This window comes from Hyperoodon ampullatus, assembly GCF_949752795.1.
Source record: "Hyperoodon ampullatus genome assembly, chromosome: 2".
Taxonomy (NCBI): Eukaryota; Metazoa; Chordata; class Mammalia; order Artiodactyla; family Ziphiidae; genus Hyperoodon; species Hyperoodon ampullatus.
Genome location: NC_136915.1, coordinates 120,416,503 through 120,560,681, shown reverse-complemented (window position 1 = coordinate 120,560,681; position 144,179 = coordinate 120,416,503). Strand labels below are relative to the sequence as shown.

Sequence of the window (144,179 nt, the reverse complement as noted above, 5' to 3'; positions counted from 1 at the left end):
TCTTTGTATTTCTGTTTTTTTTTTTAATGAAGAATGTTTCAACTATCCCTAAAGAAATTCTTCTCTGGTGCATTTGGGATCAGTGGTCTGATTACAGCTAGGAACCCATGACTAAGAGGAAGATGAACCATGTGTTGGCCACAGTACCTGTTTGGATCTCCACAAAGGGTTTAGGCAGTGTTATCTTGGGACCCCGTGTACCATGTACTGCCACTGCTGCTGTGCTAATTACATTGTTTGTAGTCTCCTGTGTTGTTGGTATATGTAAAACCCCAAGACCAAACTTGAGGGTTTATTTAGGGTTTTCCAGGGTTTTTTGTTTGTTTGTTTGTTTCATTTTGTTTTGGTACCATTTCTCCAGTTACAGCTAAGTCAGTTTCGTGATTTTTAAAACCTTTACTGATGTCAGATGGAGGAAATGAACAGAAAAAAATTCTGTTCTTGTCTGAGAGTGGGACATTCCCAGGGAGAAGAGAAAAGTCCCATTTGGTTCCTAAAATCACCAAAAACCCCAGCCCAGAATTCAGCACAGTTGGTTGATGCCAAGACAAAATGGTTAGAGAGGATCAGTTGCTACCTGTGGTTTTACAATAAAGCACTGAGGAATGGCGGCCTTTGAATGGCTCTCAACAATCCTGCAATTAGAGTTATTCTGTGAAAAAGCAGGGAAGAATGATAAAATCCACTATGTACAAGCATTTGTGCTATTACATCCAGGAACAAGAGTGAGGATATGTTGCTTCAAACCTTAACTCCTAAGGCTGAGCTAGCTGTCACAGCTGCTCCGGCTGTTATGCCAACATATCCAGCCCCTTCCACCACCTCCCGTTTCCTGTTCAGCCCCAATTCCCAACACTGGGGCTCAGGAAGTGGTCAGATTGACTCCCTTCCTTATGAGGGTCAATTAGAAAATCCTGTTAGTTCCTGGAGCAGAGGGACCTGGTCTGGTATCATCATCTAACACCCAACAGGGTGCTCACTCCTGGGGCAGGGCAGTTTTCCTTATGCCATTATCCCGTAGGAGGCCTAAATTCAAACCGACAGCCAGCTGGGATTCTATGGATGCATAGTTCTTTCTCCACCTCAGACATTTAATTGGGAAGATCACAACCCTCCTTACAGGGATGCTCCTCTCTGAATTGTTCACTTCTATTTTTGCTACCCACCACACTTTATGGGCAGACATACACATTCTTAGTAATATGATGCTTACAAGAGACGAAAGGAGAATGGTCATTGATAAGGCCAGGAGAGAAGTGTACCAGCTCCACCTAACAGACCCAAATGGTACACCTGAAGCTTGGCAGTACCCATAGCTGAACCGAATTGGGATCCCAATGAGAGAGAAATGTGCTTATTAGAGCACTACTGTAAGTGCATCTTGGCAGGGCTTTCAAAAGGGGAAACAAAATAAAAGAATTTGGACAAAATTCAAATTCAGCAAAAACCAAATGAAGACCCCTCTGGATTTTTGGAAAGGACTTATCAGGCCTACACACATTATACTGATGCAGATCCCAAAGCCCCTGAAAATACTAGAATGATAAATCTGAACTTTTTGGGGGCAAAGCACCTCAGATATCTGGAGAAAGTTGAAAAAAATTAGATGGTGCATTTGGAACAAACTCTTCTCAATTGGTAGATGTTGCTTTTAAAGTACTCAACAACAGGGAACAATGACAGAAGAAAGACAATGCAAAATGAAATGCCGTTTTTCTGGCAGTGGCATTAGATTCCCAGAAGGCAAGTAACACGAAGAGGTAAGCCACCATTGGGGAAGGAATGATGCACTTACTGTAAGGGGGAAGGGCATTGGAAAAAATAATGCCCTAGGCTTAATAGAAAAGAAAGCAATAAAAGAAAGACAGGAGCCTCTCAGATGGTAGAAAGAGAGGAACACTGATGATAAATGAAGAGGCCCGCAGACTTCCTTGGACTTAAGACACCCAATTCCAATTTTCCCACAGGAGCCCCAGGTAAAATTGACAGTGGGAAATGAGCTGATTGACAAATAGGTATGGGTGCAGCATACCATAAACACCAACGTGGCACAGAAAACATCTCCATCCATACCGGTCACGGGAGTCTCTGGAGAAGGACAAAATCATTTGTTCTTAAAGAGGACCAAATAGTGGGGTTTCACTCTTTTCTGAATTTTTATTTGAGATATAATTCACATACCATAAATTTTTCCTTTTTAAAGTATACAATTCAAGGTTTTTTAGTGTATTCACAAAATTCACTATTTAAATTTAGAATATTTTTATCACCCCACAAAGAAACCCTGTACCCATTAGCAGTCATTTCCTATTCCTCCATTCCAACAAGCCCTGGAAACCAGTATTCTACTTTCTGTCTCAATGGATTTACCTGTTTTGAGCATTCCATATAAATGGTGTCATAAATGTGGCCTTTTGTATCTGGTTTATTTCACTTAACATGTTTTCAAGGTTCATCCATGTTACAGCAAGAATCAGAAATTCATTCCTTTTTTTATTGATGTATAGTTGGCTTAACAGTGCTGTGTTAGATTTGGTATACAGCAAAGTGATTCAGTTATATATATTTTCCTTTATAATTTATTACAAGAAGTTGAATATGCCTCCCTGTGCTGTATAGCATATCCTTGTTTTTTTTATCTATTTTATATATAGTAGTATGTATCTGGTAATCTCAAACTCATTTGTTCCTTCCCAACCCTTTCCCTATTGGCAACCATAAATTTGATTTCTATGTCTGTGAGTCTTTCTGTTTTGTAAATAAGTTCATTTGTATCATATTTGAGATTTCACATATGAATGATATCATATGGTATGTGTCTTTCTGTATCTGACTTACTTCACTTAGTATGATAATCTCTAGGTCCATCCTTGTTGCTGCAAACAGCATTATTTCATTCTTTCTTATGACTGAGTAATATTGTGTATGTATACCATATCTTCTTTATCCATTCATCTGTTGATAAACATTTAGGTTGCTTCCGTGTCTTGGCTGTTGTAAACAGTGCTGCTATGAACATGGGGTGTATGTATCTTTTTGAATTCAATTTTTCATCTTTTCTGGATTTACTCCCAGGACTGGGATTGCTGGATCATATGGTAGCTCTATTTTTAGTTTTGTAAGGAACCTCCATACTGTCCTCCATACTGACGGCACCAATTTACATTCCCACCAATGGGGTAGGAGGGTTCCCTTTTCTCTACACCCTCTACAGCATTTATTGTTTGTAGACTTTTTGACGATGGTCATTCTGACTGGTGTGAGGTGTAGTTTTGACTTACATTCCTCTAAAAATTAAGGAAGCCCAGCATCGTTTCATGTGACTTTTGGCCATCTGTATGTCTTTTTTGGAGAAACGTCTATCCAAACTATTTTGAGTAAAAGTGGCAAGAGTGAGCATTCTTGTCTTGTTCCATATCTTAGAGGGAATGCTTTCAGCTTTTCACCATTTAGTATGATGTTAGCTGTGGGTTTGTCATATATGGCCTTTATTATGTTGAGGTATGTTCCTTCTATGCCCACTCTCTGGAGAGTATTTATCATAAATGGGTGTTGAATTTTATCACAAGTTTTTCTGCATCTATTAACATGATCATATGATTTTTATTCAATTGTTAATGTGGTGTATCACATTGAATTTGCAGATATTGAAAAATCCTTGTGTCCTTGGGATAAATACTTGGTCAAACGGTATGATCTTTATTTTTTTTACATCTTTATTGGAGTATAATTGCTTTGCAATGTTGTTGTTTCTGCTGTATAACAAAGTGAATCAGCTATATGTATACATATATCCCCATATCCACTCCCTCTTGCGTCTCCCTCCCACCCTCCCTATCCCACCCCTCTAGGTGGTCACAAAGCACCGAGCTGATCTCCCTGTGATATGCAGCTGCTTCACACTAGCTGTCTATTTTACATTTGGTAGTGTATAAATGTCAGCTACTCTCTCACTTTGTCCCAGCTTACTCTTCCCCCTCCCTGTGTCCTCAAGTCCATTCTCTATGTCTGCGTCTTTATGCCTGTCCTGCTCCTATGTTCATCAGAACCATTTTTTTAGATTCCATATATATGTGTTAGCATATGGTATTTGTTTTTCTATTTCTGACTTACTTCACTCTGTATGACAGACTCTAGGTCCATCCACCTCACTACAAATAACTCAACTTCGTTTCTTTTTATGGCTGAGTAATATTCCATTATATGTATGTGCCACATATTCTTTATCTCTTCAACTGTCAGTGGACACTTAGGATGCTTCCATGTCCTGGCTATTGTCAATAGTGCTGCAATGAACATTGTGGTACATGTCTCTTTTTGAATTATGGTTTTCTCAGGGTATATGCCCAGTAGTGGGATTCCTGGGTCATATGGTAGTTCTGCATTTAGTTTTTTAAGGAAACTCCATGCTGTTCTCCATACTGACTGTAACAACTTACATTCCTACCAACAGTGCAAGAGGGTTCCCTTTTCTCCACACGCTCTCCAGCATTTATTGTTTGTAGATTTTTTGATGATGTTCATTCTGACCAATATGAGGTGGTACCTCATTGTAGTTTTTAGGGGGTTTTTTTGATTTTTTTTTTTTTTTGTGGTACGCAGGCCTCTCACTGTTGTGGCCTCTTCCATTGAGGAGCACAGGCTCTGGACGCGCAGGCTCAGCAGCCATGGCTCACGGGCCTAGCCACTCCGTGGCATGTGGGATCTTCCCGGACCGGGGCATGAACCTGCGTCCCCTGTATCGGCAGGCAGACTCTCAAGCACTGGGCCACCAGGGAAGCTCCTCATTGTAGTTTTGATTTGCATTTCCTTAATGATTAGTGATGTTGAGCATCCTTGCATGTGTTTGTTGGCAATCTGTATATCTTCATTGGAGAAATGCCTGCTTAGGTCTTCTGCCCATTTTTGGATTGGGTTTGTTTTTTTGATATTGAGCTGCATGAGCTGCTTGTAAATTTTGGAGATTAATCCTTTGTCAGTTGTTTCATTTGCAAATATTTTCTCCCATTCTGAGGGTTGTCTTTTCTTCTTGTTTATGGTTTCCTTTGCTGTGCAAAAGATTTTAAGTTTCATTAGGTCACATTTGTTAATTTTTGTTTTTATGTCCATTTCTCTAAGAGGTGGGTCAAAAAGGATCTTGCTGTGATTTATGTCATAGAGTGTTCTGCCTATGTTTTCCTTTAAGAGTTTTATAGTGTCTGGCCTTACATTTAGGTCTTTAATCCATTTTGAGTTTATTTTTGTGTATGGTGTTAGGAAGTGTTCTAATTTCATTCTTTTACAGGTAGCTGTCCAGTTTTCTCAGCACCACTTATTGAAGAGGCTGTCTTTTCTACACTGTATATTCTTACCTCCTTTTTCAAAGATAAGGTGACCATATGCACGTGGGTTTATCTCTGGGTTTTCTATCCTGTTACATTGATCTATATTTCTGTTTTTGTGCCAGTATCATACTGTCTTGATTACTGTAGCTTTGTAGTGTAGTCTGAAGTCAGGGAGCCTGATTCCTCCAGCTCCATTTTTCTTTCTCAAGATTTCTTTGGTTATTCGGGATCTTTTGTGTTTCCATACAAATTGTGAAATTTTTGTTCTAGTTCTGTGAAAAATGCCATTGGTAGTCTGATAGGGATTGCATTGAATCTGTAGATTGCTTTGGGTAGTATATTCGTGTTTATAATGTTGATTCTTCCAATCCAAGAGCATGGTATATCTCTCCATCTATTTATATCATTTTTAGTTTCTTTTATCAGTGTTTTATAGTTTTCTGCATACAGGTCTTTTGTCTCCTTAGGTAGGTTTATTCCTAGGTATTTTATTCTTTCTGTTGCAGTGGTAAATGGGAGTGTTTCCTTAATTTCTCTTTCAGATATTTCATTGTTAGTGTATAAGAATGCAAGAGATTTCTGTGCATTAATTTTGTATCCTGCTACTTTACCAGATTCATTGATTAGCTCTAGTAGTTTTCTGGTAGCATCTTTAGGTTTCTCTATGTATAATATCATGTCATCTGCAAACAGTGACAGTTTTACTTCTTTTCTGATTTGGATTCCTTTTATTTCTTTTTCTTCTCTGATTGTCGTGGCTAAAACTTCCAAAACTATGTTGAATAATAGTGGTGAGAGTGGACAACCTTGTCTTGGAGGAAATGGTTCCTGATCTAAGAAGAAATGGTTTCAGTTTTTTACCATTGGGTCAGTGTTGGCTGTGGGTTTGTCATATATGGCCTTTATTATGTTGAGGTAGCTTCCCTCTATGCCTACTTTCTGGAGAGTTTTTATCATAAATGGGTTTAAAATTTGTCAAAACCTTTTTCTGCATCTATTGAGACTATCATATGGGTTTTATCCTTCAGTTTGTTAATATGGTGTATCATACTGATTTGTGTATACTGAAGAATCATTGCATTCCTGGGATAAACCCCACTTGATCGTGGTGTATGATCCTTTTAATGTACTGTCAGATTCTATTTGCTAGTATTTTGTTGAGGATTTTTGCATCTGTGTTCATCAGTGATATTGGTCTGTAGTTTTTTTTTTTTTGTGCGTGTGACATCTTTGTCTGGTTTTGGTATCAGGGTGAAGGTGGTCTCATAGAATCAGTTTGGGAGTGTGCCTCCCTCTGCTATATTTTGGAAGAGTTTGAGAAGGATAGGTGTTAGCTTTTCTCTAAATGTTTGATAGAATTCGCCTCTCAAGCCAGCTGGCCCTGGGCTTTTGTTTGTTGGAATATTTTTAATCACAGTTTCAATTTCAGTGCTTGTGATTGGTCTGTTTATATTTTCTATTTCTTCCTGGTTCAGTCTTGGAAGTTTGTGCTTTTCTAAGAATTTGTCCATTTCTTCCAGGTTGTCCATTTTATTGGCATAGAGTTGCTTGTAGTAGTCTCTCATGATTCTTTGTATTTCTGCAGTGTCAGTTGTTACTTCTCCTTTTTCATTTCTAATTATGTTGATTTGAGTCTTCTCCCTCTTTTTTTTTGATGAGTCTGGCTAACGGTTTATCTATTTTGTTTATCTTCTCAAAGAACCATCTTTTAGTTTTATTGATCTTTGTTATTGTTTCCTTCATTTCTTTTTCATTTATTTCTGACCTGATCTTTATGTTTTCTTTCTTTCTGCTAACTTTGGGTTTTGTTTGTTCTTCTTTCTCTAATTGCTTTAAATGTAAGTTTAGGTTGTTTATTTGAGATTTTCCTTGTTTCTTGAGGTAGGATTGTATTGTTATAAACTTCCCTCTTAGAACTACTTTTGCTGTATCCCATAGGTATTGGGTCATCGTGTTTTCATTGTCATTTGTTTCTAGGTATTTTTTGATTTACTCTTCGATTTCTTCAATGATCTCTGGGTTATTTAGTAGCATATTGTTTAACCTCCATATGTTTGTGTTTTTTACAGTTTTTTTCCCCTGTAATTGATATCTAGTCTCATAGCCTTGTGGTTGGAAAAGATACTTGATACAATTTCAATTTTCTTAAATTTACCAATGCTTGATTTGTGACCCAAGATATAATCTGTCCTGGAGAATGTTCCATGAGCACTTGAGAAGAAAGTGTATTCTGTTGTTTTTGGATGGAATTTCCTATAAATGTCACTTAAGTCCATTTGGCCTAATGTGTCATTTAAAGCTTGTGTTTCCTTATTTATTTTCATTTTGGATGATCTGTCCATTACTGAAAGTGGGGTGTTAAAGTCCCCTACTATGATTGTGTTACTGTCGATTTCCCCTTTTATGGCTGTTAGCATTTGCCTTATGTATTGAGGTGCTCATGTGTTGGGTGCATAAATATTTACAGTGGTTATATCTTCTTCTTGGATTGATCCCTTAATCATTATGTAGTGTCCTTCTTTGTCTCTTGTAACAGTCTTTATTTTACAGTCTATTTTCTCTGACATGAGTATTGTTACTCCAGCTTTCTTTTGATTTCCATTTGCATGGAATATCTTTTTACATCCCCTCACTTTCAGTCTGTATGTGTCCCTAAGTCTGAAGTGGGTCTCTTGTAGACAACATATATATGGGTTTTGTTTTTTTATCCATTCAGCCAGTCTGTGTCCTTTGGTTGGAGCATTTACTCTGTTTACATTTAAGGTAATTATCAATACGTATATTCCTTTTGCTATTTTGTTGATTGTTTTGGAATTGTCTTTGTAGGTCTTTTTTTACCCTTGTGTTCTCTTCTCTTGTGATTTGACGACTATCTTTAGTGTTATATTAGGGTTCCTTTTTCTTTTTCGTGTGTATATCTATTATAGATTTTTGCTTCGTGGTTACCATGAGGGTTTTGTAAAGCAGTCTATGTATATACGTGATTGTTTTAAGTTGCTGATCTTTTAATTTTGAGTGCAGTTTAAATACCCTGCATTTGTATTCTCCTCCCTTCATAATTACTCTTTTTGGTATCATATTTTACATCTAATTGTCTTGTGTATCCCTTATCTGCTTATTGAGGATACGGACAATTTTACTACTTTTGTCTTTTAACTTCCCTAATAGCTTTGTGTTTAGATGGTTTCTTACCTTGACTGTTTTCCTTTACTGGTGAGATTTCCCATTTCATAATTTTCTTGTTTCTAGTTGTGACCTTTTTTTTTTCCCACCTAGAGAAGTTCATATAATATTTATAGTAAAGCAATGGTGCTGAATCCTTTTAGCTTTTGTTTTTCTGTAAAGCTTTTAATTTCTCCATCAAATCTGAATGAGAGCCTTGCTGGGTAGAGTATGCTGGGTTGTAGGCTTTTGCCATTGTTCACTTTAAAAATATCATGTGACTCCCTTCTGGCCCGCAGAGTGTGTGCTGAAAAATCAGCTGATAACCTTATGGGTGTTCCTTTGTATGTTGTTTGTTGCTTTTCCCTTGCTGATTTTAGTATTCTCTAATTTTTGTCATTTTGATCACAATGTGTCTTGGTGTGTTCCTCTTTGGGTTAATCCTTTTATGGAACTCTCTGCACTTCCTGGACTTGGGTGACTGTTTCCTTTCCCAGATTATGGAGGTTTTCAGCTTTTATCTCTTCAAATATTTCCCCATGCCCTTTCTTTCTTCTCCTTATGGGACCCCTGGTATTTGAATATCAGTGTGCCAGATGTTGTCCCAGAGATCTCTTAAACAGTATTCTTTTCTTTTCATTCTCTTTTCTTCTTTCTGCTCAGTGGCAGTAATTTCCATTACTGTCTTCCAGCTCACTGATGCATTCTCGTATAGTCTACTATTGATTCCTTCCAGTGTATTTTTTTTCATTTCATTTATTATAATCTTCATCTCTTTGGTTGTTCTTTATATTTTCTAAGTCTTTGTTAAAAACTTCTAAGTTCTCATTCTGTGCATCCATTCTTCTTCCAAGTTCTTTGATCATCTTTACAATCACTACTGTAAACCCTTTCTCAGGTAGATTTCTCATCTCCACATCACATAGTACTTCTTCTGGTGTTTTATCTTGCTCCTTAGTCTGGAACATATTCCTCTGCCACCTCATTTTGTCTCAGTTGCTATTTGTATTTTTATGTATTTGGTAAGTTAGTTACATTTCTTGACCTTGGAGATGTGGCCTTCTGTAGGAGGTGTCCTATGCATCCCAGCAGGGTACTCCCCTCTTGTCACCCAAGCTATATGCTCTAAGGGTTCCTCCTAAGAGAGCTGCATGCATCTGTCTGTTATGGTGGGATATGTGGACAGTCTGGTAAGTTTGGTTGGCCCTTAATCTGGTTTGTTGCCAGGCCCTGCCTTGTGTGGATGTTGCTAGCTGCTGTTCATTAGAGCCTGGTCACCAGGTGGCTGGTTACAGAAACCTAGGGGGCCCCAGGCCTAGTGCTGGTGCAGTAGTGGGCGGAGTCAGGATCCCAAAGATTCTGGGGCTGTTGCCCACCTGCTGGCAGGTGAACCAGATCCTGGGGTTACTGCCAGACTACTGGCAGGCACAGCTGGTTCCTGGAGGCTGTCTGCAGGTCCCAGCGGCACCAGAGCTTGTTTCAGATTGTTGTTGGTGGTGAGGGTGTGATTCCTGATAGAGTTGGGAATGGGATACAGGGTATCCAGAAGGTTGTGTTTGCCTGCTAGTAGTCAGGGTTAGTGCCCAACTTGTCCCAGGGTAGTGTCTGGCCTGCATTGCAGGATCATAGTTTTCTTGCTTCTGGTGTCTGCCCCTGGTGGGTGAGGTTGGTTTAGAAGCTTGTTCAGGCTTCCTGGCGGGAGGGGCTGGTGCCTGTCCACTGGTGGGTGGAGCTGGGTCTTGGCCTTCTGGTGGGCTGGACTCTGTCTAGGGACTGTATCTATAATGGCCCATCTCTAGTTACCTTGCTTCCCAGGTAATGAGCATAAAGGTGCTGTGGGCTCTTTAGTCTTTAAGCAGCCTGTCTATTGATGGGTGGGGCTGTGTCCCTGCTCAGTCAGTTATTTGGCCTCAAATTTCCCATTGCTGGAGCCGACAGGCTGTTGGGTGGGGCCAGATCTTGGTACTAATGATGCAAGATGTCAGCTGCCAGGAGTATTAACACAGCTGAATGTTCCCCCAGTATACCTGCCACCAGTGTTTATGTCCCATGGTGAGCTGCAGCTACCCACCACCTCTCCAGGAGACTACAAGACTAGTAGGTAGGTCTGGCCAAGGCTCCTATCAAATCATTACATTTTCCCTGGGTCCCAGTGTGCATGAGATTTTTTGTGTGCCCTGTAAGAGTGAAGTCTCTATTTCTTCCAGTCCTGTGGGGCTCCTGCAATTAAGTTCCACTGGCTTTCAAATCTAAATGCTTTCAAGGCTCATCTTCCTGGTGCTGGAAGTCTGGGATGAGGACACTGACGTGAGGGCTCAGGACTCTTACTCCTGTGACAGAACCTCTGCAATATAATTATTCTCTAGTTTGTGGGTCACCAAACCTGGGGGTTTGAGATTTTATTATATTGTAAGTCCACTCCTACCCATCTCATTGTAGTTCCTTCTTTATGTCTTTACCCAAAGAAGATCTTTTCTAGTAGGTTTCAGTCTTTTTTATTGATTGCTGTTTTGCAGATAGTTGTGATTTTGGTGTTCTCATGAGAGGAGGTGAGCTCAGGGTCTTTCTACTCAGCTGTGGTGGCTGCTTTCCTCTATTTGTTTGATTTGTTCAAGTAAACAGCACAGGAATTTATTATCTGTATTGGGAACTAGAACAAAACCACAAGTTCAGCTACAAATTAGACAACAAAGTGCTAAGGGGTTTCATCAGATTTAAATAGTTGTAGATAAAAAGGGAAAGAGGACTGTACTATTAAAAAATTCTGAGGAATATTCCCTATATAAGGCTGATCGATTCCAGTCTAAAATCACCTCTTCATCACTCCATTGCTTCATTGTTCTGCTGGAAGTACTCAGAGCAGTCTTCGTCTCTTTTCCCACAGGATAGTGGAATGGATCATTGACAGTGCTAAATTGTAATAGGGAAGAAACTTTGTATTCTATTACAAGTTAATCACTCAAGGAATGTTACCTATAAGCTTAAATTATACATAATGGCCCATCTCTAGTTACCCTGCCTCCCAGGTAATGAGCATTAACTGAAATACCTTTGTTTAGCTCACTGGAAACCACTTGACCAAGCCCACCTGTGAATGGCTGCAGGAAGGACAGAATTAACACCTCTCCTCCAGAGTCTGGCCAGAACCAGGACTTTACTCCCTCCTCTTTTAAATAGTATAAAGGAAGCCTGAATTCTAACTTGGGGAAGATGGTTCTTTGGGACACTAGTCCACCATCTTCTCATTCTGCTCACTTTCCAAATAAAGTCATTATTCCTTGTCCCAACCACATGTCTTGATTTATTGGCCTGTTGTACAATAAGCAATATGAGCTTGGACTCAGTAACAAGGTTTTCTGTTTGCCTTTTGTCCAGATAAATTTACAACATCTCGTTGAAGGGACCTCCCCAGAAGGGAAGACCCTTCCAGAACTTTTAATCAATGTATTTGTTACCACCTTTCCATGGCTCACACTCCACATATCCTCACTGCCTCCCTTACCCAGGTGAGATTCCATGATTTATCATAACCTTTCCCATTTGACTGCTCACTCTCCCCCTCACTTAACACCCTCACTTTGGGATGGTGTCAGGTAGGGGCATTTCTCTCAGGTTCAGAAAACTGACCATTTTGGCTCTAATCAGTAGCCCAAGGAGATATTATTTTTTATTTTAAAAATTATTTCATTAAAGGGAGGAGGGAGCCCATACTGTCATCAAATGAGAGTTGTTCTTTTCCTTTTCTCTATCAAGTTTATCTAGAGGTAAATTATCCTGCACATACTATACAACTGATACTTGTGTTTGATTAAAACCACCAATGGCAGGTGTTAAAGACAGCCGGCTCATTAACCAGTTTTTAAGTTCTTTGGGGCAAATACAGTATCATGATTAAGTGTAATCAATGCAGTTAGGAGCAAATAGCAAATATTTTCTGCATGAATTACTGATTGAATTCATTTTTACTATTCAGTATGAGGAAATACCTAACAGAAAAAGGGAGTCTGGTGTAACAAAGTATGTGTTTGGTTTTTTGACACTATCTTTCCTTGAACAAATTAGAAGTTTAGAAGGAAGAATGGAGGAAATACAAAATAGAGACCAGGAAGGAGAAACTAGGAAGAGTAGGATATGCAAGGATACAGGTGTTCAAAGGAAGCCAGGTCTTCAGAGGAAGCAAACAGGACTGTGTATTTAAAAGACAACAGCCCTGACCTCTCATTGAATATCTTTGCTGTCTCCCTCCCACATGGTGACAAAATGTTTCAAACTTGTTCTACAATGTGTTCTGAAGTATAACTTTAAGAAGCTGTCTTATAAGCACAGAACTGAACACCTTCATTGTGTATTCTTCCTTCACTGAGAAAGATTGCCTTGCCTTATTTTTACATACATTCACACACAGAGAGGTTGGGGTGAGAATGGGAGGGAGAGAGATTGAGCATGCACATACTGTGACCTTGTGAGACAATTATAGTGTAGTAGTTATGAGTACAGAATCTAGAAATAGATGGTTAAGTTTGAGTCCTGATTGTTGCTTGCTAGCTCTGAGCCTTAGGCAAGTTACTTAACCTTTTTGCCTCATATGTAAAATGAGGATAATAATTGTGCCTGCCCATAGCATGAAGATTACATTACATGAAAAACATAATACACTTAGATCAGTGCTTGGCACCATGTTAGTGCTATTTAATTTTTTAACGTAGTTTAATAACAAGACTCTATCTTGTGTGCATTATCTAGGCACTGCTGGGTGGAAAGATCTATTGCAGGAATTATTAAGGAGATCGATGAAAAGGGAAATGGTGAAGACTCACTGGGTATGGCAAAGCTGCAGTCAAGCACCTAAAAATCTATTTCAGTTAATAGTGTAGGTAAATACCATCAATGCTATGTAATTTTAATTGAGACCTTTAAATCTAGTGCCAGCATTGACTATAAATGCAGATTCCAAAAGTAGCAAAAGGGGTTTGTTAATGTCTACAACCATTTCTTTCCATGCCTCTGCACTAGAAAGGCAAATAAAGTGAAACATCCAGAAACAGAGTCAGCATGCTGAGACACTGAGAGTTCCAGTTGTCTTTGATCCTTTCCATATTCAAAAGGTAAATGATTCTTCCTTCCAATGGATTAGTCATCAAATAAGAATTGACAGATGCTACCATGTGGTCTCCACAAGCTCTGAGGGGAGGATGCCCAGTTCCTATTCTGCTTGGTAATTATATCTGGTTGGGGGAAAGGTTCTACACACATCAAACAACTAGAACCATTACATGGCCTTGTGGGTCAGGACCGCCGGCTCTGAGTGGGGTCAGGGACAGTTGGTTGCTCTTGCCCATCACACTTGGATCTGTGTGATGGCAGGACTCCAGTTCCTGGAGTCCGGCTTGATTCAGTTGTGCATTCCCCATGCATTCAGTGAGGGGAGCTGAATGTGACAGGATCTCAGCCCTGCCAGGTGATGCAGCCACTGGTCACAGGGTCTCCCGACTCAGTTGGTACTTCCTTTGAGGTCCAGGAGAAGGCGCTCATCTCCTCCCTGATGACCACAACCACCTTCTCATCAGCGTGGTGGGTACGAATACCAAGCACCCAGCAGCAGGACCACAGACCACAGTTTACTGAATAGTACTTATTTCTGCACCCTGACTGGCCCTGTGGCCCCGCCTGTGGCTCAGCCCTTCATCCTTGCCACACCTGAACTGGCAGGGCAGGTAACATGGGCTGCTGGCCCCCTCCACTCTCCTGCTGCCCACTGCACTGGTTCAGCTCCATGCTCACTGCTCAACACCTGGCCTGGTGGCTGCCCCAGGAGAGAGGCCGTGGCTGGCCACGAGGCAGGGCAGGGCCCAGAACCTGCCACCTGTCACCCTGGACTCCACATGGTTCCATGTAGTTCCTCCATTGCTTCCATGCACATCTTCCACCACAGGCTTGAACTATTTCTAAAGCTTTTTCCTAGGAGCTACAATGTTGAATCATTATTCCACTTGTTCTCTTATCTCATTTTGAATGCAAAGATCAAGCTACTGTCATTTGAGTTCACATTCCCATCCTTCATTTCATCTTCTCTCCCTCTGTTGTCATTACACTACTAGTCATGACATCTTAGAGAAAATTCTTCATTTGTCTTGATTTCTTTGTTTACAGGCTGAAGCAGAAAGTCGATTTTGATAAGGAATTATATGTACTATCACAATATATATAATTTCATGGTGTGGAAGAGGTCATCCACTTCAATTGCCTGTGCATAAAACTGAACCTCCATAAAATATTTCAATTGGTTTCTCTTTTTATCCACCTCTCTGGACCATCTTGCTAAATATCCACCATCAAGGAAAGTGACAACTTCATTGTAGGAGGCCTGGAGACAGAACTAAATATAAACCAATCATTTAATATCCTAGAGATTTTTTCTTTTGGAGCAATATGCACTGGAAAATAAAACAAAATATATAAACTAAAAAATTCAGTACAAGGGGAGTGCAAAAAAATGCCTATGACCACTCTTCTTGTCTAGTTAATCTTCCCAGAACTGCCAGTTACCCTCACAAAACCCAGGTTTTTTATAGGTCCTTCCAGAGATTGTGTGCGCGTGTGTGTGTGTGTGTAATACAAATGAAAACAAAGTGTACATACTTCACAGCATCTTGTTTTTATTCCCTTTGATAATAATTTGATAGAGAGCATATTAAATCTGTAGATTGCTTTGGATAATATGGCCATTTTAACAATACCAATTCTTCCAGTAAAAGACCATGTGATATCTTTCCATTTCTTTGAATCATTTTCAATTTCCTTTATCAATGTTTTATAGTTCCCAGGATATAAATCTTTTAAACTTGTGGTCAAGTTTATTCCTAAGAAATTTTTTGATGCAATTTTATTTTTTTTTTGCAGTATGCGGGCTTCTCACTGTTGTGGCCTCTCCCATTGCGGAGCACAGGCTCTGGACGCACAGGCTCAGTGGCCATGGCTCACGGGCCTAGCCGCTGTGCAGCATATGGGATCTTCCCAGACCGGGGCATGAACCCATGTCCCCTGCATCGGCAGGTGGACTCTCAACCACTGCGCCACCAGGGAAGCCCTTGGTGCAATTTTTAAAGGGATTGTTTTTGAAAAAGATATTGCTGTGTTTTATATCAAAAAGTGTTCTGCATATGTTTTCCAATAGCAGTTTTATACTACCTGGTCTTACATTTAGGTCTTTAATCCATTTTGAGTTTATTTTTGTGTATGGTGTTAGAGAATGTTCTACTTTCATTCTTTTACATGTAGTTGTCCAGTTTTCCCAGCACCATTTATTGAAGAAATTTTTATATAGTCTTGCCTCTTTTGTCATAGATTATATGACATTATATAGTCTTGCCTCTTTTGTCATAGATTTTCTCCATTATACAGTCTTGCCTCTTTTGCCATAGATTAATTGCCCATAAGTGCATGGGTTTATTTCTGGGCTTTGTATCCTTTTCCATTGATCTATATTTCTCTTTTTGTGTCAGTACCATACTGTTTTGATAACTGTAGCTTTGTAGTATAGTCTGAAGTCAGGGAGACTGATTCCTCCAGTTCTGTTCTTCTTTCTCAAGATTGCTTTGGCTATTTGGGGTCCTTTGTGTCTCCAAGCAAGTTTAAAATTTTTTTGTTCTAGTTCTGTGAAAAATACCACTGGTAATTTGATAGTGATTGCATTGAATCTGTAGATTGTCTGAGGTAGTATAATCATTTTGACAGTATTGATTCTTCCAATCCAAGAACATGGTATATCTTTCCATCTGTTTGTGACATCTTCAATTTCTTTCATCAGTGTCTTATAGTTTTTGGAGTATAGGAATTTTGCCTCCTTAAGTAGGTTTATTCCTTGATATTTCATTCTTTTTGATGTGAGGGTAAATGTGATCATTTCCTTAATTTCTCTTATCTTTAATTATTAGTGTACAGAAATGCAACAGATTTCTGTGTTTTAAGTTTATAACCTGCAACCTTACCAAATTCATTGATGATCTCTAGTAATTTTCTGGTAGTGTCTTGAGGATTTTCTATGTATAGTATCATGTCATCTGCAAGCAGAGACAATTTTACTTCTTTTCCAATCTGGATTCATTTTATTTCTTTTTCTTCTCTGATTGATGGGGTTAGGACTTCCAAAACTATTTTGAATAAAAGTGACAAGAGTGGACATTCTTGTCTTACTCCTGATCTTAGAGAGAATGCATTCAGCTTTTCACCATTGAGTATGATGTTAGCTGTGGGCTTGTCATATATGGCCTTTATTTTTGTTATGTTCCCACTATGCCCACTTCTTGGAGAGTTTTTATCATAAGTGAATGTTGAATTTTATCAAAAGACTTTTATGCATCTATTGAGATGATCATATGGTTTTTATTCTTCAGTTTGTTAATGTAGCGTATCACGTTGATTTGTGGTTACTGAAAAAACCATGCATCCTGGGGATAAAACCCACTAGATCATGGCGTATGATCCTTTTAATATATTGTTGGATTCAGTTTGCTTATGTTTTGTTGAGGATCTTTGCATCTATGTTCATCAGTGATATTGGCCTATAATTTTCCTTTTTTTGTGATATTTTCATCTGGTTTTGGCATCAGGGTGATGGTGGCCTCATAGAATGAATTTGGAAGTGCTCCTTCCTCTGAAAGTTTTTAGAGTAGTTTCAGAAGGACAGGTGTTAACTCTTCTCTAAATGTTTGGTAGAACTCTCCTGTGAAGCCATCTGGTCCTGGACTTTAGTTTGCTGGGAGTTTTTAATCACAGATTTAATTTGGGTACTTGTAATTGGTCTGTTCATATTTTCTATTTTTTCCTGGTTCAGTCTTGGGAGATTGTACCTTTCTAAGAATTTGTCCATTTCTTCTGGGTTGTCAATTTTATTGGCCTATAGTTTCCTGTAGTAATCTTTTATGGTTATTTGTGTTTCTGTGGTGTCAGTAGTAACTGCTTTTTCATCTACAATTTTACTGATTTGCATTCTTCCCTGCCCCCTTTTTTTGATAAATCTAAGGGCTTATCCAGAAAAAAAAATCTAAGGGTTTATCAATTTTCTTTATCTTTTTAAAGAACCAGCTTATAGTTTCATATTTTCTATTGTCTTCTTAGTCTCTATTTCATTTTTTTCTGCTCTGTCCATTATGATTTCTTTCTTTCTACTAACATTGGGTTTTACTTCTTTCACTAGTTGCTTTAGGTGTAAGGTTAGGTTGTTTATTTAAGATTTTTCATGTTTCCTGAATTAAGCTTGTATTGCTATAAACTTTCCTTTTAGAACTGTTTTGCTGCGTCCCGTACATTTTGGTTCATTGTGTTTTCGTTTTCATTTGTCTCCAGGTATTATTTTAATTTCTTCTTTGATTTCTTCAGTGATCCATTGGTTGTTTAGTAGCATATTGTTTAGCCTCCACATGTTTTTGTTTTTTGCAGTTTTTTCTCATAATTGATTTCTAGTCTCATAACACTGGAGTAGGAAAAGATGCTTATATGTTTTCAATTTTCTTGAATTTACCAAGGCTTGTTTTGTGGCCCAGCATATGATCCACCCTGGATAATGTTCCATGTGCACTTGAAATGAATGTGTATTCTGCTGCTTTTGGATGGAAAGCTCTGTAAAGATCAATTAAGTCCTTTGGTCTAAAGTGTCATTTAAGGCCTGTGTTTCCTTGCTGATTCTCTGTCTGGATGATCTGTCCATTGATGAAAGTAGAGTGTTAAAATCCCCTATTATTACTATGTCACTGTTAATTTCTCCTTTTATGCCTGTTAACATTTGCCTTATATACTGAATTGCTCCTGGGTTGGGTGTATATATATATTTTAAATTGTTATATCTTCTTCTTGGATTGATTCCTTGATCATTATGTTGTGTCCCTCTTTGTCACTGGTGCCATTCTTTTTTTAAAGTCTATTTTGTCTGATATGAGTATGGCTACTCCAGCTTTCAACTGATTTCCTTTTACATGGAATACCTTTTTCCGTCTTCTCATTTTAAGTCTGTATGTGTCTCTAGATCTGAAATGGGTCTCTTGTAGACAGCATATGTACTGTTCTTATTTTTTTTTTTTTTTTTTTTTTGTGGTACACAGGCCTCTCACTGTTGTGGCCTCTCCCATTGTGGAGCACAGGCTCTGGATGTGCAGGCTCAGTGGCCATGGCTCACGGGCCCAGCCGCTCCGCGGCATGTGGGATCTTCCCCGACTGGGGCACGAACCCATGTCCCCTGCATCGGCAGGCAGACTCTCAACCACTGCGCCACCAGGGAAGCCCTATACTGTTCTTATTTTTTATCCATTCAGTCAGTCTGTGTCTTTTGCTTGGGGCATTTAATCCATCTACATTTAACGTGATTATTGATATATGTTCTTATTGCCATTTTGTTAATTGTTTTGGATTTGTTTTTATGGGTCTTTATTTCTTTTCTCTTTTGTTCTCCTCTCTTGTCATTTGATGTTTATCTTTAGTGTTGTGTTTGAATTACTTTTTTGCTTTTTTGTCTGTATATCTATTATAGATATTTGGTTACCGTGAGGTTTTGATATAGTGGTCTCTCTCTCTCTCTCTCTCTCTCTCTCTCTCTCTCTCTCTCTCTGTCTCTCTTTCTCTCTCTCCATATATATATATATATATATATATATATATATATGTACATATATATATACATACATACACACACACACACACACACACACACACACACACACACACATGATTGTTTTAAGTTGCTGATGTCCTAAGTTCAAATGCATTTCAAATATCCTGCATTTGTACTATCCTCCTTTCACAATTACTCATTTAGATATAATATTTGTGTGTGGATGATTTTCTACCTTTACTGTATATTTGCCTTTACCAGTGAGCTTTTTCCTTTCATAATTTTCTTTTTTCTAGTTGTGGCCATTTATTTTCCACCTAGAGAAGTTCCTTTTAGCATTTGTTGTAAAGCTGATTTGGTGATGCTGAATTTTTTTTAGCTTTTGCTTATCTGTAAAGCTTTTGATTTCTCCATCAAATCTGAATAAAAGCCTCACTGGGTAGAATATTCACAGTTGTAGGCTTTTCCCTTTCATCACTTGAAACATATCTTGCCACTCCCACTGGCTTGCGGAATTTCTGCTGAAAAATCATCTTATAACCTCATGGGGATTCCCTTGTGTTATCTGTTGCTTTTCCATTGTTGCTTTTAATATTTTCTCTTTATCTTTAATTTTTGTCAATTTGATTACTATGTGTCTCTGTATGTTCCTCCTTGGGTTAATCCTGTATGGAACTCTCTGCACTTCTTGGACTTGGGTGACTGTTTCCTTTCCTATGTTAGGGAAGTTTTCAGCTATTATCTTTTCAAATATTTTCTCAGACCATTTCCCTCTCTCTTCTCCTTCTGAGACCCCTATAATGCAAATATTGATGCGTTTCACTTTGTCCCAGAGGTCTCTTAAACTGTCCTTATTTCTTTTCATTCTTTTTCCTTTATTCTGTTCTGTGACAATGATTTCTACCACTTTGTCTTCTAGCTCACTTATTCATTCTTCTGACTCATTTTTTCTGCTATTGATTCCTTCTAGTGTGTTTTTCATTTCAGTTATTGTATGCTTGAGCTGTGTTTGGTTGTTCTTTATATTTTCTAACTCTTTGTTAAAACTTCTTGTAACTTCTTGTTCTGTGCATCCATTCTTTTCCTGAGTTCTTGGATCATCTTTATGATCATTACTCTGAACTCTTTCTCAGGTAGATTGCCTATCTACACATCACTTACTTGCTCTTCTGGGGGTTTATCTTGTTCCTTCGTCTGGAACATATTCCTCTGCCAACTAATTTTGTCTAAATTTCTTATTTGTATTTTTATGTATGTGGAAGGTTAGATGTTTCTCAACCTTGAAGAAGTGGCCCTCTATATGGGATTTCCTACTTGCCCCAGCAGTACACTCCTCTCTCATCACCCAAGGGCCAGGCACCAGCTGGTCCCAGGGTAGTTTCTGATCTACATTTGCAGCCTTGTTCATCAGGCTGCAGGATTGTAGTTTTCTTGCTTCTGTGTCTGCCCCAAGGTGAGTAAGCCTGGTCTAGAGGCTTGTGGAGGCTTCCTTCTGGGAGGGGCTGGTGCCTGCCCACTGGTGGGCGGAGCTGGGTCTTGGCTCTCTGGTGAGCAGGGCCATGTCAAGGGGGATGTCTAGAGGCAGCTGTGGGCTCAGGAAGTCTTTAGACAGCCTGTCTGTTGATGGGTGAAACTGTGTTCTTACCCTGTTGGTTGGTTGGCCTGAGGTGTCCCAGCACTGGAGCCTACAGGCTGTTGGGTGGGGCCTGGTCTTGTTTCGGCCTGGGGCCAGAATGTTGGCTTCAGGAGACCTCATGCCAATGTACACTCCCTGGTACCTCTGCCAGAAGTGTCCTTGTCCCCACAGTAAGCCACAGCCATCCTCCACCTCCTCTGGAGACCCTTGAAGGCCAGCAGGTAGGTCTGGTCTAAGCTCCTATGAAGTCACTGCTTTTGCCCTGAGTCCCAGTGTGCATGAGACCTTGTGTTCTCCCTCCAAGAGTGGAGTCTCTGTTTCCTCCAGTGTTGTGGAGCTCCTGCACCCCAGCTTCACTGGCCTTCAAAGCCAAATGCTCTGGGGGTTTCTACTTCCAATCCAGAGCCCCAGGCTGGGGTGCCTGCAATGGGGCTCAGAACTCTCACTCCTGTGTGAGAACTTCTGTGATATAATTGTTCTCCAGTTTGTGCATCACCCACCCAGGGGGTGTGAGATTTGATTATATCACAACTGTGTCCCTCCTACCATCTCGTATCTATTTTTTTCAAATGCCCATACATCCATCTTGGCTTAGAACTAATGTGTGAGATAGGACTTTTTTTATAATATTGTTTTACATGATAAGTAGTGAATTCTGACTCATAGGCCCCAAAGAAAACATAATTTTTTTCTTTCTAAAAGTTTCAGAGTGAGAAAATGAGTGTTTATGACTATGCTTTTTTTCTAAATACAGAATGTAAATGATAGCCATAAATGGAAATCATTTTGCAATCAGAGAGAAAATATAGCACCATTACAGCTACTAAATAGAATAAAGTGGAATAGAGCTACTTCATTGTCCAAAAAAGAAAAGAAATCTAAACATTGTCTATATCTAAAACTGTATTTATAGCACCTATCCACATTTGAACCCATTCATGTGTCACTACCAAAGAAGAAAAATGTGTGTTTCTTGAACACCAAGAGTCTCAGGGATTTTTCTTTTCCACTACAAATCCTCCAGAAAACCTCTTAGAATTCCTGTCCTTGAAGAAGGAGTCAAATTAGACAGTAAGAAATAAGCCTCAATGAAGGTGAGATGGGCCCTCTCTAATCTAGTAGTTTACTGTCAATTTCTAACAGTACCTGTCTATATTCTCATAGCTATAAAAAATGAGATTTATCAGATAAAGAAAATCATTCAGATTTTCAGGTGCCAGATAAGAAACATGGTTATTCTCTGGAGTTTCTTTACTAGGAATAAGACTAGTATTACTAGGAAAGACTAATTTCTTTACTAGGAATAAGACTCATTCTACATTCTGGTGGTTCTCAGTAATTTTTAGTTGTTTTCCATGAGAAGGAATTGTATGTATCAGCACAAGGCAGTCTTCTGAGATGATGGTAACAGCAGACAGAGTCTCAATAAACTCTGGCTTGGTACTCCCAACACCATTCTAAATTAAGAGCATGACATTGTCATACAGCAATTTTTTTCTTTTTCTTTTTAAAATAAATCAAGTAAAGCTATAAAACAGACATATCAAAGAGCAAGATATTTTTATTCAAATAAACCTGTTTAATGAATTGTTCAGATATTTATTTATGCAACAGGTATTTATCAAGAAGCTTCTATGTGCCAAACATTGATTTAGTGGTGGGGATACAATAATGAACAATGAAAACAAAACCCACACAAGTCCCAACCTTTTTGGAGTGCATTCTTTGGTAGGGTTGACAGGCAATAAATGAGGTAAATAAGTGAAAAACACATGATAGTAATAAGTGGTAAAAGAAAAAAAAATGTAGATGAGAAAACTTGAGGGCCATGATGAAATTTTAGATTAGGTGATCAGAGAGGACCTCATTGAAAAGTGAAGATAATGAAATGAGAATCAAAACACTTCAGCTAACTTCATAATTACCCCCTCTCCCACCTTCAAGGAAACAGCTGCAAGGGAGAAGAAAACTATAACACAACATACTAATTTGAACTATGCACATGTGTGCACAATCCAACTTAAGAAATAAAACCTTACAGATACTAATATAAAATCCCATATAATTAATGTTCTACCACTGTTTTATCCCACATTAAAAAGTAACCAGTATTCTTAATTTGGTGTTTATCACATCTATAATTTTTACTTTTTCTACATAGGATTGTATTTCTAAACCACGAGTGAAATCAAACTGTATGCATCCTTCTGAAACTTGTCTTTATTCAACATTACATATTTTCAGGCTTATCTCTATTGACAAATATATTTCTAAGTCATTAATTTTAAACTGCTCTATAGAATTTTGTGGAATGACCATCTATTCTCTTGTTAGTTAATGGTCATTTAAATGTTTCTTTCTGATATAGAGAGTGCAGTGGACTTACTTGAAAAGTTAATATGTATCTTTAACTTATTGATCATTTTAATTTTCAGTATAGTCAATCATGTCATCTACAATACTTTGTTACTTCCTTTCTGATCATTAGACATTTTATTTATCTATCATGTTTTACTCTTCTGGCTAAAACTTCTGGTACAGTGTTGAAAAGAAATGGACATAACAGTCATACATGTTTTGTTCCTATCTTTAAAAGAAATGCTTCAATATTTCATCATGTGATGTTATGGTTATTTGCTAGTTACGTTTGGTTTAGGAAGTTCTCTTCTTTTTTGAATTGAAGTATAGTTGGTTTACAATGTTGTGTTAATTTCTGCTGTACAGCAAAGTGATTCAGATTATATATATATATATATATATATATATATATATATAATTTTTCATATATTTTTTCCATTATGGTTTATCACAGGATATCAAATATAGTTCCCTGTGCTATACAGTAGGACCTTGTTGTTTATCCATCCTATATATAATAGTTTGCATCTGCGAACCCCAAACTCCCAATTCATCCCTGCCCCAGCACCCCCTTGACAACCTCAAGTCTGTTCTCCATGTCTGTGAGTTTGTTTCTGTTTCGTAGATAGGTTCATTTGTGTCATATTTAGGTTCCACATATAAGTGATGTCATATGGTATTTATCTTTCTCTAACTTATTTCACTTAGTATGATAATCTCTATGTCTATCCACATTGCTGCAAATGGTATTATTTCATTCTTTTTTATGTCTGGGTAGTATTCCATTGTATATAGGCACCACATCTTCTTTATCTATTCATCTGTTGATGGACATGTGGGTTGTTTCCATGTCTTGCCTATTGTAAATAGCACTGCTATGAACATTGGGGCGCATGTATCTTTTGAATTATAGTTTTGTCCAGATATATGCCCAGGAGTGGGATTGCTGGATCATATGGCAACTCTATTTTTAGTTTTTTAAGGAAACTACATACTGTTTTTTATAGTGGCTTCACCATCTTACATACCCACCAACAGTGTAGGAGGGTTCCCTTTTCTTCACACCCTCTCCAGCATTTGTTATTTGTAGACTTTTTAATGATAGCCATTCTGACTGGTGTGAAATGTTACCTCATAGTAGTTTTGATTTGGATGTCTCTAATAATTAGTGATGTTGAACATCTTTTCGTGTGCCTATTGGCCATCTGTATGTCTTCTTCGGAGAAATGTCTATTTAGGTCTTCTGACCATTTTTTTTTTTGATTCAGTTGTTTGTTTTTTGCTATTGTTGTTGAGTTGTATGAGCCTTTTGCATGTTTTGGAAATTAAGGCATTTTCAGTTGCATCATTTGCAAATATTTTCTCCCTGTCTATAAGTTATGTTTTCATTTTGTTTATAGTTTCCTTTGCTGTGCAAAAGGTTGTTTGATTATGTCCCATTTGTTTATTTTTGCTTTTGTTTCTATTACCTTGGGAGACTGACCTAAAAAAACATTGCTATGATTTATGTCAGAGAATGTTTTCCCTATGTTCTCTTGTAGGAGTTTTATGGTGTCATGTCTCATATTTAAGTCTTTAAGCCATTTGTGAGTTTTGTGTGTGTGTTTGTATATGGTGTGAGGGTGTTCTAACTTCATTAATTTATGTGGGGTTCTCCAGCTTTCCCAACACCACTTGCTGAAGAGACTTTTTTCCCATAGTATATTCTTGCCTCCTCTGTCAAGTGTTAACTGACCCTATGTGTGTTGGTTTATTTCTGGGCTCTCTAATCTGTTCCATTGATTCCTATGTCTGTTTTTGTGCCAATACCATGCTGCTTTACTTACTGTAGTTTTGCAGCATTGTCTGAAGTCTGGGAAGGTTATGCCTCCTGCTTTGTGCTTTACCCTCAGGACTGACTCGGCAATTCTGGGTCTTTTATGGTTCCATATAAATGTTAGGATTATTTGTTCTAGTTCTGTAGAAGAACGTCATGGTTAATTTGATAGGGATTGCATTAAATCTGTAGATTGCTTTGGGTAGTACGACCATGTTAACGATGTTAATTCTTCCTATCCAAGAGAGTAGAATATCTTTCCATTTCTTTGAATCATCTTCAATTTCCTGTATTAATGTTTTATCGTTCTCAGATCTTTCACCTCCTTGGTCAGGTTTATTCTTAAGTATTTAATTTTTGGATGTGATTTTAAAAAGGATTGTTCTTTTACATTCCCTTTCTGATATTTCATTGTTAGTGTAAAGAAATGCAATCAACTTCTGTATGTTAATCTTGTATCCTGCTACCTTTTTTAATTTGTTTATCAGTTCTAGTAGTTTTAGTTTGGAGTCTTTAGGGTTTTCTTTATATAGTATCATGTCATCTGCATATAATAACAATTTGACCTCTTCCCTTCTTATTTGGATAGATTTTATTTCTTTTTCTTGTCTAATTGCTGTGTCTCGGACTTCCATTACTATGTTGAATAGAAGTGGTGAGAGTGAGTATCCTTGTCTTGTTCCATATTATAGCAGGAAGGGTTTCAGCTTTTCGCCATTGAGTATTATGTTGGCTGTGGGTTTGTCATAAATAGCTTTTATTATGTTGAGATATGTTCTCTCTATACCTACTTTGGTAAGAGGTTTTTTTTTTTTATCATGAATGGATGTTGGATTTTATCAAATGCTTTTTCTGCCTCTACTGAGATTATTGTGTGGTTTTTGTCTTGTCTTGATGTGGTTCATCACATTGATTGATTTGAATATGTTGAGCCATCCTTGTGACACTGGGATGAATCCAACTTGGTTGTGGTGTATGATCTTTTTTATATGTTGTTGAATTCAGTTTGCTAAAATTTTGAGGATTTTTGCATCTATATTCATCAAAGATATTGGCCTGTAATTTTCTTTTTTAACACCGTCTTTGTCTGGTTTTGGTATCAGGGTGAAGGTGGCTACACAGAATGTTTTTGGGAGTGTTCCCTCCTCTTTAACCTTTTGGAAAAATTTGAGAAATATCGATATAAGTTCTTTTTTATCTTTGGTAGAATTCGCCTTTGAAGATATCTGGTTCTGTACTTTTGTTTGTAGGGAGTTTATTTATTTTTTTATTACAGATCCTATTTCACTTCTAGTGATTGGTCTGTTCACATCATCTGTTTCTTCTTGATTCAATTTTGGTGGGCTCTTATGTTTCTAGAAACTTGTTCATTTCTTCTAGGTTGTCAAATTTGTTGGCATTAATTGCTCATAATATTCTCTTATGGTTTTTTGTATTTCTGTGATATAGGTTATTATTTCTCCTTTTTCATTTCTTTTGTTTATTTGGGTCCTCTCTCTTTTCTTCTTGTTGAGCCTGGACAGAGTTTTGTCAATTTTGTTTACCCTTTCAAAGAATGAGCTCTTGGTTTTATTGATTTTTTTCTATTGTTTTTTAAAACTCTATTTAATTTATTTCCTCTCTGATTTTGATTTCCTTCCTTCTGCTGACTTTAGGTTTTGTTTATTCTTCTTTTTCCAATTCTTTTAGGTGGTTATTTATTTGGCCTGTGTTGCTATGAATTTCTCTCTAAGAACTGCCTTTGCTGAAACCCATACATAGAATTTGTATGGTTCTGTTTTCATTGTCATTTGTCTCAAGGTATTTTTAAATTTCCTCTTTGATTTCATCATTTACCCATTCTTTTTTTTTTTTTTTTTTTTTGTGGTATGTGGGCCTCTCACTCTTGTGGCCCCTCCCATTGTGGAGCACAGGCTCTGAACGTGCAGGCTCAATGGCCATGGCTCACGGGCCTAGCCGCTCCACGGCATGTGAGATCTTCCCAGACCAGGGCACGAACCCATGTCCCCTGCATCGGCAGGCGGACTCTCAACCACTGTGCCACCAGGGAAGCCCTACCGATTGGTTTTTTAGTAACATGTTGTTTAGTCTCCATGTAATCATTTTTTCTCATTTCTTTTTCTGTGGTTGATTTCTAGTTTCATGCAATTCTGGTGAGAAAAGATGATTGAAATAATTTCTATAGTCTTAAATTTGTTGAGGCATGTTTTATGTCCTAGTTTGTTGTCAGTCCTAAAAAATGTTCTGTGTGCACTTGAAAAGAAAGTGTATGCTGGATTATTTTTTTGCATGTGGGGGTGTGGATGTAATGTCCTGAAAATATCAATTAAGTCTAACTTCTATTGTGTCATTTAGGATCTCTGTTGCCTTACTGATTTTCTGTCTAGAAGATCTCTCCATTGATGTGAGCAGGGTGTTAAAGTCTCCTACTATCATTGTATTCCCATAATTTTTTTCCTTTATGTCTGTTAGTATTTGCTTTACTTATTTTGGTGCTCCTATATCGGGTGCATATATGTTGACAACTGTAATATTTTCTTTTTGCATTGATCCTTTTATCATTATACAGTGTCCTTCTTTATCTTTCTTTCTTTCTTTTTTTTTTTTCTTTGCGATACGCAGGCCTCTCACTGTTGTGGCCTCTTCTGTTGCGGATCACAGGCTCCAGACACGCAGGCTCAGCGGCCATGGCTCACGGGCCCAGCTGCTCCGCGGCATGTGGGATCTTCCCAGACTGGGGCACGAACCCGTGTGCCCTGCATTGGCAGGTGGACTCTCAACCACTGCGCCACCAGGGAAGCCCCTTTATCTTTCTTTATGGCCTTTCTTTTAAAGTCTACTTTGTCTGAGTATTGCAACCCCCACTTTCTTGTCATTTCCTTTTTATGAAATATTTTTCCAACCCCTAATTTTCAATCTATGTGTGTCCTTTGTCCTAAAGTGAATATCTTTTAGGCAGCATATTGTAGGCTCTTTTTTTTTTAATCCAGTCTGCCACTCTTTGTCTTTTGATTGAAGCATTTAGTCCATTGACATTTGAGGTAATTATCAATAGATATGCATTTGTTGCCATTTTATACCTTGTTTTCCAGTTGATTCTGTATTTCTACTTTTATCCCTTTTGTTTTTCCATTTGTGTTTTAATGACTTCCTTTTGTATTATGCTTGTGTGCTCTTCGTTTTGGTTTTTGTGAATCTGTTATATGTTTTTGATTTGTGGTTATGCTATTTTTCAAGTAGGCTAACCACTTCCTACTTCTACTTACTTTAAATTATAGTCATTTAGGCTCAAACACATTCTAAAAAAAAAGAAGAAAATATCTATATTTTCTTACTATCTTCCTCCAGATTATATTATTTTGATGTCTTGTTTTACATTTTCATGTTTATCCTTTTGCTGTTCATTGTGATCATCATTGCTTTCAAAAAAAATTTTATTTACGAAAAATATGTATACTGGCTTATTTAAGTGATTTACTTTCCAATTGTGATTTTCTCTTTCCTATATCTTCTTGCCTCTTTTCTGTTTAGAGAAGACCTTTCAATAGTTCTTTTAGGATAGGTTTAGTATTGCTGTATTCTTTTCATTTTTTGCTTGTCTGAGAAATTCTTTCTCTCTCCTTCTATTCTAAATGATAATCTTACTGGGTAGAGTATCCTAAGTTGCAGATTTTTTTCCTTTCAGGCCTTTGACTATATCTTGCCACTCCCTTCTGGCCTGCAACATTTCTGTAGAGGAATCAGCTGATAACCTTATGGGGGGGGTCCCTTGTAATTAACTCTTCTTTTATCTCTTGCTGACTTTAGAGTCCTCTCTTTATATCTTTTGCCATTTTAATTATAGCACGTCTTGTTGTAGGTCTGTTTGGGTTCATCTTGTTTGGGACCCTCTGTGCTTCCTGTCCCTGGATATCTGTTTCCTTCTTTAGGTTTGGGGGTTTTCAGCCATAATTTCTTCAAATACATTTTCAATCCCCTTTTCTCTCCTTCTCCTTCTGGAATTCCTATTACGCACAGATTGACCCACTTTATATTATCCCATAGTCTCCTATGTTGCTTTTTTTTTTTTTTTTTGGTTTTCTGTCTGCTTTGATTGGGTGATTTCCATTATTCTATATTCCATATCACTTATTCATTTTTCTGCATTATTCATTCTGCTATTCATTGCCTTTAGCTCAGCTTTCATTTCATCTCAGCAAAAGAGTTTTCTAATTCTTCTTTGCTCCTCTTTATAGTTTCTAGTTCCTTTTCATAATAATCTGCATTTCTATTGATAGTCTTTCTTAATTCCTTCAGTATTTTCATTATCTCCTTTTCAAACTTGGTGTCTACCAGACTAAAGAGGTCTGTTTCATTGTTTTTTTCAAGGGAGTTCTCTTGACCTTTTAACTAGGAGTGGTTCCTCTAATTCTTCATTTTACTTATTTCTCTTACTCTGTGATTTTAGGAGAAAGGGTCATCTACTGTGGTCTTAGAGGGCTATTTATATGTGGGAGCATCCCTGTGTAGCCTCTGTTGGTTAATATTTTGGTGCAAGGGCTATTTTTAGTATTGTTGTCTGCCACCTCTTTCCTCAGTGTGTCATGGTCATTATCCCCTTGATAGGGGGTATGACTGGTGTTGTGGTGACCAGAGCCTACACTAGGTGTTGATCAGGTCAGCCTCTTTGCTCTGTGGTTGTCACAGCCCTGTCTCAGGTAGGGTCTGCTCCCTAATTGTTGGAGTAGAAGCCCCCAGATTCATTTCTGAGCCGTGTTTCTGATCTGCAGTGTGAGGTAAGTGGGATTGGAGGGCTCCCACTGGGAAAGAAACCACTGAGTATTCCTCCACCAGAGCTGTCCACTGGGGAGTGCACTCTGCTGTGCCACCTGTCACAAAGTACAGTGTTGTTGGTGCTTCCCTCAGCCCCTCCTCAACCGTGTGAATGCCAACAATTGGCCCTGGTGTCACTCAGGTATTGTTTTCACAAGGCTGCCAGTGAAGATCTCCTGATGTCAAGTCCCTGGACTGCAGTTGTTGTGCACCTGTACCCACTATGGGAGCTATGGAAGCAGCTCAGACCCTGGCCCAGCCCAGCCCCCACGTGCACACACCCACAATGTCCACACCTGCTAAGGCCAAATCCATCTCAGCCACAGGAGCACCTTTGTCTGCTCTGATGCCCTGCAGGCACCAAGTTCACAAAGCCAGTGGTGGCTCGCACAGCTGTGGGGAGAGATTTCAGTTCTGCTTCCTAAATTGTGTGGCCCCTGGAACTCAGCTATAATTTCAGCCCAGCCTCTCTGTGTGGGCCACCCACTGGCACCTACTTCAGGAGCCCACTACTGAGGTGGCAGCTGGCACGTACAATCCCAGAGCCCACTGAGGTGGTGACTGGTGTGCAAAGAGGCTGCTGTCTTGGGCTCCACCCCTCCCTTCATGTGACACTTAACAGTGGCACTTCACTTCTGTGGCAGGCCCTGGCTTCTTCCATGTACACCCCTGGTTGCAGCCATACCATGCTCCAGCCCCTTCAGGCTGTCTCCGTGCAGCCAACCCCAGTCCTCTTCCTGGGTCTGTCCTCTAAGCCCCGAGTTTCAGCACCCAGCCCCTGCCCTTACCAGGTGGACGCACATCTGGTGTTGGGAGCACAGGAGAGTGGCACAGACCATCTGTGCAGGTTTCTTGTTCTGCCTGACGCAAACTGGTTGTTGTGCTCTCCGCTGAGCCTCTGAAGCTCTCCCTCTGTCCTGGTTGATCTCCCTGCTGATGAGGGGAGTTCTCAGTGATTGGGAAACTTTCCTCTTTCTCAGCTCCCTCACAGGGGAGCAGTACCCATCCTGCTTCCTTTTTTTTTTTTTCTTTCAACCTACCCAGTTATGTGGAGATCTTTCTTGTCCTTTCAAGTTTTTAACATCTTCTGCCTGTGTTCAGTAGGTATTCTGTGAGAATTGTTCCAAATGTAGATGTATTTTCCATGTATTTGTGGGAGGAGGTGAGTTCCACATCCTTCTACTCTACCATCTTGATTTCAATTCCGGAAGTTTCCTTCTATTACTGATTTGTTAAGATGATTTTATTATACATGAGTGTAGAATCTTATTAAATGTATGTTTGCATATACAAAAAGGATCACATTACTTTTCTTCCTTATTCTTTCAACATAATAAATTTTATTATTAGCTCTTCTGGTGCTGAGCTATCCTTGCATTTTTAGTACAAATACAACTTGGTCATGTTTAGTTGTGTCTGTTAATATATTGCTATATTCAGTTATGAGAGCTTTGTATTAAGTAAATTTAGCTTACGAATTTCTTTGAAAGTATTATATTTGTCTGGTTTTGATATAAAGGTTATGCAAGCTTCAGAAAATGATATTGGAAAAAGGTACTCCTTTACAAATGTCTGAGATAGTTTGTGCAGGATCGAGATGATCTGTTTTTGATGTTTGGAGGAACTAATCAATAATCCTATCTGACATTTGGGGATGATGTATATATGTATGTGTGTGTGTATATATATATATATATATATATATATATATATATATATTTTTTTTTTTTTTTTTTTTTTTTGCGGTGCGCGGGCCTCTCACTGTTGGGGCCTCTCCCGTCGTGGAGCACAGGCTCTGGACACGCAGGCCCAGCAGCCATGGCCCACGGGCCCAGCCGCCCCGCGGCATGTGGGACCCCCCCAGACTGGGGCATGAACCCATGTCCCCTGCATCAGCAGGCAGACTCTCAACCACTGCACCACCAGGGAAGCCCTGATGTATATATATATATATATTTTTTTTTCCATGTATTGACTCATTTAATCTTCACAACAACAAGACAAAAACTTATTGAGCCCACTACCCACAACTACTTGTTTTTTTTTCATGGTAGTATTATTTTTTTTATTAGTTTCTGCTTTATAACAAAGTGAATCAGTTATACATATACATCTGTTCCCATATCCCTTCCCTCTTGCGTCTCCCTCCCTCCCACCCTCCCTATCCCACCCCTCCAGGCAGTCACAAAGCACCGAGCTGATCTCCCTGTGCTATGCGGCTGCTTCCCACTATCTATCTACCTTACGTTTGGTAGTGTATATATGTCCATGCCTGATGTATATTTTTTAATTGAAATTCTTATTGAGATAATTGTAAGGTTGTAGGAAGGAGTAAGAAACAGTAGAAATCCTAGATACTCTTCTTCCAGTTTCCCCCACTGATAACATCTTGGAAAACTGTAATTCAATATCAACCATAATATTGACATTGATACAATCTTTTTCAGATTTCCTGTTTTGCTTGTATGCATTTATAAGCCTGTCTGTGTATGTGTCTATGTTTTTTTTGTTCTATAGACAATTTATCATATTTATAGGTCTTATGTACCCACCACAATAGTCTAGATACAGAACAGTCCCATAATCACAAGGATCTCTTGTATTGAACTTTTATAACCACACAAAAAATGAGTGTATTCTTAAAGCACTGTATTTCTTTAATCGTTGTAGGTCTATTCAGGTTTCCTATTTCTGTTTGCATCCATTTTGGAAGAATACATTTTTTTCTAGGAAACATTTTCCAAATATTTCAAACAATTGTATGTTTTTCATAGTTTCCTCTCATTTTAAAAATCTCTACTTCTGTAGTTATGTTCCCCTTTTGGACTTAAATTGTTATTAGTGCCTATTCTTTTTTCATATATCCATCTCACCAGAAGTGTGCCTATTTTTCTTCAAGTGAATCAATTCTCATTTAGTTCTTCTCTTTTATAATTCATTATCTTCTGCTTTTTATCTTTTCATTCCTTCTACTTGTTTTGAATTTGTTCTTTTCTCTAACTTGAGTAGAATGAAGTCAATTTTCAGTCTTTTTTCTAAGCTATTCATGTAAAAATTTCTCTTAGTCATTCTCAGGTGAGTTTCACTCATTAATATGTAGAATTTTCATTGTTGTTTAGTTGCTAATATTTTCTAATTTTCAATATTAACCCCCCCTTGACCCATGAATTAAAAAGTAGTAAAATAGGTTTCATTGTCATTTTTTTCTTTTGGTTACTTTTTGGAAATGATCTGTGGTCAGATAAAATGGTTTGAATAATACACATTCTTTAATACTTGTTGAGACTTACTTTGAGGTCTAGTATTCTATTAGTTCATAAATTGTTACATGTTAATTTGAAAATAATATGGTTATCCAGCTGGTGACTTGTGGATACATATTTATCAGATCAAGCTTATTAACTGTGTTCTTATCTTCCATATGCTTACCAATTTTTTTGTGTGATTAATAAAATAAGTGATGTCTCGTATCTATTAAAATTGTGGGGGCTTCCCTGGTGGCACAGTGGTTGAGAGTCTGCCTGCCGATGCAGGAGACATGGGTTCGTGCCCCGGTCCGGGAAGATCCCACATGCCGCGGAGTGGCTGGGCCCGTGAGCCATGGCCGCTGAGCCTGCGCGTCCGGAGCCTGTGCTCCACAACAGGACAGGCCACAACAATGAGAGGCCCACGTACCGTAAAAAAAAAAAAAAAAAAAATTGTGGAATTGTCAATTTCCCCCTTATAATTCTGTAAACTACTTTTTATATTCTAAGCATTAAAGGTACATATGAATTTATAACTATAATACCTTCATGGTGTTTTTTTCCTTGTCATTTAGTCCTTAAAAACGCATTTGCATTTTATCTGGTATCAATATTGCTATACAAGCCTACTGACTTTCATTAATATTTGCCAAGTGTATATTTTCTCATCCTTTTACTTTCAACCTTTACATATCCTCATGTTTTAGTAGTTGGCAATGTTTTAAAGAAAAAATTAACCAGCTCTAGTAATTGTTCCTTTAACTAGTTTATTCCATTTATATTCATCTTGGTCTATTTGAATATATATGCATATTTTTTTACATTCTTGTAGCTTTTTTTAAAAGTTGAGGCTATTGTTGTACAGTATTATATAAGTTTCTGGTATACAATGTAGTGAGTCATAATTTTTAAAGGTTATGTTTCATTTATAGTTATTATAAAATATTGGCTGTATTCTCTGTTGTACAGTATATCCTTGTAACTTATTTTATACATAGTAGTTTGTATCTCTTAATCCTCTACCTCTATCTTGACCCTCCCCCTTCCTTCTCCTCACTGGTAACTGCTAAAACTAGCAGTTCTCTATATCCGTGAGTCTGTTTTGTTATAATCACTAGCTGCTTTTGTTTTTTTAGATTCCACATATAAGTGATATCATATTGTATTTGTATTTCTCTGTATGACTTATTCCATGTAATATAATACCCTCTAAGTCCATCCATGTTGTTACAAATGGCAAAATCTCATTATTTTTTATGACTGAGTAGTATTCCATTGTATATATAGCCACATCTTCCTTATCCCTTCATCTGTTGATGGACACTTAGGTTGCTGCAATATTTTGGCAATTGTAAATAATGCTGCTATGAACATTGGAGGTATAGTATCTTTTTGAATTAGTGTTTTGGGTTTTTTAGATATTTACTGAGGAGTAGAAATGCTGGGTCATATGGTGGTTCTATTTCCAGATTTTTGAGAATATTTGAATATATTTTTAAAATCGAAATGGAGAATTTTTATTTATCTGTTTTTTTCTATCATCATCTGCTTCTCCTTTCCATTTTATTTTTTTGGATGGCTTGGGTATATTTTTATACCTCTGTTGGTTTGGAAATTGTATATTTTATTTCTGTATAGTAATGTTATGATTAAAAATGTAATAAGTATATCAGATATGTTAATGTCTAAAGGGGCTATGATTTGTTCTCTATTTTAGGGGAATTGGATGTAATGACTCAGAAAATATATAGAGCACCAACCTACTGACACATCACAAATGACTTGAAATCAGGATTTAGTTCATGTTTAATATCTCCTTTTGTGTACTTCATGAATTAAGTGTTATATTAACTGTGAGTACATTAGGCTATAATATCCAATTCTGCAAGGTAAGCATCAGTATTTTTTATAATTAAGTTGAGGTATAAATTGAAGCAACTTGCTGGAACTCATGCTAGTTAATGGCTAAAACTTCATTCAATGTCTGCCCAGTCCCAGAGCCCACACTCTTCCCCCCACATGCTCACACTTGACCTGATGCTGCTCCTAGGTGATGACTAAATATTCGGAAAACAGAGTGGGGAGAGTGGCCACGATGGAAGAATACAGAAAGACCCTGAGCTCACTTCCTCTCACGAGCACACCAAAATCACAACTATATGCAGAATAACCATCAATGAAAAAGAGAGGCACCTACCAGAAAAGATATTCTATAACTAAAGACATAAAGAAGGAACCACAATGAGACAGGTAAGAAGCACAAGCTCACGATATAATCAAATCACATAATGCCTGGGTGGATGACTCACAAACTGTAGAATTATATTGCAGAGGTTCTCCCACAGAAGTAATAGTTCTGAGCCCCACATTAAGCTCCCCAGGCCAGGGTTCTGGCACCAGAAAGATTAGCCCCCAGAGCATTTGGCTTTGAAGGCCAGCAGAGTTTAATTGCAGGAGCTCCACGGGACTGGGGGAAATAGATATATCACTCTTAAAGGGCACACACGAAATCCAGCATGCACTGGGGCCCAGGGCAAAAGCAGTAATTTGATAGGAGCCTGGGTCAGACCTGCCTGCTGGTCTTGGAGAGTCCTGGAGAGGCAGGGGCCAGCTGTGGCTCATCCTGGGGATACAGACACTGGTGGCAGCCATACTGAGGAACATTCAGCCACATTAACACTCCTGGCTGCTGACATCTTGGATCATTAGTGCCAAGACCTGACCCCGCCCAAAAGCCTATAGGTTCCAGTGCTGGGACGCCTCAGAGCAAAACAACTAACTGGGCAGGGACCCAGTCCCAGCCATCAGCAGACAGGGTGTGTTAAGACTAAAGAGTTCACAGCAACCTCTGGACATGCCCCTAGACATAGCCCAGCTCATCAGAGGGCCAAGACCCAGCTCTACCCACCAGTGGACAGGTACAGGCCTGTCCTGCCAGGAAGCCTGCATAAGTCTCTAGACCAGCCTCAACCACCAGGGGGCAGACACCAGAAACAAAATTATGATACAACGCAGGCCATACCCTACCCTGAGACCAGCTGGACCTGCCCACTAGCAGGCCAAAGCAAACTTCCAGACATCCTGCTGCATCAGGAACACCCTCTCCCTGCAACGATCTGAAAAAAGCTCTGGGATCCCTGGGACCTGCAGCCAGACTCCAGAAACCAACTCCGCCTGCTAGTGGTCTGGCACTAACCCCAGGATCTGGCTTCACCTGCCAGTGGATTGGCAATAGCACCAGAGTCTTCGGGACCCTGCCCCGCCCACCAGTGAGCCAGTACTAGCTCCATGGCCCCCTAAGATTCCACAGCCAGTCACATCATGACCAGGCCCCACCAAACAACAGCCAGCAGCACCTGCACAAGGCAGGTCCTGGCAACCAACAAGACTAGGGGCCAATCAAGCCTACCAGACTGCCCACAAAGTCAGCCGCCACAACAGAAGGACCCATGCAGACCTCTTAGGGGGAACCCCCAGAGCATACAGCTTGGGTGACAAGAGGGGAGTGCACTGCTGGGACTCACAGGACGCCTCCTACAGAAGACCACATCTCCAAGGTCGAGAAACATAACTAACTTACCACATACATAAAAATACAAACAGCAACTTAGACAAAATGAGGAAGGAATGAAGAAAGAACTCCAGAAGAACTATGTGGAGATGGGCAATCTACCTGAGAAAGAGTTCACAGTAATGATCATAAAGATGATCAAAGAACTTGGGAGGAGAATAGATGCATGGAGCGAGAAGTTAGAAGTTTTAAATGAAGAGTTAGAAAATATAAAGAACAACCAAACAGAGATGAAGAATACAATAACAAATGAAAAATAAACTAGAAGGAATCAATAGTAGACTAAATGATTCAGAAGAAAGAATATGTGACCTGGAAGACAAAGAAGTGGAAATCACTGTCACTGAAAAGAAAAAAAGAAAAAAAAAATGAAAAGAAATGAGGGCAGTTTAAGAGACCTCTAGGACAACATCAAGTACACTAATATTTACATTAGAGAGTCCCAGAAGGAGAAAAGAGAGAAAGGGTCCAAGAAAATATCTGAAGACATAACAGCTGAACACCTACCTATCCTGGGAAAGGAAACAGTCACCCAAGCCCAAAAATTCAGAGTCCCATAGAGGAACATACAAAGACACACTGTAATCAAAATAACAAAGATTAAAGATAAAGTGAGAATACTAAAAGCCGCAAGGGAGAACAACAAATTACAGGGCAACTCCCATAAGGTCAGCACAAAATCTACAGGCCAGAAGGGAGTGGCATGATATATGTAAGGTGATGAAAGGGAAAAACCTACAATCAAGAATACTTACCCAGCAAGGCTCTCATTCAGATTTGATGGAGAAATCAAAAGGTTTACAGACAAGCAAAAGCTAGAAGAATTCAGTACCACGAAACCACTTTAAAAAAATGCTAAAGGAACTTCTCTAGATGGAAAAGACAACGTCACAGCTAAAAACAAGAAAATTAGGGAAGGAAAAAGCTCACCAGTAAAGGCAAACATACAGTCAAGGTACGAAATCATCCACACACAAAACTAGTAGTGAGGTTCAAAGACAAAAGTAGTAAAATCATCTGTATCAAAAAGCAGTTATGGGATACATGAAACAATTAGATATAAAACACGATATCAAAACAGTAATAGTGAGGGCAGGAGAATACAAATGAAGGGTATTTAAAACATCTTTGAAATGATAGACCAGAAACTTAAAAACAATCACATATATAGAGACTGCTATATAAAAACCTCATCGTAACTACAAACCAAAAATATGATATATAGAAAACAAAGAAAAAGGAATCCAAACATAACACTAAAGTTGGTCAACAAATCACAAAAGAGAACACAAGAAAAGGGAAAAAAGATCTACAAAAACAAATCCAAAACAATTAACAAAATGGCAATAAAGACATACGTATCGATAATTACCTTAAATATAAATGGACTAAATGTTCCAACCAAAAGACATAGACTGGCTGAATGGATACAAAAACAAGACCTGTAAATATGCTGCCTACAAGAGACTCACTTCAGACCTAGAGACACATACAGATGGAAAGTGAGGGGATGGAAAAAGGTATTCCACACAAATGGAAATGAAAAGAAAGCTGGAAGAGCAATACTTATATCAGACAAAATAGACTTTAACATGAAAACTGTTACAAGAGACATGGAAGAACACTACATAATGATCAAAGGATCAATCCAAGAAGAAGACATAACAATTATAAATATATATGGACCCAACATATATATTTACATATAGGTCCTTCTGGGACTCTCTAATGTGAATATTAGTACACTTGATGTTGTCCCAGAAGTCTCAAACTGTCCTCATTTCTTTTCATTCTTTTTTTTCTGTTCAGTGGCAGTGCATCTTAACATACAAGGCAAATATTAACAGATATAAAAGGACAAATTGACAGTAAGACAATAATAGGGGTTTTTAAAACCCACTTACATCAATGGACAGATCATCCAGCCAGAAAATCAATAAGGAAATGTAGGCCTTAAATGACACATTAGGCCAAAGAAGTTAATTGATATTTACAGAGCATTCCACCAGAAAGCAGCAGAATACACATTCTCTTCAAATGCACATGGAACATTCTCCAGGATAGATCACAAGCTAAGACATAAAGCAAGCCTCAGTGAATTTAAGAAAATTGAAATCATATCAAGCATCTTTTCTGACCAAAACACTATGATACTAGAAATCAACTACAAGAATAAAACTGCAAAAAAACCCTAAGAACACATGGAGAATAAACAATATGCTACTAAACAACCAATAGATCACTTAAGAAATCAAAGAGGAAATCAAAAAATACTTAGAGGTAAATGAAAATACTACAATCCAAAACCTATGGGACGCAGCAAAAGCAGTTCTAAGAGGGAAGTTTATTGCGATATGAGCTTACCTCAGGAAACAAGAAAAATCTCAAACAATCTAAACTTACACCTAAAGGAACTAGAGAAAGAAGAACAAACAAAACCCAAAGTTAGTACAAGGAAAGAAATCATAAAGATCAGAGCAGAAATAAATAAAATAGAGACTGAAAAACAATAGTAAAGATCAGTGGCATTAAAAGCTGTTTCTCTGAAAAGAAACAAAATTGACAAACTTTTATCCAGACTCAACAGGAAAAAAGAAAGAGGGCCAAAATCAACAAAATCAGAAATGAAAAACAAGTTACAAATGGCCATAAGAGACTACTTCAAGCAATTATATGCCAATAAAATGGATAACCTAGAAGAAATGGAAAAATTCTTAGACATGTACAATCTCGCAAGACTGAACTAGGAAGAAATAGAAAATATGAACAGACCAATTACCAGTAGTGAAATTGAATCAGTAATTAAACTCCTAACAAACAAAAGTCCAGGACCAGATACCTTCATAGGTGAATTCTACCAATCATTTAGAGAAGAGGTACCACCTGTCCTTCTGAAACTATTCTAAAAAAACTGCAGAGGAAGAAACACTTTCAAACTCATTCTCTGAGGCCACCATCACCCTGATACCAAAACCAGACAAAGATGCCACAAATTACAGGCCAATATCACTGATGAATATAGATGTAAAAATCCTCAACAAAATATAAGCAAACTGAATCCAACAATACATTAAAAGGATCATACACCATGATCAGGTGGGATTTATCCCCAGGATGCAAGGATTTTTCAATATCTGCAAGTCAATCAACCTGATATACCACATTATCATGTGGCTTTTATCCTTCAAATTGTTAATCTCAATAGACGCAGAAAAAGCTTTTGATAAAATTCACCATTCTTTTATGATAAAGACTCTCCAGGAAGTGGGCATAAAGGGACTATACCTTAACATAATAAAGGACATATATGACAAACCCACAGCTAACATACTCAACTGTGAAAAGCTAAATGCATTCCCTTTAAGATCAGGAATAAGACAACAATGCCCACTCTTGCCACTTTTATTCAAAATAGTTTTGGAAGTCCTAGCCACATCAATGAGAGAAGAAAAAGGAATAAAAGGAATCCAAATTGGAAAGGAAGAAGTAAAACTGTCTGTGCTTGCAGATGACATGATATTATATATAGAAAATCCTAAAGATGCTACCAGAAAACTACTAGAGTTCATCAGTGAATTCGGTAAAATTACAGGATACAGAATTAATGCACAGAAATCTGTTGCATTTCTATACACTAACAATGAAATATCAGAAAGAGTAATTAAGGAAACAATCCCATTTACTATTGCATGAAAAATAATAAAATACCTAGGAATAAACCCACCTAAGGAGGTGAAAGTCCTGTACTCCAAAAACTATAATATGCTGATGAAAGAAATTGAGAATGACACAAAAGGAAAGATATAATGTGTTCTTGGATTGGAAGAATCAATATTGTAAAAATGACCAGACTTCCCAAGGCAATCTACAGATTCAATACAATCCCTAGCAAATTACCAATGGTATTTTTCACAGAACTAAAACAAAAAAATTTAAATTTGTGTGGAAACATAAAACCCTGAAATGCCAAAGGAATCTTGAGAAAGAAAAACAGAGCTGGAGGAATCAGGCTCACTGACTACAGACTATACTACAAAGCTATAGTCATCAAAACAGTATGGTACTGACACAAAAGCAGACACATAGATCAAGGAACAGGATAGAAAGCCCAGAAATAAACCCACGCAGCTATGGCCAATTAATCTATGACAAAGGAGGCAAGGATATACAATGGAGAAAAGACAGTCTCTTCAATAAGTGGTGCTGGGAAAACTGGACAGCTACATGTAAAATAATGAAATTATAACATTCTCTAATACCCCATACAAAAAAAAAAAAACTCAAAATGGATTAAATACCTAAGTGTAAGAGTGGATACTATAAAACTCCTAGAGGAAAATATAGGCAGAACACATAAATTGCAGCAATATTTTTTTGTAGCCATCTCCTAAAGTAAAAGAAATAAATAAAAGCAAAAATAAACAAATGGGACCTAATTAAATTTAAAAGCTTAAAAGCAAAGGGAACCATCAATAAAATGAAAAGACAACCTACAGAATGGGAGAAAATATTTACAAACGATGTGATTGACAAGGGGTTAATTTCTAAAATATACAAATAGCTTATACCACTCAATGTTGAAACAAAACCAAATACCCCAATCAAAAAAAAATGAACAGAAGACCTAAACAGACATTTCTCCACAGAAGACATACAGATGGCCAAAAAGCACATGAAAAGATGCTCAAAATTGCTAATTATTAGAGAAATGCACATCAAAACTACAATAGGTATCACCTCACACTGGTCAGAATGGTCGTCATCAAAAAGTCTACAAATAGGGACTTCTCTGGTGGCACAGTGGTTAAGAATCCGCCTGCTAATGCAGGGGACATGGATTTGATCCCTAGTCTGGGAAGGTCCCACATGCCGTGGAGAAACTAAGCCCATGCACCAGAACTACTGAGCCTGCGTGCCACAACTACTGAAGCCTGGGCGCCTACAGCCTGTGCTCTGCAACAAGAGAAGCCACCGCAGTGAGAAGCCCACGCACCACAACAAAGAGTAGCTCCCACTTGCTGCAACTAGAGAAAGCCTGCGTACACAGCAATGAAGATCCAACAGAGCCAAAACAAATTTTAAAAAAATGTCTACAAATAGTAAATGCTGGAGAAGGTGTGGAGAAAAGGGAACCCTCCTATGCTGTAGGTTGGAATGTAAATTGGTAGAGCCACTATGGAGAACAGTCTGGAGGTTCCTTAAAAATGTAAAAACAGTTACCATATGATCCAGCAATCCCACTCCCGGGTATATATCTGGAAAAGATGAAAACTCCAGCTGGAAAAGATACAAGTACCCCTATGTTCATAGCAGCACTATTCACAATAGCCAAGACATGGAAGCCACCTAAATGTCCATAGACAGATGAATGGATAAAGAATACATGCTACACAGACACACACGCACACAATATACAATGGACTACTACTCAGCCATAAAAAAGAATGAAATAATGCCATTTGCACCAACATGGATGGACCCAGGGATTATCATAGTAAGTGAAGTAAGTCAGACAGAAAGACAAATACCACACGATATCACTTATACATGGATTCTAAAAATATGATACAAACGAACTTATTTATAAAACAAATAGACTCACAAAGAAAACAAGCTTATGGTTACCAAAGGGGATAGCAGGGCTGGGGGAGATAAATTAGGAGTTTGGGATTAACAGATACATGCTACTATGTGTAAAATAAACAACAAGGAACTACTGTATGGCACAGGGAACTATATTCAATATCTTGTAATACCTATAATGGAATAGAATCTGAAATATACATATATATATAAATAACTGAATCACTTTGCTGTACATCTGGAAACACTGTAAGTGAACTGTACTTCAATTTAAAACAAAACATTCAGGAAACAGAACCAACTCTCAGTCAGATGGGACATGGTCATTCAGTGCCTTACACAGTAATATTTCAACTATGACACTCTGGCTTATTAATCTCTAATAAAACCTTAGTCATCATTCTCAAAAAATGCTCTTTATTCATTCACATATTATTGCGTTTAATGCTCACTTCATACCCATGAACAGAGGAAGCAGAAAGATAATTCCTTCACAGATGAAGAGTTTGAGATCCATAATAAAGTCCTCCTTCCCAATTAACAGCGAGTGAACAGAAGATCAAAAACCAGCTCTGCTTTCAGCTCTCCAACTTTACCCTTCTTTCTGGAAGACAGTGTTCAGCCCTCATTTTCACATGTTTATTGTTATTAAAAATATCATTAGCAACAAACTTAAAGTATAACCAAAAATCCATACTTTAAAATGTAAAGAAATTATATTTACATATAATTTTTCACATTAACTCATTCAAACTGTAACTCTGTTATATTACAGGTGTTGGTTGAAACGTCTAAGCATCTTAGATTTTGTCTTCATATAATGCAAATCAAGTCCTAACCACTTTCGACCACTACTGATACCAGGAGACATTCCACCAGTAATTATTCAACTGGAAAATTTCATTGAAACAATCTGAATAAATCATTTTTGCTGCAAGATTACATTCACTAAAATGTCATGAAAACGAGTGGGTCAGTAATAAACAAATTTGCAAATTCTGTTAAAGGTCAGGCCCACTATTAACATGGACTAAATCAATCTCAATAAAAAACATTTTTAAAATAAGAAAAAAATAATTCAAGTGGCCCAAATACATATACTTTTGTTACTATGATTAATTACATGGGCATCTGTATTAGGATTGGTAAAAGCAGCACGTGGAAGAAGAAATAAGGTACAAGACCTAGGTAAACTACTCGAAAGGAAGAAGGCTAAGATGGTCACTCAGAGAATGGGCAGTATTTCCTCCTGCTGGGGCAGGTGAAAAGGAGAACCAGTGCGTGTCTGTGTCATGAGTATTCAAGTCTACACCTCATCCCGTGAAGTGTAGCTTGGGCTGCAGTTTGCAGAACAAACAAATTGTGACTAGCACAATTTCGATATAATGCCATTCTTAAGAATATATGATATTTTATCAAGCTTTTTCTCACGTGCACAAACACATGCACAGTCATAGCGGTAATTCTGAAACAGAGACAATCAGAGCTCACAGTTTACCACAAATGCACATCATCCAACTCAGGAACCCACGTGCTCCAGAATCCACAGAAGGCATGAAAATGGTGCTCAGAGAGCACCATTTTCAGCTCTGGTTTTTGGTTTTTTGAATGGTGACCCTAATATCCTTTTCCAGTTCCAGTAAGTTTTGGTAAAATTTTTCAGCAGTGTCTTCATCTAGGTCTATCTGGAAAAGAAACAAAGATAGGGATGACTACGAAGGAAAAATGAAATGGATAGTATTTGAATAAACAGGAGCCATTTAAATAACACAGGTAAGAGAACCCAAAATAGGAACAGTTGGAATGGGCTGCGGTGGCAGCCATGTGGGGAATGTTAGGAATCCTGAGGACACATTAACTCTCCATCCAAACTCCAACACTCACCAAGCCTACTGATGCTTCCCTTAAATAGCAAGACTGAAAGATCTGAGCTTTGCTGTCTCCCCTAACTGCTGTGTACCTAGTAACAGAAGACACCAAACATCTGTGATGTAAAAAAGGCCAGGGCTTCCCTGGTGGCGCAGTGGTTGAGAGTCCGCCTGCCGATGCAGGGGACACGGGTTCGTGCCCTGGTCCGGGAAGATCCCACATGCCGCAGAGTGGCTGGGCCCGTGAGCCATGGCCGCTGAGCCTGCGCGTCCGGAGCCTGTGTTCCGCGATGGGAGAGGCCACAACAGTGAGAGGCCCGCATACCGCCAAAAAAAAAAAAAAAAAGGCCAAAAGAGGAAAATCAAGAAATTTTTTTAAAAATTCCAACTGCTACTTACTTCCTAATATCCACCTTCTTTAGTAAAAGAGCCCTGATCTTAGCTGAGCTCACTGCCCTGCAGATGAAAGACTACATTTCCAGCCTCCACTGAAGTTAGTGGTACCAGGTTACTATGTTCTGGTCAATGAGATGTAAGTGGAAGTGTTGTGTGGTACCTACCCAGGACTCTCTTTAAAAGGAATGGGGCACCCCTTTCTTTCTCCCTTCTTCCATGCTGCTCCCCTGAGTTATAAGGATGAGGGCCACACCTCAGGGATGACAGAAGGAACCTGGGTACCTGACAATTTGCAGAGCTGCCAGGCCAGCCTAAGGTTGCCTCTCCAAACTCCTTTACATGCGAGAAACCTAAGCTTTTATCTTGTTTAATCCACTATTATTTTACACTCTTCTCTTTTATGTAGAAAATCTAATTTTAACTTACACACTGTATGTAAAAGCAAACTTTCAGCCCCTATAAAGTGTTAGCTCTTTCCAAGTCAACACAGAGCCTAAACTTAAAAAAAAAAAAAAAAAGCCTCTTTCTTCATGAAGCTAAAAGGCTAAAAAGTGAAAGAAAACTTCATAACATTTTGGAAAAAATATTTATATTCATTCAACCATATTAGTGTTTTTTCATGTTGTAACCAGAAGAGACATTATAGCTCTCTTTAGTTCAACCCAACCTTTAAACAGAGCAGAGAGCTGACTTCCCAAAATTAATCAAAGGTTAAAACATATTCTGCAATGCATTTCCATGAAATGCTAATAAAATACTTTGGTTTATAGAATTAAACATTTTCTCCCCTTGGTAAACCAATCATTCCTTCGAGATCAATAGATAGTAAGTCCAAATAAATTCTGAGGGCCTAAAAGTAAGCTCATTAGTTTACCATAGAGTTCCCAAAGTGTGTTCTTTGGGATGATGTTAAGCATTATGTAAAATTTAAAGAGAAAAGAAAAAGTTGTACAGTCAAGAACAGCTTGCAAACAGCAGGATGAAACATGTCACCCATATTTCTTAACTGTATCAACTTCTCAAAGCCTTTACTGGGCTAATGTGCATTGTGCATATCTCTGAAAGAGGGAAATATAATATGAAGCATTTCTCAAACTTACCTGGCCGACAAACTGCTTTCTGCAAATCTTCTCAAGGAACTATCCCACAAAAGGTATTTTGGAAAACATTTGACGTTCATAGGTTCATTTTCAGTAAACATATACCACGGGAAGCAGAGAGCCTGGTTCCCCTTAGACCTCAAGCTACTGACATAGACAAGATCACTGACAATTTTGACTCTGACTTAGTGAACTTATTTGCTCCAATATAATTTTATTTTATGCCGATTCCTCCTCACAATAAGATAGGCAGTGAAAAATGGGAGGCTAAAGTAAACCTTACTCATGACAAAAATACAAAATTAGGACTTTCCTGGTGGCGCAGTGGTTAAGAATCTGCCTACCAATCCACCTACCAATGCGAGGGACACGGATTCGAGCCCTGGTCCGGGAAGATCCCACATGCCTCAAAGCAGCGAAGCCCGTGCGCCACAACTACTGAGCCTGTGCTCTAGAGGCTGTGAGCCACAGCTACTGAGGCCCGTGCACCTGGAGCCCATGCTCTGCAACAAGAGAAGCCACCGCAATGAGAAGCCTGTGCACTGCAAGGAACAGTAGACCCCGCTCGCTGCAACTAGAGAAAGCCCACGTGCAGCAACGAAGACCCAATGCAGCCAAAAAAAAAAAAAAAAAACCAACAAAATTAATCCTTACAGGGTCAAAATAAAACTTTTTTCATTTTTCTAATACGTAACTATGTTTATTTTTATTATTTATTTATCTGGCTGTGCCGGGTCTTGGTTGCAGCAGACAGGATCTTCGTTGCCGCGTGTGGGATCTTTAGGTGCAGCATGTGGGATCATTTTTAGTTGTGGCATGCAAGATCTAGTTCCCTGACCAGGGATTGAACCCCAGCCCCCCTGCATTGGGAGTTCTGAGTCTTAACCACTGGGCCACAAGGGAAGTCTCCTGTAACTATGTTTAATTTCATTTTAGGTTACACAGAGTCTACAAAACACAGCATTCATTTTTTTTTCCAAACTCCATCCCGTACCTCTTCAAAACACCAGTCTATTAAAGCTAATAGTTGTCATAAGTGGAACTGAACACTCAAAGGGAAGCTAACTTCACTCAGAAAGATGCTTTATATTTCATCCAACTTGTGACACATTTCTTGAGCACCTGCCATGCGCAAGGGAACATGCTAGGAAACTGGGTGCAATCCCCCCTCCTCATGGAGCCTATCCTTGGACAAGGGGGCCTGCTACTGAATGAGTACTACACAGAACTGGCGTAAGAAGTAAAAAAAGCCTAGCATGAAAGCATCTGACCTGATGTAAAAGGTCACACAAAAGCTGTGATCTTAAGGATAAACAGTAGAAATGAATCAGTAGAAAGAAGGGTAAGAGCAGTTTAGGTGGAGAGAAGGTGTGCCATGGCTGAGAGGCAGGAGAGAGCAGAAAGAAATGAAAACAGGCCCATGTGATGCCAGCGAGCAGAGACGGGAGCCCCAGGAGAGAGAAGCTGGGCAGCTGGTAGGGCTGGTCAGGAACCCAGCAGCAACCTCTTCAATGAAACAAAGGAAACATTTACCTTTTTGGACGTTACGTAATTGCTTCCAAAGCCAGTGGTGGCACTCAGATATTTCACCAGAGGATTGAGAGACTCGGGCTTTTGGTGGAAAAGCCAGACCTGGAAAAGAAGAGGGTGTCAATGATTCTTCTGTTCTGCCCAAGGTGAGTGAGGCTGGAGGGGATGTACAAGCAGCACTTTACAGAGCCCCAAACAAATTCTAAAAATCCTCCTGACAGCATCAGCTAATTGTGATGCCTTCATGAACCACTACTATAATTCGAAGGAAGACAGTAGGGCAGCCTGCTTAATAGCATCCTTTGAAAATTTTATTTAAAGCAAAAAACCATATTTTAGCTGTCTCTTCTCTTAATCCCCAAATTAAAGTTCATGGCATGTGACCTTGAGCTTATTCAGAGTGGATACTCAGCTCACGCCACAGTAAAGTATGGGTCACTGATGTGATATTTTATTAATAGATAAGCACACACACGTACAACTTCCAAAAAATGTACATGGTAAAAAGTCTTCCTCCCCAATTTTCTAGCCACCCAGTTCTCCTCTCTGGAAGCAAACACTCATGCTACTGTTTTGTATATTCTTCTAAGGAAATCTATTTGCTTAAAAACATATATCCATTTCTCTTATGCAAATGGAAGCAAAATATACACACTACTCCACACTTTGCATTTTTCACTTGAACAGGCCTTGGAGATGCTTTCAAATCAGTATATGAAAATTTTATTCTCTTTTAAAGTAGCACAGTTTTCCATTTCATGGATGTGCCATACTTTATATCATCAGTTTTCAACTGCTAGACCTAGAGGTTCTTTCCAGTTTTTGCTATTACAAACCTCACTGTGATGAGTGATGAATACATCATTCCATGTAAGTTTGAGCACATTTGTAAGATAAATATCAAAGATGGAATTGCTGGGTTAAGGGTATGTGTGTTTATTATTTTGAATGATCTTGTCCAAGAGTCCTTGATAGAGGCTATATCAGTCTACTCTCCCCCAGCAATGTAGAAGAGTGCTTATTTCTCTAGACCCCTGCCAATATAGTACATTATCAAACTTTCTAATCTTTGCTAATCAGAGTTGAAAAAGTTTTTCATTATAGTTTTAATTCGCATTTCTCTTAGTAGGAATAAGATTAGGCATCTTTTCATATGATTAAAACAGTTTCAAAACTCTCTGTTCATGTCCTTTGCCTATTGTTCCAATAGGTTGTTTTTCTTGATTTGTTGAAGCTCCCTAAATATTAAGAAAATGTAACCCTTTATCTACGGTATGAGTAGCAGGTGTTCTTCCATTTTGTGGTTACTCTTTCGAGTATATGTGTAGTGAGAATTTTAGTCATGTAAAATTTTTTTTACTTTTATTAAATCAAAATTTTCAGTCTTTTCTTTTATGGTTACTGGGAGTAGCTAAGCCTCCACACTCTTAAATTATTTTATAACTTCCCCGTTTTTTGTTTTTTTTTTTTTGGCAGCACCAAGCAGCTTGTAGGATCTTAGTGCCCCCCCACCACGTATTTTTTTCTAGTAACTATATATTTTAATTTTTATGGATTAAATCTTTTAACTTACCTAGAATTTTATTTGACTGTAAGGTATGAAGAAAAGATCCTATTCTATTATTTTCTGAATAAACCATCTTTTCTCATTGTTTTGGAAGGCCATCATTATCATATACCAAATCCCTGTATGCTATGGGCCTATTCTCAACTTTCTATTCTGTTCCATTGATCTGTCAGTTCACATGCCAGAACTGTACTTTTTTCAATAAGATGGTCTTCTTTAAAATCTTAAATGCTGAAATACACAGAATTCTTTACAATAAGCCTTCTCTCATTTACTCCTATAATTCCTATTTTATAGTTAATAGTAAAAGGCTTAGATGAGTGAAAAACACGTGCCCAAGTGTTCACAGCCAGAAACTGGAGAAATGGAATTTGAACAGAATTACTATAATTCTATAGTAATAGAATTACATATAGCACATTCTTAACCACTGTGCATTAGGCCACTCAGGTTCAAACCATTTAAGGAGATAAAACTTATCCAAAGATTGAATAGATTCTTGGTACACACGTGGTATGCTCAAACCCTCATCTGTATCCACCAGCATATATAACCATCACTAGGTGGTAATTACATCCGACCCATCCACATTGAAGGAAATTACAGCAGGGTCACAACAAACTTTTTAAACTGTGACACTGGGGTCATGCTGCTCATCTCATCCAAATCCAACCTATTCTTCAGGGCCCGGATTAAGCCCAACTCAGCAAGCAAAGCCTCCTCCAACTAGTCCAGCCCCACTGTGATCCTCCTTTCTGATTATTCCTACAGTACTTGCCACCAGATGACAGAATGTCTTACTTTCTTGTCTATTTTCTCTATTAATTCTTTTTTTTCTAAACATGACTCTAAGTTCCTTAGTAGCTTCTAACTATTTTGACTTCTAACTAGATTTTGACTTCTATTTCAACACCACTGACACTCAATATATACTTGACCTCTAGACTTGATTTTCAGTGACATAAATGTGCGGAATGAATACCCTAAAGGACTATTCATTATCTTAAATAGTTTGACATATACATTAAGAAATAATTAAAATTAGTTTAAAAGTACTTGCTTCTACTATGTTTGTGTCTCTACAATAAATGCATTTGTTTCTGCAATGTTTACCAAAAGAAGAGTGCCAAATCAATTCCCTTAACGTTTGCCTTAATTTCAATTCAGCTACGATTTAAGAATCTGTTAAGTATGAGCACTACAGTGCTAGGCTCTCGGGTTTTCAAGTTGCCTACCAAAAATCCTGAGGGAGCTAAGTGGAGTGAGGGGGGGGAGACACACACACACACACACACACACACACACACAGAACTGACTTTAATACAATAGAATTTCAACCAGATGGTGTAAAGCACAGAGGACAAATAAATTTCATCTTGTATGACGATTCTGATCCATTAGTAGTGGATGTCTTTGGGCCTTGAGTTGAAAAACACTCAGAGACATCATTTATGTAAACAGAACAGAGTGTTAGGATCTGTTACTAATGTCTGCCATTGATGAGGAAACACATGCAATCCACACATGTGCGATTTAAGGAAACGAACTTGTTTTCTAATAAAGTAACAACTCAATTCTCGAATATTAACAGAGAAAAGAGAATCTTCCCATAAGGAAATGGAGCTGGACTTCGTTGCCTCTACTCTTGACCCATGAAACACACCTTCTCCACAGGAAATCTCACACTGACTGCCCAGCCACCGCCTTGCTTTGCCTGCTGCTGCAGTATTCCACGCTGTGCTCTCCTCCGGCTGCTCATGTATTTTGCTTCTACAGAAGCGCTGTTCCCACGACCATGGTGTATCCAGTGCCATGAAACATACTAAACTTTCAAAGTTCACTCCTAATGCTCAGAACTTAGTCCTAAACAGGACCTTGATTATTCAGAGCTTGTTCTCTTATCTTTTCTGTTAAGACTGTTTCTAAACCAGTAAACGTACAGTCTACATCTGTGAAGTGAATACAATATATTAAAACTCTAGTAACATACCAGTGCTTCTGTTCCATTGTATGGTGTCAACGTGAAAGCATTTGCAAAAAAGCGTAACTAAGAAAAAGAAAACCATAGTCATTTCGTGGTGGTTTAGAGTCACAAAAGCATTATTCATTTAAATATTAAAAAAGACAACCTGCATTTCTTATTATAGAGCATTTTTTTAAGTTTCAAAAAATAAAGAAATCTAAATAAGAAATATCACTTAATCTCCATTACTCCAATCAACCACTTTTAACATGAAGGCATATTTCCTTCTCATCTTTTTTCTCTACCTGCTATAATGGAGGGATATTTTTTCCTGAGCTCTACAAGGGAGGGACATTTCCTAAAAGCAACATTTTCTAATGTGTGCTGGAGGACACCGGTCCTGCAAGATGCTCAAAATACAAAACAAACAAGCAAAAACATGATTCTATGATCATACAATGCACAATCATACACTTTTGGGGAACTTTTAATGCATCTGACTACATTAAAAGCTCAGAGAAATCCAGTTTGATATCGTTTAACTCGTTATTGACCAGGGGATTTTTGCAGAAACTAATGCCTGTAGCCGGCAATTTGTTATGTAAACGAATATTGAAATGTCTCTAGTCAATAACGTTTGGGTAACAAAAGACATATTAATATGTCTCTGAGACGTATATAACATATTATTGAGACATAATATACGTGTCAATAATATGTGAACACAGGTTTCCCAAAATTATATAATCATAGAACTCTTGGGATCTATGGTGCATGACCAAAGAAACATTCCCTTAAAGAAAAGTGGACACTCAGATGGTGGTACAGTCGGAATATCAGGGAGTATGAAGCAGAGATTACATACTAAGTAATGTCAAAATCCTTGAATGAAATGGAATTCTGCCACCTTCAGATTCAATTTCTTATTTCCCAACCCTTAAACACAGCTTTTTGGTTCCAACTCGAGCAGCTTAAGTAAACTAAGACAAGAAGTATTCATCACTTACCAGCCATATGATTGGCATGATCAATGTCCACACAAAGGGAGATATAATTCCATATGTCAAATTGGTCAACACCGTACCTGGGCACGCTACACTGGAATACAGACCCTGGGAACACAGAGAGGGGTAGCAATTAATTTTAATTCAATATACTTTGAGTCACCTGTGTGCTAGTTAGTTAATAAAGGAGATACACAAATGAGCCAGCAAGCCAGGGCATCAAGGATTTATGCTCTAAGTTGTCCTTGAAGCTGGGTAGACCATTTCAGTTTAAGAATCATGTACTGAGAACTCACCATGAGAGACACTCAGGATGCAAAAAATAGTAAGATAAAGTCTCTATTCTCAAGAAACTTAGAGAACAAAGAATAACCAAGCTTGAAGCTGGACGAGAAAAGTAGGACCCGGTTACCTGAGTCTTCCATGTTATTAGCTTAATTGAAGATCAGTTGACCAATCAATATAAGCTGTGACAAAGTGAGAGAGTGGCATGGACATATATACACTACCAAACGTAAAATAGATAGCTAGTGGGAAGCAGCCGCATAGCACAGGGAGATCAGCTCGGTGCTTTGTGACCAACTAGAGTGGTGGGATAGGAGGGTGTGAGGGAGACGCAAGAGGGAAGAGATATGAGAACATATGTATATGTATAACTGATTCACTTTGTTATAAAGCAGAAACTAACACACCACTGTAAAGCAATTATACTCCAATAAAGATGTTAAAAAAAAGCAGTTAAGATAAAAAAAGATACACAGTAAAGTCTTTGCCTGCAAGAAGTTTCTGATCTAGTAAACACAGACAACTAAACCTCAACTGTGTCTGTTTCCCTGCAGGTATATAAGGTCCATATCTCTAGCTTGAGTTGGGAGCTCCTGGCATCAGAGAGGAATGAGGGCTGTGTGTGGTTCCACAAAGACCTCCTCCAACTGAAGATCTCTAAATCAGGTTCTTAGCCCAGGACTCATCATTTTAGAAAGATCTGTTCTATAAAGAGAGCTCCAGTTAACATACGGCACATATTAGTAATAGAAGAGGCCCTGGGTGGTCTTTAGTAATCCTTGGAGCATTGGGATTTGTTTTACTAGTTTATTTGGTTTAATTTTCACTGCATTTTACCTTATTTTGATGTTGACCATTTTAATTCATATTTTTATTACTTTTAATCTTATTATTTTTCTTTTAAACAAAAATAGAAAATGCCAGTGTAGCACAGTCAGTTCAGTGGACAGAAAGCACCCTGAGCATCAAAAGCTGGAAGGTCTTCTTCCTTTATTCAGTGCTGCAAGGGCCTGGAGGTGCCTGACACAGATAATCCAGCCCCTGAGAGTCCCCCTGATTTACCAATGGTCCTCTGAAAAAAGTCAGGAGTCTTAGAGACCAAAAATTCTTCCCAAGAATATTTTGTCCCAAAGATAGCTAAGGAAAATTTCTTATTCTGGGAACTAGCCAGGAACAGTTAGGGCCTTTTCAGCCCTAAATGAAGACATCTGTGAACTAAAATCCAGGGCTTCCAACACATACAACTTTCTGACATTAATCAACAAAAGAAACAAGCAAGGAGGCCATCTTATCCAAGACTACAGTCACCCCACACGTTTAATCCTAGGAAATGAGTGTGACGACCCTGAGTACTTCCACAGGGCCTGTGTGAGGGGTCATTCATGGATGGTTAGTCTTTCAGGTAGCTTGTACAGACCTAACAACATTTCCAGTCATACAAGCTTTCAAAGGGAGGTAGTTCTTTATTAGTTACTTCTCTATTCATAAAAGCCAAGGAGAAAAATCACAGGCTGCAAAATAATCACACAGATTTCAGGAGGCGGCAGCATTAGCTAAATCTCCCTTTTCTGTAAAAGATGAAATCCCAAAACTTATTTGACAGTTGAGACAAGCAAAATCCCAGAGCTTATCATGAAAAGAGAAGCTAATCCACTCTGACCTTACCCCTAAAAGGGAGGTTCCAAAGGACAAGCAGTTGTGACAAGTTTTTAAACATCTCAAGAAATCTCAGGAGGAGGCTCACAACTGGACCAACACACTGAGCTCAAATAATAACAAGAAGAACAGTCAACACACAAACACACATAAGCACATGCACACACAGGTGCAGACCACATGACCATAGACACCCATACCCAAGCACACATACCACATATACAATCACATTCATATACATATGCACACACCCAAAAAACCCACACATGTGCATGTGGATAGGCACACTCACACATGTATGCATGCACATAAGCACACACCCTCCCACCCTCCCACCCATTCATGCCCACATGTGTGCAGACACAAGCACACACGCATGCACGCACGCGCACACACACACATTCTGAGCACAAAGCATGGCTGTGACTGCTTCATACCAATCCCATCATTCAAGCCTCCCAACAAATCTGTGAGGCAGGCATTATTATTATCCCTGTTTCTCAGATAAGGAAACTGAAGTACAAGGAGATTAAATAATTTGTCCAAGTTTACAAAGCTGGTGACAAAGCAAGGATTCAAATGCATTTCTAGAGAATATGCTCATAGCTTCTACTTTTATACCACCCTCTTCACTAAGAGGCTTGATTCTAAGAGCCAGTTCTCAGAAGTGAGAATTCCACCTGACGAAGGTCTCCATTGCAGAATCAACCAGGTCTAGACCATTACGTAAGGCTTAAATTGCTGTACCTAAAGTGTGATCAAAGAACGTCCCTTAAGGGCAGATAGTTTCTGCACTGTCTTTTTATTTTTCCTTCCTCCTCGATTCTAAGCCTGAGCCAGTACCCTAAAAATGGTCAGTCTTTTGTAAATATTAGTGGAATTAAATTTCTCCCTAGTCCCACACTCAAAAAACACAGTCAAAGCAAACAAAGGAAAATGCCCATGGGAAAGACCGGAGATTTCCAGTTAAGATTTTGGACCTGGGCAAGAGAGACACACAAAGAAGCACTAAGTTCCAGACCACAGAGGACACAAGGAGCCAGCATGACTGACAACAGCTGCTCTCAAAACCCGGGTCCTCACAGAGACAGAGCTCTGCAGCCTCACCAAAGGTCACTACTCTCCAGAAGGCTTTCTAAGTACCAACTGTCCTATAACATCAGATATAATAAACACTGGGTGGCAGCATGGCTTAGTGGGAAAAATCCAAGCTATGAAGTTAGCCATGGGCTCAACTCTGAGCTCTGCCCTTTACTAGCTGCGTGACTTCTGGGTAAATGACTTAAGGGCTCCAATCTTTCGTGTCCTCATATGAAAATGGGAATACTCAGACCTACCTCACTATGATGGGAAAGGTATTAAATGACATACATAGATAAAAAGGACAGCACCTAAAACATAGCAAATGCTTAACAGTAACTACTGACATTGTTAGTAGTATCATTCTGTTATATAAAATATAGCTTTTGAAGAGCTATGGAATGGTGAGTGAACCCCCATATATCTAAAAGGTCAGGAGCTAATTATTCTCGGCCCTAAAACTTTGCTATACACCAACTATCAGTCTTCATCATGTCTTATCTTGTCCTCATAGCAATCCTGCTCAAGAAACAATATTTCTTCTTCTAAACTACAATAGTTAATAGAAAGCCAGCCATCTTACTAGGAAATCAATGGTAGTTCAGAAATCACTGCCCTGCCATTTCCATATCACTGAGACAGGCCTCACCCGCTGGTTGAAGTTCCTGTTCAAAGCCACACTCAGAAGGTCAATAGCATATTTGGAAGAGCTGTAGGGCTCCTGGCCTTTGCTGTGCTGGATGTCCTCAAGGCTGAAATTAGATTTCACTGCATTACGAGATGATGTCCAGATAAGCTGAGATGGACTGTCACTATGACACAGGAGAGATTCCAGTTCCCGAATCTGAATGAGGAATAAAAGAAACAAAAAATGTATCAAAATATACTGGGGGAGTACAAGGTAACAATTTTGAAACCAATATAAATGGACACTAGAATTGAACAGGTATGTCATTGGTAGAGTGGGACACATGTACGCAAGAGAAGGAGACTAGACTGATCTATGTGGTAAGGGATTAGAGTCAGAGACATCAGTGTGAACTCATGATTAGCTTAATAAAGATTCAGATGGTTACATACAAAATATTTACAGATATTTATACATAAATGGGTTAGTATGCACACAGGTACATCCTTGCTCTGTTAGCTGAGAAAGCCTAGAAGCAAATGCTATCTCAATGGCAATAAGCACCCAGACCTTGGTTTCTAATACCATTCTCCAATAAAAGGAAACAGATCTCCTTAGGAAAATGGCTGATTCTAAGACTGGGATAGGAAATACATAAGATGAGTCTTAAACATCATGTGGTGCCAGAAAGGATGTGCTCAAAACAAAACCAGAAAGCCATAATGATAAGGGTATGTCAAAGATATAGAGGTTCCACAGGACAGAAAGCCTAGAAATAAACCCACGCAGCCATGGTCAATTAATCTACAACAAAGGAGGCAAGAATATACAATGGAGAAAAGACAGCCTCTTCAATAAGTGGTGAGGGGAAAACTGGACAGCTACATATAAAAGAATGAAATTAGAACATTCTCTAACACCATACACAAAAATAAACTCAAAGTGGATTAAAGACCTAAATGTAAAACCAGACAGTATAAAACTCCTAGAGGAAAACATAGGCAGAACATTCTTTGACATAAATTGCAGCAATATCTTTTTGGATCCACCTCCTAGAGTAATGAAAATGAAAACAAAAATAAACAAATGGGACCTAATTAAACTTAAAAGCTTTTGCACAGCAAAGGAAACCGTAAACAAAACAAAAATACAACCTACAGAATGGGAGAAAATATTTGCAAATGATGCAACCAAAAAGGTATTAATTTCCAAAGTATACAAACAGCTCATACAGCTCAATATCAAAAAAAACAAACAACCCAGTCAAAAAATGGGCAGAAGACCTAAATAGACATTTCTCCAAAGAAGACATACAGATGGCCAAGAGGCACATGACAAGATGCTCAGCATCGCTAATTATTACAGAAATGCAAATCAAAACTACGATGAGGTGTCACCTCATACCAGACTACAAATAATAAATGCTGGGGAGGGTGTGGAGAAAAGGGAACCCTCCTACACTGTTGATGGGAATGTAAACTGGTACAGCCACTATGGAGAACAGTATGGAGGAGCTCTACTAAAAATAGAGCTACCATATGATCCTGCAATCCCACTCTTGGGCATCTGGAGAAAACCATACTGCAAAAAGATACATGCACTCCAATGTTCATTGAAGTACTATTTACAATACCCAAGACATGGAAGCAATCTAAATGTCCATCGACAGATAAATGGATAAAGAAGATGTGGTATGTATGTATGTATGTATGTGTGTGTGTATATATATGTATATGCCACAATGGAATATTACTCAGCCATAAAAAAGAATGAAATAATACCATTTGCAGCAACATGGATGGACCCATCATACTAAGTGAAGTAAGTCAGAGAAAGACAAATATCATATGACATCACTTATATGTGAAATCTAAAAAAATGATACAAATGAACTTATTTATGAAACAGACTCACAGACATAGAAAACAAACTTATGGTTACCAAAGAGGAAAGGTCGGGGGGAGGGATAAATTAGGAATTTAGGAATAACATATACACACTACCATATAAAAAACAGATAGCCAACAAGTATAGCACAGGGAACTATACTCAATATTTTATAATAATCCATATGGGAAAAGAATCTGAAAAAAAAGATATGTGTGTGTGTCTGTATATATATACACATACATACATGTACATATAACTGAATCACTTTGCTGTACACCTGAAACTAACACAACATTGTAAATCAACTGTACTTCAATAAAATTTTTAATAAATAAATAAATGTTTTAAAAAGATGTAGAGGTTCCAACTGAAAGAGCTCCCAATAGCCCAAACTAAAATAATTTGAGCAAGAAAATAAAGTAGTATTTATAATACAAAGGAGAAAATATATATCCATGAATCTGCATGGATATAACAAATAATTTTTTTCAGTTTTATTGAGGAATAATAGGCCAATAAATAAGTGATTGAATAAAGATTTAAGTGGAGGAGAATAGACAAATCTCCCTTGCAGAAAAATTCCAAATAATTCATATAGCTACTCTACTCTTAAGGAGGTCAAGCACAACCCCTTAAGTGTGGGCTACACATACTAACTCTCTTCCAAAGAGCACAGTATGTAAAGGGAGAAAGAAACAAGTAACTTAATAGTGGAAAAACCTGACAAACACTGATTCAAGTCAGGGAATCAAAAAGAACATCAATATACCTAGAGTCTGTCATACAGAGTGAAGTAAGTCAGAAAGAGAAAAACAAATACTGTATGCTAACACATATATATGGAATCTAAAAAAAAAAAAGGTTCTGATGAACCTAGGGCAGAACAGGAATAAAGACGCAGACTTAGAGAATGGACTTGAGGACACAGGGAGGGGGAAGCTGGGACAAAGTGAGAGAGTAGCACTGACATATATACACTACCAAATGTAAAATAGATAGCTAGTGGGAAGCAGCTGCATAACACAAGGAGATCAGCTCAGTGCTTTGTGACCACCTAGAGGGGTGGGATATAGGGAGGGTGGGAGGGAGGCTCAAGAGGGAGGGGATATGGGGATATACGTATGCATATAGCTGATTCACTTTGTTATACAGCAGAAAGTAACACAACACTGTAAAGCAATTATACTCCAATAAAGATGTTAAAAAAAAAAAAAAGAACATCAATACTGATAAAACATATTGATTGGATGTGATGAGAATGGCACTCCATCTCTGTGGTCTTCTTCCTAAAAACACATTTTCTCAAATCTAACCATGAGGAAAACAGACAAATCCCAATCAAGGGACCATGTACAAATACCTGAGCAGTAATCCCCAAACTGTCAAGGTCTTCAAAAACAAGGAAAGTGTGGGGCTTCCCTGGTGGCGCAGTGGTTGAGAGTCCGCCTGCCGATGCAGGGGACACGGGTTCGTGCCCCGGGCTGGGAAGATCCCACATGCCGTCGAGCAGCTAGGCCCGTGAGCCATGGCTGCTGAGCCTGCGCGTCCGGAGCCTGTGCTCCGCAACGGGAGAGGCCACAACAGTGAGAGGCCCGCGTACCGCAAAAAAAAAAAAAAAAAAACAAGGGAAGTGTGAGAAACTATCACAACTAAGAAGAGCCTAAGGAGATTTGACTATTAAGTGTAATGTGGTATCCTAGAAGGGGTGCTAGAACTGAAAAGGGATATCACACAAAATTAAAGAGTTCTGAATAAGGTATGGACTTTCATTAATAGTAATGTATCAATATTGGTTCACTAATTGTGACAAATCTACCATACTAATGTAAGATGTCAATAATAGAGGAAACTGGGCATAGCGTATGCAGGAACTCCTTTGCAATAATTCTATAAATCTAAAATTATCCTAAAACTAAAATTTTATTACAGAAAAATCTAGGAAAGCTTCCAGATGTGCAATGAACATTTACATCAAACACAATCAAGAGAACTCATGGACATGAGATTAAATCAGTTACCTGGTTCCACAACTGTAATACTGCACTGTGCCTGGAACTTTACAGAAATTCTCTCTACTCTTTTAACAGCCCTACAAGTTTGGTCATTTATAATCAAACTGGGGATGGATCCATTATAATGCATTTACACCTGGACACAGAATCCAAGTCTGTGATCTATAAAAAGTTGTAAGATTCCTAAAACTAATTTGGAGAGAGTGGAAGGCATCATAAACCTTCCTATCATTTTATTTGATAAATCAATCCCAAAACCCCTGCTGATAGGCCTACCTATATAAGGATACACAAGGATAAGTCATGTCACAAGGACACCTGTAATAACTGTGCCTTTGGCCACAACTCTCCTCTGCCATTCCCCCAACCTGGATTACCCCAATACTAGATTTCCTTAACAACTTAATTTTTTAAACAATAGATTCATCAAAATATTAAGACTATTAACAGCAACAATTAACTTACCCTCTATCATTGCCAATTCATTTAATAATTTGAAAAGAGAGCAAAGAAAGAGGAGAGGATTATGAAAAGATAAAGGAAATATTAGATAATGAATCCCTGTAGAGTTATAAAACATGACCATATAAGAATTCAATCCCATCCTGAACTATATTTTAACTTTTGTCATTGAAAAGGTAATACCACATTTTTTTTTTTAAGATTCATGTTTCATTCTAAAGGATCTAGAATGAAACATGAATCTCCCACTCATCCCTGATGCTCTGGCACCCCAGTTCAAGGGTATCCACTGTTCCCAATTTCATCTGTATCATTCTAGAAATAGTATATACATGTATATACAATGTGTAAAGATATATATTTATCTGTTTGTTTATACAAATGAGATCACACTATACATATTACAACCTGCTATTTCTTCTTAATAATGAAATACTAGAGACTATCCCATGTAAGTGCAAAATATCTTATTTCTTTTAATGGTTTCACAATATTCCAATGTTTATGTATATCTTAAATTATGTATATACAGGCTAGTCCTCAAGGAGGTCCAATTTTGAGGGAAATTAGGTTTAAGGTGGAAAAAGTGATCATGACTATAAAAACGTCAGAGATACAAGTTCTATGCAAGCAAACCCAGCATTAGAAGGAGTTCTTCTAGCACCAAGGAATTAAAAGCGACTGGCAACAGATCTGGCTATTACTTAATCTAGATATTAAAGCTGTCCTATGAGATTAAACCTAAGGCAAAAGTACAGAACAACCTAGACAAGTTGCACATCCCTTGCTTAACTTTATAGTTGCCTGAAATTGTGACACACCAGACTGGATGCTTAAAAAAATCACAAATCAAGATAGTAAAAGATTAACCATGAAGTACTGTTTAATAATGGCTTCCCTGTCACCCCATCCTATCTGATGCAAAGCCCAGTTTCAAAGAACAGTACTGGTGCACTTACTCAGTTCTGTACATTGTTTCTGAAGGTGCTTGTGTGTTTATACCTTACTTTCTCTCCGATCTCTAAAGCTGATGTCAAAAGAAAAAATGTACCCGTAGGCTGCTTTAAGCAATGTCTTCAAAGAGTAGAGTGATCACCCTATTTAAACACGCAAAGATTTAATGCTAGCCATAAACTAATAAGCTTAACAAAACAGCATTGTGATCTATCTGTGCAAGTGTTTAAGGTCACAGTACTAAGTGTTGGCTTATTAAGCCCAAAGCCTTTTTACCAGGATAAAGTGGCCAAAGACATTGGTTTCAAACACCTCCTGGAGGCCATCGGCAGTAATCTTTTCACTCTGGGTCAGCACTCCTTCAGCTGTGGAGAATATATGAATCGCTTTTCTGAAACAGCAAAAGACAATTGCATGACTTTTTAAAGCTTCTTTAACTGAAGATACTAAACAGACACCCTCTCCTGCCTTCCCCCACCCCAAAACTACATTTTCCTTGATTCTGTAATAACAGGAACAAAAATACCTATTTCTCAGAGTGGGTTATCATGAGTACTAAATCAAATACAAAAATGCTTTCTTGACCCAATTCACAGAAGGACTTACATAGTTATAGCTCATACTACCAATAGGAACCTGAGTCTCTCAAAAACCTGTTGCAAAAACTCTCAGCACCTCTTTCCAAATCAGGTTACAAGTCAACTGCCCTGGGGGAATAATAGCTATGCCAAGAAGAAAAAGTCTTCCCCGGAACACTGACGTTTAACTGCTGAACAAAGTTAACAGGCTGTTTTATCATCAGGAATTCTTGAAGCATCGAATATACTAATTGATTTGCTGTGAGATCTATGTCGTAGGTCAAGACCAGCATGGAATTTTGTGTGTAGGGCTGTGTTTAATGGCAGAGAAGTAAAACAAAAGTAGCAGTATAGGAAATAGCATGCAGTGAGAGTAATATCTGTTTATGAATAAGTACCCTGGGTCACAAAATAAGATTTATTTCTTACTGTAGGTTGTGGTTAAACATTTTTGGAAGCCACTATAATAATGCATATAGAGAATCTCCCAGGAAGGTATTTAGGTCTGTACATTTCCCCAGCCTACTGGTCAGGACACCTGACATACAGCTGAGAAATGCTTCTCAAGTTGCCTTCCTGGGTATTAGAGTCTCACTGACAATTCTGCCTAGTTCTGAAATGTTCTTGCTAACAGACACAGTCAGGCAGACCAAAATTGACCTGCCAAAACGTCCAACCACTCAGAATGTCCTGGGGACCAAGAACACAATAAGAATCATGACTTGCAACATTCCTCACAAAGATGAAACCTTCTTTCATGACATGGCTGCAACACGCCCTTTCTGTCTTCATTCTTCTCAACACCCTCTCGTCTCCTCAAGTTATCCTACTGAGGGCAAAACTAGGCAAAGTAATAAACACCTTCCTTCTAATCAGTTCACCTAGAAGATGGAAATTACCTTGAAAAGAGGCCATAGAAAAGTGCTTTGATATTTAGCTGTGGATTAGGCATGATCCCAGCATTTAGATATACATAGTCAAGTCTCTGAAACCTGCAAGTAAAACCAAGAAAAGATTGTTAGTTATCTCTTTGAGCAACTAGAATAAAGAAGGCCTATGAAGGACAGAAAGTACTTTCTGAACCAAAAAGATGGCCATAGCAAGCCAAAGCATCAGTATTACATTCTCAACAGTTTTTCTTTAGCCATGGTAAATATTTGAGTGTTCTTTTTTTTGATGGTGGCTTCAAACAGAATTTAGAGAGCTATAACAGGCTTTGAAGTCAAATCTTCTCTGATCAATACTCCTTCCAGCTTAGTCCTCCCAACAAGGCACTGAAGCAACTTTCTATTAAACCTACTCTCCTTCTGGTCTTAGAAAGTTTTTTGCGTTTTGTTTTTAATTCACATCTTCCCTCATTGACAAGTAAAATCTATATAATCTGATCCATCAGTGCTGGAATCTGAACGCCAAGATATCCACTAGAGCATTAGATCCATGTGGAAACCTCTCCTTGTTCATGGCCAGGTGCTCTGTGTCATAAAATGATGAAAGCTCACAAGAATACAGTGAGATTATAGAAGCTGAATGGGGGTAAGGTGCTTCCGATAGGCTCCCTCCAGGACACGTGTGAAATGCTGACTTGTGAAGCCTTTTTCACCAACATAAACCTTGATCTAAGTGTATTCTTTTTGAACTAGGTTCAAAGTAAGTAGAGCCTGGGCTCATTATAATTACAGACACCATGAATATTCAAAATGTCGCCTAGAATTCTGTGCACCACACTGTCTCCATGACCTCCGTATAACCCAGGACAACACGGGCCACAGCTACTAAAGCTGGTACCTCAGGATCATACATGGTTACCAAAACACACCATACATGACATTTCCTGATCATCCTATAAGTAATCAACAGCCGCATGGCTCTAATTATAAACTGACTGTTTAAATTGCTCATATTGATACCATCAGGTTATCCATGTAAGATCCACAAAGACAGTATGGGTCCAGCTATCGCTAGTTGTTCCATTATCTAACATGCAAACTTTCATCTAAGTATACTAATAAATCTCGCTGGGAATGGAGAGGGAATGTTTAGCAAAGAGTGGAAATGGCAAATTTCCAAATTCAGGTCTGGCTGCAGTTAAATGGCATAGTACCCTTGAAAGCTTAAATGATTGACACAATTGCTCTATTCTGGATAAAACGGAACCACTATTCCTTATCAGTTTTCAGCAGCACAAATCTAATAGAACAGAGTATCACAGGTGGAAAGACCAGCATCAGGAATGGTGCTGCTTCAGCCAACTGGAAAGGGTCCTTCTCAAACTCTCTTCGCCTCTAAATTTAGGTCCATAGTCGAAGATATCCATTTGGGCCATTAAGTGCAAGACATCCTTCGTATAAGCAAGAGATCTATCTGGACACTGTCACATATTCCCAAATTTGTCAGTATCACTAGAATCATCATTTCCTAAATTCGGATAATACCACCCACCTCAAAGAGAGCTGTTTTGAGGATTAAATAAATACATCAATGCTGCACTTAAATGCTGACAGGCAGCTGGGACAACTCATCGTCTTAGTGCTGCCTTCTTCCCCACAGCCTCCCCCCTTACGTTTGGGTCGAATTACTAAATATCTTACTAAATACTAAATTACTAAAGCTGTGATAACCTATCCTGAGCCTTTGAAGGCAGTTGAGAATAGTCAGTACTATGAATGTCGCAACATGAAATCTCAAAACTGTACTGAAATGGGCTACGACTAACTGAGGATGAAGGTTCTATTCTGCTAAATAAGAAAATAACTAAATCTATACAAAACAGGATGAGAGAGCCAACTGGCTGAGAAGGTTTGGGGACAGAAAGCCTGCAAACACGACTTGAAACTCATTCTCCCGACTTGAGGGTTTTTAAATCAGTAAGGACACTGACTGTACAGTTTCACAGACTTGGAGACAAGTTATGGAAAAGTAGATGTGAAACCTAGAAAACCTCAGTTTTTAGAAAGATAATGTGACAGAAAATTCTAGGAGCTCAGCAGTAGAGGAGAGCAAACCCTCATTTACAAAGGGCTAAGGCTGCAGGGCAAACTGTGGCGAAGAAAACCAGTTTCACTTTGTAACTTGTACATGTGGAACAGGGTAATGCAAATTGCTATCAATAAACATATAAAATGCAAACTATTATTCTTCAGCCAACGCTTTAACCAAGAAGGCCTTCCTTATGTATACTGAAGTTCATTTTATTATCCAAGGAAATAAAGCAGCTCTTGCGTTGTAAGGGCCTCAATTACAAAAATGTAATTAATAATTTATTGATTAAATGACTGATTAAATTTAATTATTCCAGATATTGCTAGGACTCAGCATGGACTAGTGCAGGGTTCTTGACTTTCTGATCATAAATTCCTCTTAGAATTTAATAAAAAGCATGCCCTCTCTCTCCAGAAAAATGCATTGTGCACCCATATGCAATTTATTGTACACACTTTCTGGGAATTTATACATCCAAGGACTCTATCCCTTCATATACTAAATATTTATCAAATGTTTATTACATACCAATTACTGTCCAGGTATGAACAAATTTTTAGTGGCCTGGGGAAGTTTCTTCACTTGTCAGTACCTGCCCTACCACTTAATGTAGTTCTTATGTGAAGGAAAGATGCAAAAAATGCATTCAAACATCAAAGGAGTTACACTAACATAAAGCTTCACAACTGACCACATGTCAAAATACACTGCTAAATTAATCTTCACGGAATGGTCATGATTATGACTGAGAATGAAATTTTGGTACTGAGGCAAGGCAATAACGGGTCACTCTATACAGATTTCCTCAATGTAACTTCTTTTTATACTGCACCTATTTCTTTTTTAGGTTTTCCTATCCTTTCTTATTCTATTAGCTGTTGTGTTGCACAATCACATGAGAGAAAAGCCATCCACAAGAGGCATACCTTTGCTTGAGCTCCTTGGAGGCCTGGAACACTGATGGCAGGCTGCTGACATCCACCTGCACGGTGGAGACCTCGGCGGTGGGGTGGGAGGCCAGCAGAGCAGTGCGGACGGCTTCCGCTTTGCTCATGTTCCTGCATGCCAAGCACAGGTGAAGCTCATGGTCTTCCTCCAGCAACCGCCTGCAGAGGGCTAGGCCAACGCCACTGAAAGGACAATTCAGATACAGAATATGCATTCAATGAGATGGTGCCAAATAGAGGCATTTCTCTCTGGCTCAGAAGACTGATTTTGTCAACTTGAGCCCCAACCAGGAGCCCAGGTAGATAGAAAGAATTCAAAAATTATGCAAAGAAGGGGGAACCCTCCAACTCTAATAGTCACTGGCTCAGGACGCTGTCCCATTTGTGTTTCTTTCATTCTGCAAAAGCTCGATAACCCAAATAACTCGACTGCAAATCAGAGTTCTCCTTTAGCATTTCTTTTAAGACAGTTTATCCTGCCAGTGGTTTTCATTTTACACTGATTATGACACTCATGAAAGTGATTCAGTACATCACCAGCAAATGTGGAAAAGAACATCTTATTAGTGTTTTCCGGTGTGCATGTTTTACTCTGCTGTCTAAGTTCCTCGAGGGCAAGGGTTCTACTATCTACTGGTATCATGGCCAGTATCAGGAGCACCAGAAATTCCTGATAAGGAATGGATGAATCTTTCAAGGAAAGGTATAAGTAACATGGCAGGAAATACAAGTCCCTCTCAACTGCTACGATTGAATAACCAACAGGAAGAGAAAGAACTCAACATGATTAAGTAGAAGACAGGAATGGGACATATAAGATGGGTACCAGGAGAGAGAAGCAGGGATGAGTACAAGTGTCAAAGATAAATGACCTCCTTCAGAAAGAGCATTGTGAAACCACATAATGGGGACAGCATTCAGACCAGGTTGGCTGATAACAATGAAAACCTGGGTAAATGGGTTTTCTTCCAAGACTTAAGCTGATTCCAGGCAAAGAGCCTAGTACCATCAGTAACCTGAGCATCAAATATAGTTATGTTTATTCATCCCCACTTGAGAATAGGCCTTTACTATAAATATAAAATTGTACGTATCACAATATTTGTAAAAGAAACAAACACACAAAATCAAGTCTGACTTATTTACGCAACTTCCATATAGGAAGCACCGAACCAGTTGTTAAAGTTACTCAGGTAAGGGCACGCTAAAATTCTGCCCATTACAGACACCTGCCAGGTTTGGCTTAGTTAACATGGACATGGCCAGATAACTGAAAGTGAACTAATTTTAAATGACATTTAACATATCCTCAGTCTTAATCCCCCAAAACTCTAAATGCAACAATTAGAAAAATGGTTTGGTTACTTTCATCCTCCACACACTGTTCACTTAATAGCAAATGAGAAGTAAAACAGGCACTAGAAGAGGCTGAATCCAAATGCCCAACCCTGGAGTAATTACTCATTGGCAGTATGGTTACTTGCACTCCTTCCATGCCTTAACAGGAAAAAGTTGCTTTTCTCTGAGTTTCTTAAGAGTATATATACTAGATGTCTAGCACGGTATTACATGGAATGAGATTTTTCCCCCAGTGTTCTAACGCTCACGGACTCTGAAATTTACCTAGGGCCATAAGTCTAGGACAGAAAAAACAGCTGGAGTACAAAATATGGCGACCTGGTCACGATTAAATTACCAGTGATGAGAAAGTCAAAGACTGGAAGGAGGCGAGGTCTGCGTGGGAAGCGCCCTTTCCCTGGATACAGACAGTATCGTCACTGAGACACTCATCTCTTAGTGGCGCTCTAGTTTTCTTTCCGCTGTCATGTTTAATTCAAAGCACCAGTTACTGAGCCCCTCACTGGGCCGACAAGTCCGGTACCTCGCGCAGTGGGGGACCCAGAGAACAGCGGGCCAGGGTCTCGGCCATAGTCCCCACCGTGGCAGGGTCAGCGACGGGAGCTCCCGGGGTCGGTCGGTGGCAGGTCCTCCTGGCCCGGTACTTCCTGCTCCCTCGGACCCCCTCCCCGCCGCCGCCGCCATTATCGCGATGGAGCCCTCACCTGCTCGCCCCGGTGATCAAAACCACTTTCCGCATGGTCGCGAACCCTATCACCACGCACCCTGAAGCAGGTACCGCGCAAGGCTTCTCACGAGTATTATACTTTGACCCGTATCCCCGCCCCGGCCGCGCCCCTAGCCCTTCAATCAGGGCCCGGCGGGGCCCCGCCTCCCTTTTGCGTCATCTACTTCGCGCTGGGCCCCTCCTCCATAGCAGCCCGCCTTCCGCTCAGATAGGCCGAGGGGCGGAGCCGCAGGTCGCCCAAGGCCCAAGCCAATCCGGGCTCTCCCCGCCCCTCGGCGGAGCAGGTGTCCCGCCCCAGACCCTGCGCGCGCTGGTGGCTCAAGGCGTTTGTCTTGCTTGGGCTGTGGTCCCAGCAGAGCGATAGGGTACGGGCATCGTGGTATACACAGGGTCGATACCCTGGCGCCTCCGATTGGCGCTTCACTGCAGGAAGACCTCAGGATATTTGCACCAGAGCTCCTTATTTTAGAGGAAAGGTTTGAATCTAGGACCTGAAGTTTGGGGACTATCGTCTACTTAGTTTTCCATCCAGGCACTGTGCCACTTAACAGCCCAGCTTCTGGTCCCAGAACTCCTCCTCCTCTAAAAAAATCATCTTCGCGAAAATGAACATTTGTTTTATTAAGAACTTTACGTAGAATCATGCATGAAGTACCAATTTTCAAAACTTGGAATATGGTATGGAACCAGAGAATCTCAGAACTCTGTAGGACGCAATGGGTCGTGTACTGTAACCTCCTATTTCATTGTGTTTCAAACTCTTTGTGGTAAAAGACCCGCTTTGTTTTTCAAAGCCATCCCAGATGGGTACTTTTGTAATATACAATAAAAATAAATTACTAGAAAAATGAAATAAAACGCAAAAGGCATACAAGCCCCCCCCCCCTTTTTTTTATTAGCTTCAACAGATGATACTCTGCCAAACTGCTATAAAAAGCTTACTTTAGGTTTCTGGATTATTGTGGACTGGTAACAATGTGACCATCACCAGTCCCGGTCCACACTAAGGAATACTGCGCATCGTGTATCAAACTCTGTGGAACATACTTCATTTCATAGCCTCTTTCAAAGTTTTAGTTATTTATGAACAGCAGTGATCTCTGAAAGATATGACTGAGATCATTTATATTGGCTTTTGAATACCCTAGAGGTTTTGATTAATTTGGTATCAGTTTAGTATGAGATAAATCTTATACCAATAAAATTAGACTGAAAGAATAAATGTGATTATTAAAAATTTGATTTCTAAATTATCAATTCTTCTTTATTATTTGGGTGAAACTCAGCTCCTATCCTTAATCCCACTTTCAACTATTCTAAGAGGCCACAATTTAATAATATTTTATCAAAGTCCTGGGGTAAAATTAACCCCATGTTGGGCTGCACCCTGCAGTCTTGCAATCCTTGCAACTGCCCAGTTGCTAGACCAAAGAAAGAACTGGAAGTCAGCTACAGAGACATCAATGATTTATTGCACAGGGAACCTTACAAGTCAGAGGCAATGATCCTGGAGTGACACCCCACTGTGTATGGCCAACAGCAGGCAGGACAAGGCAGCAATCTTCGCTACACAGTGGAGGAGAAGGTTATCAGTAATAGGGGATTTGACATCAAAAGAGCTCCTTGGTTGCCAGAGGGACTGCTGGAAGGTCTTGTTCTTTGGGTTAGCAACCATTGCAAGGGCCAGATTTTCTTGTTGATGATCAAACATACTGGTCATCCTGGTCCTCGGGCTAGAACAATAGTTAGCTGGGGGTTGGGCTGATCATAGAGGTAGTTACTAATTAAACTTGCAGCTTAGGAGAAGGAGGCAGTCATGTGCATAAGGTAAGGGTGAGGCAGGGCCAGGTAGGGCAGGGCTGTACAGAGAGCAAGAGAGCGGCCATCTTATAAGGCCTGACGGTACACCCCAAACTTTAGAATCTAGACCCAAAGTCTCCTTTTAGAGTGTCCTAGAGCTCAGAGATGACTTGCAAAACGAATAAGAGAGGGGACACAAGGGTTGTGTGGCTATCCTATGAAAAACTCATTCCTACAAATAAGGTGAAGATGCATCATCTTCACAATCTTAAGATGACAACCAGTGTAGGACTGACTGTGACTTAAGTGAAGGCCTGAAGACTTCAGAGCAAGACCAGCAGTCTCTCCTTCCATCATGATGTCCATCCAAGCCAAGTGAGGAAACTTCGGTCTCCTCTTCCTTCTTTCAAATAAAGTTGCTACTTTCAAGGTTCTGCAGCCTTTGAAAGACAGGCTGAACTGCTAGAGGTGCCAGAGAAACAAGGAGAATAGAACTCTGTTGATGACAGATATTTAATTTTGTATTTTAAAAATATTTTATCACATGTAGGATACTGCTCAATAAGTCATAATGCATTTTTATTTACAAGTAAATGTAATTTTTTTTATCATCTCAGACTAGTCACCTTGAGTTTGTATTGTTCATGGACTATTTTCCTGGAAATATCAGAAGGAAACACTGTACACAGTGATCCCATTTATCCCAATCCTTGGCCCCATGACTGGAAAAGTAAATGTAGCCGCTTTACCTTTGACTGTCTATTCACTACTTCATATAATAAATCTGCCTTTACCCTCAACCCTGAAACTGATCTCTGATTTATTTTATCGTGCCTGAAATAGCTCTTAGGTAGATAAAGATGAGTAAAGTTATCTTTAGCCTCCATAACAGAGCTCTGTTCTGGGCCCTTATAATTCTCTCCAGAACTAACTTCCCTCTGGTTTGCAAACAGGGGCAAAAGAACAGCTGCCAGTAGGGTCATGTGATTTTTCTTGTAGATATCGTTCATCTCTTTTTTTCTTCAAATCACTATACAACCAGCCTGGTGCAAAACTACTTTGAGAGTGGGATTTTACCCATTTCATTAAATAGTAAAAGGTCATATGTTGCTTATACATAAGAAGCTATTGCTCTGGAGGACTCAAGGACCAGAGGATGTTATAAGTGTATATATTACTTTTTCAAATGCAAATGAGTATAAAATTATAAATGGAGATATATCAGTTTTCTAGTTCTTAGCACTTGAAAAATGTAGTGCCCTTCAAGTTGTTAGTTAAAATGTAAAAGAGCAGACATAATCTCCATCCTCAGTAACAAATTATATTTTCAGATATATGCATAATATGTATCTATGGCTTATCACGTATGGACGCAAATGTATCACTCATGTCTACCTTTAAACTTAGGCAATAGGTGTTGAGAATAGAATTGTACCTCTTTGAGCATCTCTGCTGTTCCTGTTTTCTTTCTCCTTCACCCCCAATACCCCACTCTCACTACACAGATACTTGAACACCTGGCCTTTAGTCCTGGAATCAAACCAAACACTCTGGTGGTCAGAGTGTACATTTATGAGCCCTATGGTTATTCTCTGGGAATTTATATCCATTCCCTTGCCTACTATGGCTGTCACTGAAAAAAAATAAGTTCATATTACTCAGATTATTAAAAGTATAAATGTATTCTTCAGGGCCCAGGTAAGACATATGTTGTTTTGGGTGGTTCCATCCTACTCTCTATTATGAAGACTGAGTCTGTATTCTGGTTGTTCATAGTTTTTTGTTGCTTTTTGTATGCGTGAGCAGTCTTGAGATAGACAATATTTGGATTTAGAAGGGATTTCTGTGTATCATACAAGACAACTTTGTAACAACAATAATAAAGTATCCTTAATTCTCGACTAGATTCCCTAGAACTGGACCAATGTGAAAACATAAAATCCCAATCTCTAGTATGTTTGGATATGCCAGGGACCAAGGTGATTTTCTTCCAATAAATAATCAACTAATATATGCGAGGCCTACGTAAATAACCCTCTGTTAGATAACCCTCAACAAACAGGCACCCACACCACATACACCCCTCAACTGTGTCCCCACCCCCCATCACTTCTCCAAAAAGGATGTAAGGGAATAAGGAGTTAAGGGTAATAAAACCCAGAAACAGTGCTATTTTCACAGAAAAAAGGATCCGTCAGTAGCATATTTCTTTAATCATCATTATTTACAATTTATCATCTGACAGACTTACAGAGAATAAATAAAGAAAAGACAATATACAATTGGTATATCTCATTTCTTTTTCTAATACAGAGAATTTTTATGCATTCTATTTTGGAATGACTAAGATAGTTTTAAGCAAAAATTAAATCAGTTTGCTATTTACCCCTTGACAAGACACATCATCCTCCAAAGCCTGCAGAATAAAGCCCAGATGTTTCCTCCTCATAGGAAGAGTGCACCACATTGCTTCAGAAAGTCAATCCTCAGAAAAAGTTACCAGACAACGGGGTAGAAGAATAGGATATCATGAATAGTAAAGGACATAAAATGAATAGGCTAGATTACAAACTCTTGGTGCGTTTGTAGGAATCCACTCAACTTTCAATTATTTCCAAGCCTCTTTTCAAGAAAACAGTTTTTCACTGCAAGTGATTACCTTATCCCTTTGTGCTTTCCCTTGAGTCTCTTTGCAAATTCCTTTACAGCAATTGTGAATGTGGGTAAGCATGTGCTAGCTTGGGACTCCCATCTTTCTCCTTTGCAGGCCCGTGAAGTTATTGACAAGGTGTTTGCAAGAGAAACTAAAAATCTTGTTCCAAAAGAGCTGGGTTTGGGGCCAGGGTCGCTCCCTGCTCTTGATGGGGTGCCATGTAGAGAAGTACCTTGCATTTCTGTCTAAATACCTCAAAGAATAAGACATTTCCTAGATCAATTTCACCATCAGTAAACCTAGAAATGGAGGCTGTAACTTACAGGTACAAGTCTGGGCACTTTTTCCTCTTTCCTCCTTTGAAAATAAACCCTCTACATTACAGCAAAGCAATTTTCTCTAAATTCACCCTAGTTATGCTGGATGACAAGTTTCTGCTTCTACCTTTTATTCATTCAAAGAACAACATTCGGCAAATATTTGTGTTGTGCTCACTATGTGTTAGGAACTTTACAGGACATGGGGTATACAGAGTTGAACTCACGTATAATCTTGTGACCCTTAAACAGGGCAGCTTAAAAATACCATCACAAAACTAAAAGCTGTAATCCACAAAACCAGAGTTTCAACTCCCCTATCCCCTCCAAACCTCTGGGCTACAGCTGCAACCTGTAGGTTGCAGCTGTATTTGCATTTAATTTGGTCCAATGTGGTTGCTATTCCATTTAAGAATAGTCTTTTAGGCAAATGAAACTTCTCTACTATTCTGAGAATAGTGGTTTGCTACTCACTAGGGGTCTCTACCATTGTACTCTATTCCTTCCAAAAGCTCTCCCTGGTGTCATTAATGAAGTGTCACCTTAGCTCTTGACCAAAATACTGATTTATTCTAAAGTCCTCTCCTTGCCATCATACAAATCCTACTCGTAGGAACTGCAGAAACCACCTATAATTAATTTCCTTCTATCCTAGCTAGTGAGCTGTGGGTCTTTCTGTCCTTTGTGTTGCCTGATTTTTCTAAGGTGTTCTTGAATTGTTTCAGATGCTGAACAGCCAAACTAGTCGGAAAATGTGGAAACAGTCTAGGTAGGATATTGCTTATTGATAAAGGAACAGATTAATTTGTTATATTCTCTTTAGGATTTTATAGAATTGTATCCAGACAACGTCTTTCCTGATGCAACCAAGAAGACCAGGTTACAAATCAGCAAGGGTTAAAACTATCCAGAAATAAAATGTGTACATGGGAAGAACTGGTGAAATCTGAGTAAGATCTGTAGTGTAGTTAATAGTATTATACCAGTGTCAATTTTCTGGTTTTGAAACTGGACTATGGTTATGTAAGATGTTATCAATGGGAAAGCCTGGTGTTAGGGAAAGGCCACTCTATACTATTTTCTTGTGAGTCTTAAAGCATTTCAAAATAACAGGTTGAAAAAAAAAAAAAGGATACAGCAACTAAACAAACTACCCACCATGGCCTCAGCCAAGCAGTGTAGCTAATTGTAGCAGAGAACTCAAAATGCCAGAAATCCAATAAACATTAACCATTCCAGTCTCTTTCCATCTCAATTTAGCATTCCAAGACATTTACCAAGTGGAAAAGACATTCATCTGTTTCTATAAAAATGTTAAATTTTAATTCAGAAGGAAATTCCAGCATAGATCTGGATCTGTGTCTTCCAGAAACCTACCATATGCACTGCCAGAGGTCAGAGGTCTTACTGAAAAGACTAAGATGGCAAATTCCTGGTCTATAAACTCAATTTAGGATCAAAGCCTTACTACCTCTATACTGGGAGTAATTTAAGACTTAACTGTAATTTTCTCCATTTTTTTGGTATATTTGGGCAAAACAGATGCTATTCTGTTTTAGACTATTTCCTTGGAACATCTTCATCTCTTTCCCCTTCTTCAGTTCTCCTTTACTCAAAACATACGGCTTAGCCCCACATCATGGCTTTCTTGTAGAAAGTCTGGATGAGACTAGAAAAACACATGGTTCCAACATGGCATGTACCTCTTTGTGCAGATATCAAACAAGATTTAGTCTAGTTTAACTTAAGCCTGTTGTTCCAATGTTTCCCTGTGGCTTTTCTAGGCACAACAATGATGAGCATTATTTAAAATGGATTTCATTAACAGAAGCAAAGAAGGGAACACAAAGCCTCATGAGCTAACATAAATTCCCCATCTCTTGGTCTTCATTTCCAAAGCAGCACTGGGAAAGCCATGTCCTGTTCAGACAAAGAGTTGATTTCTTCTCACCACCATCAAACCCCAGTACCTGAGGTGGTCTAGAACACACGTGTTCAAACTGCCTCCCTCTCCCACTTCCTGTGAGATGAAAAGGTCATTCCTTGGTGGTTGCTTGTGTGTTTTTATGTTCATGCTGGGCTTCCCTTTTCTTAAATCTCTGAAAAGCTCCCTTCCATGTCATACTCTGCACCTGACTTTTCATTTTTTAAATAAATATTTTTATAATCTCTATCATCCAGAATTGCTTCTCTCTCCATATACATCTATCTTTTATCTTCAACACACTTACTTTCTGTCCTCTCTCGGTTCTCTCTTCAGAGAGATCTGCTTTCATGCTTCAGAATGGATTCTCAACAGCACCCTCTGTGTCTATCTTGCTTGCCCTGACCTCCCCCATCCTTCTCATGCACTCTCCATTATCCTTTATTATGTAGCCTTCTTTCTAACTCCCACATGCCCCGTCCAGTCACATGCACGTTCATTTATTCATCCTTTGGTCCATTTCCATACAATGCCCTTTGTCATATAGTCTTATACATTTGCAAGTGATCTTTCCATAGCATTAAAACCACATTTCCCCCTCAGGGGCCTCTTTCTACTCCAGATCTTTTCTTAGCACGTATGTGTCTGGACAGCACATCAAGATTTGGACTTAGCTATCAGCACATCCACCAGCAAAAGTATACATTTAAATCTGACTACCCCAAAACCACAATCTGTACATAAAATATTTCACATATATCATGAAGAGGATAACTTCCTAGAAAGGTAACAAGGCCCCACAGTTTCTCATCCCTTTTCCTATCTCCTTTTCTACATAATTCCCAGCTTCATTCTTCTAATTTGGATTCCAGCTACCTTTAAAGTCTACATACTAAGCCTTCGCCATTGCACCCTGTTGGGTCTCTCAGATTTGTGCTGCTAAACTCGATGGGTCTGACTAAGGGAGAAGTTAAAACTGTATCTGTAGTACAAAAGCCTTAGCGCCAGAAAATGGTGCCTTCCTCATCTCAGAAAAAGATAACTGTACCTGACAATACACATTTGCCAGCTGCTTGAAATAGATTACCTCTATGACTCAAAGCCAGAAAAATCCAGACATACTAAGTTCATTTTAAATATGATTTTTTATGGGATCATGAAATGCAGTGTATTGATGCAGAATTGTAAAAAGAAGTAAGTGGAGAGATATTAGGTGAAGGAAGGGAAAATTATGTCTTTCCTCTTGCCACATAGGAAGTCATGGCCTGGTCTGGATGTACTCCTGCCAGAAGTACGTGGATAAAGGAGAATAAGCTACAGGCCCTGATTTCAAGTCCCTATGATTCTACTGAAATGGAATGATTAACGTGTCAACTTGACTGGGACATGTGGTACTCAGATTAAACATTATTTCTGGGTGTTTCTGTGAGGGTGTTTCTGGATGAGACTAGCATTTGAATTGGTGAACTAAGGCAGATTGCCCTCTCCAATGTGGGTGGGCATCATCCAATCCAATGAAGCCCTGAATAGAAGAAAAAAGTAAGGGGGAGTTTGCCCTCTCTGCCGGACTGCTTGAGCTGACACATCAGTCTTCTCCTGCCCTCAACTGGGACTTATACCATTGGCCTTCTGGTTCTCAGAACTACACCACCAGCAGCTTTCCTGGATCTCCAGATTGCAGATGTCAGATTGTGGGACTTCTCAGCCTCCATAATTGTGTAAGCCAATCCCCCAATTCCATATACATATATAGTCTGTTAGTTCTGTTCCTCTGGAGAACTCTGAATAATACATGAAGTTAACACTGATCATGGGAAGGTACAGAGTGTGGCAGGTCCCAAGTATAAAAGAACATGTCTGGCCCTGCATATATCAAATGAGATAATGTATGTGGTACACTACATGGTAAACTTTAAAGCACTGAACAAATGACAGGTGTTACTATTACCACTATTATATTGGCTTCCCTACATGATCTCTTTTGCTGACCACGATCTTCAGAGCAGGAGATGATCAGATAACTGAGTCTGCATCAATTGTAGATCCAGTTATCTGATGAGCACTGAACATATCAGAACTGGAAGAGACTTCAAGACCACCTCATCTAACTTGTTCCAATAAAGAAACAAAAGTCCAGAGAAGCAAAGTGACTTGTCCAAGATGATACACTTGGCTTAAGGCAGAAATAGGGTCAAAGCTCCCAAACTGATGTTCTCTCCAAAGTTAGTCCTGGGAGACACTGAAGACCAGACTCACAAGACAACCATGGAGAAAGGGTATTTTCTAGGGGAAGGAAGATGACCTGCAAAATGAACCTTGGGGATTGGGGATTTATGCTTCTGCTGTGGCCTGGAGCAACGCTGAAGGCTGGACGGGGGGAAACACTCAAGTTCCTGAGAGACTGTGTAGAAGGTGGGCTGGGTGAAGGCAACAGAAGCAGACCCAAGGGGTCAAGTCTATTTCTTCTAAGTTTGGGAAGCTTATATTGTGATCTTTTCTTGTTTCTCCTCAGAGGGAATTGAGGGTTCTCTTTCCCTGTTTCCTACTAAATCTGAGGATCTGTGGAGTGTGAAAGCTCAGAATCTGTTCTGAGGGGACTCTCATTTGACAGTGTTATCAGTATCCATGGATTCTGAAGCCAGAGACTCAAACTTTCTTTTTCTGCTGTTCATACCATCTCCAAGGCAAGAGTGTGAACACCAAGCAGCAGCAGCGCATGACTCCTCCATACTCAACCTGCTCCTCTCAAGGGACTCCTAGGGTTAAAAGGATATTAAACATCATCTCCCACAACCACTTATGTTTGAAACCCTATTGACAAAAGGACAGTGACAAAGGACTCCCCATCTCTGGAGGCAGCCCATTCATCCTTGCATGTTCTACCTCTGGTTATGTTTTCCCTAATAAGGAGTGGAAACCAATCTCCCTGTAACTTTCCCTCATTGGTCCTCAGTCAACCCTTTGGGAATGCTCAGAACATATCTATTCCCTATTGTACATGACCTTCAGATTTATGCCTGAGAAATTCAATCACCAGCCCTTGGGTTCCATTGGGTATTCATCCATTAAAAGAGTTGGAAGATTTGGAGAAGATGAACCAAAAGGCCTAGGATCAAGATATCAAAAAACAACAGTTTATACTGACTCAAAATCAGGCTCTCACTAAAACACACACCTGAAAATGTCTGAACAAGACAAGAGGAGGACCCTCTGCAGAAATGGATATCACATCTGTTACCTGTCCTCCACAGGTCTCTTTTCCTGTGTCCATTCTCTATTCAAGAATACTTCCATGCACGAAGCTTTTTTTTTTTTTTTTTTTTTTTTGCCAATGACGATTCCTGTTCATTGAAGTAGATATTCTTTCCTATGTACATCCTCTGTATTTCCTATGCATATAGATCTCAACCCTGATCCCTGCCCATGAACAAACAAAACACCCATTCAAAGAAGCTGGGTTTTTTCAAGCATGTTAACATCTACTTGGCCAGGAGAGGAAAATGCAGAGTTCAGGACATGTCTACAGGCCAAATTAGGAAATTAAACCATTGGTGACTAGTTACTGAATACCATTTCATCAGATTCTCCACACTTACCAAGTATTTTCCCTAAGTCTAATCTCATGTTTCCTAAGACATTACTATTCTTCAAGTTTTTCTTTCTGAAACCATTTTTTAAAAGATGACATGGAAAACATATTGTAGAATCTGCACATTCATAAACACAAGCATATTTAACCTTTATAAATTATGTCAATTATCTAGCCTTTGTTATCCAACTTTTTCAGTATATCAAGTAAGATTCTTTACTAGATTTTATCTGCCCTATTCTGTCCTAGGCTTTTTTTTTTTCTTTTTAGTTCTTTAATGTAAAAAAAGTATATATGTGTCGGGGTAGAGAGTGGGGGAGTGGAGTGGAGGGAGACGAGGGACAGAAAGAGATAAAGGCAAACAAGCCTCTGTCTCTCAGGTCCATTCAATGTCCAAATGGAGTGGCTTAGGCGTGGGTGAGTGGTAGGTCTTGTGAGGAGGACCTGTTGCCAGGCATTGACAGCATCACTCGTCCCCTTGCTGAAGAAGCAGAAGGTGGATTTCCTGGAATGAGGGACGGTGCTTGGTGTCTCTTCTCCAGCAGCTGAGCATCAGCTTATACACAGAGTCAGGGCAAATGGCAGGCTGGGGGAGGTAAGTCTTTGGAAAGAAAAATGAACAAAAAATGAGAATATTAAGAAGAGCGCAGAGAAAGGAAGAGCAGTTGCATCATAGTATGATTTGCCCACTCCCCATTTTCTTGGACTTGGAAAGTGAAATGAATGGGGTGTCTATTCTTCCTATTCAGGAGAATTCTAAATCCCATCAGTCCCTTTTCCATTCCTTTTGTCTTTTCCAGTTCTCTGGAGCAGAATTTCCTCATGGGCCATCCTGTGGTCCCTACCATCATGCAAAAGACGAAACTGAAGCAAGAAGACATCTTAGACTGGAAAGCAAGTGATTAGAACACCAAATCCTCTATTTATAGCCTAGCCACAGTGAGGTTTATTCTGACTGAGCCAATCACGGCAAGGGCAGAAAGTATATTAGTTGCCTCAGCTCCTTTATTGGAATAAAATCCTAGTCACTGAGATGTGGGATATATCCATGTAGCTCCTAACCATAACCTTCTCTGTGCTCCCTCTCTCCTGTACTGGCCCATGGAGAGAAGATTGGATTTCTTCTTTACATTATTCACCAATATTTGTACATTTACTCCCTCTACAGCCCTGCCCTGAATTCCAGCCTAGAGTTGTATTTGGCTCTACTCCCAAAGCACCAGTTACTGACTGCTTCCACCAGCAAGATGCCACTCTATTGACTCCAGGTCATCTCCTGCTTGCCTGTAATCTATTGCTGTCATTTCCTTACCTATGTTTTTTAACACCTTGGTATATTGACATATTCCCGGAGCAAACCTAAATTTCTCAAGCTCTTTGAAATATGGGTCCAACATTTGCAGCTGGTAAATCATTAACTATTTCCATCTTGCCTTCTCCCACACCAACACCAGCTTATGTCATGCATCATAGGATCATAACGTAGCTCTATCTTTAATTTTTTGAGGAACCTCCACACTGTTTTCCACAGAGGCTGTACCAATTTACATTCCCACCAAAAGTGCACGAGGGTTCCCTTTTCTCCACATCCTCACTAGCACTTGTTGTTTCTTGTCTTTTTGATAACAGCCATTCTAAAGTTGTGAGATGATATCTTATGATGGTTTTGAGCATTCATTTTTTTAAATTTAAACTTTATTTATTTATCCAGTCATTCATTCATTTATTTTTGGCTGCATTGGGTCTTCGTTGCTGTGCATGGGCTTTTCTCTAGTGGCAAACGGGGTCTACTCTTCATTGTGGTGCATGGGCTTCTCATTGTGGTGGCTTCTCTTGTTGCGGAGCATGGGCTCTAGGTGTGCGGGCTTCAGTAGTTGTAGCTCGCGGGCTCTAGAGCACAGGCTCAGTAGTTGTGGCGGACGGGCTTAGTTGCTCCGCGGCATGTGGGATCTTCCCAGACCAGAGCATGAACTTGTGTCCCCTGCACTGGCAGGCAGATTCTTAACCATTGCACCACCAGGGAAGTCCCAATTTTTAATTATTTAATTCCATTTAGACCATGAGCTTTTAAGAAAAGTGCTATCTGAGAATTCTTTACAGTTTGTAAAAATAAATTGAAAACAAAAATGTCAAATACATTTTAGAATTATTGAAATTATTGTTATAGACTTCCAATTGAATACAAAAGATTTAAGATTTGCTTAAGCTGTGAGCCCTAAGTATAAGATTCTTTCTAGAATTTGTGCTACTGAAAAGTTTTCTTCTGCATTATATCTGCTATGTTCAACAAGTTGGTGACATTGTGCCATTTGAAAACAAATTAGATCACACATGTGTAGTCTAGAGACCATAAAATCCATCTAGCAGCTGACAGTGTTGAGAAATTACTGTCCTTAATTCTAATGTCAAACTTTTAAAATTTGAATACTGAAATTTTAATAAAATTTAAAGTAACTAAATTTTGTAAATTGTAATAAAATGCAAATTTAATAAATTATGTTTAGTAAGTTCATATGTTAAATAAACTTTTATCAAAAATTTAAACTTATAGATGAGAAGCTTACTCAGCATATAATGGTAATATTTGGCTTTGGTCTTGGCTTCAGTCAAATATTTGACTTTATTATTCAAATGCAAAGCAGACAGTGGACATAAAGTGGGGGGGAGGGGAAGCATGCCTTTCTTGCCTGAATGTTTGATAGTTCAATTTTCCCTCATGTAAAATTTGTTTTTTCCATGTGGGATTTCAATCACTGAATAATAAGATGAGGGAAACTGAAAGGTTTAAAATATTCCTCCCTTTGCCTATAATTCTAGGATGTACTCAAGTTAGAATCATTATGATAATAAAATTACACTTTCTAATTGAATGCACCACCTTTAATTGGCCACAAGAATCTAGTAGGTCAACCAGGTGGCCACGATGTGCTACTAGTCCAGGAGAAAAAACATTTTTCCTTTTTCTACTCTCTTATCTCATGCACACCGGAGTAAATCTGCCCTTTGCCAAGGTAAGAAGGCAATTACCTCATAACCGAGATAGATAATTTAGATCTCCTGCTACCAAAATATCTGCAGAGTATCAAGATAAAATTCTAGGACCCCTCCTTCCTATTTTTAAGCTACATATTGTACAATCTCTAGTCATTCCCTTATCTTTTGCTTGCTTTGATCCATTTAAGCCACAGAGGATCTACTTTTAATCTTCTGCAAGAGCCTTCTCCCTCTCCTCAACTGTTATCATCTTCCTGCCTGAGATGCCACACTCCAAGTGTGTGCTGTAGCCAGGCCACTCTGGGGGCTCAGTGCTCCCACCACCAACGAGCTTTCAATCCCACGTCTCACAGGAACTTTAAACACTGAGTCATCCAAGGAATCTTGTAGTATCTTAACTAGGAATTGGGGCCCTTGTAAGCTAAGAAGCCCAGCTTTTCTGAGTCCTGAGATGCCACAGCACCTGGGTCCAGAGGTGCCTTCCAAGAACAGCAAGCCCAGGATGTACCTGAAGGTCTCTGGACATGTAAGTCGAGAAACATTTCTAGATAGTCCAAACCAAGTTTTTAATGAATGCTAATAAATCCCTTATTCACTTTTAAGCTTACGTTTTTGTTTCTATGTTTCTCAACTAGGAAGACAAACCATTGAGCCTAGACCAGGAAATAGATCAAACATGAGAGATAGGATTTTATTTTCTGGTATCTTTGAGTTGGGGAGCAGCCTGAGGGGACCCCTCATGTTCTCCAATGACCAACAGGTTGGTACATGGATAAAGCAGAGTGTATGGATGCCTAGGGAGGACCTTGGTCTCTCACATCACCTGGATAATTAGTGACAAAAGTTCTTGGTCTTTTACATTAGCTGGATAATTAGAGACAAACAACATTGATCCAGGTAGCCCATTTTCCAGCTCAGACCTATCCTGTTAAGTCAGAACTTTTCTTTCTCTCTCCTTCAAGAGCACCCAAGGCCACATCTCTCCACCCCCAACAGTTCTCACCTGCCTCCCTTGGTCTCGGAAGAACTCTCCAGTATTCTCGATGACCTGTTCATCTGACAGCTGGGAATAGGGCTGTTCCTGGCAAAAGGTGAAGGTCTCCCACAGAGTCACCCCGAAGGCCCACACATCACTTGCTGTGGTGAATTTGCCCTGTTTAAATAAGAAAAAGAATAATCTGTGCACAACAAGAGCTGATTAGGCTTTCATAATCTGGAGTTTTGCCACTTTTACAACCCAGGGCAAGGAATACTGGGACTGCCAATATACTCATGGGCGATCTGGAAACAACAATAGGAAGTTGTTTCAATGCCAAGCTACAGGCCCTTTTCTCACCCTCAGGATTTCTGCTGAGGTCTACTTCTCTTAGAGATGAGATCCAAGGGCTGAAAAGGACGCAGCCGTAAGCTATCTGACTCTCCCAGTGCATGTTAGAAGGTCAAACTCTAGGATCTAGGGTAGCCTTGGAGAAATGCCCAGGGGAAAAGCAAAATTAGAATGGGAAGCAATTGTTTCTATGTGAGAGATACAGAAATCTAGTGTAAGTGCCCGGAGTACTTGTTTAACTCGTTCGTTAATTGTCACAGTCTTGAAGGATAGACTAACGAGTGACAGCAATGAGATTCAGATGCAATCAGCATGTATTAAATACTTGCATATGTTCTATTCAATAAATACAGTGCTGACATAGATGATATTACTTATCCTTATTTTTCAGATCAGAAAACTGAGACGAGAGGTTTACTAAAATTTCCTGGTTAACAAGACCATTAATAATGGAAAAACTGAGATTTGGACCCAAACCCTCTGAATCTTGGTCTAATAATCTTTTACAACACCACACAATACCTTTAAAGGGAACAAAGCTTAATAATCATTAGAAATGAGTAAAATATGTGATTCATCTATATAGATGATAAAGATCTTTATAAGGATTTACATAAAATGGTATATATCACAGCATCATTTATAATCAAAGGAAATTGGAAAGTACTTAAATATCAAATTATAGTGACATTATTAAATTATAGGATATATCCACACAATAGAATATTATGCAGCAATTAAAATCATGTTTTTGAAGAATATTTACTGCCAGTGAGAGAGAATTGTATGTGCATAGTATCATCCCAATGCGTAAAATAATTATATATATAATACATATATTCAGAGAAATACATGTATAGAAAAAATCCTCAAAGGAAATACACTAAAATATTAATATTAATAGTGGTCATCTTGGTGAGAGGAAGGGGATAACTATACATTTCTTGTTTCAACATTAATTATGAACCCTATAAGATATGAACAAGAAACAAACAGATTAATAATAAATTAACAAAACTAGATTGCTATCAGGCTTTTCTCTGTAATATTAAATGACAAAAGACAAAATTACACATACACAGCATTGTAAGAAGTAAAAGTTTAAAGTCTAATAATTCTATAAGTCAGCTAAGTGGTATAAAATCAACAGTAAATTGTCGCAAATATGCATGGTCAGAAGATATATTTCTAAGAGGTATTTGGAAAAAACTTATTCACCTGTGGTCCAGAATATCAAAAGCTGGATAAAAATTATAAAGCAAAGAAAGAGGACCTTAAAAAGTAAATGGTGAAAATCATTAAAATACAAATATAGAGATCAATCTAAATAATTAATTAGAAACATGGTTATGAAATTAATACAGAAGAAAAATATTTTGTGTGGATAACAGTTATTTAAATGACAAGATTTTAATACTCTAATATCAGTCAGTAGGTGGAAAGGGTAGAGATTAAAAAAATGGTACTGAATCTCTTCTCATTATGGGTATATTTTTAACCTTTTCCTCCAAACTTTCTACAGTAAGCATGTTATATTTTATCAGCAGAAACAGGCAAGTGTTAAAAATAATAATTAGTACACAAAGTAAATCATCTCAAGTCAGAGAATATATCAAAGTCTATTTATTGTCTGCCTCCTGCTGTCTCAGGTGCACCCCTACATGCCATCTGCATCTACCTACATGCCAGTTGCTAGGGCAGAGCTCAAAAACACAGGAAACTCACCAGCAAGATGCTCTCCCAAGACATCCAGCGGATCGGGAGCACTGCCCGGCCCTGGATTCGGTAGTAGTCACCACTGTACAGGTTTCTGCTCATTCCAAAGTCAGCTATCTTGATGGTATAGTTCTTACCCACTAAGCAGTTTCGTGTGGCCAGATCTCGATGAACAAAATTAAGTGAGGAAAGGTACTTCATGCCAGATGCAATCTGGGTAGCCATAAACTTCAGGTTGACATAACTGAGGAAATATAAAGGAAGAGAGAAAGTAGCCTCTGGAAAGAGGAAGCTGTGAAAGGTACACACCCTGTAGTTGGTACCAACAAACTAGGGTTCCAACCTCAATATCCCTTCTCTATTCTTTATGAATCTCTTTGCTTTCCCCTAAAGGGCAGCTGCTTTATTATTCCCTGCATACTAACCTCCCCAACCATTCCAGAACAATGATGAAGTTTAAGGCTCACTGCTCCCCACTTCAGATCCCAGATTAGTCTCATGAACACAGAGAAGAGACAGAAGACCCGGTGTATTTACCTGACAGTGGGTACGTTGCTGAAGGAAGAACTGGGGGGTTCATGGCGGGAAAGGAACTGATTGAGATCTCCATTCTCCATGTACTCAGTGATCATGCAGAGAGGATCGTCAGTGATACACACAGCTAAGAGACGGATGATGTTTGGGTCCTTGAGCCGGGACATGATCTTTATCTCCTTAAGAAAATCATTCCTTTGGAGGACAGAGACATAGATAAACCCAGAGGTTGCCAGAGTTAGAATCAAGAGGGGAAAGAAGACACAGCAAAGTCTAGTCCTAACCATTATACTGAGTCTTGTTTCCCTTTGGATAACTTTGAGAGAACAGAGAACTTGGTACCTGGAAACTGTCTCATTCTACTCATCCTGGAATGCAATGCACCCTTATTCAACTATAATTTGGTGGGGGAAACATGGACCATGACATTCACATTTGCATCCCTATTATCCAACAGAAGGCCTGCCACATAGAAAGTGATTAATATTTGCTAAATCAAATATATGTTGCTAAAAACTAGTCTTAAAAATAAAACCTTCAACTGAAAGTCATATCTTAAGTGCACTGGGGTCTTTACCTTTTTTAAAAGCCATGGAGGGACTTCCCTGGTGGAGCAGTGGTTAAGAATCTGCCTGCGAATGCAGAGGACACGGGCTCGAACCCTGGTCTGGGAAGATCCCGCATGCTGCGGAGCAACTAAGCCTGTGAGCCACAACTACTTAAGCCTGGGTTCTAGAGCTCACAAGTCACAACTACTGAGCCTGTGTGACACAACTACTGAAGCCTGCGCTCTAGAGCCCATGCTCCACAACAAGAGAAGCCAGCACAACAAAAAGCGCACTCACTGCAGCGAAGAGTAGACCCTGCTCGCCACAACTAGAGAAAGCCCACATGAAGCAACCAAGACCCAATGCAGCAACCCCCAAAAAAGAAAAACAAACAAAAAGCCGTGGAGTCACTCTATAAGTAAAGTGAAGGCACTTTTTATAAAGTGAATAACCACCCTCTGGTTTAATCTGATAATTTTTTTATTTTCTCATACTGGTTTCTTTTAATGCAGGGTGCACCAGCAGTCAGTCACAACACATATTTAGTAGCCTGTTCAAAACAGCTATTTAAAGTTCACGGTGGTAATGCAGCATCATTTCAAAAGAAGTACTCACTTGGCCGAAACTAATAACTTTTTGAATAGATGGTGACAACCACCCTTGAGTCACAAAGTGGGCTATAACCTTCCAAGTAGCAATATTTAGGTTACTGAGGCCACTAGCCCACATTCTCAAAACTATTGAAGCAGACCTGTTATAAGTCTCCTGTGAGTTTCCTAGGAATCCTGGACTGGAAGTCATACTATGTCAATATAAACTCCTTGAAATCAGTGTGGTCCTGACACAACACCTCTCCTCTTTCATTGCCCCTTCAATCTCAAGCCCAGCGGGGGGTCCATGGCTTGGAAGAGCTCAGAGCCTAAGCCATCCATCATTGCTAAATTGGAGTGGGCACAGGTGGGACACCCAACGTCACCAAAAAAAACAATGGGCAAAGGCTTTGTCACATCCCATAGTTTTTTTTCTTTCATCTTGCCACCTTCTCCAATCACATGCTAAGATTAATATCAGGAATATTCTATCTGTCTATGGGACCCAGAGGATGTCCCTTTTCACTCATACTAGTAACCTTAAGATTGAAATTCTTGCAGTTAAAATTCCAAAACCTCCACAGTTCTGTTCCCTTGCCTTTCTTTCTTCTTCATGCTATATCCTATCAATTGCAAGACTTTTAATAAAACCCTAACACCATTCTTGGAATTTATGATAATTTAAGGAATAGGGATCATAAACTTTCTATAAATTTGAATATCAGTGAGACACATCAAGCCAACACAAATGGGGAAATACATATGTTACCCAGATGTGCAGATTTCTCTGAGACACATACAACCAGCTTTCAACCAGCATGCCTCTCTGGGTGAGGATTAACTCACCATTACTGTAATGGAAAGGCTGTCAGACAACGGAGTGTGGCTGGAAACTGCAATTTATGTAGTAAAGGATCCAAGAGATTATTAGCCAGTTTGGAAAACTGCTAAAGGACTGTGGATCCTTTTGCTTTGAGGTCCATGGATACTTTTCCAAGTAGAGGTAGCTTCTCATTTGGGGGGTTGCTGGACATAGAAGAAAAGGAGCATAAAAGAGAAAAAAGGGGATGAGAAAGTAAATAGAGATGTGGGGGAAAAAGGAGAATGGGAGAAACTTAGCAAGAAAGATGTGTGTGATTGTGAAAAGTCTGCAAGGGGAGGTAATGACATTCAGGCGTGCGTCTGTGTATAATGATTGAAGAGGTACGCATTCAGTCTTTAGTGTATGTTGGGGTGTACAGTGCTGTGCAAAGGGGGTTAGGAAGTAAATGTGTAGCATATCCAACAGAAAATGTACATTTGTTTTTGAGAGAGATGAGAATGAAGCTGAGGACTACTGACCCATCAGAAAAATAAAGCACAACAATGGAAATGTGAGGTAGCTCACAGACCTTCCCATCTCAAAAGAAACAAATTGCTCAGAAGTTTCCAGGAGGGTTCCTGATCCTGAAGATGAAACACATAAAGGAAAATTTAAAATGCAGACCACAGACCTGGCATTCTTGTTGGCATCTGCTCGGAGCATTTTCACGGCCACCAGGACAGGCTGGTTGGCACTGACATCTAGGGCAAAATCTTTGTCTTTGAATTTTTCCATTCCCTCCACTTCACAGAGATGAACCTAGACAAAAGTCATCTAGTCTCAGCATCATCATTTCTCCTGAAGATGTCTCAGTACTCTTGCTGGGCATTTCCTGGAGATAAACTAACTCTTACAACTCAGGCAAAATAATCAAAAAGACCAGTAAGACGATACGTGCAACACATCTTTGACTCAAATAACTGATTTAAGAAAATGGTAAGGTACCCAGCTAATGTGATATGTTACTGCTTTATAAAAGAAATACATTGATTGGAACATTAAATATGTGAATGAATCTATAACATGGTATTTTATTACAGCATAGCCCACTATAAAATGTCATTTGGTATAAATACTTGAACTTTGATTCAAGGAAGTTTAGTTACGGGATCGTGCAAAACATAAGGCAATTTCTTCTCTAAGGTAAGCCCTTAGTATGGGATTAGCATTATCAGGAACCTCTAGGCATTAGTAACTGTATAACAAGCCTGTGTTTTCAACGCAGGAGACAGAATGAGTGTATATAACACCACAAACAGATGCCGTGGACCCTTCTACCTCCACCACCACCAAACCTACCCAAGGTTAAAGCATGCCACCCATGCTGGAAACCAATAACATATTCTTATGAAACCAAATTACATTTGGAATTTAGATGGTGGTGTTGAAGACCTTCTGTTGCCACTTAAATCATTGCTTTGAATTCTCAGAAGGCTCATGTAACTGATGTAAGAGTGAAAAGTCAAATATTACATGCATCACTCTGAGGGCAATTGAGAAGTGTGTTCCTCCTTATCTTGGTTAGTGATTCATTCCCTAGTGGCTGGTTCTGGGACCAAAGGCAGGGGTGAGGTTGTTTTTGACCATTTTACATGTAACTCCAATTAAAAGGGAAAAAACAAAGTGGCTATCCAATAGCAGGATGTTCTTGGACAGTTTATAAAAGATGATCACATCTTATGGGTCCCCACCCTTTGTAACCTGTTGTAAAAATTTTGGAAAATATTGAATGTTTTTCAGAATATCTAAGTCTAGTGACTTTCCTGCTTTAAAAACTCTTATATAGAAATCAGAATTCCCAGGATTTCCACAGCTGTTTGACAAAGATGAGGCTGACCAATACTAGTCTTCTAGAGAACAATGCAAGGAGAGACAAGTGGAGGAGACATTTGGTGTGAATCCACTTTGGATGGGACAGTTTGCTCTACTGACCATTTTTATTCAACCACTTCCTTTGAACTACCAAGGACTGGAGGCCCCACTCAAAGAATCAGCTCACCTCCCCAAACTGGCCTTCTCCCAGCTTCTCCTTGAAAGTTAAGAGTTTCCTGGGGAACTCTTCCACAGCCACATCTTTCCCTGAGAGCAGGTCCATGGTAATGGCAGGCACGGAGTAGGTGTTGCCTCCAGTCACCCCCTGGAGGTTCACAATGTCAGCCTCTGCATAGTGGGGCACACCCTCAGGCCCACTGGGCTGGACTGGCTTCACAATGCCACTGCAGCCTGCAAAGACAAGGACAATGAGTCTCATTCCAAGGGGCCTCTTTGGAGATATCTTCAAGAAAGGAAATCTGAGAGGAGAGCTAAAACATGCCCCCAAGACAGCCTAACCTACACCATGACATTCTTACTTGGAGAATGATTCCTCTGGAGATTCTTTCTTGGGGCCTCCAGAATGTAGGCACCATTTTATCTCTTATCTTCTCCTCATAACTACGTGATCATTAATAACCTCCTTGGGGCTTCCCTGGTGGCGCAGTGGTTGAGAATCTGCCTGCCGATGCGGGGGACACGGGTTCATGCCCCGGTCCAGGAAGATCCCACATGCCGCGGAGCAACTGGGCCCGTGAGCCACAACTACTGAGCCTGCGCGTCTGGAGCCCATGCTCCACAACAAGAGACGCTGCGATAGTGACAGGCCCGCGCACCGCGATGAAGAGTGGCCCCCGCTTGCCACAACTAGAGAAAGCCCTCACACAGAAATGAAGACCCAACACAGCAAAAATTAATTAATTAATTAATAAACTCCTACCCCAACATCTTCTTTAAAAAAAATAAAAATAAAAAATAACCTCCTTGGTTAATCTTGTGGAATTGTGGTGAAGCGCCAGGAAGGCTCACTATACCAGTTAGGGTAGGAGTATTAAAGTTTTAGGATTTAATGGCATATTTCCTTAATTTTAAGATATAATCGCTGATTTTAATAACCTATTTCAGGGATTAAAAACTGTGATTAAATGTATATGATCTAGCTTAAGACACATCCTAACTTTAAAAAATATTAAAACATGAGGGGGGATTTTTAGACTTCAGAAAGTAGGTAGATCACTTTGGTTCGGCCTAGGAAATAAATTACATCCCTATTCTTGCTGTCTCTGTAAAATTCCCGTAGTTCAATACGCTCCTTCAATGTTTGCTTTCCACTGAGTGGTAAATACACATTAGTTTCCTTTCTTCCTTTGGAAGGACTCCCTTGAAAAGCCTCTGCTCTCATGGTTAGTCCAGCTACTTCTCCAATCAGCTCTCCCCTGAACACCATCAGTCCTCTTCCACTGACTGGGGTCATTCCTCAGATGCTGACATTATGGACAGAAAAGCTGTTCTGAGCCTCAGCAATGACCCCAGCATCCCCTCTGATGTCACTCTGCAGCCCTTTTTAAAAGACACTGGAATGTGAATCAATTGGCACCGTTTTACCAAAACAACATTTTATTGAGAAAAGACAAGAAATATTTGCTCTCATAATAAAATCTTGTATTAGTCAAGTAAATTTTCACCAAAGAGAAATGAACAAAAGTTAAGTAACTCAATTATCTAGGTGACTAAAACCTGGGAATTCTAGGATCTCTTTAGCTTCGTTGTTTTTTCTCCAAGTGAAATTCTAGTCCTGAATTTACCCCTATTGGTGTTTGATGTTGGGTGAGTACCTTATCTGGGCCTTCTCACTTTCCTCCTATGAAAAATGAGAAGGTTGGACTAGTTGGACTGTTTAGGTTCTTCTGGTGTTAACACCTTAGTAACGCATTTTATTTATTAATCTTCTTCTGACATGTGGGTCCCTCCAAACATCTGCTACGTGCAGTAGAAAAGGAGAGATGTCCAGATTCAATTAGGAGCAGCAGTAGACCAAATCTAGAAAGAAAGTGTGGACTTCCCAGGAGAAGGTGGACTTCTCTAGGCTAAAATTAGACTTGGTTGAGTAGGAGCAATAGTGTCACACCTTTATAAATCTTGTCCCTCAATTTTCTGCTCACTGTTTCATCCTCACCTGATTCTTCCTCCCCTGGAGCAAATTCTGGGAGTTTCCGTATCAGCCTGGACGGCTCCTGGTAGTCAGGGCGAAGGGGAAAGATGCGATCATAAGTGGAGTTGGACTCCTGCTCGCTTGGCGATGAGGAGCGGTTATTGTTGAACATACTGGACTCGCTTGGCAGGGAAAGGCTGACTGTCATTTCATCATCCAGCATCCTCCGGGAAGCCTGAAAGAGAAGGACAGGGGAGAAAGGCATGTTGACACAAAAGGGATCATCACTCCTTCCTCTTCTTAAACCCAGCTCTTCCACTCAGATGAAATAACTCTTTAATACTCAAACTCCAGAAGCAATGCAAGTGACAGGGGTTCAGTCTGGTTCCACAAGTGCCTGTGTTGTAGAAGCTCAGAATCATCTTTCATTTCTTCAAGGCAGAATTTAACTTCCAAATTTCTGCACTGCCAACATTAATTAACTTCCATTGAAACACTTACAAGCCTTATTCACGTGACACCATTAGAACCTATCAGTAGCCAATCAAAGAATTTCTCAGTCTTACAGTTTTCAATGTTCTGTTAAATAATGGGTTTTCCTGACACCACTCAACTGATTGATTTTGTGTAGGCATAAATTAAAATGCTCTTTAACGCAAAAAATGTGCTGTAACATGATGAATCTGTAGTTCACCTGACCACTCTGGCATTGTAGATTAGGGTAATACCCCCTTGACCCCGCATTTTTACTAACCAAAAATAAAATGGCTACAAAATAAGAAAGGAAAGCCCTAGGTGCTAGGGATACTAACATGAATTATACCTAACACAGGAATAAGAAGAATAAAACAGCTAATTGTTCCGTCATTCTATTTAATATGACCTGCCTGCTCCTTCAAAAGGAAAATCTCATAATCTAAGTATATGTGACTATTTGGATTTAAACACATGAAACGTTCTACTCCAACAAACACACTTTGGGTGCTCAGTGGAGAAACTTAGATGTCTGCTCCATACCCGAGACTGAGAGTTCCTTTGTTGCAGTAATATCCTCAATACTGAGCATGGAGCCCAGCACATAGTAGGTACTCAATAAATATCGGGTGACTCTCTCAAAGAGAAAGTTCTGAGGACACCACTGTAAGTATCCTGCAGATAATACTACAGCATAAGGCTATTTTGAGCAATGTATTTGGAATACATAGGTATGCTTAAGAGTCTTCTACAAAAAAATTCTTTCCCCCAGAAGCAATCCTGTGTCACTCCAGATCATCTTGAGTTATCTTACTCAGGATGTACAGGGACAGAAAGAATTTCTTGAAGGACCAAGTTAAATATTCAAGGGCAAAATTTTTATTCTCCCTTTTACCTGGAGAGTCTCCAATCCAAAATTCTTCTCCCAGCCCATGAATATATTCCAGTGGGACTCAGAAGAAAGACTCAAAGAGTGGTAAATTCTGGCTCACATAAAGAGAAAAATAGCTCACAGGGAAGAGAACACAGACTCTCCCCCCTCAACTAAAATGCAGTCATAACAGACTGTTCAGTAAGAACACAGCTTCAAGCTGTCCAATGAACTGTCAGACCATCAGCTGCTACCACCACCACTTTTTGCTACCCCGCATCGTGGAATTTAGATACCAAGTGTGTTCTAGCATTCTAAAAGACAAAAGGTTTTGATGTTGCCTCATCATGCCACTGAGTGAGCTCTCTGTGGATTCTGCCTTTCAGCCTTCAGTCACTATTTATGGATTGAAAGCTTTAATTTAATTTTTAGACTAATTTTAGAAGTCTCTGTGGGAAGCAAAGAGACCCTCTCTTCTGTGAAATATTCCTGACTAAAGTCCTTAAAATAAACCTCAGGGCTTCCCTGGTGGCGCAGTGGTTGAGAGTCCGCCTGCCTATGCGGGGGACGCGGGTTCTTGCCCCGGTCAGGGAAGATCCCACATGCCGCGGAGCGGCTGGGCCCGTGAGCCATGGCCGCTGAGCCTGCGCGTCCGGAGCCTGTGCCCCGCAACGGGAGAGGCCACAACAGTGAGAGGCCCGCGTAACACAAAAAAAAAAAAAAAAAAAAAAAAAAAAAAAAAAAATAAACCTCAATCATCTCAGAACTTGAATGTGTAACAGATCAGAAGGAATTGCATGCTACTTCTCTGGGTCATTCCCCTCACTTCTCTGATTTCAGCCTCTTCCTCTTGTCCTACTCACAAAGCGTTCAGAAGGTTCCAGTCCATTCTCACAGTGCCCTTTCCCCTCTTCTGGTATGTACTCTACATAGGCACTGGTCTCCTCTGAGATCCCATCCCCAAATACTTAGGCTATAAACACAATCAGCCTATACCCTCCCTCCTGTTCCCTGCCCTCGATGGGCACCTCAAAGCCTCACAGCCCAGAGTATCTATGATCTCTCACAGTCCACATCCATTTGAGCTCATTGACCAGGAACAATGTCCATGACTAAAGGTAGAAACACTTTATCATCAGCAAACCCCAAGAGTGTCACACATTTAGCAGCAGCGCCCAGAATTGCTATCTGGTCTAAGACACCAAGAAAAGTCATAGATATTCCATCCGTGGTGAAAGGTATATATTTTAGAAGAAAAGAAATCAACATATTTCAAGACTGACAATTAGAACAAGCATAGAAAGCAGGATATTAACTGTATGACCTTGAGCACATCACATTTTCTCATGAGCAAAACAGTTAAATATAACTACTCTGCCCAACTCACAATTATTCAATGAGGTTCAAGTAAAATCAAGGAAAAAGTCTTTGCAGACTGTAAAGTGTTAGACAAATGTAATACAAATTATATAGATCATTTGGCCTAGACTAAAAGAATCTGAGGAGGCACTCAGAAGGATGCATAACCATAACTTTCTTTTTTGGGGGCTGTACCACGTGGCATGCAGGATCTTAGTTCCCCATCCATGGGGGAAGCATGTGCCCCCTGCAGTGGAAGCACAGAGTCCTAACCACTGGACTCGCAGGTCCTCCCCAACCATAACTTTCAAGTACAAAAAGAAGTAGGAATAGAATTGTGAGAAACTTGGCTTGGATATTAATGAAGCAGCACAGGAGAGGATGGAGCAGCTTCCTACCCCGTGATTGTCCTGCACTTCCTCACCTTCTCCAGCATTTTCTGCCAGAACTGCCTCCAGAGGATGATGACAATGATAGCCAGGAGGATGAAGATTATGGCCACTAAGCAGCCAATCAGGATTCGAGTGTTGCTGTCATCAACTTTAAGCATTGGATCTGTAACCAGGAAAAGAAGGACGAAGAATGTTATCATCTCAAGGGGCAAGGAAAAGCATAAAGGCTTGGACTAGAGAAAAGAAGGCAGAACCTATTCCTTCAGGATAATTCCACAAGATGCCACTTAACACTTGGTCTTGCTACTCTTGTATTACTGTGCTCCTATATCCTACAGTCCTCATCCATGGGACAGTAGCTTCCTCTTCCTCATGTATTAGACTGGATAATGGAGAGGTTTTCCATTCCTCCCAAAATTTTGCTCCCTTTATACCATGGCCCCTAATCACACCTCATGAAAAACAGGTGAAGAATCAGTTTCACTCTTCATTGAGACATGCCAAGGCAGCTGAGAGTCCTCTTTGGAGACACTTGATCACGTGCTTCCCAGATTGCTGACTTATACAGCCAGTGACTGTTTGAAGCAATGCATACACTTTTCCATATTTCTCTCCAATTGGAGAGACTAGCTTTTTGTTCCATTCATTCATTGAGATCCCTACAATGGGTCTCACCTAGAAATATCCCTTTCCCTGTTTTTGCTCCAAGCTTCCCAAACTTCTAAGAAGCAGTTGGAACAGCTCCAGACTCTGCCTCAGCAGAAGAATCACATGGACCAGCAGGGAAGAGAGTGAGGTTGGGCCTTTAACTTTGGAGGTGGTCTGTCCTATCTTTCCAGAGCTACTCTTCATTGAAAGCCACCTGGTATCAAGCCTGCTACACAGTCAAGCCTTTGCAAATCTCCACCCTTCTTCATCCTCCAGGAGGTCCCTTCAACTTAATTTTTATAACCAAGAAGCATACATACCATAGGTTGTGGGTGCCACAGGCGATGTGGGCAGGGCTCCAGAGTTGTTGTACATAGCAGCATCTGTCACAAAACAAGGGTGAGTCAGAGCTGGGGAGAAGACAGCTCGGTAGTGGTTTTTCTGAAGGCAGGTTGTAAGCTAGCACTTTGTGAAATCGATTTACTGTGTTGCTAAAAGCCTTTCTTAGAAATGAAATCATATAATATATTAAGTAAAAAATATCACCATTCATCTAAATAGTAAGGGCAACTTTTCTTTTGTAAAAATTTTGTTTCAATTAATACCTACTAAGTGTCATGGTACAAAAAAGTTAAAGAGAGTGATCAGAGGGCTGTGACCACACATTATCATAAATCATGCATAGGAAGTGAGATCCAAATTCAACAAAATGTAGAGAGAATACAATGGGTAAGTAGACATAGGACAGACATAGGGTTAAGATGTGATTTCCCTTCAAGGAAATTACGGTGTTTTACAAAAGAGTTTTCACTGTGCCTCATAGTCCTAGCTCTTTAATTTATAAATTAAGCCTTCTTCCTTAGAAATAAATTAGAGTATCATTTACAGTGATGTTGAAGCTTCTAGGACTAGCTCCCAAAAGTTTATTTGACAGATTGATGTCGGTAACTAATTTTTCCCTCTGACTTGTCTAATCAAGGGGGTCAAGAATTAGAATATGCAAAGACTATCAGTAATAATAAATAATAATTAGTCAGCAATAATAAGTTATTGGAGTTTTTGTTACAGTAGGCCACCCTACTCCAAATAATATACTCCTGCCTCAGTCTGATTTGGATTTACTTCTTCTTTGGCTCCGTAGTACCCAGTGTCTATATCATTTAGTACATACCACAGTGTCTCATATTTTAAGTTTACTCATCCATCTTCTATGAAACATTGGGCACCTTTAGGTCAAGGACATTGTCTTATTTGTCATTGTAACCTAATAACTAAGACAGTGCATGGTAAATAGTAGATGCTCAATAATGTTTTATGCATGAATGCACACATGTTCATTGTAAGTAGTATATGGTATAAAGAGGAAGTAACAGTGAAGGAGATATACAAGGAACAATCAGATAAGTGCTGTAAAGTCAGACCCTTAAGACTGAGATTCAAAACAGTATCTAAAAGGACTCTGGTCAGTAGAATAAAAAAGAAGAGATTCTCAGGAAGAAACTGTATTGAATTAAGTAATTATATTCCTCTTTGAGATGTACCATTGACCCTTGAACAATGTGCAGGTTAGGGGCACTGAGTACTCTGCGCAGTGGAAAATCTGCATATAACTTAAAATCAGCCCTCCATATACATGGTTCTTCCATATCCAAGGTTCTGCATCCATGGAGTCAACCAACTGTGGATCGTGTAGTATTGTAATATTTACTATGGAAAAAAAATCCATATATAGATAGACCCATGCAGTTCAAACCCATGTTGTTCACGGGTCAACTGTACATATATGATACTTAGTGACTTCTATTTTGAATAAGAGATGGATGCTTCTCTAAGTCAGGTAAAGAATCCTGTCATAAGATTTAAATCCTCAGAGAGGGAACTTCCCTGGGGCACAGTGGATGAGACTCCGCACTCCCAATGCAGGGGGCCTGGGTTCAATCCCTGGTCAGGGAACTAGATCCCGCATGCATGCTGCAACTAAGAGTTCGCATGCCGCAACTAAGGAACACATGTACTGCAACCAAGGAGCGGGTGAGCCACCACTAAGAAGCCTGCAAGCTGCAACTAAGGAGCCCGCCTGCTGCAACTAAGACCCAGAGCAACCAAATAAGTAAATTTTTTAAAAATCCTTTTTTTAACACATCTCTAAAAATGTGTCCTCTTTAATGTTAGTGAGGATGAAAACCAAAATAAAATCTATTAGATACCACTGAAGGTTGCTAGAGCATTGACCCATTACTCTGTAAATTGATGAAAAAATTAATTATGTATGCTGCCCTTCCAACATGAACTGTATTTCAGGGTTAACAAGCATATGGGGAATAGTTCTCCTATTCAGAAGAAATTCAGCTAATAAATGCAGAAGGAATAAAAGAATTAGAAAATCACCATTTAGCAACTCCTAATGAAATAATTTAAGCACTGGTCATCAACGGAGGATAAAACCTAAGGAGAAAGTTCATTGGGAACTTTTCAATGAAAGGATAACCACCTGAGCCCAGAGATAAATCTTAGCATCACTAAAAGTAAGAGATTCTAACATAACATCCCCATGATGAGGTTCAGCATAGAGTACACAGCACTATCCATGAAAAGTCCTTGGCAAAAATGAATATTGAATTTGAATCAAATTCACCTGTAGATATAACCACCAGTCTACAGGATGACAGAGGATAGAAGCTCCAGTAAAATTACACCACAGAAAGTAATCAGCGAAACCAGAATGGAATTTTTTTTTAAAACTGTTTTAGGTTAAAAGAGATACCACCTAGTCATATAATAAAGGAAATGCACCAAGAGGGGCTAATTAGTTGGATCCTAATTCAATCAAGCCAACTGTAGTAAGACACTATTAGACAATCAGGGATACTTGAATGTGGACTGGCTATTATATTATATTAAGGAATTATTTACTAAGAAATTTGTTGGATGTTATAATGGCATTATTATGAAGGTAATGTTATTTTCTCAGGTGTATTCTAAAATTTTAGTAGTGAAATCAAATAACATCTCAGATTTGCTTCAAAATACTGTACCAAAAAGGGAGGAATAAATGAAACAAGCATGACAAAAAAAATCAATGGTTAGTAAAGCTAGGTGATGGATGGGGGTTCATTGTTCTCTTTACTTTTATTTAGACATCTTCATTTAAATATTTTAATAATGTTTAAGTGTGCTTCCCCTTAACTGGCTTGATTTACATAAAGGTTTTAACACATTGTACTCATTTTCTTTAATCCTTTATCTTATATCTCTTTTAGACAAATGTGTGTGAGAGCCAAGTAAACATTCTGTCCACTTCCACATCCTCATCCCTACCCTTCCACAACCACACTAGTCGCAGAAAAGAGTCCCTCTATCTACCCATGAGAAGCCACATGTACAACCGTCCTCCTTTCAGACACCCGCCAGTGAGAAGCTCTGGACACCGCCTTCATCCTTCACCACCCTGCTCCCAGTTCCCTAAGGGGCCCCCAAGCTCCCAACCTGATTGGAAGGTGATCTCACTGAACATCATCCAGGTGTCAGCAAAATGGTATTGGCACTTGATGGCACTGGCCATGCGGTGGTGGAGGGGTACCGTGACGAACCGAGCACTGGGGTTGACGTCATCCAGGACAAGGGGGAAGGAGACAGCGTTAGGTTCCCATTCATTGGCTTCAGAGCGAAAGTAGCACTGTACCTCCTTAAAAATCTTCACACCTTTAGCAAACATGTTGTTGCAGTGGACCTGGCAGAGAAAGAGGCATGTGAGTGACAGGGTGACCCTGTTGGGTGGCACTAGGGACACAGTGCAACCTAACCCAGTAAGATCTTAGACCTGACAAATTTCTCTGAGCACCACCCTTGGTGAATAATTGGTGCTCTGCAGTCTTGCGTTTTTCCCTTCTAGGAATCTCACAATGGCAGTGATACCTTATAAAACCTGGGCTGCTACCCCAGTCACCTCTTTGCAGTTGTGCTCCCCTGGCTACCTCACTGCATGCTGCTGGGAGTAGTGTCCTTATCTGTTAACTGAGGGCTGGACCAGCATCCTCTCAGTTCCTTCCTTGCCCTGAACTCTCTCTGCTCTATAACCCAACCATTCCAGTCCTCTCAACCACAGTTGCTATCTGCCCAGAATGGAGCAATTCTGAACTACTTTCACCTATGTACATTCCAAAGCCAGTCTACTTCTTTCAACAGGTTTAGATGAGAAACCTGAAATAATACACAATGCAATATAATTTCATCTTTTTCTTTAGAAATCTCATTTCGACTGCCGGGTATTAGCATTTGTCAGCCAGAGACACAAAACTTAATTATCTCTCTTAATGAAATTCAGCTTAGGTAAAGCCATTCTGATGAGAGCCTCAAATCTTCCTCATAGATATTTTCTGAGATGAGAAAAGAAGGCCTTTAGGAAGGTAGCTTTTTTGTTGTACCTTCCTTGGGATGAATTAACAGTTTAGTTTATTGAACACAAGTAAATGGAACAAGGCTAAGAACAAAATCAAAGAAATACCAGCTACAGCTTCAATACATTTTTCAGATGTTTTGAAATCTGCAAAGTGTTGGATAAGTAGCCTGTGGGGAAGGTAATAATTTTTCCTACAGATGTTTTGGGAATCCTTCTAGAATGCAAGTAAATAGCATAGGATTTCATTCTCCTGTGGACTTAACATATTTATGTAATAAATAGAATATATTTTAAAATGCATTTATATATATGTTTCAGAATCTCTTTCAATTTATTTTTTCTTGATTTGTATAATAAAATTTTTTCTATTTTATATTTTTCCAAAAATAAGCTCTTGGATTTATGATCATTTCTATAGTTTTCTAACTTTAATTAATTGGTTTATTCATTTATCTTTGATGTTAGACTGATGGACCTAGTGGCAGGGCAGGAATTAAGACATAGACATAGAGAATGGACTTGAGGACATGGGGTAGGGGGGAAGGGGGAAGCTGGGGCAAAGTGAGAGTAGCATCGACATATATACACTACCGAACGTAAAATAGATAGCTAGTGGGAAGCAGCAGCATAGCACAGGGAGATCAGCTCAGTGCTTTGCAGTGACCTAGAGAGGTGGGATAGGGAGGGTGGGAGCGAGGCTAAAGAGGGAGGGGATATGGGGATATATGTATGCATATGGCTGATTCACTTTGTTGTACAACAGAAATTAACACAGTAGTGTGAAGCAATTACACTCCAAGATTAAAAAAAAATAATGAAGAATGTATTCAGTACCATGAATTTTATTCAGTGTGGTTTTATATGTATCCCATTGGTTTTGATATATGTAATTTTTCATTTTCTAAATGCTCTATGGATTTGATTTTCTTTTAAATGCTGTATTTTAACTATAATCAGGGCAGGGAGGGAAATATGCAGTACTTTGCCTAAGAAGCAAAAAACTACTCTCTAGAAGACTTCAGTGACCTGAAAGTCATCTTTTACTTTTCATTTGTCTCAGAAAAATTAAAATATGGTAGACACCTGCTTGGCCTGCTAGTCCTGAGAAGACTAGCTCTGAGTCAGCTCCTGAGATGTTTCTGGTACCTTCTAAATGCAGACATATGCATTTGAATAATTTTGATCTGTGATAAACTAGTTAAACAGGAGCTGCTGGGGACTCAGGAAGGTCAAAGTCAATTCAGCAAATATTATAACTTTATGGGGACTTTAAAATACATTTTATTATTTGTGTGACTAGAAATTCTCCCAATGATATATAATGAATTGATACACATGTTCATAGGTACATATTGGGTATACACATTATTCAGCAATACAAATAAATTTTTCCTTGAAGCATACATAGTTTTGTTACTGTGCATATTTCCCTCCACCGCCCCATAAACCTGTAAAGAATAATGTGTTAACACATGATTGCACACACATTTTACAACTTCCCAAGAGCCATTTATGAGCAACACACTGGCAGATTGGGTATGTGTTGATACTTCTGTTCTCATCATTTAACTAGTAGCTATTAATCCAACTAGGAGATATTATCATCTTAACATGTGAAAGTGATACAGTAGACATGCGTTTTCTTTTTGACTCCAGCTTTGTGCCAAGAATAACAAATTTTTATTTACTGGGAATGGTACAGTTTCCCTTCTTCAGGGTCCCCATGTCATTCTACATACATTCTTTTGCAAATAAATAGTGTCTTCCCCCACTGAACTGCAAATTGCCCCAAGGTAGGGACCATTTCTTATTCATCTGTTTACCCCCAGAACCTAGAATTCAGGTTTAACATCCAATCTGGTCACTCTTTGCATGGACTTTTCTTCCATTCCTTTCTCTCTGAAACGTACTTGGGATTGAGTAAGAGAAAAGGAAAAATGATCATTTGAGCTAAGTATCAGGAAACTCACCATACCAACGGAGAGGTCCTCAACCCTTACATCCAGGGTAGGCTCTCCTGAAAGGCCCTACCCCAGAGAAAATGGAAATCAGGCCTTAAGTCCCCTCCTCCAGTTCTTCTCATGGTCTGCACTTAACTCTCCCCAGAGCACACCCAGTCTGGGCTTTTCCCAGGTCTTTCAGCTTCCATCCAAGTACTCAATGAAATTTACCTACTCACTCTTAACTACTCTGTAATAATTAACTGATAAAATAACTTCTGCTATTGCATTTAAGACATTAATTTTTTTTATTGTTTTACTCTCCCTGAGGTAAAATACTTGCATTTTAATACAGACTTCTGGGTGATGGTGTTTCAGAAAAAAACAAACAAAAAAACCTAATAATTTACATTTGAGGCCTTAGAAAAACCACCTCATCTCACCCTTGAATCTCACTCATTGGATAACCAACTCCTCTGACTGGCCAAAGAGTCACGGAGGTCCCACAGAGAAGACAAACTGAAACCCTGGGCCTGAGGTCTAGAATCCGGATGGTGGCCCAGCCAGGAGTCACAGCGATTCCTCCTGCCTGGCCCCAGTCCTTCTTCAAGTTTCTGCTTATAGTTAGGAAAATACTATTATATTCTCAGTGTCTTATTGATGTTCATCATATCTCCTCCTCCTTCTACCCCAGGTGGCAGAGGTATTTATAACCATAAATGGCTAGAGTAGGCAATAAAGGATATCATTTGTTCACTTGCAAACATTTATTGAGCCTGTATATATTAAGTGCCAGGCGCTTGGGTACAAAGATCAGAAAGCAGAGTCTAAGAAGGAGCTTGAGGTCTAGTAAGAGAGCCAGACACATAGACAGATAAATGATAATAGATAGGAAACAAAGAACTCTGGGAACAGAACAGTATGGGATCTTCTGTCATGATTTCTTAGTGCTGTGGGCATGGAGGAAACACTCAGGGGTGAGAAGTGGTTCAAAATACAAAGTTCCTTCTTCTTCCATTGAGAATCAGAGCTGCAATGAGACACCCTTACTGATAAGAGTGTGTCCCCTCCCTACAGAGTGCTGGGCAGGGCCATGGAATGACTTCCAAGGGGCCTCGTCACTACTGCCTTTGTGGGCCACTCCCTCCACAAAAAATATGTTAAAATTATATTTTGCAACTGTTTTGTTAAAAAGGTAATAACTTTCGATGTTAAAGTTCATTTCTTTTATTCTGTCAGTAAAAGAAGTTAAACCATTTCCATGGGCCTTACAAGTAGCGTGGGTCCCAGACACTGTGCCCACTTTGCATAATAGATATGTCCACTCTGGTGTTGAGACAACAACAGCCAAATACATTGTGAAACAGTAACCTATCTAACATCCTTATTTACAAATGAAGAAACAAGCCCAGAGAGATGAAGTGACTCAAGAAATGCATGCAGCTAGTTAGCAGCAGGATATGTACTTGAATGCCATTCTGCTGGCACCACCCTAGGGTTCTTTCCAGCATGCTTTTTCCCTACACCATGATTTTGGCTTCTACGCCTAACTCCACTGACCTTCATAGTAGTAAAATTCCTGATGCGGTCAAACTCAAACATGATCTCGATGTAACCATTGGTGGCACTCTCATTTCTCCAGCCCACGTAGTCATAGCCTGGCCACACATGGTACTCATGGGTCTGGGTGAAATCATCCAGGCCAGACACGCCATCGGTCAATTGGCCCAGCCCTTCAGTCATGCTGCTCAAGCCAAAAGAGGAGAAGGAAAAGGAAGAGAGGAACCTGGAGTTAATTACATATTCATGGAAGAGATTTTACCCAGTTTCTTCACCCCAGGTTTTGTAAGAGCTGATTATCTTGGAGGTTGAAGAATTATGAAAAATCCAATACATTTTGTAGTACTGACTCATTTATCCTGCATCAGTGGAGAACTAAGAATTTCATATAAATGAATTTTACAAAATATTTGATGCTTAACTCTATAATAGCAAAACTTTTAAACACCTTTTTAAAATCATTTTATATGAAAAGCTTTCTATGATCTATTGTATCCTTACCTGTTCTTATATACTTAACATAACAAGTCTTTATATAATGATTCAATATTATCAAATGCATTTGGCTAATTCATCCATTAATGAGTAAATATATGAATGCATAGAACAAATAATACAGCAGATGGTGGCACTTGCTCATCACTAAATAAATGGTCCCAGAGCTGGTTGGAAACTTTCTGACTCTCCTTTGACTGCATTTTGTCATTGTTCAGTGAATCAAATCCAGGGAAGCCAGTCATGCCTTCTTCTACCCCACATCTCCAACAACTTGATTCGATATCGAACAAAAGGGGGAAAAAGTAACTTCTAACAAATTTAAATACTGATTTATATTTAACTTTAATTACATTTGCAGAATACTAGACTCATGGAGTAAAATGCATGGACCACATGAGAGTCTCAGGCGCTGGATTTCGTTTTATTTTCTAGCCTGGCAGCCTTTTCACTTCCGAGTGTAAGGCTCCGTTTGAATGGCTGAGTTTGCCAGAAACCTGACTGCTGGGTGGGATGGATGTGTATTGATGTTAATTTGACTATGTGAAGAACGTAAAGAGACCTCCTTCCTTCTGTTTATGGAGGGACAGAACAAGAACCCATAGTGTGGAACTTCTCTCTCCTCAAGCTCTGGAAGATATGTCAAGAGTCTCCCAAATGAAGAGATTGGGATATTCACACTCAAGCAATAATCCATGTGACCCATGAGGTTATAGGCAAACCAATGTTATGTAAAATTTGTGAATTACCAAAAAAAAAAAAAAAAGGATTAAGAGTGATTATGCCAGCCTTACAGGTACATTTTTAAATATATTTGTTCATTGAAAAATGTTTGGCAAATTATAAAATTTGACTGGCCTTATCCACAGTGACCAGAGCCTGGATCTCCCTTCCAAGGTTTTGCCATCTTTTTCTTCTCTCTACAGATCAGAAGGCTAGGAGAACATAAGTTTACTTGCAATGAATATATTTCCCATTATCCCCAGAAAAATAAATCCCCATGAAAGTCTTCAGAAAAGCAGTACAAATTAAAAGGAATGCTTATTCAATTTCTCTTTCATCAAAATTTAATAAATAAGGAAAGAAACTTTCCCTCTTTACTTCATATACTTTAGAATTGTTAGAATTTCTACAACAGTATATATTACTTTTAGAATTTTTTTTAATTTAAATAAGTAATTTTTGCTACTATGACTGTTTATTTCCTGAGAGTTTGAATTAGGTAACTCTGTATCTCATCACTTAGCCACCCCCCAGCTAGATAGCTCATGACCTCAATTATTAGGTAGAAGCTAACTGTGTCTAAATCTCTGTGATTATTTTGTTATCTTCCCTCTGGGGTTCATCCAGAGCCATATTTCCAGTTACCTGCCTTATTTCTCTATTTGAATGTCCTGTCAGTCCCTTGAACTTATATTCCAAACTGAATCCATCATCATCCCTTTCTAAACTAAGTCTTTCACCTAGGTTTCCCACTTCTGTCAATTATACTTCTCTTCCATATCCACTAAGAGTCCCTGGCACATGATAAGCATTCAAAATATGTTTGTTGAATGAATAAGTGTCATCTCCATTGTTTTAGACTATTGTTTCATCTAACTCTTTTTCTCACATTACTGTCTTGCCCCCTGTATCCAATCAGACTACAAATGTTCCCTAAATGAGTATCTTTCTCATTCCCATTCCCACAGTCAGCATTATGGCCTGGGTCACTAATTCTTTTCATCTGACAGAATTTGGAATTAGAAAATGTCCCCCTCATCTCCTCCCTTCCTATTCAAATCTAATCTTTGAATGCAGCTTGATTAATCTGTCTGAAGCACAACTCCCATCATGCTCTTCCCCAGCTTTAAAAACCTTCAGTGACACATTGTGTTGATGATGTTGGTAAAGAAGAACAACTCCTGCTCCTCCCCTCTTCTTCCTGGCCCTGACATTCAAGTTCCTCCAAAATATGACAAAATTTGCTTTGCTATGCTTCTAACCTACTGGCTTGCTACATAAATATGGCACATGGTTAACTAAACTGCTGATCTTTCCCAGACATTCCCCTAAACTTTACAACCATGATCCTTTTGTAATCATGGTATTCCCTCTGCCTAAAGTGCCATTTCAAGATTCTCTGCCTGTGAAAGTTCTACCCATCCTTTGGGGTCATTTCAGATTTCATCTATTCTATTATGTTTTAACTGGTCCTCCAATCAGATAATAACTTACATGTATATAGCACATTATCTCTACAAAATGCTTTCCTTATATACCTTTTTTTTTATCACTTCAGCCTCATAGCAAACAGAAATAATTTTATGACATGAATCCAGGTGTTTTCACTCCCAATGCTCTGTTTTCCTTCTATAGCTTCCTGGTTTCTTTGAATCCCAAAGCACTCATCGTGTATCTCTTATTCTTATACTTGTATCATAGTAATTTATATCCTTGTTTAGTCCCCATTCCTAACTGTGAGCTTCTTAAAGGTAGGACCAATGACTTTATTATATTTGAATCCCTACCAAATTCCTTGCACATAGTAACAGTTGATTAGCAAAGACTTACTAAACTAAACTGAATTCACTTGATCTCTGATTTCCTCTGTGCCTTGAGTTGATGGCAGTTGGGTGTGGCTAAGTGAAATGATGCCAAGACAGATTATGTAAAAGGGGAAGAACAGTGACTAAGTAGATGGAAAGGAAGTGATTAGTAATAGAAGACTGGATGAGTCGGGCATGGAAGCTTCACACAAGGCATGGAAACTGGAGGGCAGTAGTTTATTCTTCACACCCAAGACAATGGAAGTGCTGTAATTCCACACTCCTCTTCCTGAGACTCACTAATCTCTCTCTCAACCACCAGCAACCTCCATCATCTGGTGTGGACTTCACTATGATCTAACCTCTCTGCCAGGCTCAATCTTTGCCGACAAAGATTAACCTAAGAGAGAAAAGTGTTGAAGTGGGGTAGAAGAAGAACGGCAAGACTTGGAGTGAATTGGGATAGGTGGGAACATCTCTTATCCAACCCTAAATTCATTCTGTATCTGAACATACTTCACCATGGTCCTCCCTTGGTTCATTTCATGTATCCATTGGTCCTTCTGCTGTTCCCAGTTCTAGCTATTGCTATAGTCAGGCCATTCTGGTCCTCATCCCTGATTCCCTTCCTCTGCTCCCCTCTACCTACCTCCTCTGCTCCAATTATCATCTCATCCTAGAATCTTTCCTTGTCTATTGTAAGCCTTAATAGTCTCCTTCTTTTCACAATTTCTAAAGCATTTTCATTTTGGGGGTTCGTTCTTTCTGAACTTCTTTATCTGTCCAGTTTATTATACTTGTAACTTCAAATCTTCTGTCCCTTTGTCTCCATAAGTAGGCTATTATTTGTGTCAGACCACACATCTTGTTTTGAGGGTCAAAAATTATGGCTACCGTACTCAGAGCCGTACCACAAAGTTTAGCCCTTACTTTGTATAATTTGTTGTTTTCCTTCTGATTACTTTGTCTTCCCAAACTAGGCTCTTAGTTCCTTCCAAATAAAGACTACATATTTTACTTCATCTAAATTTATCTCAAAATGCCTAGTATAAGGGCTAAATAAACATTAGCTAGTTGACTGATTGAGTCATTGATTATTGTTCCCAGGCCATAATGAAATATTATTCTCTTATGGTGGCCATTCCCCCACTCTGATGATTAAAGTTTCCCAGAATTTACCTGTACCCAACGGCCCCATCATAGACAGAATCGTTCAGATAAATGATGGAGCCTCCTGGTAGTACAAACTGCTGTCCAGCTGGAGCATTATAAGACACCAAGCCATCTGCCAAAGGAAACACAGATGTGTCAGTGCCTTTGGGAAGGAGGTGCACCTGCTGCTCAGAACAACTATCCTAGGGAACTACCTGAGGCTTCAAGACTGCAATCTTGAGCAATGTGTCCACCTAGGACTCAATCTGGGCACACAGGGAGTACTCCTCAGCAACAGTCAGCAAAGTGACTTGGAATACAGTATGCCAGGTGTGGGGCACCAAGCCCTGGGTGGATGAGTAATATTCCTTTCTTTACTCTAACCAAGAGGGGATCACTTCTTGGTGATTAGTAATTCCAGTGAAATTCTTGGTGAAAGTAATTTCTCTTTCTGATTTGATTGCCTTTATTTCCCAGGGGATGGGGTTTTTAATAAGGTCTGCATGCTCTCTCTAGAGACCTACCTAGCCAGACACAGCCATAAAGCTCCACCCTCATGCACACATTCATGGAGTGATCAGTGACTGGGATAAAGCGGACAAATCTGGCCACAATGGGTGGCTCCAAGTCCTTTAGGAAAATGTCATAGGGGTTACTATTTCCATCCAGCACCTGAGGAGAGATAAAAGAAAGAGTGAGAAGATGCTATGAAGTTATGCTGACTCTTCTTCATTCCCCAAGTCATTATCTCTCTGATGGAACCTCTCCTTTTAATTCAAGGAGCAGAATGTATCCACTCAGCAGCCTTGATATTCCTATGTGTGCCCCCCACCCCACCCTCCTTCATCTTGGGTCACACATTTACAAGGGCATCCCAGGTCTGCAGACACACACACTTACATAGACAAACTGTGTACTTCCTCTTCTAGCCCAAGTCAAAATATGGTCCCAGACATCCCAGGGTCTGGATGTGTCTTCTTCTCACCTGTTTCCCATGCCGGTTCCGCCAAGAGATCCAGCGAGTGCCATCCCGACTGTAATTGATCTTGTACATGGGGGCAAACTCAATGCCATGGCCCCCTGCATGGCGCCCCTGGGTCCCCACCAGAGTGATAAAGTGCAGGGTGTGCAAGTCAATCTGCAGAAACTCCTTCAGGTCATCAGGTTCCACTGGAATCTCAGGACACCAGGCTCCGTCCCCTTCTTCTGAGTCCAGCCTTGATTGATGAAGGTTGGGGGTAGAGGAAGGAACCACGAAACCACAGAGTTATTTACCAGTCCCCAGCAAGCAGCTGCCAAGTGCTGAAGAGAGACAGCAGGCTGGGAGTCCCGTCCAGATGGACGTTTTGGGCTCTCCCTACCAGTCTGACTGTCACCACAGTACCCACTTGTGGTCAGTTCCCTCTTCCTGGGGCACCATGAAACCCAGAAAGACAGTCACCACCAGGAAGCTAGAGGCCTTCAGATGACATGGAGCCTTTATTTCCCATCCTGATTTAGAGATCTCAAGGGAGGTCCCATGCAGTGAAACCCTTCCTACCCTCTATTCCCCACTGAGTTATTTTACCACCTTCACCCCCACCCCCCATTTTCAGTCTCAGCATAACAAGGCTAACCACTCCTTGCCTGGATATCAAGTTATAAGAGTGGGGAGGGAGGAATCATAAGACCTGCAGTGTGGGTTGTGTAATGTAGTGGAATTTTAACCAGCAGGGTGAGCATGGCAGCTCAGCAAAAAGCCATGGAAACCTATGGTGAAAGTGAGGGGTAAGAATATGTCAGGGAATAGTAAATAATCTGGTTTCATTTTACTACCTCCAGGCTGAGCTACCCACAAACAAAACTGTGAAATCATTATAAGGCTTATTTTGGGACCCTCTTACCCCTTTTCCTCTTCCCTGGAATGTGCCTTCTCTCACAGACGGCACCTACTCATTGTTGCTCCCTTCCAACCCCACCAAACATCACTCTAATCTTTCATACACTAAGACAGAAATCATGGAGAAGGTTTATAGGGTTGCCTTTCCTATGGATGATTCCATTTTAACAGAAAGCAGTGCTTTACACCAAAAGAACTAGATTCCAGGAAGAAGGTTACGTCTTAACAAGCTGAATAGTTTTTGACAATAATTTTTGACAAGCAATAGTTTATTGCTTTAAATGACCCCTGATAGTAGACCACAAGAAACCCAACACACTTTGTTTATGGATGGGGGTGGCCCTTCTATGTTAGGTGTCCTTGAGAGGAGGGAAGAATTTGTTGGATGCCTCAATGTCTATTTAAGGCCTTGATGCCTTGCACTGTGACTGATGTTTCACAAACACCCACTGAGAAGAGGGCCGTGTCTCCTAACTCTCAGTGACCTACATAATCTGCACTTTTCCATATGTACCACTGTAGTCCACTTCCTGCAACAGCTCATGGTGAGAACGTGAGATAAAGCAAGTGCACTGCATATCAATAAGCTGATCTGCTGTGGGTGGTGTGGCTCTAGGGCCCCTGTGGTTAGGGTGAGGTTGCTAGACCAGCACATGCTGCCGGGCCCCAAATTCTTTACCTGAAAACATGCAGAGCAGGTCCACTTTGATGTCCTTCCCCCATTCCCACCAGCTCCCACCAAGTACCACACTTCTTCCTTAGACCCTTGAGTCAGTAATCTGTCCAACCTAGAACTCAGGTTTTCTTGAGACATCCATTCTCACCTTCCATATTTGGCAGCTGTGGACTCTGACCATTGACTGGAAGCTGTGATGTCCTCATCTGGAATGTGGCCTCCTGACATGCCCAGAGGATAGCGGCATATGGCTGAAGCAAGAGAAACCAAAGAGAAATGAGAGGAAATCCTTTTATTTTATTTTCAGAGACCCCCAGCTAGAATGCAATTGATTATTAGACAGGAAAGAGGGACTAGGCCCCTCTATGACCCCAGTTTGACCACTATGACTCTCTCAGCCTTTTCTTCCTGGCCCTGCTTCCAAACTTATTAGTGTTCAATCTTCCAAGCATTGAACCTCAGCCAACTTTATCTTTTGGTCCAAACTCTAACAATACTGTTATGTGCTGATTTATTCTTTTATTTGGTAATAACACTATGGCCCATCCCTATTTCCTTATTAGCAGACTTGCATTTCTTTTCTTTTCTTTTTTTTTTTTGCGGTACGCAGGGCTCTCACTGTTGTGGCCTCTCCCGTTGCGGAGCACAGGCTCCGGACACGCAGACTCAGCGACCATGGCTCACAGGCCCAGCCGCTCCGCGGCATGTGGGATCTTCCCAGACCGGGTCACGAACCCGTGTCCCCTGCATCGGCAGGCAGACTCTTAACCACTGCGCCACCAGGGAAGCCCAAATTGTGCATTTTTAATGTGTGTAGTTTATTGTATGTCAATTATATGTCAATGAAGCTGTTTTTCAAAAAGTAACCTCTGGGGTGGGATAATATATTGAGATTTTTATTTGTATATCTTCACGGCCCTTTCCAAAGCAGATAGCCAAGGCCTTCCTGTTCCTTCGCCCCATGGGAGATTTATGTTTACTGGGCAGAAATAAGAAACTGCTTGAAGACTAATGGCTTTCTGGAAAGCCTGCCCTCATTAAGCAACCGTAGGATGAAGTAGAGGTGGCAGGAAGGTGGGTGAGGTTTCCCTAGGCTAGACGGAGACAAAGGTAGGCAACTTACAGGGCTAACAGGAACCAAGCTCCTTTCCTAGAAGTTCCCTGGAGAGGTAGCAAAACATCAAAGGGAAAATGGTTTCATGTGAGCATTGTGTCCAAGCTTAGCACAGAAACAGCCAAACTGCTGTCCCTGAAGAACATGGAGGGCTTGGAGAATAAGGATATCCACTATAATCATGACAAGCTGAAGGCAAGAAGCCCTTCTGTCCGTATCACACCCAGAAAAGTTCCCGGATTCTTGTCCAACCCTAGGAAAGGGAAGGATGACTCTGAGTCAAGGGCCAGCTGACACTTTAAGAAACAGTATGATTAAGCAAAACCATATACAGGCAGCTTTGACAAGAAACATGGCCATATACCCAGCTGAAACTCTTCTATGTTACTGTCCACTGCATTTTCCAAGTCAGATTTGAAAGTATCATTTTGCCTATGCTTGTCAAATGTATAATTTCTCCATCAGAGGTGATTGGCTCTGCAGATAATCATTATGCTTGAATCTGGGAGGTTTAGGAATGAAGCATCAGATTCTCAAAATCTGAAGACTCTGGAACATGAAATTGAAGGGAGGAGTAAGGATGAGGAAATACTAATACAGGATCCCAATGAGGCCAAAATTACCAATGAGTGAGGTCAATGTACGTTTCAAAGTCACACACAGGGCACTGTCCTCTCTTCTGCTTCATCCTATCAGGCAGCAAAGGCCATGCCCTGACTAAAGGTCTGCTCTGGCCTCCTCCTCAAAGTTTTTTGTACATGTTGTTGCATGTGCTAAGTGTTTTAGTCCTGAGCATCAGTGACTGAATGGGCAAGGAGAGGCTTCTGGAGGCCTTTAAGCCACATGCTACATGTCCCAGTCCAGTTTACCAGAGCACCTGCATTGGCATTTAGGACACAAGCCCAGCTACTAATAAAGTAGAACTTTGCTTTCCCTTTGCCACTGTCCCCTGTGTGTATATTTCCCTCAGGGACATCCTGGGGAGGGGGCCTGGCTCGCCACGGCAGACATTCCTGGCTCTTTTGGCTATCAGCCATGTCATAGTGCCCCCAATTGCCATCTTGAACCCTAAAATACAATTCTTCACAATTTGAAAAGGGCTGTCCAACTGCCTACCTCTTTTTCTAAATTTTACAGCACAGGGAATATAGCCAATATTTATAATGACTTTTTAAAAATAAACTTATTTATTTATTTATTTTTGGCTGTGTTGGGTCTCTGTTGCTATGTGCGAGCTTTCTCTAGTTGCAGTGAGCAGGGGCTACTCTGCATTGCGGTGTGAGGGCTTCTTGTTGTGGTGGCTTCTCTTGCAGAGCATGGGCTCTAGGCGCTCGGGCTGCAGTAGTTGTGGCATGAGGGCTTAGCTGCTCCGCGACATGTGGGATCTTCCCGGACCAGGGCTCGCACACGTGTCCGCTGCATTGCAGGCGGATTCCTAACCACTGCTCCACCAGGGAAGCCCGCCTACCTGTTTCTTACCCTCCCAGTAACCCGATGTGGTAGGGAGGGCATGTACTATTATTTTCAAATTGTATATGAGGAAACCAGCTGAAGTCCCATGGCTATTAAGCGATAGGGGTTTGACTTAGATCCCATCTCTGAGTCCTAACACAAAGTTTGTCCCCATGCACCAGACTGCCCCGCTCTGGTTTAGCCAAAAGAATGACCTGAGGAAAGCTGTCTCTCCCAAGATGACAGGATGTTGATGGCAGCTCAGCTGATCAGTAAGCGAGCTGCTCTCTGGCACCCTCCGTCCCTTCCGAAACCAAAGGTCGTTCCCAAATCCAGTCCAACCTCAACATCACCCACAGCATGGTAATCTACTTGTTTGCTTGTTGCTTACTAAATCCATGGTTTTTAAAATATCCTATTGTTATTAATTCATTCACCCAGTGATTGGGGGGGATTTTTATGGGGTTACAACAGCAAACAAAGCAAAGTGCCTTTCATCACAGAGTTTACATTCTAGGGTGGGAGAGAAGACAATAAGCAAATAAAAATTTAGTAGGGGAGGAGATGGTAAATGCTGTGAAGAAAATAAAGTATAGAAAGGGAATAGGTTCTCTTTTAACTAAAGAGATCACGAAGACCTCTGAGATAAGCTGACTGAGCAGAGAGCTCAGTGAAGGAAGACAGCAAGCCAGGTGACTCCAGAGGGGAACCTGCTTTGTGTAAAGGGCACAGGAAATGCAAGGAAAGAGCGTTCTTGGCTGCTGGAGGTACAGCAAGGTCAGTGTACCTGCAGTGGAAAGACTAGCCTAAGTTACTATCTAGCACCCTCCTTTTGCAGGCTAATGAACTCATACTCAACTAAAGCAAGCATTTCTGAGGGAGGATAGTACCACTTCCAATAAATTTCTCCTTCCTCTGATTTCTGACATTTTCAACATCTCTGTTATAGCAGTAGGTACAGACTGCCATGTAATATAATTATTTCTGTGAGTCCTATCTCCCCTACAGATGCCAAACTTTTGGAGGGAAAAATAATAGGACTGTATCTTGTTTGTTTTTATTCCTTTTATTTCTCATTGCACATCAGGGGAGAGAATAGCTGCTTAAAAAACATTTATCAAGGGCTTCCCTGGTGGCACAGTGGTTGAAAGTCCACCTGCCACTGCAGGGGACGCGGGTTCGTGCCCCGGTCTGGGAAGATCCCACATGCCACGGAGCGGCTGGGCCCGTGAGCCATGGCCGCTGAGCCTGTGTGTCTGGAGCCTGTGCTCCACAACGGGAGAGGCCACAATAGTGAGAGGCCCGCGTACCGCAAAAAAAAAATTTATCGAAAACAGAAGGTAAACCTTTGAGATTGATATAGATGAGGAATAAGAAGAAAGTTGAGTGAAATATAGTCTCCCTACAAAACTCATTCCCTAGCTTTTTCCATTTCAGCCAACTCCATTCCTCCAATGACTTGAGCCAAAAATCTTGAGGCCCATCCTTGACTCCTTTCATACTTCATATCCAGTCCATCAGGTAATAGTAAATCATATTAGCTACTCTAAAAATATTCCTGTATCCCACCTACCTTTTACAAATATTGTGCTACCAATCTAGGCCAATTCACTGTCCCCTATCACCAAGAAGAGAACAAGAACCTCCTACTGGCCTGCTTTTGTCCCATGTATCTACTAAAATGTAAATCAGATCATGTAACTCTTCTGCTCAAAGCACTCCATTAACTTCCCATCTCACTCATAATAAAATTCAAAATCCTTACACATCATCTGTGCCCTGAGTGTCCTAGACCTCGTTTCCACCCTACCCTTCCCGTCAGCCATGCTGGCCTCTTTGCTGTTCTTCTAGCACACTGTGTGCTTCTTCTTCAGAAATCTGCATTTATTGTTGAAGTATTTAATTTAATAACATAATAACCTTCGTAGGGTGGAGGAAAGAGAATTGGAATACCACATTTCCCTTTTCTTTTCACATGTTAGCATCTCTACAAATCTGAGTGCATCTTGCAAGCAAATAGTGAGTCATAGATAATTTTGTTTTGTTTTGTTTTTTTCCTTAGAGGCACAGAAAGTAATGATACATCTTAGAGTCAGAAGTTTCTTAAATTCAATGAAATATGGTAAGAATAGCATCCATTTAGAAGCATTTATCAAGTGCAGGCAACGAGATAAGCATTTTGTCACTCATTATTTCAAGTTTCCCACTTATTACCCATTTTACTGGTAAGAGTTTAAATAACTGCCCAAGACCTTTCACTGAGTAAATACTAACTCAGATTAGAATCTGACTCTAGAGGCTGTGACCTCACTAAACTATACAACCTCTGAAAATCAAGTGATTTCAAATTCATTCCTGGCTCTACCACTTAAACCAGCGGTCCCCAAAATTTTTGGCACCAGGGACCGGTTTGATGGAAGACAATTTTTCCATGGATGAGGGCCAGGGAGTGGGTGGGGCGTGGGGGGTAGGGGTAATGGTTCAGGCAGTAATGCGACCAATGGTTCGGGCAGTAATGCGAGCAATGGGGAGCGATGGAGAGCGAGCAGCAGATGAAGCTTTGCTCACCCACTGCTCACCTCCTGCTGTGCGGCCCGGTTCCTAACAGGCCACGGACCGGTGCCAGTTCGAGGCCTGGGGGTTGAGCACCCCTGATTTAAACCATGTGGGATCTGAGCAAACTCCACACACCCTCTTTAGATCTCAGTTTCTTCCTGTGGAGAACAAGGGAGTCAGAGTAGACGTTCTCTAAGGCAGTGGTTCTCAAAAGCCAGACCATGGGGCTTCCCTGGTGGTGCAGTGGTTGAGAGTCTGCCTGCCGATGCAGGGGACACGGGTTCGTGTCCCGGTCAGGGAAGATCCCACATGCCGCGGAGTGGCTGGGCCCGTGAGCCGTGGCTGCTGAGCCTGTGCGTCCGGAGCGTGTGCTCCGCGGCGGGAGGGGCCACAGCAGTGAGAGGCCCGCGTACCGCCAAAAAAAAAAAAAAAAGCCAGTCCATGGACCAACTACTTTAGAATCACTTGGGAAGGTTCTAGAATACATATGTATGAGCCTTCTCTTAGAGATTTGTTTTTGGCATATCTGAAGCTGAGCCCAGGAACCTTCATATTTCTAAAGTCTCCCGGGTGATTCTGCTGTGCAGCCACACTGCTCCCAGATCCCTCCCAGCCTGGACCCAGGATGATCCTCTGGGACTCTGCCAGACAGCCAGAGAAATCCTCATTCACAGTCCCTCTGGGCTTTCATTCCTGGCTATCATGTATTTCTAGTTACTGAACCATGAGTGTAATGAGAACTGCTTCCTGGAACATGTAAAGTAAACCAGAAATGGGGAAGGAGGGTCGCATGGGGTGAATCATGATATTGTTGCAAAGAACTTCCCCACCAAGGCACTGCTTATCCTGGGAACAGCAACCAAGAAGTTTCAACAGAGATGCTGCTGCTATAGCTGCCTTCATGGAACATTTCAGTTCCATTATATTTCCCGGGCTCAGGGATCCTTTCTATTTTGTGTTCTAACTAAAGTCTTACAAGAACTTACCCTATTTAACAGAGAAAGAGGGAGAGAGAGAGACCGAGATCCCACATAGGATACTCTCCTGGGTGTAAACGAGTATCAGCTCCCTCCCGAAGGCTCTGTTCTCCTTATCTATCGTTGAGTTAGAGCCGTGGTCCTCAAAGTATGCTCCCAGGACCAGCAGCGTCACCATCACCCAGGAACTTGGTAGAAATGCAAATTCTCAGTCCCCATCCCAGTCCTACTGGATCAGACACTCTGGGGATGGGGCCCAGCAAAGTATGGTGTCGCCAGCCCTCCAGGTGACTCTGATGCACAATCAAGTTTGATAATTAGAGGAACTGGGGGAGAAGATGAGGCTTCAGCTCTCCACATAAAAAAATGCAAATGTGTCAGAGCTCCCCTCATCCTCACCTCCCCCCCAGCCCTTCCATCACACCGAAGCATCACACAGAAGGGTTTAAGCCCATTCTGTGTAGACAGCACAGTGGCAACAACATTGACAAAAACTAGAAGGGCTCTCCCTGAGTCAAGAGCAGGGCCTCTGAACCTCTGCCTGGAGATGGATATAGAGTTATTGGAGAGGAGGAATTCAGGATGATAGGTGACATGTTACCTCTGCTCAGAGGCAATCAAGGGGTGAGGTGTAAACTTGGCCTCTGAGAATCACTGGGCCCATCAGTAAATCCCACAAATTTATCACCTGCAAATTTCTTAAGTCCAGCTATTTCTCTCCTTCCCCACACCTCCTATGCAGGGCCCAACTATAATGCCTTCTAGCTCTTCTTCCTGGTTCCCCTATTGTCCCTTCTCCATATAGTAGCACAGGTGAGCTTCCTAAAGTCTTATCCTAACATAAACCTTCTAACAGCTTCTCATTCTTCTCAGGATAATGTGGCCTCATCTTGGGACATCCCAGATCTTTGCTCTCTATATCCCAGCACATTGGTCTTATTTCAACTTCACAACGATACAAAGTACCTTCCAGCCTCGAGGTCTCTCTAAACATGATGTACCCTTTGCCTGAAATGTTCTTCCTTTCCCCTCCTTTACCTACTAACTCCTGCTCATCCTCTAGCTCTCAGAACACACCTCCCTTAGGGAATTCCTCTGAGCCCCCAGCTAAATTAGAAATCTCTGTTAAATGCTTATAACACACTTCTTTTCCTTTATAGCACCTTTCACACTTGTAGAACAAATAATTGTTTAATTTCAGTCTCTCCACTAAACAGTACATGTTTTGAGGGCAGGATCCTGTCTATCTTTCTCTCTGTTGTCTCTCTAGTTTCTAGTAGGGTGTCTGGCATTAACTGAGTCCTCAATAAATATCTGTTGAAAAAGTGGTAAAAGAAGAGTTTTATGTTGTTTATTATTACAGAACTTAAAAACAAAGGCCCGGGAAGTTACAGAAGGATAGCCCCTACTAATGACATTTAACCAGGCAGCGGACATCTGAGACTTCCTTGTAAGCCTGGGCCATTACATATTTTATTGCAACCTATCATGGATTTATTAATGGATTTATTCATGGATTTGTTCATGGATTTATTTAACAAGTATATTTATTTAATGACTATTTGTGTATTTATTTATTTATTTATTTATTTTTTGCAGTACGCGGGCCTCTCACCGCTGTGGCCTCTCCCCCTGCGGAGCACAGGCTCCGGACGCGCAGGCCCAGCGGCCATGGCTCACGGGCCCAGCCGCTCCACGGCATGTGGGATCTTCCCGGACTGGGGCACGAACCCGTGTCCCTTGTGTATTTATTTAATAAATAAGGTTCTGCTATGTGGCAGGTACTATTCTGAAGACACAGTAGTGAATAAGATAGAGAAAATGATTTATCTCATGGACCTTACTTTCTGGTAGGGGAGAGAGACAAAAGGCAATAGATTTACAACAATCAAATAGGCAATCAGGGCTTCCCTGGTGGCGCAGTGGTTAAGAATCTGCCTGCCAATGCAGGGGACACGGGTTCGAGCCCTGTTCAGGGAAGATCCCACATGCCACGGAGCACCTAAGCTTGTGTGCCACAACTACTGAGCCTGCGCTCTAGTGCCCGAGAGCCACAACTACTGAGCTCATGTGCCACAACTACCGAGCCTGAATTCCACAACTACTGAAGCCCACATGCCTAGAGCCCGTGCTCCACAACGAAAGAAGCCACGGCAATGAGAAGCCCGTGCACCGCAAGGAAGAGTAGCTCCCGCTCGCTGCAACTAGAGGAAGCCCGTGTGCAGCAATGGAGACCCAATATAGCCAAAAATAAATAAATTAAATAAATAATTTTTTAAAAAAATAGGCAATCAAATTGTCTATTTGACTATAGCTCTTATTAGCTATTACTATTTCAGGTAGTGTGACAAAACTATGGAAAACACTAAAACATGGTATGAGGATAAAAGTGATGGTGGGGAAAATGGGGGGTTCTTTTAGGTAACAACTTTCACCAGAGAGTTTCCATTTTACTTGTGCTTGTTTACCTGCTTATTGAAACTGTAAGCAATTTTGAGAATAGTAATCATATCAGATTCTTTCTTTTCCCCCTCACCATCTGCCAACACAGAGCACCATTAGATGCTCAACACACATTTGGCAAATAAATAAGTAGACAAAGAAACAGAGAGATGGGTAGATGGACAGAAGGATGAATGCAAGGATGGATGAATGGAGACTGTGAACTTAACCACAAGTTGAATTCTTCAGAGCAGGTGCTGCAACTAATTCATTTCTCTGCCCCAGAACCTCCCAAAGTGCCTGGCCACAAAAGATACTCAGCCCATGTTTCCTGAAAAAATACTCTGCTCAGTTGCATTTCCCCAACAAGGGTCAAGGCTTGTCAGAGTGAATGCCATCTTGTTCCCAGCTCACAACCATCTCCAGAGGACAGTGAGCGGCAGGGATGCTCTTTCAAGGGCTCTGTGGGCATTTGCATGAAAGGAAGAGAAATTCTGACATGAATATTAGTCAGTGGAGGATCCCCAGCTCAAGCTAGAATAAGGCTCTGGGCCACAAGTGTTATAAACCCTCTTCAGACAATGGAGTGAGGCTGGAGGTCTAGAAGTTGAGACCAAGGAATATAAGGATGAGGAAAGGGAATTCAGAGACAAGAGCCAGCGAAGCAGCCATTAGGCAAAGTGTCTTGATGAATCAGTATTGCCAGGGGCCTCAGAGAAAGGACACAGGAAAACAGACAAGATGATCTTGGATGGCCTTTCTCATCCTAGTGGGTCTTTGCAACCAGGATGAACCTTGGCCCAGGGCAACCAACGTGGCACTTCTTAGCAGTACCAATGTGGTTTTCCTATTGAATATGCCTATTTTTGGTAAACTCCTTCTGTGGAAGGCATCCCAGCCAATAGCAAAGACTCAGAATTTCCAAGTCCTAATTGTCAGGTCCCCTTACTTTCCCCCAAGCCTACCTCATCGTTTATCAGAGCCCATCCATCTGCCTCTGAGCTCCACATTATGAAATATAAAGCAGCATGAAAAGGCAGAAAATAGCAAGGGAAGTAAGAGACCCTGCAGCAAAGAAGTATCACCTGATTTTGCCTGCTGAGTTATCTTGGTGGTTTCCTGACACTTCCACTATCCACCAGTCTCCTGGACAGAGAAGCCAACTCACTTTTCTAGTTTCTCAGAGTGGAAAACTACAAGTACTGGCTGCTACATGCCCAGGCGGGAGCTCGGTCCATCCTGAGCTCTGGTAGAACCTGGCAGGCAGGCTGAGGAGAAGCAGCGGCCACCAGGCCCCAGCTTCCAAGAATTATTTTCACACTGTGCTGCCAAAGTTGAGAGCCTGAAAGGGCTGCTTGTTCCATGATGTTTACCATCTCACTGTTAGCTCCAGACCACAGGCCCCCATCAATGAGTGTCCTATATGCAGCTTCCAAGAAAACACATACAAGACACACAGAAGGCCTGAGGCATGAAGAGCTGACAGCTGGGCCTCTCTGGGCACAGGCAAGGTAAGACTGACAGGGGTGGGGTGCAGTTATTAGGGTCAACCAGGGGACCCAAGACAGTCTCTGGCCTAAAGGAACATTTGCAATCATAAAACTTTAGAGCCAGAACTTTAGGAAACCAATCCCTTCAACGGCTCCATGTTAAATATCAGAATCTCTGAGGCCCAGAAATGTGAATTGACTTACTCAAGGATGCACAGCTGACTAGGGTAATCAGGACTGAAATTCAGATCCCCTGAACCCTGGTTCCTCTTTCTTCAAGCTCAGGCTACGATGACCTAGTTTTTTCAGCACCAGAGAGGACAAGGTGGTCTAGTTAAAGAAGCTGTTATTTGGGCCCTTTCTCTCCATAAGCTCTACCTAGCAGGCTACTTCAGACTGGTTCATTGTGCAGGGAAATATCTACATAAAGGGATCTTGCTAGGTGCCAAGGAAAATTATTTGGGTTCCTCTAGGTACAATGAAGCTATTTTGCCAAGACCTCTTTTGCCCAAGTCTAAATTCCCCTTAGGAACACTTCTTTAGAATTGCAGTTTTCCTAAAAGCCCAAAATATTTTCCAGAAACAGTTATTGCAGAGCTCCAGAAGAGGGGACCCAAGCTATACTGGATTTCCGGGTACTGAGATGAGGGTCAGACAAGATATGTTCTTCTTCCTGGTTAACAAAGTCAGTGAAAGACTCGTAGTAAAATAGTGTGTTCATTCCCTCAACAGGGAGGTAGGTTGAAGACACAGCTGGGTAGCCATGAGTCAGGAGTTGAGAAGAAAGCCGCAGCATAGTTTGGAATCAAAATAGGTCTATGCTTAAAACTTGATTCTGCCATTTCCAAATTGCGGGGCCCCCAAGACAAGTTACTAAGCCTCTCTGAACCTCAACTTCCTAGTCTTTTAATAATCCTGCCAAGCAGGGTTGTTGTGGAGATTTAATATAATGTATTCAAAGAACTTAGCACACTTCCTGGAAGGCAATAGGGCTCAGTAAATGATATAGGAGAAGGAGAGGGGATATTACATTCATGTTTTCTTAAGCAATTCAAAGGTTTTATGGCCTTAGGAAGATTAATTAAGCTTTAAGCCTCTCAGTTTAACAGTAATAATAGTACTTGTTTATAAGAATGTTGTAAGGAAATATGAGTTATATATATCAAGTACTTAGATAGTAATGTTTAGAGCAGAGTAATGCTTAGAACAGTAACGTTTAATAAAGGTTAGGTGTTACTTTCTTAACTATTTTTACTCTGATTCATTCTAAAAAAAAAAAAAAAAATTGGAATTGGTTTCCAAAGCTGTATAAGATACTAAGTAAATAAATAAACAGACAAATAAGTGGAGAAATGTGGGTAAGGGGAAAGAGAACAGGGACAATAAGATAAGATGGAGCTAAGGTTTATATCCAAAATATTACATTTGGTTCTATACCTTTTGCTGGTGATGGGCCTCAAATTTGTCTCTGAGCTTCCTACTAGCCAATTCGAAAAGCAAAGCATAATCAGTTAATATGAATCACAATGGCAACGAGATAAAAGTTAACTTTTTATTTCTGTTTCCAGGTGGCATGGAGTAGCTTACAGTAACCCTCCACTTGAGGATAACTGGAAGAACTGAATAAAATTCACAAATCATCTACTTGAAGGCATCTGATTGCTGCTGAGGTAGTGAGAACAGAGAAACTGAAGCTTCAGAGAAGGGAGAATCGGAGAGGTGGCATAACTTCTGTAGTCATGTGTAGCCCTTTGTCAACTGGAGGCAAGGGCAAGAGGCTGACTCTGGGGTTTGCACTGGTTAGAGGGTCACCAGAGGATAAAATCCAAGAGCTTTTGAAGTAGACCTGGGATCCTCCTAGCAGGCGGCTTTTTTCTTGCTCAGCACATTTGCCAAATGATGGTGCCGTGTAGAAGCACAGTGGAGAAACCTAAGGAGAAGCCCTCTGAAAGGCTGAACTGAGTTTTTGAGTCTGACAAAACAAAGATTAGAGTTCAGGACCCACCAGGAAGAGAGGCCACAGAGAAAACACAGGAGTTTTTAAAAAGCACTGAATAGCCAAGAATCCAAGCTTATACCCTTACCAATTGCCCAGAGTGGAGAAATTCTACCCTACCAAGTAAAGGCAGATCCAACTGCTTTCATTGTTGGCCAATGTGGACTTTGGGTTCACCTCCTCTTAAGAAAATCAAAGATCCAAACACATTTCTAAAGAGAAGACCACCCTAGCCTCACAGAGAAGTGGGCCAAGTCAATTTCAGGACATCTTGGTGGTTATAAATAAAGAAAAATTTGTTTGAATTTACCCCAGTATTTGTAAATTTCTTACTCTTGGCACTTCAAGAGAGGAATTTAGATTCATCCTCATAAAAGAAATTAAGGATTAATTTTACTTAATCAAGAAATACAACCAGTAGCCATAGATATACCATGTCATTGTTACTGTTATAATTAGTAGTTGTAGCAGTAGTAGCAGTAGCAGTACTAGTAGTATAGTAGTAGTAGGATAGCCATCCATCACTATTGAGCAAGTTCTTCAATAAGAAAAGCTATGACAAAGTCCTAAGTATTGGTCTAACCTACTAAAAACAAACAAACTAATATTACAGCTTTCTCAAGGTGGTTTTAGCCTGTCCCCATAGCCAGGGCTTCTCTTATGCCAGGATGAACCATTTCTTAAGTTAGCAATGCTTATACATAGAAGATACTCTTCATTGTTAGACCTTATATATTGACTACAGCTTACAGCACCCAAAAGATTAAATCTGAATCCCTCCCTTGAAAAGTCAAGAGTAAAAGCTTTACACATATTTGGGTAAACTTAAGCACATTTTTCTTTATTTATAATCACTAAAATGCTCTGCCCACAGGCCAAAGGAGGGAGACCTTAAGCTTTTAAGAATAAACAGAGGCTGCACTCTACCTCTGCAAGGCGAAGGGCTCTCTCAGCCCTCAGACATCAGAGGCTGAACCCCTTTACTGCACATTAGTAGCTGCAGCTCAGGGAACTTCAGTCTATCATCCTTCTACTTTGCACTCCCGTCACTTAAAGGGATGATATCGTATGGCCTCTTCTCAGCTTCTGAACATCTTTGTGAGATCAAGTCTCACATGGCATAATTTAGATCCATTTTTTTAGAAAAAAACAGAGAAGCCTGGGAGCTTCTTAACTTCCCTTCTTTCCTACCTTCTTTTTATTCCTCAAATATTTATTGATTGCCTCTATAAGCCAAGCACTGTGATAGGTGTCCATCATGAGGACACAAGAGATCCACACCACACCAAATAAGACAATAGCCAAAGTCATAAACATCTGTGAAGCAGGAAAAAAAGAAGTTGCATACTTTTTAACAACTCATCACCTCCCACTTAAGCCCCCCTGCTCCAAAACCCTCATTGTTTTGAATGTCTTAACTTTTGCTTTACTTTACTGTGTATGTGCCCAAACCACTGAAAAATTCTGGGAGGGCTATCTTACCACATCCATGCTCTTCAGAGGCCTGTTGGCTAAGACCAAGAGCTAAGTCAACAATCACACTATTCTCCCCAGAAAAAATACACCGTCATGGATATGCTCAGCCTGGGCACACGGCCCTGAATCCCTTGGAATTAGGATGGCCGGAGTTCAGGGTTGTTAGAAACCCCTATTCTCCAAAGGTAACTTGAGTCTCTCTTGGAGACCACAGAGACGATAATAGTCACTAATGAACACTTTTTCTCTTTCCTCCTCCATCATCTGCTTGATAGAAACTATTGTTTTATAGTGTTTGGGTTATTTTAATTTCCTTCTCTTCCAAAAGTAACAAATCACAACCCTTGATATTTGCATATAACTTTCCAAAGCCCATTGACTTCATTATCTCATTTGGTCTCCCCATAGTAACCCTGTGAAGTACAGAAAGCAGAGTTTATTCTTCCCATTTTATAAGGGAGCAAAGTGAGGTGCAGAGATTTAGCTAAAGTCACTAAGCTAGATAGTCACAGAGCTGGAACTAGAATCTAGATCTCTCAGTTGCCATGGTCTCTTCACCATCTTTGTTGTCATCACACTCTGCTGTCAGCACATACTCTCCACTCTGTCTGTAATATGACCTCAGGGTCAAGAAGAAACACCAATTTAGGGGACAATCTAGAAAGAGGGCCCAGAGAAGCTTATTGCTTGTTTAGATTTTAGAATGTCCTGATCCCAGATTTGTTGAAATCTTACAGCAAAAGGAACGTGCATTCTGGGAGGGAAGACATTGGCACAGCATTTTGTTATCACTGGGTGAAGGCAAAGCCTTTAAGCAGAAAGCACTTGTCACATACTGAGGATCCCAAAATCATGTGGTTCCTGTTTATGGCAACACCTTGACCTCATCTTTGCCCTATGACCTCTTGGTGACAAACACCTCCACCCTCTTGTTTCTTCTATTTGTGGCTCTGTGCCTTTACTTGAGCTCAGTGTTCTCCCTTCCTTTTTTCACTGAGACTGGCAAATTCCTTTATCTCTGGGTCACTCTCATACCTTCACCATCTCAGCCAGCATGACATTGGAGACTTGATGTGATTGGGTAGCACAAACATTCAATGAGTCTTACACTCCAGGAGGCAGTAGAGCACAGAGGTCAAGAATGTGCTCCCCAGAGGAGGATCAAATCCCAGCATTGGCTAGGTCTATAATTTTGAGTTACCTAATGTTTCTGGGCCTCAATTTCCCCTCGGTGAAACTGGAATAACAATACCACCTACTTCATAACATGATTGTGAAGATTATATTTGTTGACGCCACTTAGAATCATACCAGGAATATATTAAGTGCTCATTAAATATTAGTTGGTATTCTTCTTCAAAATTTGCATTCTCTTTTCCCCCATTTGGCACAACTAAGAGTGCTTAAGGGGCAAATGAGTTCCTGTTATCCCCAGAGAAAGATCCTTTTACTGGCAGGAAGGATACCAAAGGCCACCCTGAGGCTAGACTCGACAAACAAACACACAAGCAAGAAAGAGCCAATCTGGGCAGCAGCTAGCATCGCTCACTTATGAGAAATTCAACCCAGGAGGTGCCTTCCCAGGGCCCAGCTCAAGCCATATGAAGTACACACGTACACATACGTACAAACACACAGCCTTAGCACCTCAGGCCTTGTTTCAGAAACCTAGAACTAGCACCACATTCTGATTAACAGTTGAGGCCCCATAAACCCTCTCAGCACATCTCTGGAGAAAATGAATAATGAGAACCCTGGGAAACAGAAATTATTTTTAGTATAGAAACATGTGTAGGTAATGTAGCAAGTATCAGCCTTAGTGGGAGATGAGGGAGTGGGGAGAAGGGGACAACTCTGTGCAGAAAGCACCAGAGCATCTCCAGTACTTTGGTTTCTTTGCAAGGGTGAGTCAGTCCTGAAGGGCTTCTAGCTCTAGCCTTGCTTGCTGAGTGCGCTAACAAGATCGAGGTTCCAAGTGTGACCTCTATAGGATCCTGTTGTCTTACCCTATTCCTTGGCTTCAGGCTGTCCCTCAAACCCAAATTACCTCTCACCCCCATAAATGTACATCAGAAGTCAAGAAAGGAAACCATGAGGCTTCCCAGCTATACATGATTATTAGAGAAAGATCATTTCCTCAAGTGGCTCCCAGAGGAGTGGGTAGTCTGGTGGAAGAAACCTGGGGCTGGGAGACAGGAGCCGGGGGTCCCTGCTTTGCCATTAGCTATGTGTGCAGTCATGGACAAATCATTCACCCCCTTTGACTCCCAGTTCCTTTATCTGTAAAATGAGAAGGAAGGACTTAAATATCTCTAAGGTTCATTGCAGCATTCTAGGTCCCTAGACCCTAAGAACTCACTGAATGCAGGACTGATGCTGGAAAGAATAAAACTACAGGGATGAACCGAAAACCAATTTGGAGCTAGTAGGAGAACTCCTCTCTGAATCTCAAACCCTCAACGTCTTTGTTCCTCCTTTCAAAGTGGGAACATTCTAGATACCAAAGGAGGACTGCCCCACCCAAGAGCTCTGAACTGCTAGCAAGTTGCCTGCTTCCTATGAGGGGAAAATCCAGGATGGAAATGGGGAGTCCCAGCACTGCCCTGCCCTGGCTCTGTACCATGGATCCTAAATGCCTGGGTTGCTTGTTGGAGAGAAGAGGTGTTTCTCCCTTTTCCAACCACAAGTAGTTGACACAACCCAAGTCAGGAGAGTGGGGACAATTGCCCCTGTGCTCTTCACATACAGCAGTTTTCTAGTTGGCTGAGTGAGTCCTCAGGACTTCAGGTTTTCAGGACTAGGTTTTCAGAATAACCAGTTTACTTCCATTACTTCCTCCTACCTGGAACTCCACAAGGTTCTGGGCCCTTAATGGCCACTGAAACACCAGTTTTATACATTCTGGAGGAGCCTGACCCTGGTGTCTGATCAAAAAACTTCAATAGCCAGGAGTATTCTTGTACTTCATTGTGGAGTCTAGAGGTGTCCATTTCCCATGGAGGTAGCCTTGGCTCTCCTATTAAGTCCAGTAGCCCCAGCCCAAGTTAAGAAAGAGGGTTCTTGACCCATGGACCCTACCGGAGGATGGAAAACTGCCCTATTGGGTCCTTTGCTCATCACCCTGCATGTGTACTTTCCCTCCCTCCCAGCCATTGCTTGTGCTATTTCTTCTGTGTAAAAGGTTTCCTCTTGGGTCCACCTCTAGAGAAAAAGATGCCCTAGAGAAGGTGGCTTCTAGTACTATGAAGCTCCTGCAGGCTAGGCTGGGGCGGGGTTTCTGGACTCAACTTCTCACTAGGGAGGATTTTAGGATTTAAATTGTAAAAATATTCATCAGCTATCTCCTATGTGCTTAGCCTTAAAGGCAAGATTCTTCTGAAGTTCAGACTTTAGATCCTTGAGCCTGTGAAGTGGCAGGGAGCTGGGGACAAATGGTCTTTCTTACAAAGAATAGCCATGTAAGTTCAGGGACCCCATTTCCAAGCCCAAAGCCTAGCAATATCTTCCAATATGGGCAGTAAAGTTCCCATACCACTAAATCATAGTAGGATTGTGACAAAGGATCTCATACATTATCTAATCCAACTTCATTTACTACTGGTGAAAGGATTAAGAAAGTACAAAGAAAAATATAATGACTTTTAGTAGTGTTATGCAACTAATTTAAGACCAAGCCAAGAGAAGCAACCTAAATGTCTTTCAACAAATGAATGGATCAAGAAGATGTGGTGTATATATACAATGGAATACTACTCAACCATAAAAAATAATGAAATTTTGCCATTTCACCAACATGAATGGAACTGGAGGGCATTATGCTAAGTGAAATAAGTCAGACAAAGACAAATACTGTATGATATCATTTATATATGGAATCTAAAAAATACAACGAACTAGTGAATATAACAAGAAAGAAGCAGACTCACAGATATAGAGAACAAACTAGTGGTTACCAGAGGGGAGAGAGAAGGGGGGAGGGGCAATACCAGAGGGGAGAGTAGGGGATTAAAAGGTGCAAACTATTAGGTATAAAACAAGCTACAAGGATATACTGTACAAAATGGGGAATATAGCCACTATTTTATAATAACTATAAATGGAGTATAACCTTAAAAAGTTGTGAATCACTACATTGTACACCAGAATATTGTACAGCAACTACATTTCAATTAAAAAAAAAAAAAACCAAGCCAGGATTGTAACTAGGATTGTTCTCAAAATAATTGTCTAAGTGAGTTAAATATTATATTCCAAATGAACTGCAAATCATTCATTAGAATGTTCTAATAATATCCAAACCATTTGATGATTTGTAGAAATGTTGTTCAGAAATTTTTGGTATGATTCTTTGATGCAGATGCCAATAGCTAAATGATTCTCCTGAGACAAGATGTTGACAGAGGGAACTGCCTCAAACTTTTCCAGTGACTTCCTCCTTGAACTGACAGTCAGTAGGTCCCAATCCCTGATGCACTGTTGCAGCTAGAAGAGGGCTAGGCACACTTTTCACACTTCAAGACTATGTACACACACCTGTATGTCAGTATTTCCCATATGGACTTGCAAACCTTCCACAGCAGCCCATAGTGACAATACCAGTTTCAACACTGCCACTACTGGAAATGCTACTAACATCACCTGACTCACTACCTGCTTTGCTGCCACTGTCAAAACTCCAGTGCTTCAGAGCAGTGAGCCACCAGCCCAACTGCCCTCATGCCTTGACCTGTATCACACTAGCACTACTCTGCAGCCTCCATGGGAGTGGCAACTGTAGGACACTTAGGATCTCAATTGTAGAGAATTTGTCTAAATAGCAACATTATTCACCCTCTGTTGGCTTCTGCATCTTTGTCTAGATTGATATTTTAAAATATTCAATATCCTTATTATGAATAAGTCATACTAAGACAGAAGGCTCACTGACCAATGGCCATGGTGAAATTTTCAAAATGAGCTTAAATCAGTGTTTGTTTTAGACTTTATATATTAATTGAATTTAATGCTTAGCCCAGTTACTATTTGCCAAACAATATTTATACTTAATAATCCATTAAAACATATTTCAATATTTAACAATAGATTGTATATAAGATTTGTTTACAACCCAATTCTCCTGACTTAACTCCAACATTTCATCTATTTATACCAAATGGCCAGCCTGTGGGGAAAATCTAACTGGGCAAGAATTTACTCTATTACTTTCAGTCCTTTGGTGACACCAATAAGGACTTCTGAAAAGTCATCCTTAAATCAACACGCATTTATTATGTACCTACTCTGAGTTCATCAGTATGTGTGAGCCCTAAGCCTCCATGAGCCCCAAGCTTTGTGACTAAACTCACTGCTTCCCATTGCTTGTCTCCAGCTTAACTTGGTAAAATACAAGAAATGGTAGAGGGAAGTATTATCCCCTCAGCATACCTCAAATATTCCATGTCCCTATAAAGATCTTTACAAGTCAAGACCTTTATTTCTTTTTCCTTGGCAGAAAGAGCCAGTAGAAATAGTTGATGCCAGGAATGGGGGAAAATTTTTTAAAGATAACTGCTTGCTGTCTTCAAACAGCCTGTTTTCTGTTCCAGGGCTACAGCGATGTTGTCAAACACAGATGGCTAGCTCTTTTGGTTTAGTCATTTAAATAGCCTCATGTCATACCAGTCTCTATGAGTGTGCCAAGCACCAAAACATCCTACCATTCTGTGCATTCACAGCAACTCTTCCTTGGAGACCAAAGCAGGGAGAATGACACTGGGCTTGGTAAATGTAGTAGGAGGCAACCAGACTTCAACTAGGTGAGAGGAATACAAAGCAGAAAAATGAAAGAATGGTGTCAAAGTTCAGATCTGGGATACACCAACTAAGCTTATTATAAGAAAGTAATAAGGTGAGCATTTCACAAATGTACACTCATGCTATATGAAGAAGAGGAAATGAAAATGCCCTCAGGAATCCAAATATAGAATGAAGCCACTGGAATGCTCATACACTGCCATGGGGTGGTATATTGGTAAAATCACTTTGGAAAACTCTTTGGCCACATGTAGAAAAACAGATTATATGAAACATATAAGCCACTTCTAGGTATATACTCAAGTCTTTTGACTTGAGTATATACCTCTATCAAAAGACCTTTACAAGAAGGGTTATAGGAGCTTTATTCATAATGAGCTCAAACTGGAAATGATCCAAATTCCCATCCACAGTTGACTGAATAAATAAAATATTCAAATAAAATAATAATATACAATAATGGAAACAGTCACCAACTGCATGCAATGATATGGATAAATATCATGAACAAAATATTGAATGAAAGAGGCCAGACACAAAAGATGACTCCACTTAAATAAAGTACAAAACAAGGAAGAATGAATTTATGTTGTTAGAAAACAAAATAATGACTACCCTTGGGGTGAGGGTGGGGAAAAGTGACTGAAAGAGAGTGTGAGGAGAGCTTGTGAAGTGCTGGTACAGTTCTGTCTCTTAATCTGGATACTGCTTAGATGGATGTGCTCAGTTTGTAAAATTCATCAAATTGAGCACTTATGCTATATCTACTTTCCTATATTTATATTTGTGGCAAAATGAAAAAAATGACTTCAACCCTTCACCCTTCCCTTCCCTGAAGGTATTCAGACCTTCCCTGTGTAATTTTTTGTGCTCTCCCACTCTGACTCTGGGCTTGGCCACGTGACTTGCTTTGCACAATGATATCTCAGAGAACATGACTCAAGCACTGGCTTGAAACATGCTGCATGTTTCCCTTTCTGCTCTTGCTGCTGTGCAATTTACATTAAAACATATCTATACTAATCTGCTAGAAGAGAGCACAGCAAAGTTGCCCCAGTTGCCAGAGCCAAGGCCATCCTCAATGAGCCAATAACCAGCTTACTCCCAGATATGTGCATGAATCCAAAAGAGACCAGAAGAATAGTCCAACAAAGACCAGACTAAATCACCAATTTTGCATAAGTTGTTAAGTGGCATTACTATGGTAATAGACAAGTGATACAACTGTATACTTCAATTTAAAGTTAAAATATACATGTAATTTAAAAAATTGGGGGAAGGAGACTAACATACCTATTTTTGAGCATGGCCACACCCTGTAGGAAAGGAAAACTGCCTGAGATCCTACAAGACCAGGGTCCCCAAAACATAACATGACATCCAAGTAAAATACAGGCCTCAGACAGCCAAACATAACTAGAAAACCAACCTGCAGAATTTCTCCAAGGCATCTAAAAATTTTCTCCTTCGGTGTCCCAGAAGATGCAGAAGCAAATGTTTGCTTCTTCTACCTCCCATTTTTAAAAATTTTCCTTTTATTCTATCCTTTCACAATATGTCATAGAGAGAGTACAGTAATTTCTGTTCCTGCTATGGCCAGGTTTCACCATGGAGGGAAAAAAAGGGAGGGAGGAATGACCTTTTGGGCCCCTTAGCAGTGGCTTTCCCAAGATGAACATTGATGGGCTTGAGTGTTCAGCTGTCTTCCAGCATGGGGCTGAGCAATGGCTGTGTTACCTGGGTTAACCTGAGCTTTTGCAGAACTCAAGATAGGCAGCAGCAGGAGCAGCACCAAGGGCATTCTGGGAATCAGGATCATCTCAGAAGATGGTGTTGGAACTGGAGCCTGCAGCCCACCAAAAATGCAAGAAAACAAGAAAGAGGAGAGGAAATGAGTGAGGCAGATACTTTCAACATGAATGAACACAACTTGCATCTTTGTGTTCTTACAGTGTTTATTTCTATATTCAGAACTTTAAATCATGGATTTTAATACTTGAATGGGACATTCAATAGTCACGTACTATAAGAATTTTCAAACTCTGGGACATTCAATAGTTATATAATATAAGAATTTTCAAACTCTATTAGATCATATACTCAAGGAATTAAAATTAGCCAAACTATAGGTGGGTAACAAAGTTTTAGTAAGATAAATACTTACCCAAATTGTGAATGGTGATAACGCAAAACTTACATTTACAATGTTTTTTCATAATTTTAATATTGATTCCAGTATTAACCCAAGAAAAACATTCAATGATGTTAATGTGTTTGCCTTTCAAAAGATGTAAGGTCAATATTTATCCTAATTTATTAGCTCTAGAATGGTACCTGAAATTCTGTATTTTTAAGCTCCCCCAGAATAATCCATGTTATTAGTGGATTAGAGTTGAGACATCAGCATGAACTCATGTTTAGCTTAATAGAGATATAGATGGTCACATACGAAAATATTTATAGATATGTGTACACACAGGTTAGTACACACACACATATATCTATCTCCTTGCTATATAAGCTAAGAGGGCCTAGAAACTATGACACCCCAATAGCAACGAGCAAACCTAGTACCCAGATCTTGACTTCTAATACCATTCTCCAATAAAAGGAACCAGGGTTCCTTGGAGAAACTGCTAATTCCAGGACTGGGGCAGGAAATATGATGATCTTGGAGAATATTTTAGTGCCAGATGAGCCTGGAGAATCTTTTAGTGCCCCAAATTGAGAAAGCATACACAAAAATGATGGGGATATGGCAAAGGAACATGGAGGCAACAGGAGTTCCCAGTGGCCAGAGCTGGAACAACTTAAGCAACAAAATGAGTAAAGTAGTATTGGATTATAACTCAAGATATAAAATAAATATTTACAAGTCCATGTTGATATAAATAAATGATTGAATAAACAAATGGAGGAGAATAGACAAATTTCTCATGCAAAAGAATTCTAAATAATTATGTAGATACTCTCTACTCTTTTTTTTTGTGTGTGTGGTACGTGGGCCTCTCCCTGTTGTGGCCTCTCCCGTTGTGGAGCACAGACTCTGGATGCGCAGGCTCAGCAGCCATGGATCACAGGCCTAGCTGCTCCGTGGCATGTGGGCTCTTCCCGCACGGGGGCACGAACCCATGTCCCCTGCATCAGCAGGTGGACTCTCAACCACTGCGTCACCAGGTAAGCCCTCTCTACTCTTAAGGAGGTGATGCATAACCACCCCTCTCACTTCCCCACCCCCAACTCCTTAAGTGTGAGCTGCACACAGTGACTTTCTTCAAAGAGTACAGTATGGAAATGGAGAAGGTAATTTTTCAGTAGAGAAACATGACAAACTCTACCTCAAGCCAGGTGATCAAGGTTAGCATCAACTTTGAGAAGTCACACTGATAGTATGTATCCTTGATATGATGTGATGAGAATGACACTTAGCCTCTGTGGTCTTTTTCCCAAAAACCCATTACTCCAGCCTAATCATGAGAAACACATCAGACAAATCCCAATTGAGGGAAATTCTACAAAATTCCTGATACATAATCCTCAAAACTGTCATGGTCACCCAAGACTAGAAAGTCTGGGAAACCGACACAGCTAAGGGAGCCAAAGAAGACAGCACAACTAAATGTAATGTGACATCCTGGATGGGATCCTGGAACAGAAAAAGGACATTTGGGGAAAACTGAGGAAATCTGAATAAAGTAGAGACTTTAGTTAATAATGATGTGTCAATATTGGTTCATTAACTATGACATATGTACTACACTAATGTAAGATGTTAATAACAGGGGAACTTGGGTAGTGGGTAAATAGGAAATCTATGTACCATCTTTGCAATGATTCTGTACATATAAAACTGTTCAAGAATAAAGTTTATTTTAAAAAGAAACTCTCTTCCAGGTAACACTAATAGTCAACAAACACTGGATCCACTATTAGGAAAAATATGTAAAACAAAATTATAAAGGGAGACAAAATCCCTTTAAGCTTGAGTGATCAGAGAAGGTTTCATGAGGAAATCAGCATCTGATCAGATTCTTGAAGGATGAATAAGATTTTAATGGGCAATAATGCAAATAGAGTAAATAATAGGATGACATAGCTAAGACACTTTTTTGAGGAAACAGGAGCTTTCTATGATGTTTTCTAGGCAGTAGAACTCTGACCCACCCAAAGTGGTAAGAAAAAAAAAAAACGTATTCAGATAGTTCTGCCTGAAGAGGATGGAGCCGAAAACTAATCAAATACAAAAGACTAAAGTGGCATCATGGTAGGGAGCAGGGGCAAGTGATCCACAGACCACAAAAGGGTGATGACCATAGTTTCATGGCATTGATTTGGAGAGATAAAATATGTCTCAGTGCTTACTCACTGCCAGCAGCAGGAACACTGCGTTTCTATAAATGAGTCCACAAACAGGAAAAGAAACACACAGGAAGACCTTGGAGACATTGATCTTGGCTGTAGTCTAGCACTAACCCATGACCATGATCCAGGATGTCCTTCTACAAAGATCTGAGCTCCTTGTGAGCAGCCATTCAGCCTTGCGAGCACTGCCTTGAGTAACCACCCTCTCTTAGCAGCCTTCTGAAGAAGAGTGCTACAATTCTCTTTCATGATACCTTCTTTGTGGGTTCTTGGCCATTACTTTCTCCCCTCCATGACCTTCCCCAGTGGTTCCTTCTTTAAGCACTGTCTCCTACACCTCATTCCCTTCGCACACTGAATTTGCTTCTATTAGATCCTCCATAACATTGTTATAAAATTACCCATTTAATCATTAGCTTCAAAATGACTCATTCTTGTATCTCCAAAAGAATACATTATCTCTTGTACAAAGGAGGTGCTCAAAAACAGTTTTTAACTGAACTAAGGATTCACAAGTTGCTCAAAAAGTGTTGACTGAATTTTCTTTTGGAAACTCTTACTTGGTTGCAGGCTGTGAATCTCCAATGCCAGTGATTATTTCTGCTTTGTTTGCTTAAAATTAGGGTGTCCAGCAGCTAACAAAACAAAAGAACCATTAACAAACCTAGGAGTACTATAACTATACCATGGATATCTAGCACATGCCAAGGACAATCTCATGTAATATTCACAGTAACCCAGTGAGGTTTGTTTTCATCAGTAAGGTAATTGAGGAGGAAGAGGTTAAAACTGATCTGGTTACACAGCTGATAGGCACCAAAACTCATACATGAAGCCAGGGTTTGTATTACTCTAAAATCCACTTAGGTCCTTTTGTTGTTGTTTATTTTGTTTTTGTCTTTGTTTTTCATTATACTACACTCTCCTTTTTTTTTAAACATCTTTATTGGAGTATAATTGCTTTACAATGGTGTGTTAGTTTCTGCTTTATAACAAAGTGAATCAGCTATACATATACATATATACCCATATCTTCTCCCTCTTGTGTCTCCCTCCCACCCTCCCTATCCCACCCCTCTAGGTGGTCACGAACCACCGAGCTTATCTCCCTGTGCTATGTGGCTGCTTCCCACTAGCTATCTATTTTACGTTTGGTAGTGTATATATGTCCAGGCCACTCTCTCACTTTGTCGCAGCTTACCCTTCCCCCTCCCCATATCCTCAAGTCCATTCTCTAGTAGGTCTGTGTCTTTATTCCCGTCTTACCCCTAGGTTCTTCATGATCTTTTTTTTCCTTAGATTCCATACATATGTGTTAGCATACGGTATTTGTTTTTCTCTTTCTGACTTACTTCATGCTGTATGACAGACTCTAGGTCCGTCCACCTCACTACAAATAACTCAATTTCATTTCTTTTTATGTCTGAGTAATATTCCATTGTGTATATGTGCTACATCTTCTTTATCCATTCATCTGTTGATGGACACTTAGGTTGCTTCCATGTCCTGGCTATTGTAAATAGAGCTGCAATGAACATTTTGGTACATGACTCCTTTTGAATTATGGTTTTCTCAGGGTATATGCCCAGTAGTGGGATTGCTGGGTCATATGGTACAGCCACTATGGAGAACAGTATGGAGGTTCCTTAAAAAACTACACTCTCCTTTGATCTGGCCTCTGCTACGTCACCAGAGCTACACTCCTGCTCAAACTTTCTATTTAGCTACTTTCAGACTTCTTTCATTTTTTTCTTTCATTTCCTACCACCTCAGGGCCTCTGTTAAAAAGTTTAATTCCTCTCTTCATCTGGTTCAAATCTCCATTCAATGGTTACTTCCTCAGTGAAATAGTCTCTTACCCCCTTGATTGTACAGACACTGAAAGAATCTTATAATTCTTCTACATAGAAATGATCATAGTTTATAATTGTATATCTGTTGTTGTGGTTGTCTTATTAGTCTCTGCACTCCATAAGCTCCATGTTTATTTTACTCACCATTGCATTCCCAGAACTTACCAGAGTGCTGGATAAACAGTTGCAGAATGAATTAATGATTGTCTTGAGCCACATATTCAGTGATTGTATCTGGCTATTCCAAATTCCATACCCTAAAAGGAAGTATCCCCAAAGCTTGTAAGAAACAGACATCACCCTTTTCTGCCTCTTTGAATGAATTTTTCCAGAGGTTCAATATTTAAGCAATGTGACCTGTGAATAGAATCCATACACATACATGGAAGAATTTCAAGAAGATAAAAGGTCCTTCTCTACCCACTTCTTTGTTTAACAGTGCAAATTCCTTTGACAAAAAATTTATTCAAACCTTAAAAATAAAAAGTCATTGGCCTTCATTCATTCATTCAGCAACTATTTTCTGGAAGTCTATTAGGTGCTGTTCTAGGTGCTAAAAAAGGCAGAGAAGACCCCTGTCATCATGGAGCTTATAATACACAAGCAAACAAGTAAATAAGTAAGAAACCTAAAGAGATATACATGCCATGAAGACAATAAAATGCTGTAATGTGATGGAGAATGGATGAGGGCTATTTCAGGTAAGGTGGTCAGGAAAGGCCTCCCTAAATACAGGATTGACAAAGAAATAGATAAATAGAACAGTGAAGAGAATAGACAATACTCACATACACAAGAAAAGACTCATATATAAGTGGGAACTTTCTATATGAGAAAAGGGGCATTTAGAATCAGTGAAACGTTTCAGATGATTCAATAGCATTTTCAAAAACAAATAAAGGTATCTTCATATCTCACACAAAAATAAAGAGCCCAAAATGTAAAAATAGAACTATAAAATTATTTCTGGAAAATATTGAGAATCTGCTGTGAGCTAAAGGAAAACCTGCATAAATGAGACATAGAAAGCAAAATCCACAAATGAAAAGAATGATAAATTTTTTCATCAAAATTCAAAACATCTTTGAGGTAAATGACATCATAAACTTAATAGACAAGCAATAGGCTAAGATAAATATTTGAAATTTTAGAACAAAACAGTGTGTATGTATTTTTCTGGTATAAATAAATAACCTCTATAAATCATTTTTTTAAAAAACACTAGAAAAATGGGCCAAGTCAATAAAAAGCATTTAACAGAGGAAAAAATATAATGTCAGTAAACATCTAAAAGCACTCAACCTCACTAGAATAAGAAAGACAAACATTAAAGCAGTAGTTGAATACCAATTTTATCCATCAGATAGGCAAAAATTTTGTGTGAAACTATGAAATTTGGCAGTAGTGTGGAGAAATAGATATTCTCATACTCTGCCACTGGGTATACAAATTAAAAGATAATTTAAATTAAAACATATATATAGACTCTGATCCATACGTTCCACTTATTATTTACCCTAGGGAAATATTTACACATGTGCACAATGAGGTAGGCACAAAGAAGTACTTTGCAATATTTTTTAAAATTTTATTTTATTACAGTAAGAACAATTAATATGACCTCCCCTCAACAAATTTTTATTTTTTTATTTTTATTTTTTAACGTTTTAAATTTAATTTTTTTTTTTTTTTTTTTTTTTTTTTTTTGCGGTACGCGGGCCTCTCACTGTTGTGGCCTCTCCCATTGCGGAGCACAGGCTCCGGACGCGCAGGCCCAGCGGCCATGGCTCATGGGCCCAGCCGCTCCGCGGCACATGGGATCATCCCGGACCGGGGCACGAACCCACGTCCCCTGCATCGGCAGGCAGACTCCCATCCACTGCGCCACCAGGGAAGCACTAAATTTAATTTTATTTATTTGTTTATATGGCAGGTTCTTATTAGTCATCAATTTTATACACATCAGTGTATACTTGTCAATACCATTCGCACAATTCATCACACCAACCCCCTCACCCCTCCGCTGCTTCCCCCCCTTGGTGTCCTTATGTTTGTTCTCTATATCTGTGTCTCAGTTTCTGCCCTGCAGACTGGTTCATCTGTACCATTTTTCTAGGTTCCACAGACATGCATTAATATACGATATTTGTTTTTCTCTTTCTGACTTACTTCATGCTGTATGACAGTCTCTAGATCCATCCACATCTCTACAAATGACCCAATTTCATTCCTTTATATGGCTGAGTAATATTACATTGATATATGTACCAAATCTTTATCCATTCGTCTGTCGATGGGCATTTAGCTTGCCTCCATGACCTGGCTATTATAAATAGTGCTGCAATGAACATTGGGGCACATGTGTCTTTATGAATTACGGTTTTCTCTGGGTACATGCCCAGTAGTGGGATTGCTGGATCATATGGTAATTCTATTTTTAGTTTTTTAAGGAACCTCCATACTGTTCTCCATAGTGGCTGTATCAATTTACATTCCCACCAACAGTACAAGAGGGTTCCCTTTTCTCCACACCCTCTCCAGCATTTGTTGTTTGTAGATTTTCTAATGATGCCCATTCTAACTGGTGTGAGGTGATACCTCATTGTAGTTTTGATTTGCATTTCTCTAAAAATTAGTGATGTTGAGCAGCTTTTCATGTGCTTCTTGGCCATCTGTATGTCTTCTTTGGAGAAATGTCTATTTAGGTCTTCTGCCCATTTTTGGATTGGGTTGTTTGTTTTTTGAATATCAAGCTGCATGGGCTGTTTATATATTTTGGAGATTAATCCTTTGTCCGTTGATTTGTTTGCAAATGTTTTCTCCCATTCTGAGGGTTGTCTTTTCGTCTTGTTTATGGTTTCCTTTGCTGTGCAAAAGCTTTGAAGTTTCATTAGGTCCCATTTGTTTATTTATGTTTTTATTTCCATTACTCTAAGAGGTGGATCAAAAAAAGATCTTGCTGTGATTTATGTCAAAGAGTGTTCTTCCTATGTTTACTCTAAGAGTTTTATAGTGTCCAGTCTTACATTTAGGTCTTTAATCCATTTTGAGTTTATTTTTGTGTATGGTGTTACAGAGTGTTCTGATTTCATTCTTTTACATGTAGCTGTCCAGTTTTCCCAGCACCACTTATTGAAGAGACTGTCTTTTCTCCATTGTATATCCTTGCCTCCTTTTTCATAGATTAGTTGACCATAGGTGCATGGGTTTATCTCTGGGCTTTCTATCCTGTTCCATTGATCTATGTTTCTGTTTTTGTGCCAGTACCATATTGTCTTGATGACTGTAGCTTTGTACTATAGTCTGAAGTCCAGGAGGCTGATTCCTCCAGCTCCATTTTATTCCCTCAAGACTGCTTTGGCAGTCTTTGGCAGTTGGGGTCTTTTGTGTCTCCATACAAATTTTAAGATTTTTGTTCTAGTTCTGTAAAAAATGCTATTGGTAATTTGATAGGGAATGCATTGAATCTGTAGATTGCTTTGGGTAGTATAGTCATTTTCAAAATGTTGACTCTTCCAATCCAAGAACACAGTATATCTCTCCATCTGTTTGTATCATCTTTAATTTCTTTCATCAGTGTCTTATAGTTTTCTGCATACAGGTCCTTTGTCTCCCTAGGTAGGTTTATTCCTAGGTATTTTATTCCTTTTGTTGCAGTGGTAAATGGGAGTGTTTCCTTAATTTCTCTTTCAGATTTTTCACCATTAGTGTATAGGAATGCAAGAGATTTCTGTGCATTAATTTTGTATCCTGCAACTTTACCAAATTCATTGATGAGCTCTAGTAGTTTTCTGGTGGCATCTTTAGGATTCCCTTTATATAGTATCATGTCATCTGCAAAGAGTGACAGTTTTACTTCTTCTTTTCCAATTTGTATTTCTTTTTCTTCTCTGATTGCCATGGCTAGGACTTCCAAAACTCTGTGGAATAATCGTGGTGAGAGTGGACATCCTTGTCTTGTTCCTGATCTTAGAGGAAATGCTTTCAGTTTTTCACTATTGAGAATGATGTTTGCTGTGGGTTTATCGTATATGGCCTTTATTATGTTGAGGTAGGTTCCCTCTGTGCCCACTTTCTGGAGAGTTTTTATCATAAATGGGTGTTGAATTTTGTCAAAAGCTTTTTCTGCATCTATTGAGCTGATCATATGGTTTTTATTCTTCAATTTGTTAATATGGTGTATCACATTGATTGATTTGCGTATATTTAAGAATCCTTGCATCCCTGGGATAAATCCTACTTGATCATGGTGTATGATCCTTTTAATGTCTTGCTGGGTTCTGTTCACTAGTATTTTGTTGAGGATTTTTGCATCTATATTTATCAGTGATATTGGCCTGTAATTTCCTTTTTTGGTAGTATCTTTGTCTGGTTTTGGTATCAGAGTGATGGTGGCCTCACAGAATGAGTTTGGGAGTGTTCCTTCCTCTGCAATTTTTTGGAAGAGTTTAAGAAGGATGGGTGTTAGCTCTTCTCTAAATGTTTGATAGAATTCACCTGTGAAACCATCTGGTCCTGGACTTTTGTTTGTTGGAAGATTTTTAATCACAGTTTCAATTTCATTACTTGTGATTGGTCTGTTCATATTTTGTATTTCTTCCTGGTTCAGTCTTGGAAGGTTATACCTTTCTAAGAATTTGTCCATTTCTTCCAGGTTGCCCATTTTATTGGCATAGAGTTGCTTGTAGTAGTCTCTAATGATGCTTTCTATTTCTGCAGTGTCCATTGTAACTTCTCCTTTTTCATTTCTAATTTTATTGATTTGAGTCCTCTCCCTCTTTTTCTTGATGAGTCTGGCTAATGGTTTATCAATTTTGTTTATCTTCTCAAAGAACCAGCTTTTAGTTGTATTGATCTTTGCTATTGTTTTCTTTGTTTCTATTTCATTTATTTCTGCTCTGACCTTTATGATTTCTTTCCTTCTGCTAACTTTGGGTTTTGTTTGTTCTTCTTTCTCTAGTTCCTTTAGGTGTAAGGTTAGATTGTTTATTTGAGATTTTTCTTGTTTCTTGAGGTAGGCTTGTATAGCTATAAACTTCCCTCTTAGAACTGCTTTTGCTGCATCCCATAGGTTTTGGATCGTCGTGTTTTCATTGTCATTTGTCTCTAGGTATTTTTTGATTTCCTCTTTGATTTCTTCAGTGATCTCTTGGTTATTTAATAACATATTGTTTAGCCTCCATGTGTCTGTGTTTTTAACGTTTTTTTCCCTGTAATTCATTTCTAATCTCATAGCGTTGTGGTCAGAAAAGATGCTTGATATGATTTCAATTTTCTTAAATTTACTGAGGCTGGATTTGTGACCCAAGATGTGATCTATCCTGGAGAATGTTCCGTGCGCACTTGAGAAGAAAGTGTAATCTGCTGTTTTTGGATGGAATGTTCTATAAATATCAATTAAATCTATCTGGTCTATTGTGTCATTTAAAGCTTCTGTTTCCTTATTTATTTTCATTTTGGATGATCTGTTCATTGGTGTAAGTGAGGTGTTAAAGTCCCCCACTATTATTGTGTTACTGTCAATTTCCTCTTTTAAAGCTGTTAGCAGTTGCCTTATGTATTGAAATGCTCCTATGTTGCGTGCATATATATTTATAATTGTTATATCTTCTTCTTGGATTGATCCCTTGATCAGTATGTAGTGTCCTTCTTTGTCTCTTGTAATAGTCTTTACTTTAACGTCTATTTTGTCTGATATGAGTATTGCTACTCCAGCTTTTTTTGATTTCCATTTGCATGGAATATCTTATTCCAACCCCTCACTTTCAGTCTGTATGTGTCCCTAGGTCTGAAGTGGGTCTCTTGTAGACAGCATATATATGGGTCCTGTTTTTGTGTCCATTCAGCAACCCTGTGTCTTTTGGTTGGAGCTTTTAATCCATTCATGCCTTAACAAATTTTTATGTGTGCAACATATTATTGTTGACTATAGGTATAATGTTGTACATCAGACCTCCGGAACCTACTTACCTTGCTTAACTGAAACTTTATGCCTGTTGATTAACTCTCCATTTCCTCCTCCCCTTAGCCCCTGGCAACCACTGTTCCACTCGTTAATTCTATGAATTTGACATAATTGTTATCATGTACTATTTGTCTTTTTGTGACTGACTTATTTCCCTTAACATAATGTCCTCAAGGTTCATCCATGTTGTTGCATATTGCAAAATTTGCTTTTTTAAGGCTAAATAATATTCCATTATATGTATAAGCCACATTTTCTTTATCCATTCATTTGTCAACATTCAGTTTATTTCCACATATTGACTATTGTGAATAATGCTACAATGAACATGGGAGTGCTAATATTTCTTCAAGATCCTGATTTTAACTATCTTGTGTAAATACCCAGAATTGGGATTGCTGGGTCATGTGGTAGTTCTATATTTAATTTTTGAGGAATCTCCATACTGTTTTCCATAGGGGCTGTGGCCAACTGATCTTCAAGAAGGATGCCAATTATATATAATGGGGAAAAATGAGACTCTTAAATAAATTGCATTAAGAAAACTGGGTACCCACATGCAAAGGAATGAAATTGAACCCTTATCTTACACCATACACAAAAATCAACTCAAAGTGAATTAAAGACTTAAATGTAAGACCTGAAACGTTAAACTTCTAGAAGAAAACACAGAGGAAAAACTTCACAACGGTGGCCTTGGAAATGACTACATTGATATGACTCCAAAAGTTCTGGCAGCACAAACAAAAATAAACAAGTGAAACTACCTCAAACCAAAAAGCTTTTGCAGAGCAAACAATCAACAGAATGAAAAGGCAACCTACAGAAAAGGAGAAAATGTTTGCAAACAATATAATAAGTGATTAATATCCAAAATATATAAGGAACTCATATAACTCAATAGCAAAAAAGAAAAAAGAAAAAAAGAAACACACACACAAACAAAAAAACAAAAACAAAAAACCTAATAAAATTCCTTAAAATGGGCTAAGGACTTGAATGGACATTTCTCCAAAGAAGACATACAAATGCCCAACAGATATATGAAAAAATGCTCAACACTGCTAATCATCAGGAGATACAAATCAAAACCACAATGAGATATCACCTCACATCTGTCATGATGGCTATTATCAAAAAAAAATGAAGGACAATAAATGTAGACAAGATTGTGGAGAAATTGGAACCCTTGAACACTGTGGGTACAATATTTTTTTTTAAATAACAAAACTTGGAAAACTTTCTATCAATAAGGGAGTACTATAAACTGTGGCATATTCTTGCTGTGAAATACTATGCAATAGCTTAAAAGTATGAGTTAGAGCCACATGTAATTGCATGGTTAGATGTCCATGACATGGTTTTTAGGTGAACAAGCAGGTTTCAAGATTTATATGAAGCACACTGTATACTTTTATGGATATATACGCACACATTCACATACATTTTTATGTATATAAAAGATCTAGAAAGTTAAACACCATGCTGATAACAAGCTTTAATCTAGTGCACACTCTAATGCTCAAATAGGTTGGTATGTGAGGATAGAGCAAGGAACCTTAGAAGGCAAATGCTGTTAATAGTAGTTCCCTCAGAGATCATAGTGTTTGGCAGGGGAGACTGGAAATGGTGATCAAAGGGAAACTCTAGTCTTATTTGCGATGTTTAGATTTTAACAAAGAAAATATGTTCCCTGTTAATGTCATTCACATTGGTTTCTCTGACAAAAAAAAATTCCTGGGGGCAGTCTATCAGAATCTCGAGGGTGTTTTCCAACCAACCATGCATATCCCACAGGTTCAAGGTATTGGGTGAACCTGTCTTTTATTTTAAGAATCACTTGCAGTATTGAGAGATATTATTGATTAGTATATCTTGCGGATAAATAGAGAAGCAAAAGAAAAAAAGTTTGAGATTTGCTACGTATACCTTTCTTTTTTTTAGAACACCTGCCCCTTAGTACATACCTACAAATGCATAATCATCAAGCCTTACAATAAGCCTGAAAGGAGAGATTACCACCTGCCTTTACAAAGCAGGAAAGTGAGTCCCTAAGTCACTTCACCCACAGCCTAGGCAGACTTACCTGGTCTGGCTACTGGTTCCCACTCATCACGCTGAATTACAGTTCTGTCTGTCTTTCAAGCCAGACTGTGAGTCATTTAAGGTTAGGGATCTTGCTTCTCTCTACATCAATATCAGATTAGTTCTAACTTGCCTGGGTCACAAAACTAGAGACAGAGTTAAAACTCTTCCAGTTCCTCTGACTCCACGGCCAGTGTTACTTCACCCTCAGCCCAATAGTTTCCAAGGAATGTCAGTGACTATGTAGCTCAGAGAGTATATGTCCTGTGTAATGAAAACCCCACTTCCCGCTTCACAGTCAGAATCCTCTGCCCTAGCCAAGCTGGATGAACACTCCAAACTGACTCCAAAGGAGCCACGACTCAGGACCTCCCAGATCCGATGGGAGATGGTTGACTCTCCAACTCAGGACTGCCCGCACCAGGATCTAGACAGGCCATGGGTCAAAGCCATCAGAAAAACCAGGAAGTAAATGGAAGGTTAGGCAGATGGGAGTGTGACAGCCACAGCCAGAAATTATCAGGAATTTTTTTAAAAAGAACCTAGAATCAAACTTCTGACAAGTTATTTCTGTACTTGGGTGAGCTTCAAAGGCTTCTTTCTGAAACACAGTCAGGGCCACATCATGGTTTAAGAGCAAGTCATCAGCACATCCTGCCTGATACCATCCCTTTCTGTGGAGAGTTCACACAGATAGGGCTCGTTCCTGGTCAGTCCTGTGTCTCCTGCAGCTCCAGGTTATACACAGCTGAGGCAGTAACAGACTCCTCTTTTCCAACTGCCTTAAAAAGTCAGACCATTTCCTACTTTATGCTATCACTTATATGTAGAATCTAAAAGAGCCAAACTCAGAGAATCAGAAAGTAGAGTGGTGGTTACCAGGGGCTGGGGGTAGGGTGGAATGGAGAGGCATTGATCAAAGGGTACAAACTTCCAGTTATAAGATGAATAAGTTCTGGAGATCTAATGCACAGCATAGTGATTATAGCTAATAATATTATATTTTGTACCAAAGCGTAGATCTTAAATGTTCTTACTACAAAAAGGAAATGGTAATTATGGGACAGGATGAAAGTGTTAGTTAATGCTATGGCGATCATCATTTTGCAATATATAAGTGTATCAAATCAACACGCTGTACACCTTAAACTTACACAATGTTATATGCCAATTATATCTCAATAAAGCTGGAGGGGAAAGTCAGACCACATCCCTAGTAATAAGCTCTACTCTAGTGCTCAAATAGGAGAGTGAGTGAGGATAGAGCTGCGAACCCTGGGAGATGGGTGCTGAAATGACTTTTGTACAGCTGAGTGAGAAAGGGTGAGCAGGAAGCTAAGGTCTCTCACCTAACTCAGACACCCAGACATCTCAGGGTATGAGGCTCTCTGTACCAGTGGAGCAACAGCTTTCTGTGCTCCAAAATACAAGTCCTACTACAGTGTCTGTTTTTTACTATAGGACTGATAGATGGTAGATAGATAGATAAATAGAGAGAGAAAGAGAGAGAGAGAGAGAGATAATAGACACATGATAGATAGAGAGGTAGATAGATGATATAGATTTAAATATAAAAAGAAGCACATTTATAAGTGTTGCTATAACAGTTAACTGCATTTATTTGGAAAAACAGCCCCATCATTCCCCCTCGGTGATAAGGAAAGAAAGCAAAGCAGGCAACCCTTCGGATTTCTTGCCTTAACAAAATGGAAAGTTTGAGTTCTTTGTTTCTCCCAAGCCTCTTTGAAGTGACTGTAACTTACAGATAGTAGAGCTCTCATTTTTCCCCCAGGTCTGATTATTAGTAAAAACCACCTCTTTCTCTGAAGCAGTGCTAGAGGTATATCCCATTTTAAGCAATGTCTGAACTTGCCAAGCTCATAAATCATGAAATGTTTATCCACATTACAGAATAATTCTTTGAACAAGGCTTCAGTGCTGGGTACATTTGAATAACAAGTTTCCACACAATACATTTAAAATAACATTTAGTATAATGTTCCATCTACTCACCAAACTCATAAATCATTGAGGGAGTCTCCACATTACAAAATAATTCTTCACTTCACAAAGGGATCCACGACTGGGTTCCTTTGACAGCAAATCCTTCCAGTAATTCAGAATATGATTCAGTATACCTAAATCCAGTTTGTACTCAACTTTTCATGAATACAGTTTCTATACAAAGCAGGGCACATCTGATTTGGCAGATGGTCATTTTCCCCAGACAATCCATCTTTCCAAGTCCAAAAGCTAGAGACAATCTGAGGTGCCCACCACTTTGTCGAAGAATAAAAAGTCTCAGATTTTCCTGAGGGATCTTCAGACTGAG

General features: G+C 39.7%; 2 protein-coding genes across 2 annotated transcripts; both read right to left on the bottom strand.

The window, feature by feature from the left end:
* Positions 1–42,507: 42,507 nt before the first annotated feature.
* HSD17B7 (hydroxysteroid 17-beta dehydrogenase 7) lies at positions 42,508–67,160 on the bottom strand. Its single transcript, XM_079698383.1, has 10 exons — positions 67,073–67,160; positions 64,989–65,192; positions 61,983–62,075; positions 60,782–60,896; positions 55,209–55,403; positions 51,542–51,646; positions 50,562–50,618; positions 47,008–47,106; positions 43,602–43,795; positions 42,508–42,714 (listed from the first exon to the last, which is right to left on the bottom strand). Exons 1-9 carry the CDS (start codon positions 67,105–67,107, stop codon positions 43,694–43,696), a joined length of 1,005 nt encoding a protein of 334 aa, XP_079554509.1. The 5' UTR covers positions 67,108–67,160; the 3' UTR covers positions 42,508–42,714; positions 43,602–43,693.
* Positions 67,161–76,142: 8,982 nt separating this feature from the next.
* Positions 76,143–129,425, bottom strand: DDR2 (discoidin domain receptor tyrosine kinase 2). Its single transcript, XM_079696766.1, has 16 exons — positions 129,320–129,425; positions 108,435–108,537; positions 106,717–106,948; positions 106,256–106,403; positions 105,759–105,864; positions 101,557–101,740; positions 97,144–97,387; positions 93,978–94,040; positions 93,042–93,172; positions 89,938–90,148; positions 87,949–88,172; positions 86,581–86,708; positions 83,953–84,144; positions 83,425–83,659; positions 81,376–81,525; positions 76,143–77,979 (listed from the first exon to the last, which is right to left on the bottom strand). Exons 1-16 carry the CDS (start codon positions 129,399–129,401, stop codon positions 77,845–77,847), a joined length of 2,568 nt encoding a protein of 855 aa, XP_079552892.1. The 5' UTR covers positions 129,402–129,425; the 3' UTR covers positions 76,143–77,844.
* Positions 129,426–144,179: the final 14,754 nt, after the last annotated feature.

Bases quoted from the DNA above. Each gene is read 5' to 3' on its own strand.
- DDR2 (XM_079696766.1), bottom strand. From the start codon at position 129,401: ATGATCCTGATTCCCAGAATGCCCTTGGTGCTGCTCCTGCTGCTGCCT. The intron at 86,709-87,948 runs GTGAGCTGATTC...ACTTTTGTCTAG, and splicing joins GAGAAGGCCAGTTTGGGGAG to GTTCATCTCTGTGAAGTGGA. The intron at 83,660-83,952 runs GTAAATACACCG...ATATTTCCTCAG, and splicing joins AGCAACGTACCCACTGTCAG to TTATGTCAACCTGAAGTTTA.
- HSD17B7 (XM_079698383.1), bottom strand. From the start codon at position 67,107: ATGCGGAAAGTGGTTTTGATCACCGGGGCGAGCAG. The intron at 51,647-55,208 runs GTGAGGCCTGTC...CTGTGTTCCCAG, and splicing joins ACAGGAACTTCAACCAGCGG to GGTCTGTATTCCAGTGTAGC. The intron at 47,107-50,561 runs GTATGTTACTAG...CTTCTTTTCCAG, and splicing joins ACAATGGAACAGAAGCACTG to GTCTGGCTTTTCCACCAAAA.